The sequence below is a fragment of the Colius striatus genome, chromosome 5, assembly GCF_028858725.1.
Source record: "Colius striatus isolate bColStr4 chromosome 5, bColStr4.1.hap1, whole genome shotgun sequence".
NCBI lineage: Eukaryota > Metazoa > Chordata > Aves > Coliiformes > Coliidae > Colius > Colius striatus.
Window position 1 is genome coordinate 14,469,463 of NC_084763.1, and position 142,242 is coordinate 14,611,704.

Consider the following 142,242-nt stretch of genomic DNA (forward strand, 5'->3'; position numbering starts at 1 on the left):
ACATTCTGAAAGTGAGACGTGTCAGTCTGAAATGAAGAGTTCCCAAAAGCCAATCTGAGTTAGACTTCACAACAGAAATAAGAAGACCGAGAAGCAGCAGCAGTGGGCAAGGCCCACAGTGAAGCTAGTTCTTTCTCCCTCAGCTCTTTGGCTCTGATTGGAGCTAAGGAGAAAACCAAGTGTTGCAAGTACAACAAGGCGGACTGTGCTGTGGCCATGGATTGTGGACCGCCATTTATGTCCTATCCTCAGCACAGGTTGACATTGGAAGGTTGGCACTGGCAAAAGCTGAAATAGCAGGGCAACCCTGAACAGCCCCTGGTAAACTGCACTGTCAGAATGGAAGAAGTAGGAGATGGGAGTCAGGATAGATCGTGCCGGGCTAATTTGATACTTCTATGCCAAAATAACTGGATTCTGAAAATGAGAAAGGCAGGAAAGTTCTTGTGTTCCTTTGACACTTCTAAGCTTTCTGTCTCCCACCATCCACCTCTCTCCTCCACAACTCCTGTGAAGCATAAGGATTTTTGATATGGGGATTGTCAGTATTCAGAGGTACTAAAAGGCTGTTTGGATTGAAGAGCTGTCTGGCCAGAGACATGCAAAAATAAAGGATGAACAGAAATTACAAAAAAACTAAACCACATTTGAATTTTAGAAAGCCTTTCTAGAAGATATGAGCATGTAAACAGCCATAGCAGTGTGCATGTTTCATGTCACCTTTGAATTTATCTAATATAACTACATGTTAGATCTGGTAACTTTTCAACACAGGATCTGTGAGTTAAACTGTCCGTTTTATATTTTATGTGTGGTGCAGAGTGGTAATGATAGGCTCTACATTCATATGCACACACATATGCACACAAACATATTTCATGAACACGTCATCAGTTGGAAGATCAGTTAGAAGTATGTTAGAGAACATACTTTGAGATTCTTCTTAGATACAGGCTGCTTCAGCAACAGACACCTACCTTGCATCTCTGGCAGAAACACCCAACTGTACTCAGCAGCCACCAACTTTGTGTCTATGTAGCTGTGGTTGTGTCTTATGTTGCAGGTGTACAAGGGATAGCTGAGCATGCACTAGCCCCAGCCTGCCTATCACTTTCATTTCCTGAGGCAATGAGAGATGGTGAGCATGCATCTACATGTAGACTCTGTGGGAAATGAGCAGAATCATAGAATTTACATTCCTTAAGTGTTTCCCTTTCTATTGTTTCAGGATGCTCACCAAGACCCCAAGTGTTGTTGCCCAAGTGTTCCTTCTTCTAAGCATAGTTCTCGTCATTACTATTGCAGTGATTCAGATAAATCGGCAACAAATTCTCTCCCCAGGGCTTAAGGTAAGTGTTAGAATATCTAATGAAGAATGATGTTTTGAACTGATATTTAATAATGTTCCTTTCTGAAGTAATTTTAATGGGGTGATTCAAATGAGCCTGCAGCCATAAATTAATGTTTAATCACATCTTCATCAAGGGAAAACTGAAGCTGAGACATAGTTGGTCAAGATCACAGAGTCAGTGGCAAAGCAGGAAAATACTTCCTTGATTCCCTGTCTGTGATGTCTTTTCTGAGACTAAAAGGCCAAATGAGGAGAATATGCCACTGCTTTTTTATTTTTGTCAGAGATTGGAAGTAATTTTAAAATAATTTTCAAGTGGGAAACAGCTGGAGTTTAAATTCTGCCCCCAAAGCACAACTAGGGAGTTTATGCTGAAATCTTTGCAAACTGCTCCAGCGTATCAAAAGCATTTGGGCTGTAAGTGAGCACTTTATGATTTACGATGTGTTGGGACTTGATGGATATTAACAGAATCACAGAATGGTTTGGGTTGTAAAGGACCTTAAAGATCGTCTAGTTCCAACCTGCCATGGGCAGGGACGCCTTCCGCTAGACCAAATTACTTGAAGCCCCATTCAACTTGTGCTTGAGCACTTGCAGGGATGGTGCTCTCTGGGCACCCTGTTCCAGTGCTTCACCACCCTCACGTGAAAAAACTTCCTTAAGTCTAATCTACATCTTTCATTATCCTTTTTCCTATCACTACATGCCCTTGTAAAAAGTCCCTCTCCAGCTTTCTTGTAGGTCCCTTTAGGTACTGGAAGGCTACTATAAGGTCTCACCAGAGCCTTCTCTTCTCCAGGCTGAAAAACCCCAACTCTCTCTCTCAGCCTGTCTTCATAGGAGAGGTGCTCCAGCCCTCTGATCATCTTCATGGCCCTCCTCTGGACTCACTTCAACAGGTCCGTGCTCTTATTTGGGGGGCCCCAGCGCAGGACACAGTCCTGTAGGTGGGGGTCTCACAAGAGCGGAATAGAGGAGAAGTATCACTTCCCTCCATCTGCTGATCATGCATCTTGTGATATAGCCCAGGGTACAGTTGACTTTCTGGGCTGCAACCACACATTGTCAGGTCATGTTTTGCTTCTTGTCAACCAATAACCCCAGGTCCTTCTCCACAGGGCTTCTCTCAGTGCACTCATCACTCAGCCTGTATTTCTGTTTGGATTTGCCCTGATCCATGTGCAGGACCTTGCTCTTGCCCTTGTTGAACTTCATGATGTTCACATAGGCCCACTTCTCAAGTCTTTTAGGATCTCTCTGAATGGCATCCCTTCCTTCCAGTGTGTCAAGTGCACCACACAGCTTGGCATCATCAGTGTACTTGCTGAGAGTGCACTCGCTCCCACTGTTCATGTCACCAATAAAGATGCATCATTCCTGATCCAGACCCCTGAGAAACCCCACTTGTTGCTAGTCTCCATTTGGACATCAAGCCATTGGCCACAACTATGAGTGGGACCATCCAGCCAATTCCTTTTCCACTGACTAGTCCATCCATCAAATCCTGTGTGCCGTCCTCACTTTTCTAAGAATCTTGCATTCCACCATTTCTTTAGCTTGGGGAAGAGGAGACTGAGGGGTGACCTCATTAATGTTTACAAATACATAAAGGGCAGGTGTCAGGAGGATGGAGCCAGGCTGCTCTCAATGATGTCCAACAATAAGACAAAGGGCAATGGGTACAAGCTGGAACATAAGAGGTTCCAAAGAAATACAAGGAAAAACTTCTTCACTGTGAAGGTGACTGGGCACTGGAAGGGGCTGCCCAGATGGGTTGTGGAGTCTTCTTCTCTGGAGACATTCAGAACCCACCTGGATGAGTTTCTGTGTGACCTACTCTAGGTGGCCCTGCTCTGGCAGGGGAGTTGGACTGGATTGTCTTTTGAGATCCCTTCCAGCCCTTGAGATTCTGTGGTTCTGTGATTTTTATGGTCAGCACAGCCAGAGCTACCCTTGAGCTTCACATTCCCCACCAGCCCCTCCTTGTTGGTGAGAACAAGGTTCAGCATAGCACCTCTCCTTGTTGGCTTCTCTGTCACTGGGAGAAGGAATTTATTGTCATCAGCACGTTGCGGGAATCACCTGGACTGCAAACTATAAAAGACAAACTGAAATACTCTGTAATTCAGGCATTGCCTTCTGCTGCTGGAGTACGTGTGCAGATTCTTCAATGAGAAATGTACACAACTGAGGACAAAGATGTAGAATTAGCCTTCCACAGAAGCTCTGCAGTCTGGTATTTTGAGTTCTCTGTTTTTTTTCCCATGATAGCTACAAAGATACACATCTTGATAAATCCTCCTTTGAAATCCTTTCTACCTTATCTTCTGCATACTGGATAGTTCACATACCAATAGTGATAACCTATTGGCTAATTACACTTCAAAGGATTATAAACACCTTTGGCTTTATCTGAATCATTTGTGAGTTATATATGAGTCAGACAATAGGATAAAACTGTATTCTTATACCAGTTTTATGGGTTTGTGTGGTGTGGAAATGTGTGTATGCTGGGTTCTTGCATGGGGGAATGGTGCCTCAGTCTTGCTCTCTTGTGTCCCAAATCTCTGCTTGCAGCAGCCTTACATGCTGCCAATTTTCATGCAAGGCAAGACTGGACTAACATGTAGGCTGAAGCCACTGTCTACAAGGCAGCCTACGCATCACTTGTGTTTGTAATTAATTCAGTTTCACATTCAGAACGAGTCCTTAATGAAGCACTGTACTGTGTATTTCTTGGCAGCAGGCTTATACAAGGCATGCAGAATTCTCCCACCTTCTTAAAACACCACATCCTCTGTCATTTCTGATTTTTGAATTAAAGGTTAATCTTAACATCTGGCACACATCTCACTGATCACAACTTCAAGAGGCTGCATGGGGCAGTTCACGCAGAATGAACTCACCCAAGTTCTGAGGAGCTCCAGGAGTCACTCTGAATTGAGCCCAAGAGTCTTATTCAGAAATGAGCATTTATTTTAAAGAAAACTAGAGGCTATACAGGGAAAATAGAAGGAGGAGGAGGAAGAAAATTGACACTCCCATGTAGGTTCAGATAAGTGTGAGATGGAAACCTGTTACTTTCAGGAAGAAGACAGGGAAATGCAGGGGTGGATGGAAGTAAGTAAAAAATCTCCACATTTAGCTGAGGTAAAAATACTTCCATTGTCTTCCAGATCTACTTGGGCGTGATAGCTCTAAACGTAGCTAATTTAAAAGCTGATGGTTGGTACTTGGAGCTGACCAAGACTAGATCTAATTAATAGCCTTTATTGACCACTACTGTATTATGTGTCTCCAGAGGGATCATCTCTCAAGGAGGAGGAATACACTCAAAGTATCTTTGCTAAAGTAGTTACTTGAATAGAACCTGATGGCATAGTGATTTGATAGTATCTGTGAAGCCTTTCACCTTTTAGTTGATCAAAGTAAATATCATCTGGATATATAAAAATGAAGTTTTCATTATCTAACAATCTTCTAGGAATCAAACTAGACTGGTACTGCTGGTAGGTCTTTGGGGGCCAGGATCTTGTAGGATTACAGTGGAAGCTGTGAACTAATGAGTTGTGGAAGCTGAATGGTTTGCCACCTGAAGCAATGATCTTTCTCAGCCAGAGCCAAGGCTCCTCAGGGAGGCAGCAGAACAAAATTTATCAGGCTGCTGCAGGAGCCTTTACTGCTTTCCAGCCAGATGAAGGCTTTCCTTTTTTGGTGTCAACAGGCTCCTGGACATCTGTCTTTTAAAAAAAAGACAAAAGTTGTCAGAGAACTGAACCTTACACTCTGTGATTCCTACCAATTAGATGACTTTGGAAGAGGGCAGGCAGCTAAATGTACTTTCAGGGACAATAAAGACAATAAGCAGAATTGCATTTTTCTTCCCTTTATACAGTTTGCCTTCTCAGTTGCTATAGTTTTCTGCTTCCATAAAAGATGGGAAAAGAGGAAAGACTGGTATAGTGAGTAGTGGAATGGGATGGAGAAACCTGTGCTTTGATTCCACAGAGAGTCCAAGTGACCTGGGACAAGCTACTTAAATATTTCTCATTTATTTCATAAATAAACATGAGGTAATACTGATGCTCCTCCCTACTTTGTTGTCTCACACTCTGGCACAGCCAGTTTTCAGTGTCAGACTCTTGGATGGACTGCCTAAACCACTCAAAGGGAGAGATTTATGGGACAATCAGAAAAGAACCTGACTTGGTATATCCTTCTCACTGTGGACTATTATGTACTTTACCTCTTTACTTGTAGCTTTACGCATCCCTTGTGCATCCCTGAATCTAATGCCTGTGCTTAGGTATTAAACCTTCAGTGTCCAGGGAGCATAAAATGAACTTGTTGTAAAATCAGGACCTAACACAGTGTTATCTACATATCAGTGTGGATTTTGAACCCGATACTGAAAGGAGATGAGCATTTTCCATCCCCACAGAACTCATTGTTGAAGATCTGTAGTATGCTCTTTGTTTTGCAGCCAGATTCATTCTGTGCTTGGCTGTTGGCTTCATGCCTAAGCGCCTAACCCTACAATTAATCTCTCTGGTAAATATACTGTGCATACATTTTCTAAAATGTTGGATGGTTGGCATGGTTTAGCAAGGAGCAGCTTTTGCTTGGTAACAGGGGGAGCGGGTTGCAGTGAAGACCCGGTAAAGAGTTTTTGGACTCTCCCCCGGCTCCTGGGTTCACACCCACCTCCAGCCCGGCTGGGCCAATCTGGCGCCTCTGCCATCACTATTTAGGGACGGGAATTTGAAGTGCTGGCAGGAGGTGTATGAGTGATACAAGATGGAGGCGACCGTGCAGACCCTACAGTCAGAGAAGGAGGAAGGGAGAAAAAGCACTAGACAAGAGACCTCCGGCAAGCTGTGGCGAGAATGCAGGCAGTACCCCTGCAACCCATGGAGGGCCATGGCAGCAATTAAGCTTAAGCAGCAATTAAGCTCTCCCTGCCCTTTGGCAATCCTTGGCAATCCAAGTACTTGAGGCTAATCGTGGTCTTTTGTTCCCTGCTGGGCCTAAACCAAGACAATGGTGCAAAGAAGTACAGCTGCATATGGGCCTTCAAGCTGTCACTGCTTGTTTCTTGATGTAATATATTTTTTTTCTCCCCAGTATGGAATAGTCCTTGATGCTGGATCCTCTCGGACCACAGTCTATGTCTATGAGTGGCCAGCAGAAAAAGAAAATAACACGGGAGTAGTAAGCCAAACCTTCAAGTGCAATGTGAAAGGTGAGCCCAAAGGGAAGCTCCTTATTTCTTTCTAGCCTCCAAGAAGAAGCTATGTGGAAGCATATACTGTTTTTTTACACTGTTTTCTTTTCATTGCTGGGAAGCAAGAACTATTAAGATTATATCTGTATCTGTCAGCATCAGTCCTTCTCCTACTGATACAGCATGGTGCTCTGATCTGCGACAGAGAGGAAATTGTAGCTAAACTTGATTTACTCCGTTGCAGTATGTGATTAGTGCAGACAGAATTCAATCTGTGGAGAGTTGGGCCCTGTAAATGTTTAGTCCTTAATGCCTTGAAATAATTTCTTTTAAAAGGGAGGTGTAAAATATATTTTTAAGTAGCTTGGAATAAAAAAGTATTTGAGAAGAGTGGGGATTTAGCCCTTTTTAGATGTTAGACATTAAGTTTGATATAGGCAAAACGAGTGTTAGCTAGGCTATAGGATTTTGACAAATTACTTTTTATTTTCCAGAAGTCTTAGTGATGTCTACAAAAAAACCTCTGCTGTTTGAGTTGGGTTTCCTAGAGAAACAAATATTCTACAGTTCATCTGGAATTGTCCTGTAATTACTTGGAACCAAGGGGAAATTACAAAAGGCAGAAGGTGAACAGGAAGAGCTTCTCCATACCACAGAACTAGGAAGCGACTAATAACATCATCAAGTAAAATAGCTAAATTGCAGGACTGTTTCTGACAGGATGTCATAGTTATATCAAATATGCAGGTCTGGCCTTTGGCTCAGGAAGACCTGTTGTGTTGTGCACTGCTAGAAGGTGTCCTACAACAAGTAGCACTGGCTGCCTGCCTTTTTTGTCTAAGGCTACCTACCTTTTTTTAGCATTGATTCCTCTGGGAGAGAAGATGCTAGACTAGACTGACTTTCCCCCACACACTGGTATGTTTAACTGTCTATTCTAATAGCCTGTTGTGGATTCCCTCCTAACAGCTTTGGAATCTCTTAGGCAACTTCAGTGACATTTGACTAAACTTTCAAAGATAACACACATTTTGTGAAGACAGGTGGCCAGACAAAGGAGAGAAATCCACATTATTAAACAGTAGCTGGTCCATAAGGGATTTCTGCAGGAAGCCAAACTTCATGAATTCTGCTTCACCAAGTTAAGTGAGCTCTTGATTACCCTCTAAGATACTGACTTCAGCAGTACTGCTTTGGATTTGCAAGTTGAGTAACAATAGAAGGTGAGGTAATTCAGGAAGTCTCAGTGCAGATTTTGTTGATTTCTAATAATAACTGTGGCCTTCAAAGAAAACTTTACCCTTTCCTTTTCTCTCAGTCCTTATCATGTAAAATCCTGCATCCCTCTTTGAATCTGGAAATAGATCATAGAATCATAGAATGGTAGGGTTGGAAGGGACCTTTAGAGATCATCTAGTCCAACCTCCCTGCAGAAGCAGGTTCACATAGATCAGGTCACATAGGAACATGTCCAGGCGGGTCTTGAAGACCTCCAAGGAAGGAGACTCCACAACCTCTCTGGGCAGTCAGAGATGTAGCAATAGAGGTCCATGATAACTAAGAGTAACATGGTGTAACTCTCATTCCTGTTACTTGAAAGCTTTGGAAATTTGGAAAGTGGTGAAATCTCAATGGTTCATGCACCAGCCTAGGCATAGACCTCTATGACTTCAAAAGCCATTAGTGTGCATCTTCAAATTTCACCAGCAAGTCCTTGCAGAAGGTTATTTATTTTATTTTTAGTTGAGAGCAGTGAGCTGTAGAAGCACCAAGGTGTCTGCAACAGTTGTGGCAAACCAGATCAGGAAATCTTAGGTTGTGGAAAGAGGACTTTTCTATAGCAGAGAAGTTTTGCATCCATTAGACATGTAGTTTTCTATAGCATCTGCTGTGAGTAAACCTGTTCTCCTCGTGAATATAGCACTGCTGTCATTGTGTTGTTGTATGATTATATAGGTGTGGTACTATAAAAGCATATGTATATACACAGAAATACTATCTTTTCTGTCTCATACACCTGAGACATGTTCCTTAAGCACTCATAGTTTTCAGTCACTCTATCCTTATTTGCAATTACAGAAAGAAATGGGGAAATCTCTTTCTCTCAACATCTGTTTGCTAATTGGGCTAATTTGTAGCTGGCAAAGCAGAATGAAATCAATCTTTGTGTTCTTTTTTAGGCCCTGGTATATCCAGCTATGAGAGTAACCCTGGAGCTCTTGGCAAATCCTTTGATGACTGTCTGAATAAAGTCAAGGAGAGAATACCAGTCCATCTGCATAAAAATACTTCTGTTTATCTGGGGGCTACAGCTGGCATGAGACTCCTGAGGTATGGCAGAAACTTGAACTCCTCTGTATGTGTACTAGTATAGCGCTCTGTGAAAACAGAATATGAAAACTGTATTGGATGCATTGTTATCCATTGGAAATTGTCCATTTCTAAAGGAAATGGAGCCCAGCCAATTTAATTTAATTAACATTTTTGATAGGGAAAGAAGGGTGTATAAAAACGCTCTGTTATGCCATATTGAAAAGAAATGCTTGCTTTATTCTGGAGAAGACAAGAGTTTAATTTCTCTTCTATGTCTATCTTAAAATTTAGTGTTACATAAACAGATCATGTCTATCTGTGGGCAGCAAAGGCAGAGTAAAGCTAGACACAGTGGTGTTTTCTGAGTGTGAATATGGTTAAATGAGGCTTTTGGGGTTTGTCTGTGGCTTTAGCCATGGCACAAACTTTCTTTTTCCGTTTGTTCTGTGGCTAAACAGTGGGAACACAGGCTCCAGGACTGTTTTAACCAGTAGCTATCATATAAGCACTCAGCTTCCTGAAAAGGGAAGTATATATAAGAAGCAAAACACCCATGAACTTGTATGATAAAGGATGAAGTTTGTACATAGTGGGGGCGTGGCTTGCTGAAACTATGCTGGGCAGTTCCCTGTCATAAGCTTTCCTTTAAGGAAACAATGTCTATTTTTATTAGGTGATTGTAGGGGTTTTCTTGAATTGCCAGTCAGTGAACAATAAACATGAAATTGCCTTTCCAGATGCTCAGTCTCTCATGTTTTGTGAACTGCTTAGGTTGCAAAATGAAACGGCAGCCAATGAAGTCCTTGCAAGCATTCAAAACTACTTCAGAGCGCAACCTTTTGAATTTAGGCATGCTCAAATCATAACTGGGCCAGAGGAAGGGGTGTATGGATGGATAACAGCCAACTATTTAATGGGCAATTTTTTAGAGGTGTGTGTAAAAAATCTGCATGCTTTCCTTTTCACTGTTTCTCTCTTATAAATGAGAAGTTTGAGAGGATGTGCCTGTTAAACACCATACCTGTAACTTTTGTTTTGCACTGAAATATGTGGCAGGGTCTTTTTGTGGTAGTAATAGAAGAAAACAAATATCAAAGAACATGATGTTACAGGAATGTGATACAGTAAAGGTTGAGCCACAAAACAGAGCTCTTCCCAAAATGACATCAGATGCTTTACATAGAGACAGACCTCGTGTTGCTCTTAAATACATTGGTATGTTAAGTGTGAAAGGTGTTGTCTTGCTCTTCTGTGACCCAGCAGCTCTGCTGGTGAAGGATCTGCACAATTTAGGGGTCTCCAAATTGTTTGGCAGTGTTGGCTCACTTGTCTGAAGCAAACAAGACTGTTTGCAATTACTGTTCGAAGCAGTAAAGGTGGTTAAGCTGATGGGGCCAAATGTGCCCCAGCTGAGGCAGAAATCACTCATGCACAGTTCATTCCAATACTGTTGAAAAGCTGCAGGCTATGAGCAGGAACTGTGATACCAACTCCAATATAAAGATATTTATGCTGTCCTTGAACTTGGAATAGGGTCAGAGGAGCCTCATAACAGAGAGGGAGACAAATGTGTTGGAAGATCCTTTTTTATATATAAGTATTCATCATCATTTTGTTCCCAGTAAAGCTGTACCAAAATGTTCAACTGGTCATCTGCATTTGTGACAGCAGTGTGCTGCCCTTGGCATTAACTGCACTTCTTCCACATAGTCCCACTAGCTTGAAAAAAACTTTCACACAAACCCCTGAGTATTATTAGCTGTCCTGGTTGAATAGTTCCTGTTAGATCCCTGCAATTAAAAAGCAGGAATTACTTGCTGGTGATCTGAGTGATAGCTCATGGCAATTGTGTTGTTGACTTCGCAAAGACAAGAGTTAAATTCTGCCAGGAACTGTTAATGGGAATCTTTCAGTGTAGAATTTTCTTGTGAGCATATTTACTAACCCATGAAGCTTCTTCTCCCTTCTTGTGTATACATGCAAATCATCATGCTCAGTAGATAAATGCTACAGTAAATATTGAGATGGATAATCATACAAAATCTATATTCTGCATTGTGACTGTGTAGATAACATACAAAATTTGGGGATGTTTTGGGTAATAGGGAAAAATGCCAGCTGAAGGATCAGATTTCTTGCCACTGCAGTTTCAGGGAAGGAAACGTGCAGATTAGGGGTCCTTGGTCTTCTGACTTTGATGGAGCTTTCTTTTGACTTTCCTGTGTTTTTTCACTCTATTTTCACTCTTATTCTATGTGATCTCTTAATATTTTATTTCTTTTGTCTGGAAGCAAGCAATCTTCATACTATTTCCATCCAGATTTGTTCAAGATCTCATGGGAATCTGAACCTCAGTTTCCTGCATTCTAGTACAGATACTGACCTGGCTAATCCTGTGCTTTCATCATGGTGCTGTCCTCTGAGTTGAAAGCTGTGCTGCATACCTTTTTCCATCTCTCAAGATCATTTTGCTCTGTGAAAGTACATGCCTCTTAGGTAAAAAAAACCATCTGCACATTTTCCTTTTGGAAAAGGTACAAAGGTACAGGACAAAGAAGGGGGAAATCTCAAAAAGTGAAGAGTAGAAAAGCTTGAAGGGAGAACAAACAGATGATATTTCTAATTCGCCTTGTTTTTATTTTTATATGTAGAGAAACCTTTGGAGAACATGGGTCCATCCTTACAGAAAAGAGACTATGGGTGCACTGGATCTTGGAGGAGCTTCCACTCAAATTTCATTTGTCCCAGAGGACTCTCAGGAGAACTTGAATAGCATCGTGCAAGTGAAGTTGTATGGTTACAACTACAATGTCTACACTCACAGCTTCCAGTGCTATGGGAGAGATGAAGCTGAGAAAAAGCTTTTAGCATTGCTGCTCCAGGTCTGTTTAACAACCTTTGCTATATTGCTCTTGCGGGTGTTCAGTAACTGTCTGAACAGGTTGTATTTGCTTCCATTTATTGAAGTTTTGAGACCCCAAAAAGAGCTTTATTGTGCTTAATTGTGGACAAACACAGGTTTTATACAAAGATCTTCGTATTAGAGGAGAGTTTTGTACCATTTGACAAACAGATCTAACTAGTGATTTCCTGATCTTGCCAATGATTTTTTAGAGAATGACATGTCTATGAATTACAATGATCAGCAATGCTGTACTGATCAGTCATGACACAACAAAAATACATGTGTATGTGGTGTAAAAAGGTTCTTGTAGTTAAGATCAAATCAGGTTATTTTTACTGTTGAGTAAACCTTATTGTTTGAGGATTTTTTTTTCTTATTATTGTTTTTTCCTTTTCAGAAATCAAATACCAGTTCCAACGTGGATAATCCATGTTACCCTCAAAATTATAATACTGCATTAACAATGAAGTACTTCTCTGGCAGCCTTTGTACACAGTCCCTGAGACCAGCTAATTACCACCCAAAACAGCTTGTGAACTTCCATGGAACAGGAGACCCACGTCTGTGCCAAGAGATGGTTTCTTTATTGTTTAACTTCACTGCTTGCAAAACCAGAGAAGACTGTCCTTTTAATGGAATATATCAGCCAAAAGTTAAAAAGAATTTTGTGGTAGGTTTGCAGGATTTCTTTCTCAGCTTGCTTGCTCTTGATTTCTATAGTTCTGAAAGTAACAGGCCTGTCATTTACTCCTTTTCTATAGGCTTTCTCAGGATTTTACTATACAATTAATGCTTTGAATTTATCTGGGCACTTTTCCCTAGCTGACTTCAATTCCAGTATGTGGTTTTTCTGTTCACAGAGCTGGGCACAGGTAAGGAGGCTGTTTTTTTGGGTTTGGCTTTTTTTGGGTTTTTGGGGTTTGCTGATTGTTTTTTTAAAGTGTAAAAGGGAAATATGAAAAGAATATGGACTGGACAAATATTCAGGACTTTCCAGAAGGTCTGTATCAACCTCAACATCTGTTTTCCCACTGCGCTTCAAACTATGTAGTATTTCATAGAATATGAATGGTAGGATTGGAAGGGACATTTAGAGATCTAGTCCATCTAGTCCAACCCCCTGCAGAAGCAGGTCCACCTACATCAGGTCACATAGGAATGCATCCAGGTGGTTCTTGAAGACCTCCAAGGAAGGAGCCTCCACAACCCCTCTGGGCAGCCTGTGCCAGGGCTCCCTCACCTCAACAGGGAAATAGTTTTTTCTTTTAAATGGAACTTTTTGTGTTCCAGCTTCATCCCATTACCCCTTGTCCTGTTACTAGCTACTATAGAAAAAAGGGATGTCCCAATCTCCTGACACCCACCATTTAGATATTTGTAAGTGTTACTAAGATCTCCCTTCAGTCTTCTCTTTTATAGACTAAACAGCCCCAGTTCCCGCAGCCTTTCCTCATAAGAAAGATGTTCCAGTCCCCTGATCATCTTGGTGGCCCTGTGCTGGACTCTCTCCAGCACTTCCCTGTCCCTCTTGAGCTGGGGAGCCGAGAACTGGACACAGGACTCCAGATGAGGCCTCACCAGGATAGAGTAGAGGGGGAGCAGAACCTCCCTGGACCTGCTGGCCACACTCTTCTTGATGCATCCCAGGATGTCATTGGCCTTCTTGGCCACATTGCTGGCACATTGCTGGCTCATATTTAGTTTATTATCATCCAACACTCCCAGGTCTCTCTCTGCAGAGCTGCTCTCCAGCAGTTCAACCCCCAGCCTGTCCTGGTGCGTGGGGTTGTTCCTCCCCAGATGCAGGACTCTGCACTTGTCCTTGTTGAACCTCATGAGGTCTTCCGGTCGAGATCCCGCTGAATGGCAGCACAGCCTTCTAGTGAATCAGCCAGTCCTCCCAGTTTGGTGTCATCAGGGAACTTGCTGAGGGTACACTCTGTCCCCTCATCCAGATTGTCATTCAGCTGGTGCTCGATACACTTCGCCATCCACTCATCCAAGCCACACTGCCTGAGCTTTCTGATGAGGACGTTATGCGAGATGGTGTCAAAAGCCTTGCTGAAGTCAAGGTAGATGACATCCACTGCTCTCCCCTTATCTAGCCAGCCAGTTATACTGTCATAGAAGGCTATCAGGTTGGTCAAATAGGATTTCCCCTTGGTGAAGCCATGTTGACTCCCCTTGATAACCATCTTTTCTTTCATATGTTTAGTAATAACATTCAGGATGAGTTGTTCTATTACCTTTCTCTTTCTTGTCCTTTTTGAAGCCTGCAGTGACATTGGCCTTTCTCCAGTCCTCAGGCACCTCACCAGTCCTCCATGATTGTTCAAAAATGATGGAGAGCAGCTTAGCAACCACATCAGCCAGCTCCCTCAGCACTCTAGGATGCATCCCAACAGGACCCATTGACTAATGAGCCTTAAGCTTGGCCAACAAGTCTTTAACCTCTTCCTCTTCCAGCCGGGGCAAGTTCTTTGCTGTCCAGGCTATCCTACTACCCTTGCCGGACTGGGCTTCCTGAGGGCCGGCCTTGGCCATAAAGACTCAAGCAAAGAAGACATTCAGTACTTCGGCCTTCTCTGCATCCTCCGTCACTAGGACACCCTCTGTGTTCAGCAGCAGGCCCACATTCCCCCTCATCTTCCTTTTGCTGCCAAGGTACCTGAAAAACCCCTCCTTATTTTCCCTAACTTTCCTGGCTAAATTTAATTCTAGAAGGGCTCTAGCCTTCCTAGTTGCACCCCTGGATGCTCTGGCAATGTTCCTATACTCTTCCCAAGAAGCTAGCCCCTGTTTCCACCTCTCATAGATGACTGCTTTCTGCCTGAGTTGTCCCAGCAGATCCTTGCTCATCCATGGAGGCCTCCTGCTTCCTTTTTCTGCTTTCCTACATGTGGGGACACACTGATCCTGGGCTTGGAGGAAGTGGAACTTGAAGACTGACCAGCTCTCTTGTGCATTTCTGCCACCTGGGATCCTATCCCATGAGACTGCTCCAAGCAGGTCTTTGAAGAGGCCAAAGTTGGCTCACTTGAAATCCAGGGTCATGGTCCTGCTTTGTGTCCTGCCTCTTCCACACAAGATCTTGAGCTCCATCTCATGGTCACTGCAGGTGAGGTTGCCTCCAACCTTCACATCCTCAACCAGACCCTCCTTATTTGTCAGCACCACGTCCAGCAGCACACCCCTCCTTGTTGGTTCCTCAATCACATGCGATACAAAGCTGTTGTCAACAATCTGTAGGAACCTCCTGGACTGTATGTGCTTGGCTGTGTGGCTTTGCCAGCAAATATCAATGAGGTTGAAGTCCCCCATGAGGACCAGGGACTGTGATCATGAGGCAGCTCTCAAATGTACACAAAAGGCCTCATCCACTTCCTTTTCCTGATCAGGTGTCCTGTAGCAAACTCCCACAACAGTATCACCTACATTACTCTGCCCCTTAATTTTCACCCATAATCACTCTACCCGCTCCTCATCCCCCCCCAGGCACAGTTCAGTACACATTAATTGCTCCCTCACATAGAGAGCAACTCCACCTCCTTGCCTTGTTAGTCTGTCTTTCCTGAACAATACATAACCCTCCATGGCTGTGCTCCAGTCATGGCAGCTGTCCCACCACGTCTCTGTGACTGCAGTGAGGTTGTAGCCCTGTATCTGCACCCACATCTCTCCAGCTCCTCCTGCTTATTCCCCGGGCTGCGGGCATTGGTGTAGAGGCAGCGCGGGGCTTACTCAAACACACAGGTTTCCCTGGACAGATGCAGGAGGATCCTCCCCAGTTTGGCTCTCCCTCAGGGTGGTCAGCCTTCCATATCTCAACCCAGTGTGTTGGCTAGCCTGTTCCCAAATATTGCAATGCCCTTATGGGAGAGATGGATTCCATCCTGTCCTATCAAGTTATAGTCCCCAAAGAAGGATCCATTGTCTTAAAATCCAAAACCTTCCCACTGGCACCAACCTCTTAGCCAGGAGTTAACTTGCCCAGTTTTTGCATTGCTGACTTCCTCTTTACCTCTGGTGGACAGGATTGAAGAGAAAATAACCTGTGCCCCCCCTACCCTTCACTTGCTCCCTCAAGGTTTTAAAATCCTTTTTGATTCTGGAGATACTGTGACTCATTACATCATTCATACCTACATGGAACAGGAGCAGGGGATAGTAGCCCACATCCCTGATGAGCCGTGGCACTCTCTCAGCCACATCACGGATCTTGGCTCCCGCAGGCAGCACATTTCTAGCATGCTTAAAACTTGGACTAGGCTTCCAAATTTCATTTCACAGTTTTTAACCATGTTGTAAAGATGACATGGAAAATTTATGAGCCATAACATCCTCAGTCTTTTATGTGCAGTTTTATGGGGTATTTTTGGCTTTTTACCACATAAGCAAAAATCACTGTTGGCATCTCTCTTTTTCTAAGTCTCTATATCTAGTTGTCTGCAACTTGTTGTTTCTGAAAAATACCAATAAATTCTAATTAGAGTCGAAAGTATTACCTAGTTATATTTTAAAAAACATTTGTTTTTCATAACATACATGTTTTTAAAAAACCTTTCTCTTCCAGCTCCAGTTTATGCTACCTAAATTTGAAGAAATATATGCTAGATCCTACTGTTTCTCGGCCAATTTCATTTATTACTTGTTTGTACATGGTTACAACTTTGATGCAGAAACTTGGCCACAGATACATTTTCAAAAGGAGGTGAGTAATAGTAATTTCTTCTTACTGTCATGTTAATCCAAAGAAGTTTAGAAGGAGACAGAAAACACAAAATGTAACAGTTATAAAAATGTAACAGTCATAAACAGCTTTTGTAAGTGATGGTCAAATGTTTGGCATAAGACAAAGCCACTCTTCAAGCCTCAGTAGCGTTTTCAGCCTGATTCCAGGGGTTGCAGCTTAGATTCTTTTAGATGCTTCTTAGATGCTGCTTAGGTTCTTTCGAAAACCTTTAAGAAAGGATCAAGTGGTTATATGTTAAACCTTGCCCCAGTTTGTTGAAGCAGTAGCTTTCCCTAAGCAGTGATCTGCCAGAAACACCTTGCCAGTCAAGGACAGTTTGAGCTAATGCTGCTGACCTGGACAGGAGAACTCCACTTTTCTGGCTGCTAGCAGGGCCTTGGGGGAATGGGCAGAGCTGGTCTGTAGTCAGTGAGTGGTGATGAAGCAGTTAGGTCACTTTTCATCGTCAGCTGGCACATCCATTTCTGACATTATCTGGTTCTCTGGAATGTGTATGGATGGGCTATTGGCTTTCAGTTTGCAGAGAGAGAAGGCTTTACAGCCTCTGTGTAACAGCTGTATTTCTTTCTTCCTTCACATCAGTTTTTCCCTTAAAAAACAGAGTACTTGAAACAAACTTGTATATATCCATTCTAAAGCTACCGCTAGGAAATCTTTGTTTCCAGATCAGAAGGCATGGTCGCTATCTAAGCTTGGCTGTTACATCAACAAGTGTGGTCCTCACAGTGCTCTGTAATTCCATCCTTGTCCCAGACTGTCTCTTAAACTCCATATGGTTTGGACTTCAGCACTTGCATGCAAAAACAGCAAAAGAACAGGCTGTAGATCTTCAGAGAGTATTCTCAAACGCAGAGTACGCTGGCAAGCTGCAAATGAGAAGCCATAAGCAATGTCTTCTGAACAATCATATCTGTTACTGGTGCACTAAGAAACCGAGTCAGATTTTCTTCCCTTATTTTGTATTCTGGTAGTCAGCCATTAGCAGCTCTGGAGAAGTGCTCAGAGTTTAGCCTTTCTAGCAGGAGATCAGTGTAGAGCTTTCTTTGGGATCTTCATCTGGACCTGGTGGGGGTGGATTTGCCTTAATATTTAAATATATCTTGTGTTGTCCCTAGCAGATAGCAGCCAAACTGAGCAATGTTGTTCTATGTTTAGCCAAGACTACAAAAATGCTAGGTAAAATAAAAACCCAAAAGCCTTCTAAGTTAACACATTTTCTACCTAAATTTTGCACTAGGGCAACCATAAAATATCAAAAGTAGAAACTAAATTATCTTAGTTAGATCTGCCCATACTAAAATGATAAGATCTAATGGTAACTGATCAGATAAGCTACCCCAGAAATAACAGCATTTTCCCCAAGAGTGGAAGGTGGGGGTTTTAGTCTATGCTGGAAGTATGTTTCCTTTCAGTTAGTGAACACAACCAATGAAAAGAACGTTAACCCAATGCTAAGATGTAGGAGGGATCTAAGGCTAGATGATTTATTTGCAAGTGTTCTAAACTGCATAATGAGAGTTTTCCTGTCTCTCAGCAATGAAAAACTGCTTTGATCCACCTTACCTCTGAGCTCACCTGTCATGTTCCTGTTGCTGTAGCTTTCCTTTTGTCAGTTAAAGATACACATAACTACAAAAATGACCAATTATTATACGCCTTTATGGTCTCCTACAACCAGCAGCCAACTGCTTTAAAATGTTCACTAAAGACATTAAGTCATTTCTTAAAGTTCATCCCTCACCTTCATCATTATGCTTTTTGTATAAGAGGTTTGCTTTCCCAAATTTGCTTTCCCAAATTTAAGCAGCCTAGTTAGGGGCAGCCATTCAGGCAGACTCATCTCTGTAGATGCTGAGTAGGATGACCTGTAATAAAGACAGAAAGCCCGGTGAGTTTGAGAGAGCTGGTTGGTCTTGGAAGAATGCAACTTCATCTTTGTCGACTGTGTAGTATACCCTAGAACTATGGGAGTGATGTGAAGGTGGTGCAGGCCCTTTGAAAAAGAAAGCAACCTACGCCAGAGTGTAAGCTGAGTCTGTGTCTTGTAGGTGACCCTGTAGGCAAGCCCTTGTTTAATGAGTTCCACCAATTTCTCTTGAAATGCCCCCTACCTCCTTTATTTTTTCACTCTGTTTAGTAGGTTTGGGGTTTTTAAAAAGTGTTTAATTTGTAAGAGGCAGTGATGGGTACTTATATGTTTTATATAAATAGGCAAACAATTATTGGAGTCTCCATGAGTGGAAGGAGGAAAAGGGACACTCTCTTCCTCCTTTGATCCTGTGCTTATCAAGTGGCAGGATGATAATTTAATTAAAAAGACAGTGGGGAAATAGATAAACTGTTGCTCAAATTAGAAGTGGAGAAAGACAGCAAAGCAGGAGGACCATAGAGGAAATACAAATGCCTCCCCTTTTGCTTTTGTTTCACCTGTTTGAAAGTAGTTTTATGCTTATGTGTATATTTGTTTTCTGGTGTTGGGTGATTTGCAGGCACAAAACCAACCATGAAACAAAGGATGACAAACAGTTTATGCTTTAGGGACTTTATCCTGACCTCCTCTTTGTCCATGTTGTAGGGACTTTTGGTGGGGTCTTTTGTTTGCTTGAACTAAACAGCATGTTAAGATGAGAAGCTAATTCTAGGAACTAACAGAGTAGTACTGATTTTTTAAATGCTTTTTTAAAGTTTGTTTCTTGCACAGAACATCCTGTAACTGGCTACCTGCATCCCTGTACCCATCCATCTAAAAACCCCTGTCTCACTTCTTTAGCCCAGTGACCAATTTTATTAGCATCCTCTGGAACTACCAAAAAAGATTAATTTTAAATGGTTCTGTGTCTTCTTTGTATGCTCCACTAAGTTGCTCCTTGCTAACAGTTGTCAGCACCTGCAGTTGAGCTTTTGGAATCTCTTCTTTTTGAAAAGTCCACAGGAATAGGACTCTTGTGTCTTTATTCCAGGTTGGTAACAGCAGTATAGCGTGGTCACTCGGTTACATGTTAAGCCTCACCAACATGATACCAGCAGAAGGCAAGTTGATCCAATTACCTCTGAAACCTTCTCTGTTCACTGGACTCCTCATCTTCCTCTCAGCCATGGCCTTGCTGTGTCTTCTCTTCCTTGTTTACTTGTGTGTTGTGTCACGTACTCGGAAGAACATCAGTCGTGTGGAGTGTGTATTTATTCCAGAGTGAATGAACTTACTGAAGACAAAACAAGAATTTTACAGTGCTATTAAGCAGGACTTGATTTTTGAAAAATGAAGGGTGAAATAAAGACAGGACCAGAAACTTAAACAGAGAAGTGGAACAAAGGAATCTGTGATATGGTGAATGGGAGTGGTTTTGAGATATTTTTGCAAATATATATATGTAAAACTAGTCCAATGAAAACATCACTTTGCTTGAGAAGAGGTTAGTAACCTTTTTCTGCCAGGTGTGTATTATTTTTTGTTCATTAACTCCGCACTGACTGCTAAACTCAGGTGGTGATGGATTTGATCATGGCGGCAATGGTTTAAGATAAAATCAAACAAGTTTGTAGGATTACAGTGGGGTGGGAATACATGGTAGCTGTTCTTATGTGCAGTGCTAACACTAAAAGCTCACAGTCTGATTTCTGAACCTGGAAGCAGCCCTGGGTAGTGACAGCAACTGAAAGCCAACAGCTGGGATAGAATTGTTTTTCTTGCTCTTCCAAACTGATCAATCCCCACCACATAAAGTTGTAGTAAGATGCCAACACCTCTCAGGACTTCCAAGCCTGCCTTAAAACTGAGTTATATCTTACAGTATCATGGAGATTTCAGAATGCCTCAGCTACTGGACAAGAGACTTGAAGATGGAACAAAATGCTTTCATGCTGTAGTAACAAAACCTAAATTTAAATGTCTCATAGTTACCCTCAGAAGGCACTAAAGTTTTCAGTGTCCTTTTTTCTAACTTTCACAGAGATCATTTTTGTAGGTTCTCACACTGAAACACTGACCTGTATTCCTCACACGTTGTGGATCTCAGTCACAGTCAGTACTGACTTGTCACGTACATATTTCAACTGTCCAGACAGTCTTAGGCTGAGACCTTCTGAAGCATCTAAGCCCTTCATTCAAGGCCAAAAGAGGAGCCAGTCTGCAGGCCAGCAGAACACCCTTTCTGTACTGGGTTTGGGAACACGCTGCTGGAGCTGCAGTCATGGCAGTAGTGCCACCATCAGTCTTTGCACTGTCCTGCCCTTGCATTCCTTCAGCAGCACTGGGATCTCCCTGGCAGATGCCGTGGAGAAGCACATGAACTCCAGAGCTTTCCCAGAACTGCTGCTGCCTTCATGCCCCAAAGAGCTGACTTCCTTGAAAGCCCAGGCATTCTTCACCACCTCTCTTATTCCCTTAAATCATAAGGCTACAATTTTACCCACTGCTCAAGAAGTTTTTCATGGTCAGTGTGCCTGTTACCTGTCTTTTGTATAGCTTTGATCTTCTTCAGCTGACTTCTGAAATAACGCTTGAAAAGCCTCCTGCTACATCATCTGCTACTTCTTCCCTTAGCACCTTGTTTCTGTTAATTCCTCTTAATGTTGCTGATACTGTTGAAATGTTGTGATTCTGTGGTTAAGATGAGGAAACGCAAGTTCTACTTATGTGGAACAGAAGGAACCCTCACATAGTAGGGTTGTCACTACTGACATTTGAGTATCTGCCGTGAAACAGGCAAAGGTCATTAAAAAGATGAAGGTTTTAGCTAACTTCCCTTCTTTCCTCTTAAGTGGTACTGGAGAGCAGTAATGTTATATCAAATGAAGAAAAGGAAAGGGACTTTTTCCAAATCACTGCAGAATGGAAGGATCTGAAAGCCATCACCCTCTACTGACTTGCCCTAGAACATGTTGTTTGAAAGTAACTGGTGTCATATATGTTTTAATATATCACTGTTGCAAGGCACAGGAAAAGAATATTGGCGTGATGTTATTCTGGGTGGACTGTCAAAAATCCCTGATGGGCTTAAATGCTCATTAAGGTTTTAACAACCCATTCCCTTGGCACTTGCATGAAACATCTGCACCGCTTAAAATCGCTGAAGTGTATTTTTTACTTGCCGTCTTTTATTACGAATGCAAAACTGTTCCAACAATAAACACTGTGCTTCAGGCAGCTCAGGAGGGTGTTTGATTCCACCGCTGACAGGAGACCCTGAAGAATGCAGGTCAGGCTTGTGTTGCAGCAGCACTCTGCAGTGTGTTTTGTTTACACTTTGCTACTCTCAAAGCTCCTCAGAGCAGATACTTTGGCTGATGTTTATGCAAGTGAACATATCCTGCCAAATGTGATCTGCAGGTGTGTCAGTGTCCCGATGCGTGTCCATCAAAGCCAGCCTGGTGAGCTGACACCCAGAGCTCTGCTGCTGTGCCCTGATGCTCTCCAGGGCCCCATGCCCCGTGGGACAGCTCTGCAGCTCTGCTCCAGGTTGGAAAGGTCCATCCTGTATGCACGGCAGAGCTCGCCCTGTGGTGTCACTCTAGGACATGCATTGCTACAGCAAAGCCTTCTGCAGGCATGGTGGGAAGTGACTCACCACATTCCATGCCTCTGTCCTGCCCTGAGTGCCATGCACAGACAAGTAAATGCTCCTTTTGTTTTAAGACCAACTTTTCACCATCAGGTGGCATCACCTAAGAAGCTGAATTATAATGCCAGTTTTGCCTGGAATGTGTACTAGTCCTGCCTCGTCCCCAAGCTCGTGGTGTGTTTGTTCTGCTGCAGCTAGAGCACTGCCCATTGTGTTGCCAAGTGGCCCTTTGATAAGCGTCCAGTTCTGCAATGGGATATGAAAAGTCATGATGTATATTTTACTCATTCCCCCACAAAGATCACAGAATGGTGGGGGTTGGAAGGGATCTCTAAAGGTCATCCAGTCCAACATCCTGCTAAAGCAGGTTTGCCTTCATAAGGTTGCACAGGAACATGTCCAGGTAGGTTTTGAAAACCTCCAGAGAAGGAGACTGCACATCTTCCCTGGGCAGCCTGTGCCAGGGCTCCCTCACCCCATCAGGAAAGAAGTTTTTCCTTGTGTTTAAACAGAACTTTCTGTGTTCCAGCTTTTGTCCATTACCCCTTGTTCTGTCACTGGACACTACAGAAAAAAGTGCTGCCCCTTCCTCTTGAAATGCATGTTTTAAATACTTCTAAGTGTTGATATGTGGACCTGCTTCTGCAGGGGGACTGGACTGGGTCATCTCTAAAGGTCCCTTGCAACCCTACCATTCTGTGATTCTGAGATTCCCCCCTCAGTCTCCTCCAGACTGAACAGCCCCAGTTCCCACAACCTTTCCTCATAAGGAAGTAGCTCCAGTCCCCTGATCATCTTGGTGGCCCTGTGCTGGACTCTCTCCAGCACTTCCCTGTCCCTCTTGAGCTGAGGAGCCCAGAACTGGACACAGGACTCCAGATGAGGCCTCACCAGGGCAGAGTAGAGGGGGAGCAGAACCTCCCTCAGCCTGCTGGCCACACTCTTCTTGATGCATCCCAGGATGCCATTGGCCTTCTTGGCCACAAGACCCCAAACCGATCTTCTGAACGAAAGGATAAAGGGGACAAAAAGATATTGTAACACGTATCTCAGAGCGCGTTGCTTGAGCTCAGCCGACTCCGTCCCGAGCTCGCCAGCCCAGCAGCTTTGCCGCAGGACGCGCTATGCTGTGCAGTCCCGTGTGACGGGCGCCAGAGCCAAAGCCGCGGGGAGGCGCCGGGGCTGCGGGCCGAGGCCGTGCCGGGCTCGGGCGGAGCGGCGGGTGCGGACGCGCGGGACGGGGCCGGCTGACGGCAGCGCGCGTGCTCGCGCCGGACAGCCCCGCCCCGCCCCGCGCCGCGCGTGCGCCGGGGACGCGCAGAGGCGCGCGGCAGCCGCGGGGGCGGGCGGGACAGGGGCTCCCGCGCACGCGCAGGGGCGGCCCGGGCCGATTTCCGGCCGCCGGCGGCGCGGCCCCTTCCTTTCTGCTCGCGGGCGGCCATCATGGTACGTGCGGCCGGGTGCCGGGGCCGCTGCGGCGCGGCGCCCCGGCCGCCTCCCGCGCCTCACCGCCCTCCCGCCGCGGCCGGGCGGCCGCGCTGGGGCGGCCGGGCGCCGAGGCGAAGGCGGCGGCCACCTGCCGTGTGCCGGGCTGGGGCCGGGGCTGCGGCCGGGCCGGGCCCCGCGTGTTGCGGCCTGGCGGGCGAGCGGGCGCGGGTCGGAGTGGGAGTCGGGGTTGGGAGGGCTTCACCCGGAGGCAGCACCGGGCACGGTGGGAGCCCCCAGCTCCGGGCTCGGCTCTGCCGCCCGTGGGGATCGCTGCCTCTGCCCGGCGCCTCTTTCGCCGCCTGCCCGCGGCCTCCGCCGGCAGAGTGCAGGGAGGAGCGTCACCGCGGGCCCTCTGCTCTAGCGAAGCGGGGTTTGGCCAGTTCATAGGTATGTCATACGTGCAAGCTGGCATAGGGTCATTTTGTCCCATTGGATAGCTCTACCTTCTCCCATTGAGGAGGGGAGGAGGTGAAGATATCGGGAGCAGTGAGCTGAGCCTGGGAAGAAAGGGGAGAGGGAGATCTTAAAGTGCTGGTGGTAATTTTCTTAGCATCCTACTCCATTTTTGCTTCTGTTCTGCTTCTTGGAGGCAGTAGAATAAACTACTCTTACGTTTCTCTCTGAGTACTGGAGTCTCTTTTGCCCAGAACCATAATTGACAGCGAGCCCTCCCTGCCCTTGTCTCAATCCACAACAACCTTGCTTTTTACCTCCCGTCTCACTGCGGCCTCTGCCACTGTAACCCATTCATGAACCTCATGCGGTTCAAAAGCTTGGGAAGCGATTTTAAAGGCTCTGGGAGCCTCAGACTGAGCAATGGCCTTAGGTATGTTTTTCCCTAACTCCTGCTGATTCTTTCTGCTCCCAGGTGTTCAAACGCTTCGTCGAGATTGGCAGAGTTGCCTTCATTTCCTTCGGGCCACATGCTGGCAAGCTGGTGGCCATTGTCGATGTTATTGACCAAAACAGGGTAAGCTCTGAGTGCTGTACCTTTATTTTTCCACCTTAACAGAAGAAAGGAAATTCTCTGTGAGTAGATTTTTCAAAGAAATAAGCAGTTGACAGAAAGATGACATTTAACACCTGTTGTTGAATTTGGAACTTTCAGTAGTGAGCCTTTTTTGCTGGCAAGTGATAGATTTGCCTCTGTGCTCTGTTTCCTAGGAGGAGAAGTGGGTAAGTGACATCAGTTGGAGTCTAAAACTTATGAATGCAGTGGCATTAATGTTGACCTGATGTAGGTGACCCTACTTCTGCATGGGAGTTGAACTCAATGATCTCTAAAGGTCCCTTGCCACCCCTACCACTCTGTGATTCTATGTCTAAAGCAAATATTTGGGCTAAGGGACTCGTTTTGTTTAATGTTCCTGAAAAAGGTTGAAGAAAAAAACATGAAGTATGTCATCTTAGTTTTGGGTGCTTTTGTTAGTCACTTTGGTTTCTTCTAAAGACAGAGCTGGAACTTTACAATTCTTTCTGTAAAGCTTCGGTTAGATATGCCAGACTTAATATTGTCTTGGGTTTTGTCTGTGTAACATTCAGTTCAATTTTTGTTGTCAAGATCTTGTTCATACATGATGAGGAAGTATGATAGGAAAACTACTACAAAACCCCTGTATTTGTTCTTTTTCAGGCACTAGTGGATGGCCCCTGCAGTGGTGTCAGAAGGCAGGCCATGCCCTTCAAGTGCATGCAGCTGACTGACTTTGTTCTCAAGTTCCCACACAGGTGAGTTGTAGACATTTTTTTTACCTGTATAAGAAACCATGCTGTCACTTGATGGCTGAATTATGTGATCTGATGCTTGCTAAATCTACAAAGTTCATCCAGCATTGTCAGTGGATTAACACACGTGCAAAGTGAAAATTTGTCAGACTGTCTCTATTGGTACAATGAAGTTTTCATTGCCAGTATTGGCTGCTGACTGCTGTTCAGGAGCAAAGGCAGTAGCATGCTGGCCTAGGCAACTTAAGGATGGGGTAGAAGGTGTAGGGGGAAGCAGTTGCAGTAAATGGTGTGCAGCTTTGCTTTTGCTACCATGAAGATCCCCCTCAGACACAAAATATATTCACTGCAGAACAACACTGGAGTTGTAGGAGGCTGATCTCAATCTGTTCTTTTTAGTTGCTGTGTGAGTTGCTGTAATGTAGAAGCAAAAACTACCTTTCTGATTCTGAAGCAATGTTAGGAATACACTCATCTGTCAGTCCTAGCAAGGCATTTATAGAGCATGTTAATTAGGCCACAGAGATGTGTGTGGTGTTGACCTGAAGTAACACAGAGGGGTGATCTTCCCTTGTATGAACTTCATGGGCTGACATTAAAGACAACTTGTTGCTTATAAAATAGGCTGGGAATATTAACTCTGTGCTTGTTCTTGTAATGCCAGTGCTCGTCAGAAGTGTGTGAGACTCGCCTGGGAGAAGGAAAACATAAATGAGAAGTGGGCAGCGACAAGGTGGGCGAAGAAGATTGAAGCCCGAGAGAAGGTAATGGTTGTACTGCTGCTTAGTAAAACAAGGTGCAGTCTAATAAACTGTATATGTTTTCAGCTGAGATTAAAGATAGACAAGGCATAGGTTTTTAAACGTTGCTGCCTGTCACCTTCAGCTTCTTGTGCCTTTAGCAGTAAATATGGTTCAGTTATTTCTGTCATCGCCTGTGGGAGCCTTGCACCATCACTTCCCAGTCAAGGCCTTAAACAGTGAACTAGTTGCTGATGGGAAGTGGGGAATTAATTCCTCGTTCTGCTTTGCTCATGTGCAAGGCTTTTGCTTTGCCTGTTAAACAGTCTTTATCTGAAGCCATGAGGTTTTTCACTATTCTCCCAGTTCTCTCCCCCATCCCACCAGCGGGGAGCAAGTGGCTCTGTGGGGCTGAGCTGCTGGCTGGGGTTAAACCAGAACAGCAGCTAAACATAATCTGGAGATGACAGGAGTTAATTGTGCAATGCTTTGAAACGTTTGAGTTGTATTACTTGCATGTGTATATACCAGAGCTTCATGATTGATTCTTTTCAAACAGAAAGCCAAAATGACTGACTTTGATCGCTACAAGGTTATGAAAGCAAAGAAGATGGTAAGTGTTTGAGTGTCACTTCTTTCTGGGGATAATCCTTGTAGCTGTCACTTCTAGGTCTCATGCAGTTGTTAGTAGCCTTTTATACCTGGCTTGGGTTATAGACTTGACATGAGGTGTCATGAATTTTTCCTATTGCTTTGGCTACCACTTCAGTACTTGATTAGATTTGAACCCACCTGATGTCTGTGTCAGTCCTCCACGTTGCAGCTGAGGAAGGAATTAGCTGCTGATGAAATCACACACTTGGTGGATTGCTGTTAGTATTTCATGTTGTAATTAAGTCATTACACAGGAGATCCTGGAGTGCCCAGGTTGCCAGCCAGAATGATGTTGCACACTTGGTAGATCAGATTTCAGTGCAGTTTATAACTTTGAATGTAATAGGTGGTAAATCTTTTGACTGTGTAATATAAATATAATAGGTTAGCAAAGGGCTACGATGAAAAGGGACAGAATCTGAAAGCTTGGAATTGAAATTCAGGCATATTGGAGCTGCTGCTGCTTTCATTCTAATGAATAGAAAACGTATGCCTTGTTTTACAGAGGAACAGAATCATCAAGCATGAAATGAAGAAGCTGGAGAAGATGGCTTCTAAAAAAGGCAAGAAGCCCAAGCTGGAGAAGGCGCCCAAGTCGGAGAAGGCACCGAAAGCAGAGAAGGCGCCAAAGCCAGAAAAGGCACAGAAGGCACAGAAATAAAATGAACTTCTGCTTATGTATGACTTTGTGTCCTTCTTCTGATTCTTTACAGTTAACAAATGATTAAACATGTGATTTGAATTGTAATCGTAAGCTCACTTTTGCTTCTAACCAAAAACTGTTGTGTGTCATTTACTGATGTGTTGGGTTCTGGCGTATCCCAGGAACAGGCAGAGCTGTTCTTGTCACGTTCTGTGACCATACAGACTGTGCTCAGTACTCACTGCCAGCTGAAATGTTTGCATACCCAGTTAATTGAAGTAGGTTGGATCCTGGATTTTAAAGCAATCTGCTGTTGAAATGGTTGGGAATGTGCAAGTAATTTTGTTCAGTCTTGAGTGTGACAGTGGAGAAATAATTACACTAATTTTGCTGAGTAAGTTAAGGTATAAACTGAAAGTAGGTGTTCTGGTTAGAACCTAAATCTGCCAGTGTTTGAAAGACTGACACATGGTGATTTAAATTCTTTAAATTATTTGATATTTTCTAAAAAACTTCCACCATTTTTTAGTAATGACCTGGAACACTTCAGGTATCTTAACATCTGGAACACTTCTGTTGTAGTGCCATGGCTGCCCTGTAAGTGCAATCATGGTAATCACAGAATCTCAAGGGCTGGAAGGGACCTCAAAAGATCATCTAGTCCAAGCCCCCTGCCAGAGCAGGACCACCTGGAGTAGGTCACACAGGAACTTGTCCAGGTGGGTTTTGAATGTCTCCAGAGGAGACTCCACAAGCCATCTGGAAAGTGACATAGTAACAAGATGAAAGTGGCTGACTTGTGTTTAAGCATACTTGTTTCTCAGAATGTTTAAAGTTGGGAGTTTGTCAAGATCTGAGCCTAAATGACAGATACTTAACTACGTGGCATATGATTCCTGCATTTTAATCAAGGCATTAAGTAAAAGGGGACATGACCTAAAAATTGATTCATTTGAAACACTCATATTGTTTTAGTCTTTGCACTATAAAGTAACGCTTACACATCTCCATGTCAGCATCCAGCTCCCTTTGTGTTTTGTTTCCTCCTGTGTAGGTTGTTGGCAGGGGAGGTAGCTTCATACTGAATGGTAAGTTGAAGCCTGAGATCTTTAGTAACAGAAGCAAATAATTTTTAGTCAAATATAAAATGGAAGAGGGAGAATGTGTTTTAAAAGAATTAAGGTTGTAAGAGCTTCAGCTATATTGTCTCACCTATATACCCATGAATTGTGAGATGGCTTTTACACAAATGTGTGCTTTTAAGGAGTTAAGTGGCTAGTGTTGCTTATTTCACACAAAGTTAGCCATCTGGCACCTTAAAACCATACAATGTTTTCTTGAGCTGTTCATGAACAAGGAAACAAAGAGTTCAAGCACATGGTTGATATGACCAGGAGTAACGACTAAGGAAAAAATACCAGAAATGATGCAAATTGGGATTAAAACTCATGTTCAGGCATCGAGATCTTGATTTTAAATTGGATTTTAAAGTGATTAAGTCCACCTACTCTGAAAGTTGAGAGTAACTTGAAAGGTGTATCAACCTGGAGGCTCTTTAAGGCAAAAGATTTCTTCCTGAGGTACGTTGGGGGTTTTTAATATCCTACTGTTAAGCTCAGTTATGTAAGACTGGAGAAAAATTGCCTGTAGAGAAAGCAGATGTGCCTTCAGTCTTAATGAGCTCACAAATGCTTTTTCTACATAATTTGCTCATTTTTTAAAGGTACTTTCTTCCAAAGAGTGACTTTGGCTGTGACTGCAGCAATTTATGTGGTGTCACACAGCTTACTGAGGGACGTGAAGTGTGCTGGGACTTGCCTGGCAGCTGGTGACTTCCCAAACAGGAACCTGCCAAGGGTATGAGGCTGCTGGCTGTGGGCTGGTTGTGTCTGCCCTGGCACTGCACCATGGAGAGAGAACCTTACGTGCCTTGGAAGAAGATTTAGTTCTGTAATCTGTGTCTGCCACCGAGGGCGTCTGTGACAATACTGGGGTTTCACACCTTGGAGGAAAGGAGGGAAGAAGTCTGCTTAGAAGATACCAGTGTTTGGTAGCTGTGGTGTGTTTCTGACAGCACGTTCCAGGTTAGCAGCAGCTGGTGCTCCTTTTACCAACCCGGGGAACCTCTCTGAAACCTGCAGCTCTGTGGCACTGGACATCCACCTTCCTACCAAACCGTGAGCATTGTGCCCCCTGTGCTGGCTTGTCCTTTTTTCCTGGCTATGGAGTTACAGCCAAGTGCAGTTTTGTTTCTGAAGGTTACCACACGATGGCAACATTAGCTCTTCACAAGGCTTTTCCTGAGGCTTTCCCAAACCAGGCAACTGCTGCCTTTCCCTGCCAGGAACTGCCTAACAAAGTGGATGGCACAATGACTAGAGAGTAATCAACGTGCTCATACAGTTCTTTATTTGCCCTTTATAATTGGCTAAGATCTATTTTTTGTGGACTCTGGATAAACTTCTTTAATTTGTGGAGCCCAGTGTAAAGCAATAAGATCTGCCATTTAGAAAAGGCTTAAGATGAAGTCCCAGTGTGTTTTGTTTTCTCAGTTTATTCAATGCAGAACGTGAAGGTGCCTTGCTTGGGCAGCAAGGGGAACACACCCCTTCCTGCTTTGCTCCAGATCAGCAAGTGTTGGCAAACCCAGTCCTAATCTGTGCTGCAAAGTCTGGGAGACATGAGCAATTCTAGAAGTAGGATTGGATCCCTTAGCATAATCTGTAGCTAGAAGGTGCAAAATTTGCTGTTACTGTGAACTGGCTGCAGTTTTGGGCTGAGTGACATGCTGTCATGCACATTTCTTCAGAAAAGACTATATTTTAAGTGCTTTTGATTCTTGTCTAAATGAGTCTGTTGCTGTGTTTGGCATCTGAATGTGATTCAGTTATATTTCTTTTGAAAGAGCCCTGAAAGAGGAATCTGGATTTACTGATCTTCCTGGTTTTCAAATTCTAGTATTCAGCCTATACTTCAGTTGAGGTTTGCTTGGTGACCATGACATTTTTTGTAATTACCTGAACTACCTCTGTGCCACTGGTGCTGACCATGAACTTGTGGCAATTTGGTCTTACTTCACCTTAAATGTTTCCAGTCTGGTATGTTTCTCTCTTCCCCCTCCCTCCCTATGTTGGTAAGGTGTCTCTGAATACTCCACCTGCCTGCCTTTCATCGAGGTAAAAAGGTGCTAATTTCTGTTCACAGCGTTATTGGTGTAGGAGTCACTACAGTTTACAAGCAAGAAGTGGCAAGTGACCCTGCTTCTGCAGGGGGTTGGACTAGATGATCTCTAAAGGTCCCTTCCAACCCCTGCCATTCTATGATTCTATGATCTCAGAGATAATTTTCTTTCATCTTCTTTAAATACAAACACCATTGCTTTTTCAAAGTATTTCACAGAATCATAGAATGGCAGGGGTTGGAAGGGACCTTTAGAGATCATCTAGTCCAACCCCCTGCAGAAGCAGGGTCACTTGGATCAGGTCGCATAGGAACATGTCCAGGCAGCTTTTGAAGACCCCCAAGGAAGGAGCCTCCACACCCTCCCTGGGCAGCCTGTGCCAGGGCTCCCTCACCTCAACAGGGAAATAGTTTTTTCTTATATTTAAGTGGAACTTTTTGTGTTCCAGCTGCATCCCATTACCCCTTGTCCTGTTGCTAGATACGATAGAAAAAAGGGATGTCCCAACCTCCTGACATCCACCCTTTAGATATTTATAAATGTTAATAAGATCTCCCCTCAATCTCCTCCAGACTAAACAGCCCCAGTTCCCACAGCCTTTCCTCATATGAAAGATGTTCCAGTCCCCTGATCATCTTGGTGGCCCTGCGCTGGACTCTCTCCAGCAGTTCCCTGTCCCTCTTGAGCTGAGGAGCCAGAACTGGACACAGGACTCCAGATGAGGCCTCACCAGGGCAGAGTAGAGGGGGAGCAGAACCTCCCTTGACCCGCTGGCCACACTCTTCTTGATGCATCCCAGGATGCCATTGGCCTTCTTGGCCATGAGGGCACATTGCTGGCTCATGTTTAGCTGATTATCAATCAAGACCCCCAGATCTCTCTCTGCAGAGCTGCTCTTCAGCAGTTCGACCCCCAGCCTGTCCTGGTGCCTGGGGTTGTTCCTTCCCAGATGCAGGATCAGCCAGAGCTTTACCTGAGGGGACACAGTGGGATGGTACAACATCTGAATATTTTTCCCAAGAACTCAGCAACTAAGACTTTTTCGAGGCACTGTTTGAACCTCCTATTTCCAAAAGCCACCAAACAAAAGGCAGGGCCATTGCTAGCTGTGTTACTCCAGTCAGATGCTATATAAATGTGATGCAAGGATAGGATGGGAAATAGGCTTGCAGGCTTTTCCTTCTTCCTTCTCTTCCTCTAAGGAGCCCCTGAATAAAGAGATGTTTGGTTTAGTTTTTTTTCAGCTGTTTAACTTTTATTTCTCCTACCTGTCTCATTCACATTGCACACGTGAGTCTTGGCTCATCCTGGAAGTCTCTGTGGATAATGAGAAAAAATCAGAGCGTTTATGGCATAATGAAGTAAATGAAGTCTGACTAGCTGAAAGTGGCATCATTTTTGCTCTGGTTGCTGAAAGCATTTGTCAGGGTCCAGGGGAAGCTGGCAAGCTGCCGCTGTTGTCGATGCGTGCAGATCCTCATCCCAGATGGGAGCAGGTTTCCTCTGCTCCCTGCCACTGAGACATGACCTTGGAAGGAAAGATGTTGAGTGGATAAGCCTGTCCTTTGCTGGCAGTGTCACAGATCTGCTTCAGTGGGAGGCAAGTGTCAGGACACAGGGGATAGAAACCAGGAGGTATGGGGGTGGTTGTGCTTCTCCAACTCATAGCTTCACGGGAAGTGGAGCATGGTCCCTGTCATGGCACACTGCTGTGGGCCTCTGACTCCCTGTGTTCTCCCTGGTCTTCCCTGCTCACTGGATGGTTTTGGGTTGCTTTTCAGAACACAAAGGTGTGCAAATGTCAGTTGTCAGGAATGACCACTTGCTTGTGCTGCACTAACCTTTCTCCTTGGCACTGAACTACACAGGACTTGCCCATCAGCCCTGTTGGGAGCATAAGCAGTGCTCTGCTGGGTCAGGCCAGTGGTCCATCTAAGCCCAGTCTGAGTCTCTGATGCTGCCAGTGGGAGATACTGTGCAGGGAGAGGATGTGAGTTTAGTGTCCCACCCCATTGCACTTTCCCAGCATCTACAATAGACCTCCTGTCTGTGAATTTGTTCAGCCTTTTGAGTCTGCTCACGCTACCTCCCTTCACAGTCTCATGTAACATATTCCAGCAACTCACAGCCACTGTTTAGGAAACTGCTACTAAGTGTTTTTAACCAATGAGCTGCTCTGAGGGCTAGGGAATATTTGAGACAGTAGCTCCTATCCAGCCCCATCATGCTGCATGGCAGACATCCCTGCCAGCTATAAGCTTGGAGATGAAGGTGAGACATTGTTGTTTCACAGAGTCCTCAGAAAGGATGTGAGTTATGGTGAGTTATTGAAAGAATAAGAAAAACCCACCTGATTAACAGGTGGCTCAGAGACTGGTGCCACCAACACAGCTTTGGGTTTTTTGACCATAGTGAAATTTTCATGATGCCAGATCTGGTGACAGATGGAGTTGATCTCTCTCAAAGCAGAAGGATCCTTGTGAATGAGTTAGTTGGGGCCATAGAAAGGGCTTTAAACTAATTTTGAAGGGGGAAGGGGATAAAACCAGGCCAACTAGAGTTGAGCCTAAGGGTGGCAAGCGGGTGCCTGGAGCGAATCCTACATAATCAACTTCCTTCTTGAAATGCCTCTATACCAATGCATGTGGCATGGGGAATAAACAGGAGGAGCTGTTCACGGGCAAGGGGTTATGATCTGGTGGCATGTCTCTGGTTCAGAGACATGGTGGGACAGCTCACGTGACTGGAATGTGGTCATGGAGGGCTATGCCCTTTTTAGGAAAGACAGGCCAACAGGATGAGGTGGTGGAGTTGCTCTTTGTGTGATATATAGTTGGTCTATATTCAAGGTTCACTTTTTCCAAACTCAACATCAGAGCATCCCAGCAGGTAGGAAATCAAGAAAGGGAGCCAAGACACCAACATGGTTAAACAGGGAACTGTTGGGCAAACTCAAGTGGAAGAAGAGAGTCATGGGAGAAAGGAATGAAAAGACTGTCATAAGAGGATGTAGGGAGACAACTAGAAAAGCTAAAGCCTTATTGGAGTTGTACCTTGCAAGTGAGGTCAAGGACAACAAAAAGGTCTTCTTCAAATATGTTTCAGGTAAAACTAACACTAGAGGCAATGTAGGCCCCTTGGTGACAGAGGGTACAGAGAAGGCAGAGTTACTGAATGCCGCCTTTGCCTCTGTCTATACTGCTGGAGACTGTCCTCCGGAGCCCCAGACTGCAGAGGAAGTCAGGTTAAAGGAGGAGTTTTGTTTGGCTGGTGAGGACTGGGTTAAGGATCAGCTGAGCAATCTGGATGTGCATAAATCCATGGGCCCTGACGGGATGCACCCACAGGCACTGAGGGAGCTGGAGGAAGTCACTGCTAAACCTCTCTCCATCATCTTCAGTAAGTCATGGAGAACAGGAGAGGTGCCTGAGGACTGGAGGAAAGCAAATGTCACTCCAGTCTTCAAAAAGGGCAAGAAGGAGGAGCCAAGTACCTACAGACCAGTCAGCCTCACCTCCATCCCTGGAAAGGTGATGGAATGACTGATCCTGGGTACTGTCTCCAGGCATTTAAAGGACAAGAGGGTCATTGGGAGCAGTCAACGTGGTTTTACCAAGGGGAAGTCATGTTTGACCAACCTTTTATGAAGATGTAACCATGTGGACAGATGGTGGCAGTGCAGTGGATGTGGTTTATCTTGATTTCAGTAAAGCATTTGTCACCATCTCCCACAGCATCCTGGCAGCAAAACTGAGAAAGTGTGGGCTGGAGATCAGGTAGTGAGGTGGATCGTGAACTGGTTGAAGGGAAGAAGGCAGAGAGTGGTGATTAGTGGGGCAGGGTGTAGTTGGAGGCCTGTATCTAGTGGAGTCCCTCAGGGGCCGGTGCTGGGACCAGTACTGTTCAATATATTCATTAATGACCTTGCTGAGGGAACAGAGGCACTGTCAGCAAGTTTGCTGATGATACTAAACTGGGGGGAGTGGCTGACACCCCAGCAGGCTGTGCTGCCATTCAACGAGACCTGGACAGGCTGGAGAGTTGGGTGGGGAGAAATCTAATGGAATTCAACAAGGGCAAGTGTAGAGTCTTGCATCTGGGAAAGAATCACCCCATGGACCAGTACAGACTGGGAAATGAGAGTAGTGTAGGGAAAGAGACCTGGGGGTGCTGGTGGGCAGCAGGATGAGCATGAGCCAGCAATGTGCCCTCTTGTCCAAGAAGGCCAATGGCATCCTAGGGTGGATTAGAAGGGTTATGTGCGTAGTAAGTTGAGAGAGGTTCTCCTCCCCCTCTACTCTGGCTTTGTGAGACCACATCTGGAATCTTGTGTCCAGTTCTGGACCCCTCAGTTCAAGAAGGACAGGGAGCTGCTGGAGAGAGTTCAGCACAGGGCCACCAAGATGATGGAGTGGAGCATCTCCCTTATGGTGAAATGCTGAGGCAACTGGGGCTCTTTAGCTTGGAGGAGACTGAGGGGTGGCCTCATTAATGTTTACAAATACGTAAAGGGTGGGTGTCAGGAGGATGGAGCCAGGCTGTTCTCAGTGATGGCCAATGACAGGACAAGGGGCAATGGGTACAAGCTGGAACATAAGAGGTTCCAAAGAAATAGAAGGAAAAACATCTTCACTGTGAGGGTGAGGGAGCACTGGAAAGGGCTGCCCAGATGGGTTGTGGAGTCTCCTTCTCTGGAGACATTCAAAACCCACCTGGATGAGTTCCTGTGTGACCTACTCTAGGTGGTCCTGCTCTGGCAAGGTGGTTGGACTAGATGAGCTTTTGAAGTCCCTTCCAATCCTTAAGATCCTGTGATTCTATGAGTCCTCATTCAATGTGCCTGGTATTTGAAAGGCCATCAGTGTCACAATTCAAGATCAACGTGGATAATTGTGTCATAGGCCAGTTATTCCAGTAAAAGACTAAAAAATATCCACCCTGCAAAGTGCAAAATGCTCTCTGTTATCCTATAGCAAATTTAGGTTGTGGGCAGAAGAAAGTCCTGATGCCATGTCAAGGGATGAGAGCACTCAGGGCCAGGCACTGACAACAGCTGTGGGTCACTGCTCAGGCAGGAAATTTGTTGTCCTTATGGTCCTTGGAATGGGACCTACAGCCTGGGGCACGACAATCTGACCTTTTTTTCTAGCCATCTGGGCCTTTTTTCTACCCAAAGCCTGTGAGACCACAGCTCCAAGGCTGTTGCTTTGTATCAGTAGGAGACAGGACAAATACTCCAAGCCTTCATGATTCTCCCTTTGCTATCCTACATTGCTCCATGGGGACGTGATGGGTTCCCAGCCCACTCTCTCTCTGGTTTGAAAGTTCCCAGAACTTAATTCCTCTGATGGTTGGAAACTTTCTAATTGTTGGCCTAAATTTATTCATGACCAATTTATAACCAGGAGGCTCCACTCCATGCTTCTGTAACTGCAGGGCTGTCAGAAAAGATTCATGAGCCCATATGTTGGTCAGGCCTTATTTTGAACAGCTACAATTCAAAGCTTTTGGATGAAATAGTGCCTGATTACCCATGTTAATGCATTCATTTTCTCCTGCCCTACCACCATGGTGATGGAGGACATTCCCTAATGCAAAGGTACATAAACAGCCAGTACAGTGTCTTTGTGGGCCCAACTCAAGCATGCAGCAACAACTCTTTCCAGGAAGAGAAACAGATTGATTCTTTTTTTCTCTCTCTCTTATTTTTGATGGGGGGAAATATTCTGAGCATCAGCTCATGTGCATTTTGTCTTTGTTTCTATCCGATCCCACAGGTTAGAGCTGGAGGTTTGCTGAGTTGCTTTGAGGGATATGGAGTTAGTTTAGCTTAATGTCCTGTGGGCTTGGGTACATGGATGCACCAGTAGCGAATCCAGGAGGACAGGTGTGGGAGTTGCACACAAAGGGTTAAAAGTGCCATTACCCACTTATCTCTTGTGCAGACCTGGGACGTTCAGGCCTGAGAGATCACCATGAGAAGCAGCCCAGGGAGGAAGCCTTGCAGAGCCGAGATGCTCCTTCTTTGGCTATAATTCATGGGATCAAGCAGAGAAACAGCTTCCAAACAGTTTCAGCAAAGCCACAGTGCCCACAGTGAGATAACTGCTTCATTAGCTGTGAAATGAATATTAAAGTTAACCCTTAAGTATGACAATGAGCAGAAAGTACACGCTAAACATTTATGACTGTTCCTCAACTCTCCACCCAAATCACATTAAATGTCACCCCAGGGAGGGGGCAGAGAAGTCTGGGGTATGAAAGTCCTCAGGGAGGGGGCAGAGAAGTCTGGAGTATGAAAGTCCTCAGGGAGGGGGCAGAGAAGTCTGGGGTATGAAAGTCCTCAGGGAGGGGGCAGAGAAGTCTGGGGTATGAAAGTCCCCAGGGAGGGGGCAGAGAAGTCTGGAGTATGAAAGCCCAGGGAGGGGGCAGAGAAGTCTGGGGTATGAAAGTCCCCAGGGAGGGGGCAGAGAAGTCTGGAGTATGAAAGTCCTCAGGGAGGGGGCAGAGAAGTCTGGAGTATAAAAGTCCCCAGGGAGAAGGAGATGGAGCTTTTTAGCTTTTCAGCATTTTGAGCATTTTTGCTCCACTTCTTCTCAAGTTGACTTAGAGAAAGATCCAGCAGGGAGAAAGAGACTGAAGGCCCAGATAAGGTAGCCATTGGGCTGTGCTCCTGTTCCTCCCCACAGGCAGGGACGCCTTCTTGGTAAGAACTGTGCTGTTTCACTCTGTGGTGAGGAATCCCCGGATAAGCACTGCTGACGTTTTATCATCCATTAGTGCCACTGCAGTAAGTGTATTAATCAATAGCAATCTTGAATCTCGTATATCTGTCACCTTGGTAAATCCTTATAAATCAGATTCTAACCCTTGACTTTGTGGAACTGCTTTTGATGAGCATCCCTGGGAGGGACTCTGACAGGCAAAGGTCAAACTCCCACCTTTCCCATGACACCAGGTTCTGCCTGCTCCTGTGCAGAGGTGGGAGGTGAGCATTCTGTCTCTGGAACGGCCTTGGAGAGAGCCACAGTGATGCTCGGTGTGGAGCCGGGGCACGCAGCACCCACCAAAGCACGCAGGTCCCAGGCCAGGATGGACACGGGCCGTGCCACGCTGTGCTGGCGCCTGGCACTCCTCTGCACACAGGCACACGCCTTTGCGGCCTGGCTCAGGGTCCTCTGAGGGCAGTTTTAAGGCACGCAGGAGCTGTGGACGGTGCAGGGAAACCTGCGAGGTGTGAAGAGTGTAAGGGTCGCCAGCTAACGGGCTTTCATGGCCAGACAGACTCGCTGCCTTCCTGAGGAGACCACGGCATCTGTGCTGGCAGGGCAGGGTTGGTGTCTCCAAGGCAACGGGCGCAGCGCCATATGCCGTTCTCACTTGCAAAAGCGTATCATTTAGAGGGACTGCTTTACATATTAGATGAGCAACTGTCTCAACAACAGATCTCACAATGAGATGCTGGTGCTAAAGCTTTTTTACACTGTGGGGTGGAATTGTTCTTCATCCAACACCCAGTATTTTTAAACAGTGATCAAGTTACACAGACACACGCATGCATTTATTTGCTAGGAAAGTTTGCAGGTGGTGCAGGATTAGGAGGATGGTAAATAATAAAGGAAGGTCTGAACCCCTTGATTTACACGGTCATGCTCCAAGAAAATGGTGTTTCTGATTCATCTGAGTCCTGGGGTTTGTATCTAGAAGGGAGAGGACTGGAAGGAAAAATAAGGCTTTAATTGAGAGAGCTTGGAGTTTCTGCCTCGGGAAGGAAGGAGTCTGGAGATGACAGAGGGGTCGAGGTGCAGGTAGAAACTCTGTTGAAATTCAAGTTGCTATAGCAGCTGCTGGGAGCAAGGGAAGGTGGGGGATGGGTGTCCTACGGGGCACCCATGTCGTGCAGCCCCAGCAAGTTCACAGTTTGACCCTCTCCCCTGACCTTGGGCTGCCATAACATGAGTGGGCTCTCAGTGACCGCCTGTTCTCACTGCTCTCTGGTGCAGGATGGAGGCTGACAGACCCTGGGTGGTGTGGGGTGACCAGAAAAGCTGCATTTTCTGACCCTGGGTGGTGTGGGGTGACCAGAAAAGCTGCATTTTCTGACCCTGGGTGGTGTGGAGTGACCAGAAAAGCTGCATTTTCTTGGGGGAGCGGGCTAGGAAATGGTCACTTCTCAGAAAATCTCTTAGGCACGGATGTGAGTGGTTAACAACTGCTTCTGGCTGAAGATGGGAGAGCTTTAAAAATAACCCTGAGAATTAAGATTAAAAGAAAACCTGATCTCCTTTGAATCATCACAGTTCACGTCCTGTGAAAACAGCGCTGCAGCCCGACAAGCGATGCAGAGTTTCTAACGTTTATCTAAAATACAGGCTGGAGGAATGAGTAACCACTTCTGAAGGACTTAATAACTCTTTGTCCCTTCCTCTATATACTTGCCTTTGAGTCATGATAGCAAGGAGGATACAATAGGTATTTGTGGGAGGCTAAATCCCGTGTGCCTGGGGAATGTGTGGTTCCTCTGCAGATGTTACTGTGTTCTCTGGCATCTTAAATGCTGCTTATAAAGGATTTCTCTACCTTCAGGATATGACCTCCTGCCTTTTCTCTTGAGTTAGACAAACGGTGACAAAAGCATCCCAGCAGCATTAATTTACTCTAATTATCAGATTGGGATGTTGGAACACTTCTTTGGCGTGTTCAGCGCGCTCCTGGGTGGGCTTATTTCCCTGTGAGCAATGAAGAAAACCTGAGAGGAACGAGTTTGTTCCCACACACAACACGTGGAAAGAAATCACCCATGTCCAGGATTTTTTCCTGCATTAGGGACTCAGAGCTTGTTCCCTTTAGGGACAGTGGCTGGGGAAGTGGGACGTGGGAATGCTTCGTGCTCAGAAACCAGATGCAAAACTCGATTTTGCAGCTCCTCTGTGTCTCAGACCCAGAGTGCTGAGCAGGAGCCCAGCTCTCACCCTGTTCTACTTAATTCTCACAGCCTCAATTTCCCATCTTTTTCACAGCTGCTGCAATGGGAAGCTTAAGTATCAGGAAGCTTCTTCCACATTAAAGTGTTGGGGCCCGTTACCAACAGATAGAAGAGACTGGGGGACAGGGAGGAAGACAAATCTGAAGGCTTTCTGAGGAGCTTGTTTGTAACCAGTGGTTGACAGGTAGTGATTTATCTGGGTAGGGTTTGGGTCTCAGAAATGTGTTCAAACTTACCATTATGTTGGCATATGTGGAAAGTTGTATTCATAGTCCTTCAAACCCATTAAAGCCTCACACTTTCCTAAAAGGGAGGAAAAAAACCCCTTCAACTTTACTTTCTCAGAGGCAGAATATTTTTCTGTTCCTTGTCAGGTCTTGAAATCTGTCCCCTCTAAGCTGCCTGTCATTAGCTGCCAAGGGAGAAATGAATGCAGGTCCACTGGGACAGAAAGGGAAAGGCAGACATATTTCTGGTAAAAAAATAGTTCTGGCAAAGAAATATTTCTGCTAAGTGCAAGGTGAGAGGGAGTGGGCTCAGATCCCCTCACTGCCTACATCACATGAGAGCTTCCTGGAGCAGGGACCGTTCCTTGTCCTGCAGAGGTGGCATCAGCCCATCAAAGGAGCGGCCTCAGCTAAAATCAAGGAAACCTCGGGGAAACCTGTGTGTCAGCAAGCACTCTCTGTTCCCAGCTGTAGGCATGGCTGTGAGAACATGAACAGAGGTGGTCAGGGGAGCAAAAAGAAAAACACAGAGAGAAGAAAAATGCTTTCCACTATTCAGCTAACCGCTGCTTGTCCAGAATGAAGCAGCAGCGATGCTGCTGATGGGCTCAGGGTTTGGGTACAACATAGACATGGCCCTATGGATTTAAGGAGACCTCCTGGGCCTCCTCAGAAAACAAAATACAGTCGGTTCTCAGGTCTTGCTGCATTTTTAATCTGATTTTTGCACTGTGAACATCATTAGAAAAACTTCTCTGGAGGAAGGAGGGGAGCAGAAATCAAGTTGAAGTTTCGAAACACCGACACTGGGGCGTTTGTTTCAAGGCTTTATCCTACCTGTTTGGCCACAGAGATCCCTTAAGCCTGCCTCCCACAGCAGCCACCCATCCACACCCGTGTCTGATGGCAAATTCCTCACGTGTCAGGTGTGCATTTTAAACTGCTCTTTGTAGGGAGGGCCTTTGCAGAGAGAGCAGCCCAGTGCTCCGCCTGTCAGTCGAGGCTTGTGCTGACAGGAATCCTCTCGACTGAATGCTGCATGTAAATGGAATTATTTCAAAACTGAGAAAGGGAGATGAAAGCAAATGCTTCCAAAACAAGGTGCCACCAAGGAATTGTGATGCAGAGAGTTCAGCCTTGGAGGCCCTGCAGATCCCTGTCTCCTCTGGCTCTCCGCTGCCACCTGCCCAACAGCTGCAGGCTCGGTCCGTCTCTACGCCAAGGCTCATAGTAGGTTATAGCTAATTACCTAATACATCTAATTATATTACACATATTATCAGTTGCCCCAGGGGACCAGCCTCAAGTTGAATATTGTAACCCATCCAACACTGCAGTGCCCAGGACAGCCTGGGGTCAGTGAGCCATAACCCTTTTTGCCACTCAGGGGTGGCATGGAGTGGTTGTGCTAAAGCCAAAATCAAGCTTGCTGCTTTTGTGGGTAACCTTCAACTTGCTTCTTTCCTTAATCATAATTTTGTGTAGCAGGGAAAGGTGTTGGGAGAGGTACCTTACTAGCTGCAGGCTGCAGTTGTTGCTTATGCTGATCACACGAAATGTCACTGCAGGACAGTGCACAGTCAGGGAGAAACAGTGGGGTTTGGGGACACAGGAGCCTCCTCCCAGGCTCTGCCACTGCCCTCCCGTGCTACCTTGACCAAGTCACTTGGCCAGCTTTCCCTGAGCCTCATCCTCTTTTCAGTCTATCATGTCTTCAGTGTCCTTTGCAATAGTTTGTACTGTGTCTTTGCTGGTCTTTCAAAAAATCCAGTGTCCATAAAGAATAACGCTGATCAGCCCCACTTGATTTATTTTCCTGGCTGAGGGAGCTGAACACGTTAGACAGGTGGAACCTACCACTCCTGCCCCTGAGATGGAAGGTTTCCTTCTGTCCCCAGGCTGGAGCTGGGCTGGGGCTGGGGCAGATGATGGCATCTCTTGGCATGGTGGGGGACTGATGGGTTTTGCTTGGCCATAGCCCAATGCTTTGCAGCCTAGCAGCTGCCTGCATGCCTTGCTTGACCATGGAGGGCTGCTGAAACACATTGCTTTCCAAAGCAATGCCTCCAGCCCCTCTTCTACTAGAAGTATGAAGAAATGGTGTTTAGGATGCACCCTATGCCCGAGTGCTGGGGTGGGCTGCAGTGGCTGGGCAATGTGGAGCTCATGCAGACCTGCCATGAGTGCTGGTGGGGGCAAAGGTCTCCTTCCCCAGACCCCCAGGGTCACCCCTCTCCTGGCTGCCTCTGAGCCCTGCATGCTGCAGAAAAGCAGGCAGCTCAGCATCCTAAAAATGACTTTAACACATTAATGCCTTTTAAGCACACAACAAAATCTCCCAGGGCTGCATTTGCTCCAGGCACTGATATGGCACAGCTTTTTTTTTGCTGGACTGTTACTGAGAGGCAAAGCCATGTTAATTAAAACCCTGCAAAGGGCATTTTCTTTTAAAAACTTGCAAAGGGCATAAAGCACCCACGAGCAGACCTGTGCTTTAGTTTCCCGGCTCCGGGGCTGACGTGGTCCCAGGGGCTCTTCCCGTCCCTCTGCTTGTCTGGCACTGGGATCAGTGAAAGCAGAAGGGCTTGGGAGGAGCACACGTGTCTGCAGCCCCCTTTACCTGTGCCTCCCTGCTCAAATCCGTCCTCGGGATTAAAAAAAAAGGCAAAGAAAAAGCAGCAAGAAGGGCTTTTATTGTGAAAAAGAGACTCTTCAAACGCCTGTTCCCCCCTTCCCAGCCTCTCTGCTCCCCTCCCCACAGGGAGGTGGGTCTGGGACGAGGCAGAGTTTAAACACTGGCAGCTGAAGTTTGCCGGGTGCCCTCCGGCCCGGCGAGGAGCCAGAGTCACCCACAGAGGCGCCGTGGCAAGCGCTGAGTCCCGCGGGCACCGTGGCGAGCCCGGAGGGGCATCCCTGTGCCATCCCTGGGCCACCTCTGGGCACCCCTGGCCACCCCTGGCCACATCTGGGCACCCCTGGCCACATCTGGGCATCCCTGAGCCACGGCACCGCTGGGTGACAGCTCCCGGCCGCGGGCAGCGGTTGGGGAGAGGGGACAGGCTTGTGTCACCGGGGGATTTTAACCATTGCCGGGTTTCGTTTGGATTTTTTGCGTGTCCCTGGCGTTGCATGGAGGTGCCAGGGACAGCCGGTGACCCCGCGCCGCCTGTCCCGCAGCGCTGAAGCACGGCAGGAGAGGCACACCACACCGTGCTGCGAGACATGGTAGGATCTGGGGGTTTCCTTGGCGAGCTGGTGGTGGGAAGCAATGCTGGGTCTGCTCAGGGGCACCGGTGCCACAGGATGAGGTGCAAGACTAGCAGCACTCCTCAGAGGGTTGGGGTATGGCGAGGCAAGCAAGCCACGGAACAGCTCCAGCATGTGTCTGTCCTTAATAGCACTGGGGGTGGACAAAGTAGATTGTAAGGATGCCCTTAAAGGCAGAGACTGGGCAGTGGAGGTGAAATCCACCCTTTCTGAGCTTGGGTCACATTCCTTCAGGCAGGCAAAGAACGTGGGGCAAAGGCAGCAAAGTGCAGATGGAGTTGGAGAGGACAAAGAGCCTCTCCTTGCTTTCCATTTTGTTCTCAGCAAGCACAATGCTTTCATCAAAAAGTCACAAAACCGGCCAGTTTGGCAAGGGAAAAGGTATATCATCCCCCCTGCCCCCGAGAAAGTCCCTGGCAGGGCAGATTCCCTTGCATCCACAGCACACTCCAAACCTTGGAGCCGTTCTCCATGTTGTCTAGTTTATAGCCCTCAAGCCAGGACACCCTTTGGCAATCAGCTTTCAGACTCATCTGACCCAAGCAGAAGGCAGCTGAGCTGGGACGGGGCCCCACTGCTGCCCATCGCCGCTGTGCTGCTGAGGGACAGCGGGGCATTGTGCTGGGGTGCTCCACTGCCTCAGCCCTTGCCAAGCTCATGTTGTGCAGGGGCTCCTTCGGTGTTATAAGTATCAGTGGAACGTTTTTATCCTTGAAAGAGTGGTGATGACTCAGAGCAGCTCTTGGAGCCAGTACATCCCATCAGGCCAGGGGTACTACCGAGCAGTGCAGCCGTGCCAGCCTTGTACTGCTCTGCGTGTGTGTCTGTGTGCGTGTGACACTGATGTCACGCCCTATTCTTTCCATCCTACAGTTTGCATAGGCTGGTTTGACTTTCTTAATTAATTGACAGCAGCAGTAGGAAAAGGAGTCAAGATTGGGGCTTGTGTCACCCGTTTTGGCGTTGGAGGTAATTCCTCCCTGTCAAAGAAAGAAGCGAGGCAGCTCTCAGTAATACTTTCTTGTATGAGCCTTCACTGTGGTGCCTTTCAAAGAGTGTATATAGCCTGTGCCAGGTACCTGGTGTGGTATCCCCTGTGAGAGTGGGGTATTCATTTTGCCTTGGCAAGGGAAGGTCTGCTTCTGCAGTCCTTTCCCCCCTGTGAGCTCCTGCATTGATTGCTTTGGTTTCACCCCTAGCTCTGGGCACCTGTAGGCAGGGCAGTGGCAGTCAGGAGGAATACATTCAGGCTGTGCCCTGGCTGATCATCTCCTTACTTCATTTGCATCAAAACCCTAAGCAAAATACTCAAGGCAATTTTTGCCTTCTTTCAAAATCTGCAGGAGGGTGATGACCTGCAGAAAGCCAGGGAGATCCCTGCTGTGGAGTGGGCCAGTTGGCTGCTTGTTGGATCAGGCAGCTGCGTGTGCCCGACCTGCTGGAGCAGTGAGTGCTGGGGGATGAGGGCATTACAGACACATCTTCTTTCTTCTAGTTTCAAATGATGTCAGCAAGTAATTTCCAACTGCTCTGTCGTTATCCTAGCATGAGGCAGTCTAAATAAGAGGGACTGATGGCACTTCTTTGTTAATCCTCTGGCACGGATACCAGATGCTGCAATTCCCCCTTCTGTTTCAAATGCTTGGTAACTCCTGTCTGCCTGCAGCTATTTGCCTTGCCTGGAGGGAAAAGCCTCATTTTTGGGGAGCCAGCCTGGGCCACACCAGTGCTCATAAGGCATTTGCTCTGCTTGCTCACTCTATGAGGTTCTCTGGGAGAGGGAGAAGTGGGCTGGAGGGTGGCTGCTGCTAGGCTTTGCTCAGGATGGGCTCAGCAGGACACAGACAGCACTCAGAGCCAAGCAGCAAGCAGTTTTCTTCTCGTTTTTTCTCTTTAAGAAGTAGCAGTTTAAACAGAGAACGGAGATACCTTTCTGCAGCCGAGGCCAGGACTAGTACGAACAATTCGGTTTTGAAGAAAGCCCGCAGGGCTGAAAGGCCCCGCTGTCCTCCTCCTCCTCCTTCCCCTTTGGAATCCCACAAATGCGCTTTCCTGCTCTCCAGGAAGGGAAAAAACCCTGAGAGGCGTTTCAGGGGAACCCAACCGTCTGCCTTGTGCAGCCTCTGCTGCACGGCTAGTGAGGGAATCGGGCGCTGCCTCTCACCAGCGCCTCGCTGCAGGTTTTGTGAGCTCCTGCTGGACTCTCAGCAGGCACTCCTGCTCCCCAGGGCTGGCCCACCGCTTAGGAACCCAAACTGAAAATAAGTGGAATGAAATTCTGCCTCCCCAGAATATAGAGAAGTGTTTCCCCCCAGTAAAATAAATAAAACGGGACTGAGTGTCAGTATGTGTAAAGGCAGCTTTAGCAGCTTCTCAGGCACCCACCAGCAGGATTGGTAAAGCTCATCAAGAGAGAGAGAAAATGTAATCTGGTTTTCTTTTAATGTATTCCTCCCCATATTAAACGCAGCCCAGAACATGCTCAAAAAAATATGTGGCTTTCTAACACTTCTGCTCTTTGCTGCTGTTACGTGTCGAGGAGCTGAAGCAGAGCAGCAGGGCTGGGGATGCCAAATCAAAGCTGGTGAGGGGCCCAGAGGTATGGTGACAAAAACTGCCTGGGGTGAGGTGGGTTGTGACTCCTAGGCTCCAACTCTTGCTTCCTTGGGTCTGGGAATCCCACAGGAGTCATTAATGTGAGGCACTTGCTGCAGCTGGACCCGAAGCACTGAGGAGCAGGATGGTGGGTTCCCCAGTGTGTTGGGAAGCAAATCGTATTGTTTCTCACCAGAAGAAAGATGGGCCTTGCAAGGCAGCTCCTACGTGGGACTTGTAGGGAAGGAGTTCAGCTCATGAGTTGTAGGCTGCTGCCCTCCTCCAAAGCATCCTCTGTACAACCCTTCACAAACAAAGGCCAAACTGTTCAAAATGGACGGGGGCATGAGGCACAGATGTTGCACACAGGCGAGCCACATCTGTTTCACCAGGGAAGGGGGCCCCCTTCTTGCTGTTTCAGCAGGCAGATGGGAAAGCTGCTCTGAAAACCTCTGCAGCTGAGTGCAACGGGCTGGCTGGGAAACTGGGAGGAGGGGAGGAGGAAAAGGGAAACCTGGCAGGATCCTGCATTGGTGCAACGACTGCCCAAAACCGCTGCTCTCTCTCCTTGACTTCCCTGCCAGGATTTCCAGGTTTTACTGCTCTCACGTAAGTATGAGGGTTAGAGGAATGAGCAGAGGGGAGGAAGATGAGTAGGACCTCCCTTAATCCCACGATGCTAACAGGACAGTGATGCATTCAGGGCTGCTCTGATAATCCTCACTGTCTCCTGTGAATGTGAGGTGCTCTTTTGGGTCCACAGTGACCTGGATGGTTTGGGTGCAGGTTGATACCACTTAACATAAGGCTTTTAGTGGCAAAAAGTAATGGAGATGTTTGCACATGTAAATGACAGCAGAGATGTGTGTCTTGCTGACAGGTCCTGAACGACAATCAGCAGTCTCTTTGCATATGTGTCTAAAAGATTCAGAAGATCCAGCTAAGTGCAAGAGTTTTCAGTAAAAGCTCTGGCTGACTCTGAACTTAAATAGGAGAAGGATGAGGCATCTGGAAGCTTTTAGTTTGCTTACTTTAAGCAAAAGAAGTATGGCATCCTGGAGACTGTTTATTTTTGTGATGCTTTGTGTTGACTTCTGGGATTAAGCCAGAGGAGTCCTGAGCTGTACTGTACATAGAGTCAGGATGAAACGTTCCTTGTCCATCTCTCACAGAGCTGAATATTGACTTCCTGCAAGCTAAAAAGATTATACAGTAGGAGCAAGGAGAATTACAGATCTTTCCTTCTTTTCAGTGCAGTGTCATCACAGGAAAAGCACATCCCCACTTGTATCCTGCAGGGCTTTGATCCATCCCAGGTGTGGGACATGTGTCCTCTCTTGGTTCCTCTGAGTTGCAGCCCTGCCCTTGGCTGCATCAGCTGCACTTGTGGTACAACGTCCTCCATCCAGGTGATGATAATCCATCTCCTCCATGGTGTCCTCTATCTCCTGCCCAAAGGCATCTTTAAAGATACTGAACATGGTGTTTGGGATGCTGAGAACCTTTCTGCTCTTGCAGGCTTTTTACAGGGGGTTTTCCAAGATGTGTTTCAGTTGTAATTGTTTGGCCTGTAACTCAACTGGGACCAGCCAGTGCAATGAGAGTGGCATTGTTATGTACAAGTGTTGGGATTTTCTCATCATGCAGAGCGCTTTCCAGCACTGACTGAAGACTTTATTCAAAATGGTCTTTTGTATGAGAGAGCCAAGGCAGAGAAGCACCTCTAGTATGAGTGGCCTCCCAAAACCAGAGTAGTGCATCTGGGTGGAGGGGTTTAAGCAAGAAATGGGATGTCTTGTTCCTGAGAAACTAAAAGCTCAAAGAGTTGACACAGGGCCTGAAGTCGAAGGCTCACCAGGGTATTACTAGAGAGAAGTTGTGGAGCCTGAGGATTTCAAGGTTTTTCTAGTTTGCTCCCCCAAGGCTGTAGCAATAACTGTAAAGAAACGTGAAGGCAGCATAATTTTAGAAATTTAGAGATGCCTGTTGGCACCATCCCTTTAAAGTCAGTGCTCAGAGTGAATGGTATAATCCCTTTGTGCTGCTGCTACTGCAGAGCACACTTGTCTTGCAATTAGTCTATAGATTATCCCCTTGAGGCAGAAGCTTTGTAGGATGTCCAAAATCTAGCTAAAAGTACAGCATGTTTTGAAAATTCATCCTGAACAATTTAACTCCGTAATTTTCTGGTTTGGTTTTGGGTATGGTGGTGGGAAGGCTCATGTGCCAGCTACAAGGACTTTGCTGACTCTGCAGGGAAGGGCTCAGGACCATGTGGCAGCATATCATGTTTCCATCTCCCAGGTTTCAGCTGACCCAGTGTTAGCTGTGACTCCTTGGCATATGATTAGTGAGAACATGGTTCCCTTCCATGTCTGCAGCTTGAGCTTCCCAAGACACCCATGAGGAGTGAGGCAAGGAAGCAGGTCAGCAAGGGCACCTTGAGCAAAAAGGCAATGCCTGCCTGCCTGCCACATCCCTGCCCTGGCAGCAACCAAGGTAGCCTCACAGTGCTGAAATGCAGTGGATCATGGTCCTCTCCCCTGGAAGGGCATTTTTGAGACAAAAACCTGCATCCCTGGTGGATGCAACTCCAGAGACACAGCTGGTGCAGGTCTGCTAGGAATTACGGCTACTTTGGTGGGTCATGAGGCCACCAGAAGCGATGTGCTTTCTTTGTGTCCCCCAGCAGCACAGGTAGAGGCAAGTGGTGGTGGGGCCTTGTGGGCTACCCGTGTGTTGGGGAAGCACAGTGGACTTGCCCCTGGGGCTGCCTTTGAGGTTGTCAACCTTCATTTAGTAGCTGAATTTAATAGTAAATACCCACTCTATGTGCTGTCTGTCTTCCTCAAGCAGGATGATACAGGAAGGCACTTGAGCACTTGAATGATGGGTGATGGACTCTGCCAAGGCTTTCCTTCTGCTCAGGCTTGCCCAGAGTCACTCTGGGGATGGAGGGGTTTCATCTCTTTCCACTTCTTCCGCACAGTTATGGATCCCCAGCAGTGAGCTTAGCCCATGTGCCATGCCCTTAACAAGCTAAAAAACTTCTGGACAGCACCAAAAGGAAGGGGCTGTTCCCCTCCTGGGCCTGATTGCTGTACTTGCTCTCAGCCCGTCTCTGCACTGTGCTGGGAGCTGCCTTGAGCACCACGTGTTGGGTTTGAGGCTCTGGAGACCTTCCCAGAGGTGGGAAGCAGCCAGAGGAGATTTCCCAGTTGCTTTTCAAGCAGTCTTTGTCAAAACCGGTCATGGGAGGCTGCATTTCCTGCTGCCCAGACGGCTTTGCAGTTCATTGGGCGGGCAGCGAGCACGGTACTCGGAGGGTCAGTGCAGCTCTGGGTGTTGCAACCCCCTGCAAAATATACCCCTCACGAGGTGTGTACAGATAAATGCACATACCTGCTTCTAACCTGCTCACCGGTGGCCTTTGGCAAAGTCCTCTGAGCTCAGGAGCCCGGGGCAGGCAGGTGGCCAAGAGGGATGTGGCCATGGCCAAGCTATCCTGACTCCCTTGGTCACCTCTTTGGGAGGGTGGGGTTTGCTGCTGGAGGGGTCTGGCAGTGCTGGAGCAGGGACAGAAACACTCTCGATGCCAGAGAAAAGAAGGGTAAGTTTTTCTTTTCTTTCAAGCTCAACAAAGCCAATTTGATGCACTTTGAAAAGAAATTGAAAACAGGCTTCACTGCTTCAAATTCTTCCAAAGTTCAAGCATCCTGGGAATATAATGTCAAAGATAAAACTCACCCAGCCACACTTAGAAAGCTTTATCCCTGCGTGACCAGGCTGCCCAGGCTCTGCAGCGTGCCTTTGGGAGCCCGGGCCGTGCTGTACGTCCCTCGGGTGAGTGAGGATATAGATTATTTACTCATTGGCATCCTGGAACAAGCAGTACCTCTCTTAAGCCTTTTCATGGGTTTTGCCTGTAGTTTGGGAATCAGACTTTACTTGCAGCGAGGACGTGCTGTATGTACTGTCAGCATGTCAGGCTGGGCAAGCAGAGCTGGACGTATGGTTTTCATTGCAGGCTGAATCAAAGCCATCACTTCAACTGCAGCATGGGCTCAGGGAAAGTCTCTCTGGGAAACTATTTACCTCGGGCTTGTAAATACAGCAGTGTTTCTGCAATGTTCTGTCATCTAGATTATTGTTAAAGTTGCAATATTGGCTGCCAGAAATGACACAGAGACTGTACTTGCACCTTCTTTTCACTTTATTGTTCATGTGGCAGGGAAACCCCTAACGGCGCTGGGGAAAGGAGCCTGTGGTGGCTCTCCCCCCTTCACAGCACAGGGTTGTGAGCTCAGAGGGGGAAAGAAATGAAGCTCTAACTCGTGATGCCCACAACGACAGAGAAGACAAAGTGGGTTTGGACAATAGCAATTCTATAACCACTGGGACTGGAACGCGACTTGACATTAAAACCCCAGCGATCGTTGCCATCCGTTTGGCATCCACTGCTCTTCAGCTGTGGATTGAAAAGGATTTTTCCTGCAGTGTTTCCAAGATTCTCCAAATGGCTCCCAAATGCACACAGTCCCCCCTACCCCGCCCCTGCCCAGGGCACTTGGATTTTTGGCAAGCCAGTCTCTTTGCACACCAAGGGATGGTGAAAGCAACCAAAACATTATCTGGTGGACAGTAAAGTCAATCATCCTGCAAGTCCTCAATGCAGAAAAAGAGGATTATGGGGCATTTTGGTGAGAGTGGGGTGGACTGTGTCTCTCTAGAGGGGTGAGATGGAAGAGGCACTGGGAAAAGTTGCCTGGGGAGACAGATTGGGAAGGGAACTCATCTGGGTGCAGATGAGTAGAGAGATTTACAGTTAATCCTGCCCATGGATATTAACTCCATAAACAGTTTTGCAGTTGATTCAGTGTACTTTGAGGTTGGAGGGACAGATTGTGGAGCCGTTACAGTGATAAACTGAAAGGAGTATGGGTATCAGGATATCAGGATCTGGCCTTTTCATGCCACAGTGTTATTTTGCTATGATTAAGCTATGGTTTTAGACATTGTACCTCCCCTAAACTTTTGCTCAGGATGCCAGACCTGGGTTGCAAGTGCTTGGAAATGAGCCTGTGTCTGCATTCTGCAGGACCAGCTTGAAACCCAGAGCATGAAGGTTTTGAGTAGCTGAGCTCAGGTGCTCAGTTGCTGTTAGTTGGTATTGGCTGTGATTCCACAGCAAATTCTTATCCCATCCAAGAGTGAGAGAGGTGGGGAAGCATCACAACCAGGCACTTGGCAGAAGTCCTGCTGCCCCTTAGAGGTGTTCATGCTCATTCCCTGCCCAGAATTGCCCTAAAGCAATAACTTAGCCAGGCAATATGATGATTGGGACAGTTAATACCAAGCCTTGCATAATGCTGCCTGTGATCTAGGAACAGTCTTCCCCTGGACTAGCTCCTTTTCACTCTGGGGCTTTAAGGGGGAGTTAAAGGAAGAGATCCCCTGCCAGGTCCTGAAGCCCTGCACCAGGCAGCCTCAGCTCCTGGCAGAGGCCATTGTAAGCCATGTGTGAGCGCGCAATTTGACCTGGCAGATCTATTTTTCTACACTACATTGTGTTTCTGGGAGAGAAACAATTCAATGAGAGCTGTAAAGCTACATCACTCCAAATGCACCATTGCTAGCTCTTCTAAGCTGCATTAAATCTGCTCAATCCTTGAGAGAGAGACCTCGAAGGAAAACCCCCATGCCTGCTGCCAGCAACTTGGTGGCTTTGTGGTTCCTCTCATCCACCTCGGCTGACGCAGCGTCTTTGGGAGGGATGTGGCTCCTCACCACGGGGCCATCTGAAGCAGCCTCCTCACAGCAAGGGCACAAATCCTGATGGATTTTAGGACAGTGTTGGACAGTTTATGAAGGGGCTGACATGTTGGGGTCTCCTGGGGCAGGAGCTGTGTTGGTGGTGGGTCCCTGCAGCCAGCTGGAGCCTGTGGTCCTAAAAGCCCCATGGCTAGAAGTGCTTCAGCTTGCCAAGCAGCCTTCTGGAAGTCATTCTGCCTGCTGGCTCTCACCTCCCCAGCTTTTTATCTCTTTTATTTCAAGCTTTTTCTCTTATAAACAATCTCTTATCCCTTCTTTGGCAATATGTTGTCCTGCTGTGTCTGCCATGGATATACTTGTGCTTCCAAAAGAAATAATTGCGAAAAAATGTATCCACTCAGACGTGGCTTTGACTTCCAATGAGGGTTCCAGCAGCTTGGAAATGCCTGTAGTAAAGCAGAGAAAAGGCATCAAGGTGCTTTTTTGTTGTTTCAACCCCTCTATATCAGACCACCTGAGCCCTGGTGAACGTGGTGTGGGTGAAGTGTGGCCCAGGGATGAGCTGGGCTGAGAGGCTCTGCCAGTGCTGCCCCATGTTTCCCAGCACTGTACACACAGGGCTGCTTTAGGCCAAAGAGGAGATACAAGCTTAGCAATGTGGGGGGACCTGCAAAGTATTTGCTCATAACTGCCTTTCCAGCTTACATAGTTTTTGTCAGTCTCTTCAGAGTAGAAAGCATGACTAAAAGAGTGCAAAACAAAGCTGTGTGTATAAAGACATATATACTAAAACTTGGTAGTACCCAACTGAAGGTAGTTCCTTGGTGCTGGGAATCAGAATACTTTAGGTTTCAAATGAAGCAGTTTGCATCCCTTTAAAACACAGCTTGCACATCTCCTGATGGGCACTTAGGGCTGCCTTGCTTTTGCTGGATGCAGCAGTGGGCAGAGGTCCACAGGCCACATCTCAGCACGTATTTAGATGTGCTGTGAAGGGATGCCTGGGGATCCAGCCTTTGGGTTCAGCGTGCACCTGGGATAGGAACTGCTGAGGGCGCCCAGAGCAAGAGGTAAAAAAACCTCAGAGGAACTAGAAAGCACCCAGCCAGGAATTTACTCTGCTTTGGTCTACTTTTTTTTCTTTTTAATTTCTTGAGTCTTTAAAGCAAACTGTTTGGCCGTGAGGAATTTGTCACTCATAAGGTGATCTCGCACAGCACATTATGGCAATGTCTGTGGTGGGCCAGCTCTTGCTCTGACTGGCTTCTAAAGGACTTGTAGCTAGTTTCTGGCACAAAATGTGCCTCCAGCCACTGTGCCTCTCCCGCTGCAGTACCACGGAGGCTGCGAGCACTCCAAACACCTTTCCCAGGAGGCACTTGAGCAGAGGGGCTGCTCCTCCAAAGCAAGCCCCATTGAGCTGTTCTGGACACAGGGCACAGAGATCTGGGAGATCCTTGGCCACAGCACTGCATGGAGACCCCCTGGTAATGCTCTTTTTCTCTCCCCACAGGCCCAGCGGCCATGGCGAAGGATAGGACTGAAGCCCCCCACCCCGGCAGCCCTTGGAGTGCTGCTGGCCCTGGCCTTGCTGGCCCTGGCCCACGTGCCACCACAGCTGGCGTCATCTGCCCCTGGCCCCCCGCGAGACGCCACCCCGGCAGCCGGGGCTCTGGCCTGCAGCGAGGGGCTGCGCGAGCCCCCTGCTCAGCCGAGGCGGGAGCAGCCCCATGTGCGGGGCAGGAGGCGGCGGCGGGCTGCGGCGGGGGACGCTCCCCCGTGGCTCTCCCATGATGACCTCCAGAAGATGCGGCTGCTGGCTGAAGGGCGGATCGTCTCCAAAACCCGTGTCCCAGCCCACGGGCAGGTCCTGAGAGTGGGGCTGCGGGCTGAGGGGGACACCGCAGCGGCCAGCCCAGAGGAGGAGTGCCGGGCCGGGCGCTGTGGGCTCATCAAGCGTCCCGGAGACCTCTATGAGGTGCTGGCCTTCCACTTGGACAGGGTGCTGGGGCTGAACCGCAGCCTGCCCGCCGTGGCACGGCGCTTCACCAGCCACCTCCTGCCCTACAGCTACACCGACGGCTCCCCGCGACCCATCATCTGGTGGGCACCTGACCTCCAGCACCTGGAGGATGCCAACAACGATCAGAACTCCTGCGCCCTGGGGTGGCTGCAGTACCAGGACATGCTGCGGCCACACGCACCGACGCTGGGGGCCGAGGATGCTCCCTGCTCTGGCATCCCACGCAGCGAGTGGAGCCGCCTGGCCCTCTTTGACTTTCTGCTCCAGGTAGGGCTGGGATGATGGAGACCACCCATCCCACCGGCTGTGCCACTTGAGTCCCCCCACGCCTGCTTTATCTGACGTGTCCTCCTCCTCCTCTGCGAGGCCGCACAGGGAGCACAAGCTTGGGATGTATTCTCACCCATTAGCTAACGGAAAGCATCAGAGCTTTGTGCAGTTTGCTCCAAGCACAGTCCATGCTTGGGGCTTGCAGGGGAAACACAGGCATGTTTTGGATGTGATGAGCTCTCACATGGCCAAGCTTTCCTACCACAGCTCCGCTGTCTCCACTTCATGCAGATGCCGGGAGGGGCTCAGGATGGGGCATCTCTAGGGACAAGCAGCGTGTTCTGCATCAAGCCCCATTATCTGAAAACCAGGAGCCCTGCCCCTTCCTAGGACACCGCTTTCCTCCTCCTCCTCCTCTTTGGGATTAATAGTGCTTAATCTTCCCTCAGGAAAATCATACCCTGCTGTTACAAGCAATTAGAATAGTGTCCCAGAGAGTTATAATTTCTTAGAGGGCAGCTATGAGGAGGCAAAAGTGATTTCTATGGAAAAACAGCCTGTTTAGGCAGCTTGGGTCTTGAGCTTTTGTTATCAAACAAAGAGAAACCACCTGAAGGGGCAAGTAGTAAAATAAAAAAGGAAAAATGTTAAGAAAGAAAGCAACAAAAGAGACTATTAAAATATGTGTTCTCATTATTCTCCCTCTCTTTTTCTTTTGGCAAAGCCTGACTATTAATCTTTATAACCTCAGGCTGTGGCTGGCAGGGGTGGAGCAGTCCTGGCTGGGCTTGAAAATATTTTAGCTGAAACAGCCAGAGAAATGAGAAGATTAACCACCCCCCTTCCTTGCCTTCCCTGGGCCAAAATGCCATTGAGTGCAAGGGAAAGGCTGAGTCTTCAGGAGAAAGTATCTGCTTTTAAGCAGACTTTCCCTTTGGAGGGCTGAAGCAGCACAATGCCAAATCTGAGGGCAAGCTGTGGGTTTTCCTCAGTAACTCCAATGGGATCCTCCCAGGTGGAAAAGTCACACAATGGTAAGGAGTCACCACATCAGCAGGTTGTTATAGAAGTGAAACAGCATCCTTCAGAAACAGCTTCAGCCCCTCACAGCCCTTGCTGGGGCAGGAGAAGCTGCCCCGCTGCATGTTGGCATTGAGATCCTGATTGTTTTCTTCAATTAGCCTTAAAATTGGGCTGCTTATGTACTGATTTCTCAGTGGTGTTTGCTGTAAAGAAACGTTCTTCTTGTTGCAAAGATTTACTGGGCAGCAAAACACCAAGCCTGGTGAAGAAGGGGCAGCTGCTGATGGCTTTGTCCTGCACTTTCAAAAGGGGCAAAAATCCATCAACTCCAAAGCCCTGTAGCTGCATCCCTGCCCTGCAGCATCCCCTTCCCAGCCCAGGGGAGAGCAGGGAGATTTTCCCTGGGGGAAGCCATCCCAGATGGAGACATGGAAGGGACTGGGCTGGAAAGAGACCCAAGGGGATGCTCTGGAGTGGCCAAGCTTCCCATGGGACCACGAGGGGCTGAAGGGGAGCTTCTCTCAAGGTTTGAGTCAAAAGTAATGTGTCAAAAACAGTGGGTGTCCTGATGGAGAAACACTGACTTGTGTGCTTCATTAAAACTCAGGAAACAGAGGGGTTTGTTAAGGGACTCTGGTGCAGGACTCATCTTGCTTCTCAAAGGGTTATGAACATAATGGTCATGGAAATCACAGCCTGTGTTTCTTGCAGCATCTCTTCCAGTGCTTTGGGTTCAGGCTGAGCTCTGTCTCAAAGCACAGCCTGTAATTGATGAGTTTTGCTAATTATCAGGATGAGAGGAACAGAAAGCCACTGTGGGTCTCTTGGCTTCTGTCTAGTCACCTGTAGATGGCCCTGGGCTCACTTAAGACCTGCTCCAGCCCTTCTGGAGTCTCCCTGCACCCCCAGCTCTGGCTCCTTGTTTGGCACCCGCAACCCTGAGAAAGTAAATCTGACCTTTGTGCTGCAACTGGAAAAAAGATTTATTTTCTGTATATTGATGTCTATTTAGAGGAGAATTTTAAAAGATATGTATACGAGGGTGTTTGTGCTGTAATGTTGCAAAGTGGGGAGGGTGTGAGCCTGCTGACAGCCAGCAAGGTCTCATCTGCCCCATGGGCCACCGCAGAGGATGTGCTGGCTGCTTCTGGCAAAGCTGAGCGAGCTCTGTGAGTACCACAGCAGGGTTGCTGAAGCATGGTCTGGCAGATATTTATGTCCTTTGAAAGTCCCTCATCCCTCCTCGGGTGTGGTTAAAACACTGGAAGCTGCCAAACAGCACCGAGGTTCCTGCAGGGGTTTTGGGGGGAATGGGGGCGGCTCAACAGCTTTAGCTACATGGAGCCTCAGCAGCACCTGCAAACAATTAAACACAAATGGGGCAGAAACAAGCCCAGCTGAAGTGTCAGGCATGCTCTGTGTCATACACTCATTGCTTTTTCCCTGGCTGATCCTTTTCCACTCATTTTTCCATGGAGAGCTGCACTGGTTACCCTAGGGATGAACGAAAGGGTGTGTTTGTGACAGAAGCCAGATGAAACCATCATCCACTGCACCAAGGCTTGGCCTCAGGAAAAAATCTCTCTTTCTGAAGTTCCCTTGGGTGCTTTTGTTTGGGTGTTTGGGTTGGGGTTTTTTTTTAGCATTCATTGCCATATGTGTCTTTCCTTGGTTTCAGCTCAAGCAGGAGCTGTTTGCTCCATGCAAACACAGTGTGGAAGTACCAGGCATAGAAGGTGCTTGAACTCCATCAGGAAAAGCTGTCACCATCACCTTTGTTAGTCTCTCCTCCAAGCCAATGGGGTTTAGCAACTCAGTTCAGTTTCTGACTGCTTCCCTGCCTCTCCCTTACTCACCAGTGTATGCACCTTTTCCATTTCATGTCTGTTGAGGATCCTTAGAGACTTTTTATTTTCCTCTGAGCGAGACAAGTTCACAGCTGGACCTCTCCATCCTAGGTGTCTGTTCTCACTAAAGTCTCCAAATGTCTCCTGCAGGTTCATGACCGCCTGGACCGCTACTGCTGTGGGTTTCAGCCTGATCCCTCCGAGCCCTGCATGGAGGAGATGCTCCATGAGAAGTGCCGAAACCCAGCAGAGCTGGTCCTGGTCCACATCCTGGTATGTCTTCTTGCTCCCCAGGAGCTGCTCTGGGGCTAAGATGAAGGTGCCTGGGAGGTGCTTGCAGGGCTGAGGTGGCAGCAAAGAGGACGTAGGTCCCATGGTGTTGCTGGGTCCATGGTGAGAGGTATGCCTTGGCATGGAGGGATCCAGGCTTTGGCAGCTGCTGGTTCCCCAATGCTCTCAGCATTTCAGTAAGTTCCCATTTCACTGAAGTTCACATTTCAGTCAGTGAACTTTCCCTTCCCATCTCACCGACAGGTCCGGAGGAGCGCACCAACCCGCCTGGTGTTCATCGACAATGCGGGCAAGCCACAGCACCCTGAGGAAAAGCTCAACTTCAGGCTCCTGCAAGGCATAGACAGGTAGGAAAGGTGATGTCTCCCTCCTGATGGCACATCCTGGGCTAGGATTGTACATGTGAGATGGACCCCAGTCCTATGCGTGCACATTGGTGCTGCTCCTGGCCACCTCGGTCTGACATTCCCTGTGAAGTGAGATCACATGTGTCCCTGCCCTTCATTCTGCTCTGGGTGGCTGATGGCAGGCTGCAATTTTCACCTCTCTAATTGGCAGCTGCACAAAAATAATGAACTATCAGGTATTTCAGCATTTCTTGTGTTGTTGCCCATCAGGCCTGTTGCTACGCTGATTTGGAGCTTGTTTGGGTCCATTTCTGATGGAGCTGTCCCACCCCCTCGCCACGGGCAGTTTCAAGCAGGAGGCTCCTCGTTGCATGTTCCTCTGGGTGGATATCACAGAGTCACAAGATGGCAAGGGCTGGGAGGGACCCGTAGAGATCATGCAGTGCAACCCCCTGCTAAAGCAGATTCACCTCAATCAGGTCACACAGGATGCATTTCTTCTTGAAGCACCGGGGTGGCCTTTTTGTGGGTGCCCTGCTGCTCCCTTTTTGCTTGGCATTCCCCAGGTAACTCCTGCCTCTCTCTCTCCTGTACTGCAGCTTCCCGGCAGCAGCCGTGGCCACGCTGCAGTCGGGCCGGCTGCAGGGCCTGCTGCTGGAATCGCTGCGCCTGGACAGGGAGCTGTGGGAGAGCCACGGCGGCGCGCAGGGCCTGAGGCCTCTGCTGAGGACCATCGAGAGGCGGGCGCACGTCCTGCTGCGCTACATCCGGGAGCACAACCTCCGTGTGTTCGAGGACTTGCCACGCTGATCCAGCCCCCAGCCAGCATGGCACAGCACGGCATGGCACGGCATGGCATGGCTGCCTCCCAGTGCCTCATGGCCATGGAGGCACCCCACTCCCACTGCCCGCGGGTGCTTAGCTCTCCAGAAGGCGTTCCCCCTCCTTGTGGGACACCCTGCTGAAGGAGATGGGCTCACAGGGAGTAGGGAAGAGGAGGAAGAGACACCCAAGCCAACCCACAACTGCCTGAGAAAGCCAGTTAATGGTCTGAGCCTGGATTTTCAAAGGAGGGGGCACATCCGTGAGATTGTTGGGGTGCTTCACCCAACAGCTTTGGACACTGGAGGCTTGGACAGTTGAAAAGCCTATGGGGACCACGGGAAGGGTTCAGGAAGTAGTGAGAGGCACGGCTCAAGACTGAGGGAAGTCACTGTCAGCCTTTCCGTGGCTTGCACTGGGCCTTTTTGATAATCACAGAATCGTAGAATCACAGAATGATTTGGGTTGGAAGGGACCTTAAAGATCATCTGGTTCCAACCCCTCTGCCATGGGCAAGGACATTCTGCTAGATCAGATTGCTCAAAGCCTTGTCTTACCTGCCCTTGAATGATGGAACCTTAGAGCTACAAAGATGGTCAGGGGACTGGAACATCTTATGAGGAAAGGCTGCGAGACCTGGGGCTGTTTAGCCTGGAGAAGACTGAGGGAGGATCTCATAAATACCTAAAAGGTCGATATCAGGAGGATAGGGTGACTTTTTTTTCTGTAGTTTTACAGCAGCAGCAGTAAGGGACAAATGCTGGAACACAAAAAGTTCCACTTAAATATCTGGAGAAACTTATTTCCCGTTGAGGTGAGGGAGCCCTGGCACAGGCTGCCCAGGCAAAATGTGGAGGCTCCTTCCTTGGAGGTCTTCAAAACCCACCTGGACACATTCCCGTGTGACCTGATTGAGGGGAACCTGCTTTAGCAGGGGGGTTGGACTGGATGATCTATATAAAGGTCCCTTCCAACCCCCACCATTCTGTGTTTTTGTGATTATATGATGCTTTCACCGTTGAGGCCTGAGCAGCATGGAGGAAAGCAGAGGAGAGCTTTCTTAGTGAATTAGGCAAGGACAAGTCTTTCCCTGCTGTGGGGGAGGTGCTGTGTGCCTGGAAGTGAGTGTAAGGCAGTGCCTGAGGCCAGGGCCAGGCAGGATCCAGGCCTGTGGGCAGCACCAGGCAGCACTTGTCCTCACCAAGCCCACAGTGCCGTCCCCATCCTTGACAGGCCTGGGCTGCTGCCAAGGTGTGTTTTGAAGGTGGGATTTGAAGATTTAAATCTCTTGCTCACTCTTTCCCTTCTCTGACAGGAGCTGAAAGGGCAAACCCAGCTCTGCCACTTGTGAAAAGCATCCCTTCCTGCTCTCTTAGGCATGGCTGCACAAAACTTTTTCCAAGGCTTGCATAAATCTCTTTTTTAACAAAAATGCCAGGCTATTTCAGCAGAGGGCAATTGAGTGCAAAATGCTTTCTGGCAGAGCCCATCCTGCTCCTGACACCCCTTAGGCTTTTGCCCAGCAGCCCACTGTGATGGTGCACAGCCACATCCCAGCCAGGCAGGTCCTCGAGTGCCAGGGCTGAGAGAGAATTCAAAAAGCAAAATGAACAGAAGGAAAAAAGATACAGGGATGGGTTCTGTCAGAGCCTCGCTCTCTGCGGTACATCTCCCAGCTGAGGCGTGCACTCAGTGTTCTCTTGCCAGCAGCAGCCAGTTCCTGGCCTGAGGGCTGATGGTTTGCCACCAGGGGAAGGACTTTTATGGGGACCTCAGGGAGCAGACCTGCATTTCTCCAGCATTACAGGTGGAACCTCCGTGCTTGAGAACACTCCAAGTCACTTGTGCTTTTGGAAGTGGTCTCTTAGGGAGACCACTGCAGGCACCCACGCTGTGCTTCTGTCCCATTAGCCCAGCTTTGGAGAACATGGCCAGCCGTGCAGTGGGAGAGGCAAGGGCAGCAGCAGAAGCAGGCATTGATGCCTTCCCTGCCCTATCCCTCTCAGCATTGTGTCAGTTTTAGAGCCTGTAAATGGATACTTCAACACCCATGCTGGAAAACACAGGCAATTACCTTTTTTTCCTCTTTTGCTGAAGAGAAGACAAAGCAAGGTATGGGTGACATGAAGCAATGAGTGTGAGTGCTGAGCATCAAGAGCACATCAGCATCCAGAGCTCTGGCAGCCTTTCCCTCACCACTCTCTCCACCCCAAGAGTTATCACCCTGTGATGAGTAACTGTTGGGGAAACCCCACTAAAGCCCAAATCATGGGGATTTACTACTAGAAGGTGAGCTTGGCCTGTGAGCATTAAGTAGAAAAACAAAATAGCTCATTGTGGATCCTGTGCAAAGCTATGCTCAGGCATGGCCCTTATAGAAATAAAGGAGACTAAATGTAACGTAATCCAGAAAATATGCTGTGAAAAGCTGTGGTAACAAGAGCATGAGTTAGGATGTGTAGCATCAGCCATAGCCTTGTTTTTCTCATTAAAATGAGAAATTCCATTAAAAGAGAAGTTTTTACCTAGTATAAGCCAAGTCCTCAGCCAGAAGTGAGAGGAACGTGGGGCATTGCATGGTGGCCAAAGCTGTAGATTTTACTGTGCTGAAACAGCAGTTTTTGCCTTGCCTCTGGTTGCATCTGCTTGACCTTAACATTGCACAAGCAGTGGGGATTTTTTCCTAGTTTTTTTTTGTGTTTCCTTAGTTGTACCATGTGAGTTTGCTGGCTAAACACATATGGAACATCTGTAGGCATTTATGCATGCGAATAAAAATCACTCTTGGTTTAACATAAAGCCATGTATGGATAAATGAGAGGAGCAAAACCCACGATCATGCTGAGGATGATCATTATTCTCCTCCAACCAGTCATTTTTTTTCCCTTGGGCTTGTCTATGGAGCCAGCAAAGTGCCCAGGCTCTGAGCTGCAGTCATGGACATTTGGAGAAATCCCATGGATCGCTCACATATCAATCAGCTTCTACCATGTAGTGTTGGGGTCACTTTACTCAGCTTATGGAAGTGTCTTATTTCCTGTTATAAACTTATTTTTATGGGTTTATAACAGAGTTGTAAAAATTCCTTCAGGGCCATTCTTGAGAAAGAAAAGTTTATTGTTTGCAGTAAGTCCTGTTTTAGCCAAATTTCACCAGGCCACGTCATGGATCCTGTTGGGATGGGGTCATAAAAAAAGGACATGGTCCAAACTGGCTGCAACACTGGGGCAGGGCTGCTTTGGTTTTAAGAAGGCAGCAGCAGCTAAGCAAGGGAAGAAACAGTGGAGAAACAAGGTAAAGCACCTTCATTGAGCTTGCAAGAGTTGAAATGCAAGTGGCTCCCAGTCAGGCCGATTAAACACAACCTCCGTGCTACCAAGGATGGCCTTGCTAGCATTGCTGGTGACAGGATGGAGGAGAGCAGCAGCAAGGTGCCAAGTGAAGCCACCTGCATGGGAGAGCCCCAGGGGCCCAGCACCATGGGTACAAGGTGTCGCTTGGTCCACACATCACCCAAAAAGACCCAGCCAAAAGCCTGATGCAGACACCCTCCACCTTACTCTTCTCTTTATCAGTTCAAGAGCTGCCAGAAAAGCCTGTGATGCTTTCTCTGAAGCAGCAGTCAAGGCTCCTTGCAGGAGGGCATCCTTGCAGCACACTTGTGCCCACCCTTGTCACCATGGGAGCGTGGGGTTTGCTGCCAGTGCTCAGGGATGATGTCTATGAGCATGGGCACACACGCTTGTGGGACTTCACCAAAAGGAGCCTTTCTTTCCACAGAGATCCAAGTCTCATGATCTGTGGTCAACAGATCTCTGGCTGCACACAGCCCTTCACTGGCAGAAAATAGGGCTGAAGGAAGGAAGGTAGAGGCCAAATCAGTGCCAAACAACTGAACACATGCACCTCATCCCTGTGCATTCACGCAGCTGCATATACAGACAGCTATGCACGTGCACACACGTGCATGTGCATCCTTCCCATGCTCACAGACACTCACCCAGACCAACCCCCCACTGAAGGCACACTGCTCCTGTTCAGCCTGTTGGTATCCTCCCCCAAAGCTGAGGACCCCCAAACCCCACCCAGCAGCTGCTCCAGTGCTTTACTGGCCTCATCCTCCAGAAAACAAATGCCTATTTGCTGCATTTAAGAGCTATTTCTTGAGCTGCCCTTTGCAGCCACAGGACACCTTTGCAGCAGCCCTGCATAGATCTTGCAGAACAGCTCGAGCACCTGCTGAAGACATCCACAGGACAGGAATGACACCAGTGGAGTGGCACTCAGATGTGGCACTCAGAGACCCCACAAGATGCTCAGCAAAAGCTGCCCAAGAAGCTCCAAGCCCATCCCAGGTGAAGCATGGGCTGGCTGCTGCCTGAAGGGCAAGAACTAGCAAGTAAATCCAAATTTATCATTAAATCACTGGATATAAAAATAATCTGGGTTTTAGAAAGCAATTTATTTATACTTTGAGTACCTGCTTAAATATTTATGCTGAAAAGGGGAAAAAAGCCCACTCTGACACAGGAGTATCATTGTAGCAGCGGCCTTTAAGATTAATGGAAGTAAATTAGCCTGATGTTTTATTTACATCCAGCAAAGCAATAGATAAACTCTCCTGGTGATGGATTTTCTTCATTAGTTGGGTAAAGGCCTAAGGTACAGCTTTTGATATTGTTTCTTCCAAGCAGTTAGACAAACAGTTTATCAAAAGAGTATAAAATTGTCAGGAAACGAAGCAGATTAATGACCAGTAAAGGGAAGATCATTGAATTTATGATTTAAGTAGCAGCAGCACTGGAGCTTAAGCAATGGCTTATTAGATAACCGACATGTACAGGCACGCAGAAGTGCTGAGACCCCCCTGAACCCGCCACCCCGGCACTGGCTGCTCCCCAATTCATCCCTTCATGGGAGGGATCTGCACTGAGGCTTCACCTCTCTGCTCCTTCCCTCCTCTTAAGTCTGGGCTTATTCTGTAACTCTCTCATTACAGCTTGTGAACATGTTATTTCCTCCCAATTAAAAATCTTTTAGACTTGTAATGGCTTCAGGGACAATAACCTGGTCTTTGTATCTGCGCAGCAATAACGGTTTCCACAACTTAATTTGGCAATTTTGGCTGCAGTTACAGCAGTGATAATCATACCAATAACAACAACAGGAATGTATAAGACTTCCCCGGTCTTTTGATTCTTCAGAAACAATCCCCCAGCATTAGTGGTTTATGGATCCCATATGGCTCCTCCTGCAGTTACCTCTGGAAGGATAATTAGCTGTCAGATGAGGAAAATGGGGTGTGGGAGGGAAGGAGATCAGGAATCTGTGGAGAAGGAAACGTGGAAACACTTCTTTCGATGGCCAAGGGGCTGTGCTGGTGAGTGCCTCAGGTCTCTGCCACCCCCAGGCATGGCCCCTGGTTTTCAAGCTTGGGAAGAGGGAGCCTTGAGTCTCTGAGTGTTGTCTCCAGCAGGTGGCATTGGCTTGACAGGCTGTCTTTTCCCCGCGCTTGCCAACAGCTTCTTAAAAGTTTCATCTCTGGAACAGGAAATTTCAAGCTGCTAGAGCATCATTAAATCCCTAATTCCCTTGCAGCCTAATCCATCCAGCTCTACTTTAAATCCCTCCAGCACCACCTTTTTCCCCTCGTTACCGTCTCTTTCCAATTAAAGCAGAGGTTCACGGGAGCACGTTGCTTTGGGCTGGGAGCACTGGGGAGCAGGATGGAGCAGAATGGCTGCTTGAAGGCTTAGCAGCCACAGCAGCCAAGGCTCTGCCCGCCCAAGCGTGCACCCAGGTGCCTGGCAGCTGTAGGAGGCAGCAACCTTTCCCCCCTGCATTGGTGTTTAAAATGCAGCACATCAGTTGTGCAGAGGTGCTGGAATGGCTCATTGTTTAAAAACCTATCCCAGAGACAACTGAGAGGATCAGTCCAAAAGTGTCAGTCCTCAGGAGTGCTGATGATTCTACCAGAATAGCAAGCCTCCAAATACATCCAAATGTCTTCCTTGGAGGTCTTCAAGACCTGCCTGGACACGTTCCTATGCAACCTGATCTAGGTGACCCTGCTTCTGCAGGGGGGTTGGACTGGATGGTCTCTAAAGGTTCCTTCCAACCCTACCATTCTGTGATTCTATGATTCTATGATTCTATCATTCTATGATTCTATGATTCAAATACTACTCAAAACAGCTCTGAAGGATGAGGGCTCTTAAACTTGACCTTCTGTGTCACCATGCCTACTCGTACATGCTGTACCTCCCCTTCCTGCAGCACAGAGAGCCATGGGCAATGGGAGTTTAGTCCCTCCAAGCTTGCAAACAGTGTAAGGACAAGCCCCTAAGCCAGGCACTGTTAATGAAGCGATGGAGGCAAAAGTCTTGCTATGAGGCTTTGACAAGGTGGACCACACCTGAGTGTGGACAAGCCTTTCTCTCTGGGGTCACCCAGGCATTTGTTTTTCTCTGGTTCATCAGATGTTGCAGGGTTATGCTGTGTCTCAGCTGTCTGCGAGGGGCATCTTCATGGCTCCTTCTGGATTGAAGACTTCAAATATTGGCCAACTTTCCAAGACCTCATCCTCTATAGTTAGTTTGGATACCTGCTGTTTTGGTAGAAGGCTCCCAAGAGCTCCTAAACTTCAGGACCTTTCAAATAGGTGCCGCAGCTGTCCCCAGGATGGAGCTTAAAATGATATGGCTCTTTGAGTGTGCTCTAAGTGTGTGTCCCACCAGATGGTAACACAAATCCAGCCTTGCTTTGAGGCTTTCACTGGTTTGAAAAGAAGACAGGAGTGGCCTTTCCCAAAACAGGAGGAGTTTTCCCTCCCCAGACTGCCTCCACATACTCCTTGGGGATTTCCCTGGTGGAGGGAGGGGGAGTGTTTCACTCCTGACTGAATGATTGGCCTCCTCTTCTGAGCTGAATCAAGTTTAATTCCCCTGACCATACCCAGCATCACCAAGACAAGAGATATTGCTGTTGCAAAGAGGTTTCTCTCATCTAGCGCCCTGGGGACCCCCCATGGCCAGGTCATGTGTGTGGTGGAGCAGCGCTTGTGCTTCCAGCTTCTGTCTGCTGCTGCCGTTTGGATGCCATGTGAGTTTTTTCCTCTGCCCAGTCCTAGTGCAAATTCTAGTTTTGGCAATTAGGCTTGCCATTTTGCCTCCTTTTGGATGGGAAATTTTAATCTGTGATGTCTGTGCATCACCAAGCATGAGAGGAGCTTATGGTGTTTGTGCCATGAGCATGCAGCAGCAGAGGTGAGGAGGAGGGAGGGCACAGACATAAGGTCTTTTCCTTGAACCTGTGAGTTTTCTTGACCAATACCAGGAACTAATATTTCAATCTGCAGGAGTGAAATGAGCATATGGGCTGCCTGACCTTTCCCTGGCTGTCTGGAGGTGGTAGCATGTGGTGATGTCTTCAGAAAGCATGCAAAAGTGGTGAACGTTTTTCCCACTAGGCACACAGCCTTGGGAAAGTAGAGAGGAACTCTCCAGGGGTGGTTCAATCCTGTCCCCCAGGTCCATCCAGATGAGAATGGGGGATTTCAAAAGAAGTATAGGGAAGACCCCAAGGAAAACATGAGTCCAGGCTCTGCATGGAAATGGGATGGGACGTGCCCATCACCACAGCTCAGTGGTGATGCTGGCCAAGCTCTCTACTTGAGCAGGCACAGGACCACCTCTTCCAGTCCTGCTTTTTGGTTGAATGTTGTTCTGTTGGATTTAAGGAAGTGGAGCATCTCCCTCATGATGAAAGGCTGAGAGAGCTGGGGCTCTTCAGCTTGGAGAAGAGGGGACTGAGGGGTGACCTCATTAGTGTTTACAAATACATAAAGGGCAGATGTCAGGAGGATGGAGCCAGGCTGCTCTCAATGATGGCCAATGACAGGACAAGGGGCAATGGGTAGAAGCTGGAACTGAAGAGCTTCCAAAGAAATACAAGGAAGAATTTCTTCGCTATGCGGGTGAGGGAGCCCTGGCACAGGCTGCCCAGAGGGATTGTGGAGTCTCCTTCCTTGGAGGTCTTCCAGACCCGCCTGGACATGTTCCTATGTGACCTGATCTAGGTGACCCTGCTTCTGCAGGGGGGTTGGACTAGATGATCTCTAAAGGTCCCTTCCAACCCCTACCATTCTATGATTCTATGATGATTCTACTCTAGGTGGCCCTGCTCCGGCAGGGGGGTTGGACGGGATGATCTTTCGAGGTCCCTTCCAGCCCTTGAGATTCTGTGATTCTGTGATCCCTGAGCAGGGACGGAGTTTTTACTGCAGGATGAAGACAGCAGATACAGTGGCACAGGCTACGCTGCAAACACTCTGTTTTTGCAGGTGTTCAATTTTAATCGCCTTTTTTAGATGCCTCAGAAAAGTCTTGGAGAAAGAAAAACATATTACATCCCAGAGCTGTGTATGTAAATAAACAATCTGAGGTTTATCTCCTTGACCTTTCCTGAAACAAGTTCTTGGCTTCTCTGAGCTACATCTGGAAAAAGGGGAAATCCCTTAGGCTGAGCAGAAGGTTTGGGTTTCTAGGAAGCACATCTAAATGCCAACAGGGCACCAGGAAGCTGAGACTTGCCGTGACTGGGACAAGTCCTCTTGTTCAGTTCACCATGATCTGCCAGTTCTGCTCCTTGCCCACAGTGTGGGAGCACAGAAGTGGTGATTATATTCAATTTAAGGTGATTCAGCAGGGTTTTGCTTGACTTGGAGTGAGGGGTAGAGGTGGTGCAAAATGGGCAGAATGGACAGGTTAGATCAGATACTTCTTGCTTTATCTTTTGAGCATGAAACATGGCATCATCACATGTAAAGACCCATAATTAGATGTATCCTGACCATTCGAGTCAAAGTTGAAAGCTAAGGGTGCAGAGATCAGAGGTCTCTCCCTCTCTGCTTTCACTGAAGAGCAGAGCAATTTGCTGAGGAGCTGCTTGGAAGTTGGTTGTCATATGTGGCTGGTGGCCCTTGCCTGGTGCTGCCAGGCCCCTGCCAAGCTCATGTCACATTTGCACACCCGAGTTGCTCTTCCCTTCTCCATCTCCTCCCCTAACTCTGCCTCCACCCCATCCATCACCTTTGCCATCTTCAGTTGTTCAGTAAGGGGGTTGGCCTTGAGTCCTCCAAATAGAGTTCAGCTGAAGGGTTAAGAAGGGGCAGCTTGTACAGCTTCTTCCTCACCTCAGGCAAAGGATGCAAAAGTCTCCAGGACTCACAGCAGCCTTAATAGGTCTCAGAAAAGTTAAACGTGTAGACATATGCCCATAGCACATGGGGAGAGGAGCTGCCTGCTTCCCTCTACTGACAAAGTCACCCATGCTGTCACAGGAGAGCTATTCACTGCTATGGACAGCTGGGAGGCTCTACAGGGGGTTGCAACTGGTTGCAAAGGGTGAGCAGCCCTCTCGTTCACCCCACCTTGGAGGCCTGAGAAAAGACTTTCCCTGCAGATAGAAGTTTGCAAACTTTTTTTTCCCCTACATGGATGAACTATAAGCACCCCATTCCTGGTGTGCCTTCAGCCCCTCCTAGCTAGCCCCTGAACTGAGAAGTGGTTTCTGTGGTGGCAGTGAACAGCAGATTCACTAAATGAAATCCAGCTAGTTCTTTATTTGCAGAGCAAACAGCAGAAGGGAAGCCAGTGCTTGCCATCACCATCCAGCTGCTGGAAGCTGCAAGCCCTGGGCTGGAGAGCATTCAGGACTGATTTGGACACCAGCCTCCTGCTTGTGTTTCACACCAAATGGTTGCAGAGCAGAGCTGGTGGCTGAAATGAAGATAAAGTGGAAAGGCTGATGCTGGTCAACTAAGGAGGCTTTGACTATTGAGAAGAGCTGGCAAGCAGTCTCCTGGCTCGGGGATGAGGCTGAGGAACTGGCCAGGCACTGGCATCTTACCTCTCACATGCCAGAAACAGTCAGAAAGCCATTTCTCTGACAGCACGGCCAAGCTCCATTGCTGAGCTGAGAGGTGATTTTGGGACAGGATGGAGTGGGATGCCTTGGTGGAGCAGGACCAGTTTACCTGCCTAGTTGCTTTGCTGAAGCCCTGAGGCTTAGGAAGTGGCTTTAGAATATTATTTGGCTGCCATTCCACAGCTCATGGCCAAATCTAACCAAACATGGATGTTCCTGAGCAAACAGTGTTTAAGGCTTCGGAGACTCAGGCTTAGGGCATCTGAGAGAGACTACCAGGCAAGAAATGCAGCCTCTCTCAACAGCCTTGACTCAGCCAGAAACTTAGGCTGAGGCAGGCGGCAGCTATGGAGGGGGGAAATCAGGTGACATGATCCTGTCTGGGGTTTTACAAGGAGAAGAGGCAACTCATGGGGCAGACAAGGTCCAACTTGTGCGCTGAGCAACCTCCCTGGGTGATGCTGGGGCAGTTTGGGTCACGTGCTGTCACCAACCTCCCTGTCACCAAAGTCCCCCATAGGCCCTGTGGTGATGCTGGCACCACCTGGGAGCTGTGTGCTTTGACTGTGCTCAAGTAAGCCTTTTGATAGCAGCAATGAGGTGATATTTGTTCTGTTTTCTGCCACAAAGGCAAGATTAGGACATCAGAAAGCCCTGGCAATTAATCTTCCTTTGAAAGGAGTTGGAGAAGAAAGGAAAGAGAAGAGGGAAGAACAGAGTGCAGAGAGCTGGCAGCCTGTGTGATCAGGTGTGTAAGAAGGAAGTATTAGGGTGACATCTGAGCTTATAGTTTGTGATCTTGAGGTGTCCTCAGAGATTCAGCCTTCCCTGGTGAAAGCTGATATTTTTAGGATGAGAAATCTGAATCAAAGGGCTGTGTTGTTGTCCCCTCAGTGATGAGACTCCATCGCCAGGCAAACCCCAGGCTGCTGCCCCACCTGCAGCTATAATCACATTGCCCTGGCCCTAGGCTGTGCCACCCTCACCTTGATGGGACCAGCACCACACTGATGTACCCAAGCCCAGCCCAGGCAGTCCTGGTTCTGAAAGGGGAGTTTGGCTGCTCTGCCCTGCACTCTGGGCCATCACCAGTTACCATCTCAGATGCTGGCATGTCTCTGTGTGAGGTCTCCTTTTTTACACCCTGCTTCTGAGGTGCACAGAAAGTGTTTTGCATGTGCTAGGGATGTTGGGAGGCAGCTGGGAAGAGCTGGCTGATATTCAGGGAGTCCTGCACCAGTGGAAGAGGCCAGCACTCAGTGCCTGTGCTGGGAAACCATCTCAACCACACTCTCTTCCCTGCCTTTCTGTCTCCTCCTCTTGCAGAAAAGGGAAACAAGAAACGTGTTCTTTCCTATGAGGAAAGGCTGTGGGATCTGGGGATGTTCAGCCTGAAGAAGAGAAGACTGGGGGGGGGACACCTCATTAATACTTACAAGTATTTGAAAGGTGTATTTCAAGGGGATGGGACAACACTTTTTTCTGTAGTGTCCCGTAATATGACTGGGGGTAAAGGACAAAAGCTGGACCACAAAAAGTTCCACTTAAGGAAAAACTATTTTACTGTTCAGTCAGGGAGCCCTGGCACACGCTGCCCAAGGAGGGTGTGGAGTCTCCTTCTCTGGAGGGTTTCAAGCCCACCTGGATGTGTTCTTGTGTGACCTGATTGAGGGGAACCTGCTTTAGCAGGGGCTTGGACTGAATGATCTTTTGAAGTCCCTTCCAACCTCTACCATCCTGTTATTCTGTGATTCTTTGATTCTGTGATTGTGTGTGGGAGCTGTCTTTGCTTCAGCTGGGTATGAGCTTTTCAAGCCTAATCACAGCTCACGAGGTGGAAAGCCCCCTCCCCAAAACACACATCCTTTGCTTTCCAGTGCTCCACTGTGGCTCTGGGCTGTGTGGAGGAGAAGGCTGCTCAGTCCTTTCCTGCCTCTCAGAACCTGGTGATGCTTTTCCACTTGTCCTTCTGAAAAACCCTCGTCTCTAGAGCTATTTGGATTTCTCTGAATAGAGACTGTCTTTTTTATGCCTGCAGCGTGAGCACTTCCCTGCCTCTGTGTGCTGGAGCTGCCTCTTGCATGCTCCACACAGCAACCATGCATTGTCTGTTTTAATTGCTTTCACCTACCTCTTTGCTTGCCCTCACATTAGCTTTAGGGGAAGTGGGGCAGTGGAAGGGCTGGCAAACAGGGAACATTTGGGTGCTGAGAGGCAGAGGGAGCAGGGAACACACGTTCCTGCTGGGCTGGTGGATTTGAGCCCTGATGTGGTGGGAGCAGAGGCATCAATGTGGGCACCTGCGTGGACATGGGCAATAAAGTTATTTCTCTGCCTTTGCAGACCTATGGCCTTGAAGTTTGTCTCTTTTATTCTGTAGGGACCTCTGACTGCAAAACCAAAATGGCATGTGTCCGTGTGCCTTGTCAATCAGATGTTACTCAGGGAGAGGGCTGTCTCCTGCTGGGTGCTGCAAGCCAGGCCTGCAGGACTTACTCTGCAAAATCTACGTTCCTGAGACAGGCTGGTGATTAGGGCTCCAGCTCATACTGAGGAGGCAGAAATTCAATTTCTCCCTCTCTCACAGATTTCCTGCCTGACGGTGGAAAGTAGCTTAGGCTGCTGCATTAATGAGGTAGATGTGGTTTTCACCTCCCAGCTGATGTCCCTCCCCAGTGTGCTCACACCGCAGCACATCTCCATCCATGCATGGGCAGGGGGGATCCTGTGATCCTTCCACTGGAGACAAACTCACAAAACTTCACAAAAACCAAAGCAACAGATTGCAGAGATGAAGGTGTCGGTGTTGCCATCTCCCTAGGTGCTGTCAGCGGGCTATTTCACACCTGAGAACATAATATCTTAGACAATTGTAATGTATCAGAATATACCAGATAATATCTTGCTTGGCAGGCAACACGTTTGTTTCGAGGGCTGCTCGGTGCTGTGGTAGGCTACAGTGGAGGAGAGAAGCCAGGGAGAGAAATGGCACAAGGTCAGGCTTTGTCTGATCTCATACAGCCTTTATATAATTCTATATGGCAAACAGTGTGTTCCTATAACAATAAAATGGGCTGCCAAGGATGCTCAAAAGTACAGTCAACTGTCCTTATCCCTTTTTTAAATCATTATCTATTGAAAAATCATTGCTGGTATTACAGGGTGGCTGCAAAGCCTCTTTGTGAATAGAGAATCAATAATTTGTTTTCTTCTTCCCTGTATAAAAACAATACAATTAAATCACATTGCTTTGTGGAAAAGTAGCCCCTGAGCACAAAGGACAAGGCTGATCACAGCTTACCCGTGGGGAGATACAGCCCTCTTATCCACAGCCTCTACAGATGTGTTTTTCAAGAAGGAGCTTGGGAGGCCTCTAAAAATGTGGATTTTTTTTGGGGTGTTTATTAGACAGCATGGCCAAGTTTTGAACAACACAGAGGTACCTGCAGGGGCAGAGCAGATACAGCCCAGGTTATCTGCTGTAAGCTTTGAGACAAACCTCAGCTCCTCTCCTCTGTCCTAGCCACTGGCCCCATCCTCTTGACATCCATCCTTTAGGTACTTATAAGTAAGTGTTGATGAGGTTCCCCCTCAGTCTCCTCTTCTCCAGACTACACAGCCCCAGTTCCCACAGCCTTTCCTCATAAGGGTAATGTTCCAGTCCCCTGATCATCTTGGTGGCCCTGCGCTGGACTCTCTCCAGCACTTCCCTGTCCCTCTTGAGCTGAGGAGCCCAGAACTGGACACAGGACTCAGATGAGGCCTCACCAGGGCAGAGCTGCTGGCCACACTTCTTCATGCATGCCAGAACAGCAGGGGAGAATTTACACTCCTCCATGAGATTCTTCACTCGGGGTTCTTCTCATGAGCACCATCATTTCTCCCTCCTTTCTCCCTCTGCAAAGGAAGAGAATCAAAAGATTAAACCCTGCTGAGAAATTAAAAAAATCATAGGTGCCTTGAGACACAAAGTACAGCTACAACCAAGCGCACGAGCAGGGAAACAGCTTTTCTACATGGTGGGGGAGCTTTGGCAGGTAGGAAAATATTTCTCAGCTGAACACACTCCCTCTGGTTTGGATTAATAGCTTGGCTCCAGCTTCACCCCTCCCATAACAAATAAATTTTGAAACATAACTAGCCCAAGAGAACAAGTATCTGCTGGATGTCTTTTTGATGCCAACTTTTTTCCCCTCTGTAAAGCATTCCTCTTTTAAAGACTTTCCATTTCTTCACAGCTCATTTTTCCTCAGATTTTATAGAGATGCCTGCACTGAGCACACGCAGACAAGCAAGTTTCCATGTTGCCTTTAATGTGGCAACATACATGAGAGTCAGTCAAAATTACTGTCTGCTCACGTGGCTGCCTTGCACCCTGCTGCTGGTCACCCTGCACGGCAAGCCCCTCTCCGCTCGAGCCTGCAGCCCCCTGCCACAGGCTGCTCCTGCCCATTGCCTTTGCCCAGGCAGATGGAAGTTTGCAGGAGTTTTGCTCAAAGATGTTCCCACACTTTTGGGTTCCTCTCCCACTCAGGACTAAGCCACTGCTGCGTTGGAGCACAGGGGGAAGTTATGAAACAAGAGCTCAGTATGTCCTTTGCATTTGTCTTTATAAACCATAGACGCTCTCTTTGAAGGTAAAGGAACAGCTGATAAAACACTCACAAGCTCTGCCTTTTGACCCCAATAAAATTCCAGCAAGATGATGCCAAAGTGATCCTTATATCCAAGTACAGAACACGACATAAAGTGAGGATACCACCACTGTTTTCTCAATTGACCTGGGAAGAGCCGGGGTTTGGAGGGCTCGCTCTTTCCCTTTTCACATCATGTGGAACAAAGTACTTCACCTAAAACCTGGCAGTTAAAAATCAGGCCTTTGATTTCCCACAGAGAAGTCACCGAGCAGTTCTCACCTCCAGGTGTGGCAAGGGTTTGGATATATCTACATTTCAGCAATCTAGGGGCAAAACTGTGTCTGCTCCACATGTTTTTTACAGTCGCCACAAATGCCACTCTTTGGTGTCTGTCCTTTGCTATTCATTGTGTGGTCTTTCAAGATAGGAGGGAGGTAAGTAGAGATGGAGAACAGAAGGGGACATGTGCAGCTCCTCTGAGAGCTCAGGCCTCAAGAGGAAATGACAGTGATGGCTGCCAGGGAGTGAGGCCAGCTCACTCACAGGACATGCTGGTTATTGCTTGTGCTGTTCCACAGTTCTTCCACTTGGCCAGCCAACAACGGGAGAGGACAGGGAAGCTGCCATAAAATACAGAGAGGCTTGTGATACCAAGAGTAAAGTTGAATCCCGCTTTTGAGGTGGGAGATGATGCTCCAGTCCCAGTTCAGGCCTGGCAAAGCCTGGCCTGGCACTGTTGTGGGCTCCTGGCGTGCAGCTGGGCTGTGCAAAGGGGTTAGCTCAGGGCTCACAGTCCCAGCCAGTCTCTAAGTGGGTTCAGAGGGGTGGTGGAAGAAGGGTATCCACCACTTTGCACAGTGTGGATGTTGTCTGACTACATAAAAATCCGTTGTTTATTGATTCTCCTTTGCTCAGGCTGACAGCCAGCTTGCTTGGTTTGGTCAACGGAGGAGGAAGTACAGTGTCACCACAGATACAGTTCGGATAGAGGGAAAACAGCAAGCCCCCTGGCAGCAGCCCTGCCTTTACACATCAGCTCCCAGACTGGTGAGGGTTGAGCTGCCTAAACTGGGGGTTGAGTTACCTAAACTGGGAAATTAATTACCCCGAGCTGCACCTCCAAGCTCTCGGGGGACTAAATTGGGCTCAGTAAAGCAGCCTGGGGCCTCATCGCTTATGTGCTGCAGGATCATGGTTTGCAGTAGGCAGGATGTTAAGGGAAGTCCTGTACTTTGGAGGTCCAAAATACCTGGAGCTCTTGGTAGCTGGAGAGCTGTGCTGGAGTAGCTGCAGACACACAGCAGGTGGATGCTTCTGCTAGAGCTATCCGTGTGGTTATTTAAAGTCTTTAAATGGAAACAGACAAAACTGACTAAAAACAGTGGCACTGGGTCTATGCATCTTGTTGCCTGTACTTGGAGCTGCTGATTTACAGTTAGCTTGCATTTCTAGATAATTTGCTTTTGTGGAGTGTTTCCTTTTAGGGTGGAAAAAGGTCAGCCTCAAAAATGTGTTTTGAGTCTGTTTTCCTTCCGTGGTGAGGGATGGGTTCCCCTGTGAGTCGGGGAGCTTCAGAGTTAAGCAATAAATGGTTGCTTTTTACAGCCACTTTCCCTTTCTGCTGTAAATCTGTGTAAAGGTAAGTAGGCTCCCAGGGCAGCTCCCCATCCCCTTTCACAGCCCCCAAAAACCTGGCTGTGCCTGCAATGCCATACACGTATTTTATGGCTCTCTGCTTTGGTCTTTTTCCCAGTAAGCAATTGCATTCAAGGGCCTGATTTTCGCTTGTTCCTCTGCAACCTGCGTGGTTGTTTACATGAAGGCAAAGGGTATGAAAAAAGCTATCAAGCCAGAACAGTGAAAAAACAAAAAGGGAAAAGCTCCCTGGAGCTGCAGTTGGATGCACTGACTGCACCTGGTTGGGTTCAGGCATGTTTGCTTGCTCCTGAAACTGCTGATAACCTGATGGTGGTAATATTTTCCTACAGATTATACGGGATTGGCTCTAAGAGGTTTGTTTTATTTCCTTCAAGCAGAGAGTGTTCCCAGGTAAACGGCTTGTCTGGCCCAGAGCAGCACAGACCGAGGGGCACTGCTGCTCTGCGTGGGTAATTTTGTTGGCTTTTTTCCCCTTGAAATGTTACTGCTTTGAAAGAGAGCTGAGGAGACAGAGGCAAAATCCTTGCCTAGAACTGGGCAGCTTGTTTGTGTGCAGCACTCACCTAGACAGCCCTCAGCTGAGCTACTGATGAGGAGGCAACAAATCAGTCAGCGATACGCCCTGCTCTTGATTTCTGTGAGATGAGGAGGATCAAGGTAAGCTCAGCAGGAGCAGGATAAGACCAGAGATGCTTGCCTCAGGAAACATTACACAGGCAGCTATGTCCATCAACAGCCTAGTGTTCTGTAACAGCTACCCCTGCCTACAGCACTACTATAGTAAGTGTAACCTGCTGGCTCAAGATCTCCGGAACATGGGCCCCAAGGTACCCCATCTTTCTGGAGGAGAACACACTTAAATGAAGTCCATAGTTAGAAAGGTGATGGCTCCTAAGAGGGGAACACATAATATAGAGCACGAAGCCAACTGCTCTTTTTGTCTACAAGCTTTGCAGCATAGTTTTGGGAGGAGAAGGCTGCCCTGAGATTTCCACCAAAAATTCTGCACCGCAGGCAGGGATTCGCACATTGGGCCCACTGGTTTCTGAGCCCTTTCTCTAGCCTAGGTAAAGGAAAATGTTCTACACAACACACTATTTACTCAGAAGCCACCCTCTAACCCTTAAGGAATTGTTCAAAATAGTTTCAAAACTAGTTTGGAATGGGAAGCTAACACTTGAAGTTAGCTTTGTTAATTAAAAGCTGATTCTTTCCCTAATAGAGGTTTGGTTTGGGGTTTCTTGGTGGTGGGAGGGAGGGAGGAAAAACTGTCAAAGAAACAATGTGTTTCTCACAGGAGCATCTGGGATGTGCAATCATGTCTGGCTCCTTGGAGTTGCAGCAGCAATATCTCCTTGTCCTCCTCTGTGGAGAAAGCATCTTCCAGGCACCAGTGTTAACCAGAGGCTATCCTGCAGAGTCACCTCCTGGCCAAAAGTTAGCAACTGGAGTTGGGAAAAGAACAAGAACAGAAAGCACTCGAAACCCTCATTCTCAGACAACGTTCCAAAACTGAATCCTCTTCTTCCCCTCAAGCAAAATGCATTTGAAATTGCTCATCTGAAGCACCATCATAATCCTGGAGGAATAAGGAGGAAGGAAAGAGATTTTTTCACGACTGTCTGGCTCTGAAACGGAAAGGTATTTGTGCGTGGAGAAAAGCACCTCTGTGTCAGGGTAAAACAGATGAAAACAAAACCCTCCAAATGACATTTATGAAATATGGAGGGCTGCACTCGTCTTCCATCAGGCTGCACAGCATGTTTTCCCATGGAGCTCTTGCCCCTGCTCTCCCCTGCCCCAAGTCCAGCTAAAATTCTCCATCTTCCAATGGCAAAATAGAAGATGAAGTCTAGAAAGGAGGGGGTAAAAAAAGCAAAGAAATGGACAATGATATAAAATCTTGAAACAGGAGCAGGATTAGGAAAAGGGCTTGTACTAACAGCAAATCTTGGAGCCTCCAGCTAAAACCAAGAGCTCAGACCTACAGTCTTCCACTGGTCTCCCACCTGAAAAATAGGAGACTCTCCAGTAAGTCACCTGACACAGCAGTGCCTTGTGTTGACTCCTTCTCCTCTGTGCTTATTGCAGTGAGAAACCCACAAAAATCCAGATGGCAGCAGTCCCCCTGCTCTGCTAGTCAACTTGAGCAGCAGCCAGAGCCCCTGGTACCTAACCCAGCTCTGTCACACCGTGCTACCAACACAAGACCAACAAGACATGCAAGAACAACAGGATGTTGTGTGGTCCTTGCTGAGCCATTACAGACACTCTTTCCTTGAGCCATAAGCTGGTGTCAGGAGGAAGATGTGTGGCTGTGAAAATAAAGCAAGTATTAAAGTGTTCTCAAACAAGGAGAAAGGGGCATCACCCACCAAAATGTGGGGATGGAGTCAAAGTGGCTGCCTGAGTCAGCAAGCACAGCCCCACACCGTGTCCAGAGGGTGGCAGCTATGACAGGAGAAACGAAATACAAGCAAAGATGTCTCAAGCCAGCTCAGAGCTGGTTGCACCCAGGTAGGATGGAGACAAAGGGTGCCACTGGCCCTGCTCCTCTCTGCCTCTGGGCAGGTCCCCCTACGGCAGGGCTAGGGGAACCACCGGGCACAGCTCTGTGGCTTGTATCTGCTGGAAAGGCTTTGCCACCCCCAAGGAGCCCATGGGGACATTCTTGCCATAAACCCTCCCCGAGTACAAGCCCATCTGGCCTCTGAAGATGAAGAGTAGTGAAAGGTTCTTCTCCCCCTCTGCCCTGGAGAGGCCTCATTCTGGGCTCCCCAGCTCAAGAGGGACAGGCAATTGAGGGAGAGAGGCCAATGCAGGGCTACAAAGATGTCCAGGGGATCGGTTATGGGTAAAGGCTGTGAGACCTAGGGCTGTTTAGCCTAGAAAAGAGGAGACTGGAGACGGACCTCATTAACACCCTTAAGTACTTATAGGGTGGATGTCAAGAGGATGGAGCAGCACTTTTTTTCTGTAGTGTCCAGTGTCAGGACTTGGGGTAATGGATATAAGAACAGAAGGAAAACCTTTGCTGAGAGGGAGTCCTGGCACAGGCTGCCCAGGAAGCGTGTGGAGCCTTCTCTGGAGGTTTCCAAACCCACCTGGACACCTTCCTGTCCTGAACAATGGGAACCTGCTTTATCCAGGGGTTGGACTGGATGAGCTCTGGCTCCTGACAATTCTATGATTCTAAAAAAGAAAGGTCAGTATTCATCTCTGGGGTTTTTTCCAACATTGGTGAAATCGCCCCGGAGCAAGAGATCCATCAGAGGCTGCCCAGCAGCTGCTGCCTCAGCACCTGTTCCTGGAGGGCAACAGGGACCTGGCAGGTTTCTGCCAGGCAGACTGAGGATGCAGGAGGAACTGACTCATCACAGGAATGTCTCACCTGTGGCAGCATCCACAGGAAGATACCGTGGGAAACCCAGACACAGTGGGAACGTGGCACTGCTGTCAGCGACAGCACGCCTGCAGCCTGTGCCAGCTCCATCCACCTCACCCCACGCTGCCCAAGCCCCAGGAGGCAACCACTATTGCAAGTGAGCAGAACAGCACACAAATAATGGAGGACAAAGGAGCAGGGAGTCTCTAGGACATAGGAGAAAGATGCTGAAAGGAGTGGATGTGCCTGTGGATGCTACATTATGCATACAGGGACACAGCTTACCCAGAAGGTAAATCAGGCGACTGGAGCGAGCTGTTTGAATAAACACCAAACAAAGGGAAACTCAATTACATTTTAAGGGCAACACATTTTCAAACAGCAGGACTAAGCAGCATTTCAAGGTGCTGATGGCTGCCAAGTTATTTGGAGCAAACAGGAGGCTACTTGGCTTATCTGTTTGAACGTGCCAACAATTAATTTAGTAATCAGCATGTTGTGAAGGGGTGGTTTGAGAGGGTGAGGAAGAGGGCCAGGCCCTGCACTCCATCAGCCTAAACTCACCCTGGCTTGCTGCGTGGCAGCCAGCCCTGTGCTGGCGGGAGGGTCTGGCTGAAGCCCCTGCAGGGGAATGTGCTGGGGAGGTGACTTCTCTTACATAAGGACGGTGATGTGCCTCACACACATGCAGATGGTGATGCTTCTCATACCACCCACAGCACAGATGGACTGTCAGTCATCACATTGAAAGCCATTCCAAGAGTGTGCCTACCCCAAGTCCAGCAGGGAAAAATTAAGTGCTTTTATATCCACCAAACCTATCCTGCCCTACACTGCACAGACACCAGAAGCAAAAATATTGTAGAAATAAGTCTGCTATTTATACAGCTCAGCAGATGAGATGTAGCAATAGAAATGCTGAGGTCACTATTTTGTTTAATATAAATAAAATAACGTTGTGCTTATCGAGCCCCTTTCACTCAGGGATCCTGGAGAACATCCACCTCCTTGCTGTGCAGATGGACCAGCTTCTGCCCTAAAGAAGTTAAAGGTGTGGGTCAGAGCCCTTGCCAGACCACCTGCAGCCCACTTGGCTCTGCCATTTACACCAACAACCTGCAAGGGGCTTAAAATTAGTCATTTCTTCAGTGTCTTAATTTAATTAGGGTCCTGTGAGGTGCTGGTGTCTTGGGACAGGTTATTCACCGATCCCAGAGCGGTGAGTGTGCAGACCTTAGAGAAGGGAGCAAAAACATGGCCTGAAATGAAAGGAATAAAAAAAGAATAAATTGAAAAAACCCTAATCAATAGACTGCTTTGAAAAATATCCCTGTCATCTGTTTACCTTAAGTAATGTATTTAGGGAATGTGCTTATAATCTATTTCTGTTAATGTATTTAGTAATATATTTATTTAACCCAGGGGATTCCCCCTCCTCTCTCAACTCCCAGGTGCCTCTACCCTTACAGAACAGGTACGCAGCTCTGCAATGGAGCCAAGCCATGATCAGGATGAGGGCTCTCCCCAGCTGGAGCAGTCACCAACAGTCAGTTGGAAATAATGCAAAGTGTCTTTTTTGACTTCATCACATCAGTTTCTAGCAACTAGAATCACAGAATCATTATGATTGGAAAACAGCTTTAAGATCGTCGAGTCCAGCCACTAACCTCCCACTGCCAGGCCCATCACTAAACTAAACCCTATCCCTCAGCACTTCATCTACGCATTTTTTAAGGTGACTCTACCATCTCCCTGGAAAACCTGTTCCAATGCTTAGCAACCTTCTCAGTGAAGAAGTTCTTCCTAACGTCCAATCTAAACCTCCCCTGGTGTAACTTGAGCCCATTACCTCATGTCCTGCCATTGATTACTGGAGAGATCAATCCCTACCTCACTACAACTCCCCTTCAGGTAGAGTAGTTGTAGTTGATCACGTCTCCTCTCAGCTTTCTCCAGGCTAAACACCCCCAGCTCCCTCAGTTGCTCCTCATCAGACTTGCTCTCCAGACCTGCAGATTTCCTAAGCTGTCTTTTAAAGGGCTTGTTTTCCCTTCTTACTTTCCTCCCCTCCAGAATATCTCTTAAAAGTCCCAAGTTACTGCTCTTCAGAATTATTTCCTTAAAAAAAGGATCTGTCCAAAAGATTTAGGGAAGAACAGGGGAAGGAGATAGAAAAAAAAAATCTCAGTTTGAACTGTGCAAAACCAAGTATTTTGATTAAGGATCTCCAGTCACTTTCTGGAGGTGTAAAACCCACAGTGGGTGACTAGTCTGGGCTGCAGCTAGCCTGTCACTGCCTGCCCCCACCGCCCACGGGCAGCGTGAGAAGCATGAAGCCAAAAGCTGGAGAAATCCATAGGGCCAGTAACAAAAAAAACCCCACTAATTGTGCTAAGCAAAAGTTAGTAATGACTTATGGCAGATATGGCTTTTGTCTGGATTAGGTTTGGGATTTCTGCATGCTTGTTGAGGGCTAAATGCACTGCGTAAGTGCTGGAGCACCTCTGGCTGGTGAGATCAGATGGTGGCCACCAAGGCACCCCACTGCCTGCACAGAGGGAGATCAGGAGGAGCCAGCTTGCACCCCTATGAGAACATCCCTCACAGGGGACTAGCATCCTCACTGCTTCTTGCCTAGCCAATAGTTCAGTAATGTCTTCATGCTGCACCCAGCTGAGGCAGGAAGCTCAGGACGCCCACCTCTATGCCTCTCCATCCCACAGAGGACAATTCCTGCTTGGAATAGGGCATAAAAACCATGCAGAGGATGCTGACAGTTACTAGGGAGGACACAGGCTACTTTGAAAGGACTATTACTTTGTTGTAGGTGTCTGGAAGATATCGGGTTGTAACACGAGAAGTGGAGGGTATAGAAGAGGTGGGCATGGGGTGGAGCGAAAAGAGGTGCATGTGTTAGCAGATAAAAGCACATGGTGTAAACAATTAGTTGGAATAAAACATCATCCATACTGTGTATGTAGTGAACTTGTCCCCTCAGCGGGGTTGGGCTGAGTGATCCATGCGGGGGGCCTGGTGATGTTGCCGGTAGCAGCAACAGTACTTTTTCTGTAGTGTCCAGCAGCAGGAATAAGGGTAATGGACATAAGCTGGAACACAAGAAGTTCCACTTAAGCATGAGGAAAAATCTTGTTCCTGTTGAGATAAGGGAGCCCTGGCACAGGCTGCCCAGGGAGGGTGTGCAGTATCCTTCTCTGGAGGTTTCCAAATCTACCTGGATATGTTCCTGTGCAATCTGATCAAAGTGAACCTGCTTTAACTGGACTGGATAATCTCTAAAAGTCCCTTCCAACCGCAACCATTCTGTGATTCTGTGATTACAATACAAATATAAACCAAAAGAAAAACCAGGATTTCATTTCCCAGTGTTAGGTTCCTGAGAAGACGGCAAACAAGTGCTCTACAAATTTTCTGGTGTGAGCCCCTATAGGTGACCATGCAAAACGACACCTGCCAGGCTCCCAGAACAAGTCCCTCTCACCACTCCAAAGTCCTGGAAATGGTGGCTTTCTAGTCCTTGATTTGTGCTTCTCTAATCTGCTCCCTGCTCTTCCTGTCTACACCTCCCGAGCAGCTGGCTGAACAAGGAGTGGCCCATTTCAGACAAAAACCATCTCTAAATGTTAGCTTCCCACAGGGCCAGTGGCAGTCTGTCCTGCTCAAGAAACACACCCATGCCAGAGTGGTGCTGTGCCTCTTCAGAAACGTTTCAGTTCTTAGATATGGTTTTTAAGGGTGAGTTTGGGCTATAAGCAATGAAAAATTAACAGCTGGGTAAATTGCTCTGCCTATATTACAGTCAGTGCCACAAAGTCCTGTCCTGTAGGGAACTACATTCCCACATAGCCCACAGCTCCTGTGCCAACACACCCTGTGAGCAAGAGGCCAAGTGCTCCTCTGGGTCCTCCTTACACACGTTGGGCTGTGGCCCTCCTGCGGCAGCCAGCTGCTCCTTGTGCTGTGGCTAATTAAAAGCAGATAAGAAACTGGAGACAGAGGAAATCTTCCTGGATGATCCATCTCTGTAAGCATGGCCAAGCCTGGCAGCAGTGAGCTGGAGACAAGCTTGCACTTAGCATCCTGCACCGACCCCAGAACATTTGGGATTTCATTCCAGATATTTCTCTTCTTCCAGGAAAGCGGGGCCAGGCAGCACCACAGAGCTTAATGTATTTGCTTTGGGAGCAAAATTAAATGATGCAGTAGTGGAAGGTGTAAGTCTCTCACAAGACACAACTTGACAGAAGGAGCCCTGTAAGCTTAGCTTAGAAACAAGCTGGTTTGGAAATACAGGAACCCAGCTCTATCCCTGTCTCCCTGCACATGTGAAAGATGGAGCCGTAGTCCCTGTGCATGGAGAACCTGCATGTGTTACAGGATGAAACATCAAGCAGTGCCAGGTCAGTGTTCCTGCTCATCAATTAAGACGTGGGATTGACAGAGAAAAATCCTGATGGGTTTTCTTGCAACATAAAGGCTGGAGGCTGTGTGAGAGGATATTCCTGTGAAGCCAAGGAAACAAACAGCCTGTGGGACAGGGGAGGATCAGGAGTGAAAAATGGAATGGGCCTGCAGTGCACTTATGGCTTCTTGTTGTGGTTAAAAGGGAAGAAAATTCACTTTGGGAAGATGCTAGCACTCCAGATCAGTTCTTGAGGTAGTATAAATCAGCAGAACATTATCATGCCCAGTCTATGACAACTACAGGCTGGGCCATGTACTCTTTGCTCTGTCAGAGGAGGAATTTGGGCAGATCAGGGACGCTCCAGGATGGCCATTCTCACCCCTGGTGGGGATGGAGGCAAATGGCCACATCTCCATCCCCACCTCAGTGTTCAGCTACCTCAGAATCCAAAACATCCCTCAACTTTGTTCCCACCTGGAAAAGTACTCATAGCATTGATGGGGAAGACAGAACCTGAATGCACATCTTTGGAAAGCATATTTGACTGTCTCCTGGGAAAAGCGAGTTCTCTGAATGCAAGAGATCACTTCATGCTAGAGTCAAGAGCCCAGAAACCCACATATATGATACTTCATTGCTCTGTAGCCAATTCTGTTGATTAGAATCATTAGGACATGAGAGGAAAATGGTGAATGTGTTGTAACCAATCTGCAAATGTTAGAAAATCAGCAATCATATGAAACTAATGTTAAATGAAATGGGATGGTCTGCAAATTACAGGCAAAGGCCTGCTACAGAAGGCACTGAGAAGACAGCCAGGCAAGCAGCACACAGCCCAACAGCCTGCCCTGGAGGTACGGTGCTCAGGAGAACACGGGCACCTCACGTACCCAAAGAAAAGGGCTTCTAAGAACTGATGTGAAACAAACTGACTAGCTGACTAGATTTCAATATTCTTGAAGGCTTACTCGATATCGACCTCGTAGGGTGCCAACAGGAGCACCCTTGCAACAGCCAACCACTGACCACGAGGCTATCTTCAACTTCAATGGATGTGAGAGTGCTGCAAAACCCTGCTGTGAGTGGGAGCTAATCAGCCAGCAAGGTCCTGGGGAGCTAGGGAATCAGAGAATGGTGGGGGTTGGAAGGGACCTTTACAGATCATCTAATCCAACCCCCCTGCTAAAGCAGGTTCCCCTCAATCAGGTCACACAGGAACACACCCAGATGGGTTTGGAAACCTCCAGAGAAGGAGACTCCACACCCTCCCTGGGCAGCCTGTGCCAGGACTCCCTCACCCTTACAGGAAAGAAGTTTTTCCTCATGTTCCAGTGGAACTTCCTGTGTTCCAGCTTGTGCCTGTAACCCCTTGTCCTGTCACTGGGCACTACAGAAAAAAGATTAGTCCCATCCTCTTGACACCAGTCTTTAGGTATTTATAAGTGTTGCAAGGTCCCCTCTCAGTCTTCTCTGGCTAAACAGCCCCAGGTCCTACAACTTTTCCTCAAAAGAGAGATGTTCCAGTGCCCTGATCATCTCAGTTGCCCTACAGGTCCTGCTGGCTTCCTGAAACACCCTGCTCTCACCTCTGTCACTTGTTTATGAAGTTTTTCTCACCTCAGTTCTGATGTATGTGACGTGTGATGTTCATCCATCTAGAGACTTTGGGGCATAGCTCAGATGTTTACTTCAGCAAGAAGCCCATTTTGTCCTAAGAAAACAACAGCTGGAGTATTCATGTGCCCCTTTAAAACATCAAGGCAAAATTATTGTCAACTCTACAATAGCAAAGCAAACACAGACTTTGGGATCATTGTACTGGTTTTTCTCCTCCTTTAAATCATAAACATGTTTCAAAACAAAGCAAGACATAATGAAAATTAATATACAGAAGTAGCACTTGCCTGAAGGTCCAATGTTGTGCTGTGGTGTTCCACTCATTTTTCAACCCTCTTGTTTCTTGTCTGATTTGTACAGCAACGTTGTTCTCTCCCTCTTTCCAGAACTCATATTGAAATCCTGCCTTAGGATGTTCATCTATCAGCCAAGCCATTCATCCTAGTGTCCTGCAGACCTTAGGAGGACAGTGGGGACTGAGGAGGGAGGGGAGGAGAAGGCATTCTTCCTGATGTTTTAACACTGGTTATAAACGCTGGAGGATGCCAACATCTATCAGGGAAACATCTGCTACCCCTGCCCCTCTTCTCTTCCCCAAGAGCTGTACTTTTGACACAGAGCTTTTTGTCAGTGTCATGTAGGGTCTCCACCAAAAGAACTGTGCTGGATCAGGTCAGGAGCAGTCTGTGTGTTGCCCCAGCAGTGAAGGCAGATGCTGATCTCAGGGAAACGAGTACATGTTTAAAAGGAGCCACTTCCCTCACTGGTGCGATGGCCACTGCCACCCGCTCTGCCCAGCCCAGTGCCAGGACAGCCCCCTGCCTGTCCCCTGGCTGACTCTGCTTCCTCACACCACCATCCAGGGGAATCTGTCCAGCTTTCCTTTGCGACCACCTGCCCATTACCTAGCACAGTGTGCACCTCTTTGCAGCTACTATCAACAGATTATTTTGATAAAGCACCAAAAAAGAAGGATTTTCTTGAGCAGATTTCTCTATGTGCAATCTCCTCTCTCTCCTTTTCCAAACCAGCCCCTTTCCTTTGCCCTAGACTTGTACATAACTCACAAAATGAAAACATCTTAAACCACAGTGAATTACTGTATCCACTCCATCCCTTCTATCTCCTATCTCCTACTCCAGCCTTTTGCTATTGAGGAGCAGTGAAATCTGATTTAAACATGAAGCTGACGCTGCAGTTTCACTCTCTTCACTCAGAACATGGAAGATGAAAAGTTACCCCGGCACACATTTTATCACAGCAATAGGTAAATCACAGAATGGATTCTACCACAGTAACGATTTTGACAGATAACAAAAAGCAAAAGAAAACTCGAGGAGGTTTCCAGCACTTTAATGAAGGCTCTCGTACCAAATCTGGACCTCAAAGTTGCAGTCAGAGTTACTGAAAAAAACCCACCTTACACTGAGCAAGCTGATGAGGATTGCCTGATGAGGATTGCCCACCTAGCCGTGGGAGCAACCGCGGCTCGGCGCTGTGCTTGAATACCCATCACACACGAGAAACGGACTGAAATCACGACCAAGGTACACACAATTCACTTCCATTTGCAACTACACGCACGCAGCATGTAATTCAGCTTTTGGAAGTTACTCCAGAGAACACAGAGGCTTGTTGCTTGTTTGGTTTTTTTTTTAAACACTCACTAGAAATAAATACCATTTAAGGAACACACGTGGAGTGCAATAAAATGGACACACTTAGGCACTAGTACAGTCTAGTCCTCTTCAATCCTCTACAAACTACGAGACAAGGAGTTTTAAGCCACAGACGGAGTGGAGAGCAGGGCAGAGCTGTACAGGTAGAGCAGCAGGCTATGTACTACACAGGAGCACATCTGCAAAAGGTCCCAGGAGATTTTTGTTGAAGATGCAGCGTATCCACACCAGGTATATCGTGAAGGGCTTAATGTTTTCTGAGAAGGTATGATTCTGATGGGACAATATATAAGGCATGTAAGTGTTTTCCCCTTGCTCTTGTATCCACACTTCATATTTCACTTCTCTGACCTTGAGATACTTCAGGTTCCATGGGATCTGCCAGGACACGGCAAGTTTGGCTTCGCTTGTGCCCTGGACAGAGGCTTGACACTTGGCATCCCTCACTTTGCCAGGGTAGAGGCTGCCAGACAACTTCTGCTTCTTGGGTCCGGGCTTAGACTTCACAGTCTGCCTGATGACGTGGATGAGAGAAGGGATGTTCACCTTGGTGTCCTGGTAGGCACGGAACAGCCACTCGGGGTTGCGGCAGCAGAGGTGCCGCGGCACCTCCGTGCTCTTAATGATGCGCTCTTGCTCAGCTTTGTCCAGGTGAGCGATCCCACCCTGGTCCCAAGGCCTGTCTGGGTACGTAACCGTGTCTTCCCTCTCGGTGTTCTGCCAGGCAATGTACTGCAGGTCCATGCCAGGAAGGGTTGCCAGGGTTTTGTAAGGGGTGTAGTGCTCGGGGTTGATAGCATAAGGAAAGAGCTCCACCACCGTGGCACCTCTTGGCAGGAAGAGAGCCATGACTAACTGGGCCCCATGCATGCTGACCAGCATGGACGCGTTGCTGATCAACCGCACAATGTTAGAAAACGAATGTTCCTCCAGAGAGACGGTAATGGTTTTCATCTGAAACTCCTGAGCGAGAGCCAGGATTAGTTCTGCCTCATTTAGGATAAGCCTGTTGATTGTTCGACTGAACACTACGATGTACTCCTCGCTGGAGCTTTCCTCCAAGCTGACGTTCAGCTTCTGCATCATGAATTTGGTGAACTGTCTGATCTCGTTACCGGAAACCAAGATGTTAGCCTTTGGCCCTTGCGGCTGCACAAATCCGTACTGGTACCAGGTGGTGATTTTGGACAGTCCCACATACGATTTGGTAAAGCAGAGGAGCCTGCCCAGGGTTTTAAGCTGCTCCCTGAGGAGCGGCTGCTTGTTACTCAGTAACTTGTAGAGATCAAAGTGAACACCCTCGCTCCACCCTTCCATGAAGAAGAGCCGTGCCTCCAGATCTAAATCAGAGAACTGCTGCATGGTGTAATATATGGGGAGGAGGTCATCGTGAAAGACGTGCATCAGGTTGTCCGGGTTGAACCTGTTAGCGATCAGTGCCACGTCGGGCACGAAGACCGGCTTTGGCATGAATTTCAGTGCAGCGGCTGGCAGCTCCACAAAGTTGAAGTACTGGGTGTTGTGGTCTTCCACCGAGGAGAGGTCGAGTAGAGCCGGCTGGAACCGCCGAGAGCCCAGGTTGGGCAGCATGACCGAGGAGTTGCTGTGGAAGTAGACAAACTCCTCGGCCTCTGTGGAGTAGCAGAGCGACTCGAAGCGGCAGATGCGGTCGGTGTGCATCCTGCCGGTGCACACCATCCTGGTACCGTCCTCCTCCAGGGCCTGCAGAGCTGCATGGTAGTCAACCTGAACCTGAGAGAGCTCCTGAGACTGACGTGTGAGGACCAGCTCCTCTTCGACCATGAAGACATGCTCTCGCAGTTTGACGTATTTCCAGAGCACGGCGGCGAGGACAGACACGAGCAAGGCATTAAACACAGCTGCTATGTTCATTCTGTAGGTAGGTCCTAGCAAGATGACAGGTAGGGAATGAGATGGGGAGGGCACACATCATCAACACTCCTTGGCATGGTGAGGGCAGGGACCTGTGGAAAATAAAACAAGAAAGGAAGCACTTAAATATCAGGTTTACAGCTCCAGCATAAATCACGTTTTATGGACTATTCCAGAGAGTTGAGGCTTTTTTCAGTAGTCCTTCCCCCTTCCAGGGAACAAGGGAAAAGAAAAGAGTGGCAAAGCACTGCCCAAAACTAAAGAAATAAACCAAACAAACTAAAGCTGTTCTACAGAAAAGTTTCATTTTCCTTTCTACCATTTTGGAGAAGGTTTGAGGATGAGCTCTAAGAAGCTTTGTCAGGAAAAGCAGTGTGTTCTCTGGGACTTTGTCTCACTCTGCTTTTTGCAGACCACTCCAACAGTGAGAGGAAAAGACAGCACCAGAACCACAGGGCTGGTGGAAGCTTGGGAGGTGGAGCTCCTTCTCTCGGTCTGCCACAGGTCTTTCACCTGGCTGCGAGTACCCAACTCTGCCTCTCGCCTTTACTGTGCAGAAAATAATAGTCCACGGAGTACTGCCAAGTATAGATTTTGCTACATCCATTCCAATATGAAACATGGATTGGTAAACATAGCCTTCAATTGCATTTTACTGGGGGGTGGGGGAGGACGTGCAGGTGTCCAGACTGCCCTGGGGGAGACTCCGAAGTCAGGCGTTTCTTTGGCTGCAACCCACAACCAGAGGCTACGAGCTGCCATCATCTTCTGAAGGAAACAGTGGCATGGGAGAGAGGACAGCTCTGCTTTTATGCAAGGAACTGATGTTTCATTAAAGCAATCAGATCTTCATTTAGCGACAGTCTGACTTGCAGCACAGCCAACACTTACACAAACGAGAAGGTAACACATTTGAAGCATTTTTGGTGTTGGTGATTTCCTATCACAACCTGAGACTCTTTTCTGTGCTGCTCCAAGGTCTCCCTGTTTCTTTTTCTGTTATGGAAGAGATCCTGCCACTGTTTTGTTTTCTTTCTATTTGGAAACACTACTGGCTTGTACCAGACAATTGATTATATTTCCAACTGTAAACTTCAATTGAGATGTTGAGATATTGATACAGTATTTATGGGCTCCAACTTTCATTATGCATCAAGGTTCAATGCTAGTCAAGCTGCAAATAATTGCAGCCATGACTCATGGAGAACTCGAGGAAGGGCAATTTCTGATTTGTATATACCTGATTAGACTGTTTTGAGCTGCAGTTTCTAAAGGTTAGCAATTAAAACTTCCTTTGATACAAGTTTGCAGAGAGGGGAAAAAAACAGCAATGTCTCCAGCACATGGTTTGCCATCCCAAGCATCCTTAGCATCCCAGACACACCTGTTCATCCATGGCAGAGGGGAGGCAGAGAGCAAGGCGTATTCTGGACCAATGCAAACACCTTCTCCACCACCAAAGAAGTTCTTTTAAAAAAAGAAATATTGCAGCCTGAAAGCTTGCTCCTGCAATCTGGTTCATGCAGCTTGGAACGGAACTGAATTCATGGAATTCAATGAAGTGAGAAGGGATCCTTACAGCTAGTGAGATCCCAACAGCCTGCAGAACCCCTGTCTTAGGAAGTACTGAAGCTACGTGGGAGACTGAATAATGCCAGAGAACCAAGTACTAGCAGTAAGCTGCACAGATTCAAGAGGTGGTCTCTGGGGAATCTGAGCAACAAATTCATTTCAATTTTAGAGCAGCTCCAGCTATTCAAATGAAACAGAAATGAAGTCCACCCCCTTTGGCAAGTGGTCTGAAAAACTACTTCATCTAACAACTCCCTAAAAGCAAGCAGCAAATTAAAAAGGTGGTGTTTTCAATTCAACCATGGAAAAGGAAACAAGAAGAGACCCAGATTGGTCATCTAATCACCAGGGCAGGATCAGCTCTCCATAAGCCACTTCCAAAAGATGTTTATCTACCTCATTCTTAATCCTCATTCACCTCTTCAACCATTCTCTGGCAATAAAGGGAAGAACAACTGTTTACTGAGGGAAGAATAACTGAGTTTACTCCTTGTTTCCACCACAGCAGTTTGAACCTGGACTTGTCCCAGGTGCCACAGACACCCTGCACAAACGAATGATGGCTATCACATCACCTTAGCCTTCCCTTCTCTAGAACAGGGGCTGGCTGCTGCTCCTGATGGCTTTGCAACTCTCAGGCACGGCTGTTCCATGGACAGCCTGGAGTGGAAGGCTGCTGAGGACAGCAGCACATCACTGGGTTGGGCTCTGCTAACACAACCAAACCAGTGTTCAGGAAAAAGAAATTTTTATAGGGACAGACCTTAAGTTATTTTATTGGTACCAGACTTCCAAAAGTTCATTTTACTTCTTCACTACATTTAAAAGGCATTTGATAATATCATCTAACTCTCCACTACAGACCTTCTGTCTCACGAGCACAACTTTAAATGACTTCAGCAGCATCAATAAGGAAAGAGCTGAACTCAAGCAGCCACAGGAAAAGCCTGCTAGTCAGTAGTGAAGGAGACCTTTAACAGCCAAGTCCTCTGCCACAAGCACACACTTAAAATCAAGGCCAGTCTTCGAGCACTGTGAAAGTTAATTGCTGCAGGCCAGAACAACAAAGCACCTACAAATTCAACGCAGTCAATGCAAGTTGCAAGATCTTGGCAGAGGGGGGAAAGCCACATGGCCTCTTTATTACTGCAGCACAGCAGGGAGAATGTGTACGTGTGGGTGTTCCAAAGGCATGAGAAGCCAGCAGTCCATAAATACCACTGACACCACCTGCATTTCACAGGCATCTCACTAGTGGAGAGCTCCATCGACCATTACAAACCCCTTGAGTTGAGCAGAACAGGCCTCCTTGGAAGCAGCCTGCTCTAATGTTTCATCCCTTACTGATTTGTTCTCTCCCCTCCAGCCCCAGGGGAAGGGCATAAGAGGCACTTCAGAGATGCAGCCTGATGGATGCAGCCAATGTTGGGAGGTTAGCAATTCTCATCTCGGACTCTGCTACAGCAATGCCCACTAACTGGCTACAAATGAACAACTCAGCTTTTTAATAAAAATCACCTGCAAGACCCTCCTCCATCTCTTCCCTCAACACAGCTCCTTCACTTCCCTGCATTTAGCTGAAGTATGTGCTTTAGTCAACCAGGCATCAGGAGTGAATGTTAAAAGCTAGCAATGCTAAAGGAATCCATCTTCATTCCTCTTCCTTGTTGCCAGTCAGGAAATCCTGGTTCCTGCTGTTTGTCTGAAAGCTGATTTTGCTGGAGGTGAACAAGAGGATGTGGACAGGAAAGGGTGTTACAAGCAGAAATGAAAGGAAAATTTCACAAGTGCTTGTGGAACTGTCTTAACTCTTTGCCCATTTCTCCACATTTTATTATCTCCCTTTTTTTCTTTTTAAATCTGATGCTTTCAGTGAATACAAACCCTTAGAGAACTAACATCTTTGGGCCTGGAGTGACAGAACAAACCATCCTGCAGTTTGTTTTTACATACTCAGGAGAGGCTGCACCAAAGGAACAAAGGCAAGCAATCACTCTCCATATCTCCTGGTTCCTCAGTCCTCCAGACTGAGATCAGTCACTAAGTGTTGTCAGCAGCAGTAGTCCTGGCATGGGGAAACTTTCCCAGGAGGCAGCAGGTAACTCAGAGATTGGTGAAGTCTTTCACCTGGAGAGAAATGCCTCACAATAAATGACACTTTCATTGCTAGATTTCCTTCGCAAAATGGGTCTAGAGCTGCCACTCCCCTCCAACAGTGTCATCCAGGAACTGAAGAGGGCTTGCAAAAGTGGCAGGCCAGGCACACTGCTGCTTCACCTAAAAGTAGAGTTCTCTGTGCCATTTCTTCCTACGTATAGGTCAGCACCTAGGCTGTTCACACCCCCAGCTGCCCACAGACTCTCTCCTCCCTGTCCCTACCACACTCATCCATCCCCTGACTTCCCAGTGACACTGGGATAACCGCTGCTTTGCTCCACATGAGCAATCCATCCCATTTACCAAGGAAATCGCATGGCCTGACTTTTTTTACTCTCTGCTTTGCAATGCTAAAGCACCGCCCTTCAGCAGCAGAAGCAGCAACTGCTGATCAACCAGAGCCTAGTCAGAAGAGACATGCATGTAAAAGCAGCACGCAGCTTCTTGCTGCCAAGCTGGCAGAGGGCAAATGCCCCCTGTGAAGGGCCATGCTGTGCCTGGGAGGCAGCAGGAGGGAGCGAGGGCCACCAAGTGCCAAGCAGGGCAGCCGACTCATGGCACGCACAGCCAGAGACCAGCCAGAGCCAGTGCCAGGGAGCTCAACATGCTGGCCTAGGGACAGCTCAGGACTTTGCAGTGGAAACAAGAGCACATTTGAGGCTTGCAGCTCAGCCACAATGGATGCTGCTCCAGATGATAAGAGCCTGTGGGAGGGACTCTATTTTTGGTCAGCTTGCTGGTTTTCCAAAAGGGATCATAGGCATGAAGAGCTTACCCTGTTCTCCTTCTCCACTCCTATTTGCATAGCAAAAGGGTCACTGCCTGCCTCATCCTGGCTACTGTGAGCAGGTAAAGCCTTTAGGAGCACGCAGCTGCTGTGTTCAGCTGGCACCTCTGGCAGAGACCTCAAGGATCTTGCAGGTCCACAGTACTCTGATGGAAGTTTGGACACAGTAGCACCTTCTCCTCATAAAGGGTTTGTCCCTGCTCCTATGCAGAGTGCCAGTCATGGCATCAGTGTTCAAGCTGAACTGTCTCCACAGTTCCCAGAAACATGGTACTACTGGAAGTGGACTAGGACTGCTCCCGACACAGAACTGGGAAGGACCTGGGGCAGAGCTTCGTGGGCAGGAAAAGGGCAGGGGACCCTCACCCTTCTCATTACAGCAGCACGTGGCAGAGGGGGAGCAGATGCTCCATCCTCAGTGAAATCCATTTTCCCCATTAGCACTCCCTACCCCTGCATCCATCTCTTGCTAGGCTGGCTTTCCAGAACCAGTACAGGAACAGAAAAGTGTGCAAACATGTCATTTCACACTCCCCCTGCAAAACGTCTTCTTTTCTCTCTTCCATCCCTGATACAGGAGGCCTTGCTAGGGATGCAGTATATGTAACACATGCAGTTTTAAATACCTACTTCATTCATGCTCAAAGCAGAAATTGCTAGAAGGCAACTTTCCTGATTGGAAGGAGGGGGAGATAAGATTCAGCAGCCAAGAACTGACTTTTATTCTCATCTCTGTCACAGATTCCCACAGAACTACAAGCAAGCCAATCCCCACATCCCAAAAGGCTGTTATCATCTTACTCACTGTATTCATTTAATGAGATACATATATCTTTCACAGTATGGATCACATTAAAGAAAGGATGGTACACTGAATGATTGATATACTGGAACATTTTCTTTGCAAAAAGCAGTCAAGTGTAGAAGTGCTGATTTTTTAAACAGGAAAAGAGCAGATTCCTGGAGGGAGCAAACTTAGCAGTTAAAGATATTGTTAATATTGTTAATGAAGTCTGATACAAGGAAGTGGTTAAGGAAAATAAGAGTACCTTAACTCTGTAGTCTCAAGTAGACTATTTCAAAAATAAAACTTTACTCAGAGGAAATAAAATCAAAATACAGCAATATATTTAAAACAAACAAACAAACAAACAACTGGAACAGAAGAGGTTCCAAAGAAATACAAGGAAGAATTTCTTCACTGTGAGGGTAAGGGAGCATTGGATCAGGCTGCCCAGATGGGTTGTGGAGTCTCCTTCTCTAGAGACATTCAAAACCCACCTGGATGAGTTCCTGTGTGACCTACTCTAGATGGTCCTGCTCTGGCAGTGGGGTTGGACTGGATGATCTCTCCAGGTCCCTTCCTGCCCTTGAGATTCTGTGATTCTGGGTCTGTGAAAAGCCTCAGGTATCTATAGACAGGTGTGATCAAAATCAGGTTTATCCTCAGTTTTTATGTGAGGAATAGAAAGCAAAACTGAAAATCTTTTTATACAAGACTGCAATCCAGGAGACTGAAGCTCTGTGCAATGGTCCCTGCTGCAAATGTACCTTCAATATGAACAGGAGAATCCTGGTGGCTACCTAAGAGTTGTGCTTATGAATGGAAAAACTAAGTTTCTTTCCATTTAATTTCAGAGTCTGTAAGAGCTGGAAGAGGAAGAGATCCAAGCTGACTTTCATGTCGACTGCAGCCATTGATTTAATATTTGTTGATACTGCTGTACTGAGCTACAAAAGAATGTTTATAAAAAAATCCAGCACTAAGCAGTCAATGAATACATGCAAGCAACCGAACTCAGTCAAAAGTATGAAACTAAAGATGATAATTCTTAGGCTTTTAAAGTCCACATTTCCAAGACCACTTCTCCATCCAGAATGACAAGGAGAATGAAATACTTTCCCCAAATAAAGAAACTAACCCTGAGTAAGATGCATTTTTGATAAATGAGCTTGAAGTGGGAGATGTAAGAAAAATAAGCTAAAAAAGAAAAAGGGAGAAAAAAAAAGTATTTCTATCAGCCCTCAAGTCTTCACCTTCTGACAGTCCCAAGCCTACAGATGAAAACTCAAGGTACTCAACCACAGTTAGACAGAGGAGGAAGCCTAACAGAGACCATTCCAGTCGATCTTTGTCCACCTGAGTACCCCATCAAAACCTACTATGTTAAATTTGCATTAACAGCACCATCATACGAGTGAAAAACATCTCTTTTTGCCTGGTCTCCTGCTTTTAGCTTGTAAGCAAGATACCTTCACCAGAAATGAAAACGTGTCAGAGAGCAGTCGGTTTATCTCACTTTGTGTCTACTTAAAGCAAACAGAGAGCAGGGATGGCTGAAGGGAAAATTTACTAATGCTGCAAAAGTGAATTTAAAAGAATACATTGAAAAAATCTCAAAGTACCGAACAAGATGAGCTTCAGCCATTCCACCTATGCCTTTGGGCTTTAGCTGCCATCGCTATTCTCTGTATTTTATCTATCCTTTCTTTCTCTGACAGGAAGAGTACCTGTGTTATTGGGATACTGGGACTGGAGCTCAGCAGCCTGAGCTCTCTCCCTTCCCATCAGCATGGTGCCTGAGACCGCTCCTGTGTGCTGCAAATTCTAAGCAGGAGCCGAAATTGTTCGGAACACAACGCAGCCAATAAGGACAGCGAAAATCCCTCCTTGGTTACCACAAACTCTACATTAACATGTTTTTTAGGGGAGGGTCAAAAAGAAGTAATCCCAAAGCAGTATCTGCCCAGTAAGAAATAGGTTTCTGAAAACCTACAGAATTTAGTCCAGATCAAAGACATTTTCCCCACGAGACTTTTGTTTAAAAATGATAAAGCAAACCACCAGTCAAACAAAGAAGGACTACAAAGACCCAGGATTACAAATGAACTACTGACCTCCTTCCCACACATGCACAGCCATAAAGGAAAGCTTCAGTGTGAAGTTGCAGGGGGGTATGAGGAGCAAAGAGAGTATCAAAACACATGCTAATCCCCCCACCCTCTGAAGTACACTGCAGCCAGGAGTGCCAGAAAAACTGAATTCAGAGCTGCATGTGATCAGCACAGCAAACAGCACAGTTACAATAACACCCAGCAAAGAAACACCATAATTCAGAGCATCTGCAACCTTTTTAATCCTGGAAATACTATTACTGGTAGATGAGTGTTTCAGCACATGCACGCATACCTGGTGTTGCTAAAGAACAGGAAACGCTATCCAGTGCCTCTCTTTCCCAGGAGAAAGAAAAAAGAAAGACACCTGAAAGCTATGCTTTGCAGGGGAACAGGCAATTCTCCAGTCCTCTTCTTTCCCTACCACCATAAAGAAAGGGGGAAAAAATTGTATCTAACAGCTCTGAGCACAGTAACCCGTGCACCATCTGCAGATTGAACTACCTTTCTCCCCCAGGTCTGAGCATGCTCTGTGTGCCGGCAGTGTCCTATCGCTCCAGCTGGCTCACCTCAATTTGTTAGCCTCCCAGAGGTCAGCCTTGCATGCAGGATGATTTGCTGCAGTATTCCTGCAAATCCCCAACAGGTGGCCACGCTGAAACAACCACCACCAGCATGTTTCACAAATCTGAGCAGCCTTGGGAGACAGCCCACAAACTGCTTGGGGGGCACGGGGAGGCAGTTTAGATATCCCGCTTTTGAATATCAGTAACACCACTGCCACTCCAAACACTTCACACTAAAGAACATAACAATAGGAGAAGGGAAAAAACCGGCCCTTGCCTCATTCGGTGTGCTTTCTAGCAACTCCCTTGGCACCAGGGAGGCAATTGCCAAGCTGTGAGGGTCAGCAAACGGCTCAGTATTGAACAAGGCTGTGAGTGTCTTCCTTCAGAGATCTGGGGAACCGTATGTTCAAAATGAAGTTATCCTTACAGTGGAAACAAGTAATTCCTAAACACAAAGGCACAAAAATGAGCCAGGCAGCCTTCTCTTACTGTGTACAAGCTGCAGGTCATGGAGGCGAAAGTGTCTTACGCCACTCTTCTCAGCAGAGCTTGAACTTGTGGGGGATTGAGCAGCTTCTTGCAAACCAGGTGGAACTGACTGGGAATATTTCAAGTCCTAATCCTGCAACTGGATCTGCTAAGGCAGGATCAGAAGAGCAACTCAGTTCTGCCCACAGCATTCACCAAATGGCTCAGGGCAGGAAGCCACACAACCGAACAGTTACTAGGAGTGAAGTCCCAGCCCCGAAAGGGACATACTTGCAGACAGGCCACAAGCAAATGTATGAGGCTTGCTGCAAATGTGCTGTGTGTATATTTCCAGGATACATCTTGTTGATTATCTGGGAGGCCTTTAAGTGAGATCTAACAGGTGAGATCTAACAAGGGAAGAGAAGAATGATGAAAACAGAGAAAAAGTTCTCTCACACACCGACATGTACACACATGTATACATCAGAACAGACTATTTCAGTTGGAAGGGACTTACAAGGACACTCTAGTCCAGCTGCCATACATATACTCTCAGATGAAGAGCAACCATTTTACAGAAGGAAAAAGAGATAAGAATCTCTAGAGTTTTGTTCATGGCAGGAATTGTCCTCACTGCCAAAATGAAGAAGTTCAAATGGCTTTGCACTAAAGAATGCAATTAGGCGAGACATGAGGTGTTCAAAACTCTCACCTAGGTGAGTCTGGCAGTTAAAAGAGTTAGCATGTTACCTAAACTCTCTCTCTACATATGCATCACAGACAAGCTGGTGCCTCCAGCTTCTTGCCCTCCCCAAGTCATGCTGCACATCATTTGTGGGAGAGGACAAATGGATTTACAGCATCCGTGATGGCTCACTGCACTATGGACTCATGCTGCCTGCACTGGTTACTGCTGGTAGTTCATGAACATGCTTACTGTGGGACCCCAGTCCCTGGAAGCCTTCTGCTCCCCTGAAAGAAGGCAAAGCAGCCCTGCCAAATTTATCTGTGAGGGGCAATATATTTTGAATCATGGCAGTAATAGAGCACACCACCAAGTACTGCAATACCCTACAACTCTGGGGGCAAGGATCCACCAACATTTCAAGTTATTACAGGTGACAGGTCCTTCATTCACTATTAAGTACCTTGACCTCACTGAAGTCAGCACTCCTCCCTGGGGTGGGCACTACACAGGGACAACCTGCAATCTACATGGCACTAGGGTATCTCCCCCTGATGCAGCAGAGGCAGGTGAAAGAAGGGTAGTCCCGAGTCAGAGAACTGTCAGAACTGAGAAGCACAGAGCAGCCCGAAACCTGTCCAGTGCAGAATACAAGACTGCTATCCCTGAATACAGCCATCATCAGAGCTGAGAAATGGAAGTGTCATTCAGCATCACACATGCTTAGAAACACAGTAATACCACAGAATTTATAACTTTTGACTGCCAGTTAAAAGCCAAATACAGAAGAAAAATAAGCTGAAAGAAACAAAGAATAAACTCAAATAATGTTCTGCAAAATCCACAGAAGGTTCTTGACAAAGCCAGACCTTAAAAAATGAGTCTGCCACCATGATGAATAAACAGAACTGTTGTATTTCCTAAACTAGGGCATCACAGAAGTAAAACAGACATTTTCTCATCTCCTGCTCTGGAGTGCTGCATTTCTTGACACAGAACAAGTAAAATGGCTCTGGCCCACCTGGAAACATTCAAACCCCTATGACTGACAGGACAAGGTATGATCTACCTCAGCATCCTCCTTTCAGGCCTGTGACACCCCTTCCTACCAACTCAAGGTGGACTTTGAACTACACCATGAACCTATGCCTGGCCTGAGAGGATCTCAAAGGGACACTGTTCAGTCACAGTTGCTTGGGGGAAGTATATTTTTTAAAGAGTAATTGAACAGATACCCTTCTTGGCAGGTCCACCCAGGGGCCCAGTCTGTCCCATCAAAACTAAGGATGTCCTGAGTCATCCTTCTCTTTGTAGCTCATCTCATTGTCCTCTGTCCCCTGTCAACGCAAAGGTGTTGTCTCATGTGGAACAAGTCATGTTTTCCCTCTGAATTCTGAAAGTCGAGGAGCAGAGTCAGATTTGTAGCTGACTTCACTTGAGAAAATGTACCCTGACTTTGTGTTTTCCATGCTTTGGAAAGCTCCACTGCATGACTATCTTCCACTGATGCTAACGGGAGCCTTTCCACTGCCTCCACAGACCTCCAAGTCCTACTCAGGACTTTATCAGTGAGGTCCCTGACAAGCCAGCGACAGTATGCTGAGCTCCTTATCTTAGTCAAGCTTTGATTTTAATGGAGAAGAAAGCACAACATTTACAAACTCGTCTTCTACTTATGAATAAATAGCATCTTCTCTACCCCTGGAATGAGGTATAGGCACAGATTTCACAGGTTCAATATATCACATCCCATGGAGTTGGATAGTTTAATTTCAAGCCCTGAAGAGGGCCCCGTTCTCAATTTGACACACCACAAAGTAACTGAACAAAACAACATCATTAAAGGGGAGGAAAAATCACGTAAAGCCAGCAACTCTGAAATAACAGCTCTCTATTACTACTGCACCATAAGGCACTAAATGTAGCAGTCCCAAGCTCTCCTCAGTCAGCACCACCAACCTATTGCAAATCAGTGAGGTCTGAATAGGTTGCCTTGGCTCAGAACTAAGAGTTTGTTAAATATTTAACACCCCTCGTAAAGTCATAGCCTCCAAAAACAACACCACAAAACAGTTAATGCTTTTAGAACTCCTAAAAAGCAGCACAGCACAAAACTCATCAAGCTAGCAAAGAAGTCTGAATAGATCCCTCTTGGTTTAGGAATGACAAAGAGCAGGTAAATCATTATTTACTGAATCTTTGCACGGCACGTATATGTTGTAGGGCTGCCTGCGTCCCTCCAAGTCACAGCATTTATTATTTATAATCCCAGAAACATGCTCTATAAGAAATTGTTCTTCCTGCAGTGCTTTTGAACCAAAAGTGCATCTCAGTTTGAGAGCACAAAAAAATTTCATGCCTGAACTGACAAAAAGAGTCTTTGTATTAATAAATATACAAGGAGACAAAGGAAGTGTTGCGCTTTTGGCCACCAAGTTTAAGACTCCAAAAACAGATGGCATTTTGATTCTGTAGAAGCTAACATTAAAACTAATGTCAGAAGGATGAGATTTCAGCTAAATATTGAAAATTCCTAAGCAAGAATATACTTTCACAGGGAAAAAGGTATTTCTTGGAGTATCTCAATGTTCAAGCCCTACTTTGCTTCAAGCATAACATACTACTAAGACTTAAGAGATGTAGGATGCCAGTTTTACACAATTAGGCCAACAAAGATCTGCACCAACCTGACAAATTCATAGATATTTATTCTCCTCCACACATATGTGCATATTTTACACATATAAAATACACATTTGTTATGGAAAAGCACACTAACTATCTGAATTTGTCATATACTAAACCAAGCACTCTAACAATCCCTCCATCCCGATCAGGAGTCACCCTAGCAGCACTGCAGGGACATACTGACCTGCTGCTGCAGCAGTATGCAATGTTCAGGTGAATGTTCAATGTTCAGGTGAATGGCATAACAGAGTCACCTGCTAGTGCCCAAGGCAGGAGCTGGTTTCAGTACATGTTCTGACCCAAGCTAGGTGTCACTCGTGCTCTTTCAGGTTCTCATCAGCAATAACGGGTCATCAGAGTGAGACATATAAACTGATTTCTTCTCCTACAGCTTTGTCAACTGAGTACCTGCAAATATAACTAGAGTCAATGTGTCTTTAAAGCAAGCAGAGACAATTCATGCTCACAAGAGCAACTGGGTAACTAAATAATGTTCACCTAGATTGACACGAGAAACCAAAGGTCAAATACTGCCTGTGAGACCCCTGGGTGTTGCTCATGGTCTCACCATGGTGCTTCCCATAGCCCACTACTACCTGTTAAACTATTTTTGCCTAGGAGTAGTAAGGTTCATCTGCCCTCTCTCAGACAACACTTTAATCAGGTCTTTATCACAGCAACATCACCAGAAGAAACACATCTCCCACCTTACAGATGAAAAGACTGAAATTGTCAAAGGGATCTAGGTAGAACATACCACAACAGCAGCCACAAATGTGGTCCATACGTGCCATGCAGAGGGCTGTGGGGCCTGCTGCATGCTTGGGAGACCCCCTGCAGTCCTAACTTAGCCTGAAGTTGGAGGCCTTGGCAGCACCTCTGAGAAGGGTGGAAGAAAGAGACGAGAGTTCCTTTTCCCTGTCTGTTAAGATAAACAGGGAAGTCATAACCACCGAGTCTCATAGACATCTTTGGAAATTAAGACACTAATACCACAGCAAAATACAGCTACTGAAATGAAAAACATCCTTGAATGTGAATATCATAAGGGTGATGAGGTATGTAGAAGAAGAGAAATAACAGAAACACAAGTCTTGCATTTTAGGCTAAACAATGGAACTGTCAGACACTTTGACAGACCTGTGGAGATGAACAGCTAACAAGCATGTGGGAGTATCCAGAGGCCAGTGCTTCAGATGTCCAAGCTTTTCATTGCCTTTACTGGATTATACACCCATTCGTAAGTGAGCTGCAGTTGTTCCAGAACATCTGAGTTCACAAGCAGGATTACAGAAGGACTGTTCCCCGCATCTGCCTTTGCCCTAAGCTTCCAGCTTCTGGTATGTTCAGAGACTTTGTGCTTTCCTAAAAAACCTGCAGAACCAAAACCTACCAACCAAAGTCCTAGCACTTCATGGAAAAAAACTCCACAAGGCAACAGCAGCTGCATCTACAATCTTGATCAAAACAGCAGTTTTGATCCAAGCTGAAGCGTGTGCTTCAATTAGCCAGTCTCTGACAAATGCCCAGAGGTACCCAGCACAGCAGCATGACAGGAATGGAGTCCAGTGCCAAAGTAAAGGAGAACCTAAATCAAATCAGGGCAAATAAAAAGGTTTATTGCCATTTTGAGTCCCAAAATTGTAAGCAGACACTCCCTTTAGCCACACCTGTATACCACAGCCTCACATTTTAAAGGGATGCAGCCAGCAAATAACCCACTTCTATCCATATGACAGTAGTGTAATACTAACAACTGACTGAAGCACAGTATTACTCAATACCCTTCCCTCTGGTGTAACCACTCAGACTGATGCTAAAGGAGCGCAATCCATTTGTGTTCTGGGTTGGCAGCACATCCCAGGGGTGCTCATATTCACAGGAAAATTCAGAACAGAGCATAAAATCTGATGAATCGTCTAAAATAACTTACATGGGAAGAAAAAAAGAAAAGGGCGTTTCCTGACAGCACAGGCCATAGGGCTGAAAGATGTCTGCAGGCCAGTTTAAACACTGCCTTAAACATGTTTTTTTCAATTAGTACGAAAATACCCTAGTGTGATTTTCCCCAAGGAAAAGAACAATTCCTACCTCGTCTCTCATCTGATCATAGCATCATCAGAGGGCCCAGCAGAGCAGTAGTAACACATGGCTGTGGGCCAGGCGTCTACTGTTTCAAATGTTGCTCTGAGGGCTACTGCTGCTACTGACAGGGGGAAGAGAAGAAAGCAATATGAATCATCTTTCTCAGCTTCAATGTGAACCACTGCATGCAACAGGGAAAGTGTGATGAATACACTGAGTTACTTGTACAAAACCATTCCAACTCCTCCAGGTGTCACACACAACAATTTACAGTTCAATAGCTAGGAAGAACTTCTTCATGCCCTTGGCAGCTTGAAAATTCATGGAAGTACTACTGAATCTAGGCATATTTATCAAGGGCACAGCAGCAAGAAGAAGAGTTTCAAGCCTTACTTAAGTTGGGGATTTTTGTGTAAGGCTTGTTTTTATATTTATTTGAGTAGTAATAAAAAAATAAGGTACCTGATTTTTGCCCCATAAAACCCACCAATAAATCAATGTATAATTTCTCTACAGCCCTCCTTCTCACCCCACCTCCATGGAGATTACAATACCTCCATAAATAGCTGATGTGACATCTAATACACACAAGAAGGTGAGAAAGTATCTGTTGTGAAACATCTGCAAACCTACTGACTTAGTTGCTGTTCACTGGTGGCCCTTCGATGACAGGAGACTCCTTACCCAGCCTTGCTGCAGCAGCTCATTTCTGTTCCTTTCATTCCCACTGACAAGATCTGCTGCCTTTGTTGATTCAAATGCTGAGTCAAGTATTTGGGAATAACAATCTCTTCAAATAACTGAAGTGTAACCTGACTGTCACTGAGAGAAGAGCAACATCAGCTCCACTTAAAACCCCTTGTTCATTGTGTACAGCTCTGGATCCATGTGCAGATATTTGCAAAGCCAAAAGGAGAGTGGTCTTCTGGCTACTTTATACAGTATTTCAAGACATCGAGGGCACTGAAGGTAGCATCCTACATAAAGATGTGCTTTTCCACCTTCAGACTTCTGCTAGCATGGCCACTGATGCAGCCATTCCCACAGGAGCCATCTAGTCATAAGGAAATCCCTGCAGCCTTACCCAAGCACAGGGAGCACTGGAGCAGGTCAGAATCCTCTCACTTGCAAAGAATTCTCAAGATGAGCCATAGTAAAAGCATATGTACTGTCACATCCATCATTCTCAAAGAGAATTGTCGTGACCTTGGGAGAAAAGACACAACTAAAATACATATTGGCTATAGGCAGCGAGATCCATTCCAAGTCTGGAGAGGTCGGAGATGGGGGCCATATATCATCCCAGGCAGAACTTTCCTGTCTTGGCTCATCCAAGTCTTCTCCATTGCAGAACAAGGTGCTCATAACCTGTCCTGGAGGCTGAAAGGAACAGTGTGATGAGGCAGCCAACCCTTCTTCCTAGGCAAAGGGATTAAAGTCACAGCCACAAAAATCTCCTCTTGCAACTATGATAACTGAAATCTGCACATGTATTATTGCAGCAAGTATCTGAAAGGAGAAAGCACCCGAGTCCAGTGGCTGAGAACTGACTAGAAAACAGATTAACTGCTAAGTCACTTAAGGTTACATAAAACAATCATTTCTTTACCATCGAAGTGATGAAATATACTAAAATGAAACCTAAAATATGCTGAAATAAAACCTTTCTTCTTTGATTTGCTTGAATATATTAAATGCTTACAGACAAGTACATACCTAGGAGTCCTGTGTTCCCATGGGACAAAGACAAGCACATCAACTAAGCAAGGATCAGAGAACTTTTTGTATAATAACTTGACTTTGTGACCTCTGTGCTAAATACATATAGTAGTCATATTGTGTACCTATATAACATTTATATAAAAGATTGCAATTAATATACAGACTGTATATTACTCTTAGGTTTATACCTGCATTAATAGATGATTAATCAGTAGCTTTATACATTTAAAGAAATTCATTTCAGCAAGCTGCTAGCTTCCCAGCTTTAATTTTATACCTTTGGCACAATCGTAACACAGTCAGAAGCCAAGAAGCTGCAGAGCCACATATAAATGCGTGTGAAGCTGTCCCAGATAACCTTACAGGGGAAGGGGAGGGCTGAGCAACTCCAATCTTCCTTTTCTATTAACTCTCAGGTCTCTGCATGAACATGAGTAATAACCTAAGTAGTAAAGAACAAACAGCCAGAAGCAAGGAGCAGGACTAAGAACAAATCATTAAAGAGTGATAAGCACCAAGGGCCCTAACTTAGCTAAAGGCAGTAAAAATGCACACGCACAGGAAACCACCTCATGTCTCCTCAAAATGAATCTGGTCATATAGTTTTAGTGCTGAGTAAGTGACTGCCTCAGTGTGACACTGGAGTGTCTATCAGAAGGAAAGTATTTCATCTATGTGCTTAGAGGTCCGATAACCTATTTTCCCAGGTGTGTCTCTCCCTTCTTCTAAAGGAGGAAATTACACAGCAAATTAATCTTTGTGTGCCTTTTTATTTCCCACCACTCCTCCTCTCCCCTCCCTCTGCTACTGCTTCCAGCCATTGTGAAAGGTAAGCAGGAAAATATTGAAATAAAAATGGAAATAAATTCCCACTAGCAGGAACAGACTGAATCTGGTTTGGCTCAGGCAAGTGACAGAAAGATAGTGCAAAGAAAGAAGAGGTCACGAAGCCGGTGTCACACATCTCTCTGGAGAGGTCTTTTTGTCCACACAGGTATGGGTGAGTCACCTATCCAGGGAGCAAACACTGGAAATTATTCTTATCAGAGCAAAGGGATTTCCATTCACAAACCAGCAACATCCCACCCAATTTACATTACAGCTGGCCAACTGGGAAAGGGGAAACCAACAGCAAGCTAAGACACAAAGCAATTCACAGCTAACTCATTGCTCATCACTGACTGCCCTGTGCAATGGACTGAGGTTATCCTGGAACTACATTTGTCTGTCTGCTTACCAGAAGGAAATGCTAAAGCCCCTACACCCAAAATAAGGAGGGTTTTTGTCTGGGACAAAAGAAGTAATACAAGAGGTACACGGAGCACAATTGGGAAACTCATTATAATTCCTTGGCTTCATGTAAGCATGGTCCCAGCATTTACACAGCTCTAGGCTGAAGAAAGAGATGATTTGTCGAAACAGGAATAACCTATGTCAAATTTACACAATTAGGACTTCCAATTAAAGACCAAAACCCCAGAATTCTGCTTCTCTTTGCTCCTTGAGCAACAAAGCAGCAGATAGATCAGACATCTTCCCTTGCTAATTACTTAAGTTTAAAACAGAGCTCGTAACTTGAGCAAAAATACATGTGTAATCAAGTTGTTAAGGTAAACCAGTAAAAAGATGGAAAGGAAATTAACACCATAAACAAAGAAATACTTGCAACCAAAAAATGAAACTCTTCTTTGAGAATGATATTTCCTCAGTTGAACTTTGACAAGAAAGTTGGGTGGTACAAAACCCACAAAAATCCACTTCTGTTTTCAAATAAACTCTTACTCCTCTCACCTTTAACCCAATCTTTGTCCCACTATGTCCACACAAGAACCAAGCAATCCTTGTTTAGCATTGAAATGCCCCTCAGCCAGTTTTTCCACACGTGATCTTCAGAACACCTAGCTGCTGATGAAGGGGCTCCTGTGCAGAGGAGTTCAGCTTGTCAATAATTATCTAGCTCACTGTTTCAGTTTTATATGGCAGAGTGAAAGGCCGGGAGAGAGGAGGACATGAAAAGGCAAAATATTTTACAACAGGAAAAGGAAACATCAGTTGATTCAAATGTAAGAAGTGTGCATCACAGCCTCTCATAGGTATGACAAAACAAGATCAGTGCATGAGAGCCAAATGGCAGTCAAAGCTGTTAGTGAAGCTTTCCAGCTGTTGGTGGAAAAAGTTTTAAAAGCAAATATTGAGCGCTTTGCTTACGAAGCATTCCTAAGGAAAACTTCCAAATTAAGTCCAAATAGCAAACTATACTTAAACTTGGGTATGTTTCCTCTCGAGCACAAGCAAATCAAACCAGAAGAATACAGAACACGTAGGACTAAAATAAAAGGAAGACACACGTAGGGAGAGAATAGAGAATACATTTGGACAAAGGATGTAGAGCAGAAGAATGTGCAAGCCTTCAAAAACTGCTCTAGAGAAAAAAAGACCAGACTGTGAGATTTTCTTTTTGATCTATGTTTATCAGTAAAGCACCGAGGAATTTCCAATCATGAGTCTGAGACCTCATTGCACTGTATGAAGTAAATTAAATCACTTAAAACACAGGAGATGGAAGTGAAATTTGCAGTGCCAGCTGCAATGCTATGGGACCAGTTGGAGGTAATTCAGTGAAAACAAATGATGCTATAAAATCAGCGCATCAGAAAAACTCAGCCTCCATCTCTCTTTTGGAGTCTCAAAGATGCAAGAGAGATGGCATCTAAAACACCAAAATCTCACCACCACCTCCCCCTCAACCATTTCATTCTGTACACAACAATGATGTCTCCCCTCTCAGTCAGAATGCAAGCTCAAATCCAGCAGGAGGGGGATGAAAGACTTCACAGGAGCAGGGGCAGGCAGACAGTACACGGAGCAGAGCATACGCCGCTTCCTCAGAAAGCACGTGTCATCAAATTGAAGGGGCAAGAAATGTGGCATGAAAACACACTACAGTGGAAGAAAGAAAACAGAGTCAAAAAGAGTGCTTCCACTAAAGGACATCAGACATGGTCAGAGTGTGAAAAGGGAGGAGAGCAAGTGGATAAGATGCGCTGTAAGGTAGCGAATGCTGAGCCGTTAGTGTTTCCATCTACACCAGTCCACACCATAGAGTCAAGGGACAGCACTGAGAAGACAAACACCTGCATTACTCATAGGATGCTCTTCCAAGTGTCTGCAGAAGGCTAATTTCCTTTTCCTACTTCAAGCTACTAAAACAAAAAAGTCCTCCTTTCATAGCAAGAGCTTTGCTTACCCCACACAGCATGGTGCCAGGTAGGTACATCCAGTGGAAGCAAGCTTGTGCTTAACTCCTGGCTGGATCAGCACTTTCAACCACACATCCTTGTAGGCCAAGTATTTACATTCTTATGCATCTTTAAACTTTCCAGGACATGTAATTAATCATTCTGCTTGTGATGAAGGATGGCAATACCCTTCTCGTTTCTCTTGCTCTCAGTACACTGCGGAAAACTAAAATACAGATTTCTCAACAGGAAGGTGGAGAACACTGATATCCCATTTCCCCCTCTGATAGTTTAGCTGTAGGATATTGTCACCAGGTTTGAATCAGAGAAAGGAGAAAAAAGACTCAAGTGGAGAAGGAAAGAATGTGGAGAAAAAAATATTTAATGTGATAAAAACAAACAAAAAATATCACCATTTGCAGATCACATGTGAAAAGAACTCTTCTATTAAACGTGATGTCGGAGGAACTGACTAGGATGAATCCACACGCAGTTCCAGGTATTTCAGTCTAAACAAGGAAAACACACATAACTCTTTATGAAGGACTTAATCAGTACTATTGATACACACTTTCTCAGTTCATTTTAGACAAATAACTTACACTATACACACACTATAAATACAAAATGCATAGCAGCGCACTTATGTGTCACAGAAATGGGATTTTAAACCAACAGGCTTGAGTGCTCACTGATCTTAAAAGATAACAGCTCCCCATTTTTTTAACACATTTTAAAAATTATATATGGGCTGTGTATCCCTCCAGACAAATGAACACTGATAAATTACATTCTGTCTCTAGCCAGGCACTTCAAGTAATCTCCACCCTCCCACCTCCTCGTCATATGAAATAAAGATGAAGTACCACACAACATCAGTCACATCACTGACCCATTCAGCAGCCACCTCTACTTGAAGCAACAGAATAGATGTTGTTGAGATCTTTACCAAGTCTCCACCGTCACAAGCTTTAATTTTAGCTGCAAAGGACTCTGGCAATCCCTGACAGGCTGGTGGTTAGTACACGCCCTAACAGCCACCAGCTAGTTAGCATCCAGCTCCTCTCACAAGTTTCCCCCCCCCCCGCCCCCGACGGGATTGTTCTCCATACTAACAGACCTTATCTTTTACGCCTGGACAGGTGATTTGGGCTGCATCTGTGGCCTGTGATGCATTTAATGAAGAGCACAGTGTGCTCCATGACCTGGCTGCTCCCAGCCACATGCCTGCAGGAATGCTGCCCACATGATTCAGCTCACTGCATGTGCTTGAGTACACACCTCCTGTCTCTGACCTGCTTCATTACCCTTTTCCCAGCAAGCTCACCCGGAGTTAATTTAATGTGTTTAAAGACTGAAGACCAGCCTTGCCTCCCTGCAGTGCCATCAAACATACTACAGGCAGAAAATTTGGCCACATTCCATTTATGGGGTTCCCTCCAAAGTCCACTTCTTATGACAACAGCTGAGCTGAGATGTTTGATCAATATGAGAACAGTGCTCCATCCAACACAATCCACCACCACCACAGAAAAGTGTCTGTACTCTCACTTCACCCTCTCCTATCCCAGCCTCTCCCCTACAAAGGAACAGAACTTGGATAATTTCCAAGTCTCCTTATGTGACTCTCACAAAGTATGGAAGTACAGAAGATCAGAGTACCAAACAGTGGTTACTTGTTCCTATACCTGGGCCCTGCTGGGGCTGGTCAGCTTAACAGAACATCTCTATAGCTACAGAAGGGCACTCACAGTCCTCAGGCCAGGAAGTAGCACCAAGACGACATAGGAGTAAGTAGAACCTTGTAAATGCTTTCCAGTTTCTTAGCAAACTGCAACAAGAGTCCCCTGAGCTTGAGGACTGTCATCTTCAACCTCAAACCCTCATGGAAGAAAGCTTTCTCCTTTCCAAGGGCAACTTCCAACTCCACCAACATTTAGTCAGCATCTAATGAGAAGGAGGCCCACTGTAACCACCACGGCTGTGAGAGGAGAGAGCCTGTGTTGAGAAACACATCTGGACCTGCCTTTGTGGTGCAATTTCATCTCTGGTTACAGACTACCTTCCAACTCATTCATAAGTACTTGTACTATGCTCTCTACCAGCACTGTACAAATTAAGAACCTTTAAAGTTCAAACACAAATCACTTCTTTACTCATCTGGCCAATTAAAAAATGAAGAATGATAACAAGTTGTGAAATTTATCTTGTCACCAGCCTAATTGCTACTCAGGGCTTCAAATTACAGCAGGAAAAACGAGGAACAAAACTGAACTGTTTATAGCTTGTTTGGATTCTAGTTTACAAAGTACAGCATTACCTTTGTCAATGTGTGAGCAAATGCAATTGCACTGTGGACCTCTACATTAAAAAAAAAGAGTTTTAATTAATTATTTGAGTGTTAAACCAGGAAGGAAAGAATTACTGTAGTTATTTCAGATTTGCTTACTGCTTTCACACTTGTGGTCTGCAAAGGTTAATGCTAATTTGCCAAAAATCATAGTTGACATTACTACAGAGTTATTAGGGTATTAGGACTTAGGATTAGGATACTGAGATATTATGATTTTTAGGATGCCTAGTGGTATAAAAAAGATTGAAGAGTAAAGCAGGAAGAAAAGGCTGCAGCTTAAATATGTCTGAAAGTATCTACAGAGGGAGAGTTAATGACAGATAAAGATTAAGCAATGAGCCCAGCATCAAAGAGCAAAAAAACCAACAGTAAAACTAGGAGAGGACTACAGACACTCCAAGTTTAATTACAGTACCTTAGGTGCACTTAGAGGCACTTACAAGTTCACTCATTCACATTTCTGTATTAAAAAAGGCAGCCATAAATACCAGAATGGAAATCCCACCACCAACCAAGAGCAATCCAGTTTACATTTTTAAAGCTAACTGCCCCTCTCTTCTTTCCCTCCAAGCTTCAACTTCCCATCTCAAGGCTGTCAGTAGTTGTCAGCACATCATACGAAAAACTCATCTGAACATACAATGTAACTTGACAGGCAATACATCAGAAAACCTGGATGTGACAACGGGAAATTTCACCAGATGGTCCTGGATCATATCCATCCATTAAAAGAATAAATTAAAAATGAAAGGAAAAACAACGCCCAAACACAGAAAAGCAAGAAAGGGGAAAAAAATAAATACCTGATATATGCACTGTTACATCCTTTGCCCTGTCCATGCCAGAAAAGGAGACACAAAACAGCTCTACCTCTTGTCCTCACCAGACCATCCAGACATTAATATCAATATGTGTATTTCATCCTCCTGCCCTAAGAAAAGGCTCCTAAATAAAGATGTCACTCCACTAAAAGGCGGTATGTACTAGTGATAATGGTGCTTTCCAATTGAGAAAACTCAGTGACTTTGGAGCCTTCTCCTGCTCCAGCATCGACATGGTCCCCAGGTACACCAAACACAAGCAGTTAGCCCTGGGGGTAGCTGCAAACTTGGAGCACTTCCAAGACTCCCTGTTTGCCACCTTTTCCTGTTGCTCTTGCAGGCAGCACAGATTCTGTTTGGGTTCAGGCCGCCTACAAACCTCATCAGCCCTTGCAATAGTGCCTTTGGAAGAGATCTTGGATTGCCTTGTCAGCTGTCAGCCACACAGTCCTGTGAAGGCAGCTGAGACCTGCAGGCCAAGCACTGACCGGCCAGGCCTAACCAACCTCAATGCAAGTAAAATTTCCTTTGATAGGCACGAAGCTCACACCATCTTCTGCAGGTAAAGAGCACAACTCACTCATCAAGCCCACAGAAAACACAGTGCAGGCAGAGGGTCACAGAACCACGGAATTTCAAGGGCTGGAAGGGACCTCGAAAGATCATCCAGTCCAAATCCCTACCAGAGCGGGACCACCTACAGTGGGTCACACAGGAACTCGTCTAGGGAGGTTTTGAATGTCTCCAGAGAAGGAGACTCAACAACCCATCTGGGCAGCCTGTTCCAGTGCCCCGTCACCCTCACAGTGAAGAAATTCTTCCTTGGTATTTCTTTGGAACCTCTTCTGTTCCAGCTTATATCCGTTGTCCCTTTTCCTGTTGTTGGCCATCACTGAGAACAGCCTGGCTCCATCCTCCTGACACCTGTCCTTTACATATTCGTAAACGTTAATGAGGTCACCCCTCAGTCTCCTCCAAGCTGAAGAGCCCCAGCTCCCTCATCCTTTCATCATAAGGGAGATGCTGCACTCCCTTCACGGTCTTTGTCAGAGCTCTGTGCCACCATCCGAGAGGCCAGTGAAGTCCCATAGCACAAAGCACCAGGTTCAGAGGCAGCTTGAGGGTTAATGCATTGCTGGGAAGATACTGAAGCTGTCAGTGTTCTTAGGTGAGTTCACCAGCCTGGCCACAGCAGCAGCTCAGCTGGGACAAAAAATGACAGGGTCGATGAAACATAAATCAAATCGGGGCAGGCTGTCACTGCTCAAGGGAGAGTTTCAGGGCCACCATTCCTTGCTCCTGTTCTGCCCTGCCTTCAACAGCTGTGTGCAGATGTACACGGTTTGCTCTGTGAAAAGTAACCATGTGCAACTGGAAAAATATCCCAATTACACATGCTCTGAAGTAAAAGGTATTTAGTCAAATGTATTTTAAATTAGTAAAGCAAGTAGATATGAGTCTGAATGCTCAGACAAAGACAGTGAATAACATGGTGTTGTTTTACCAAACGTTTAGCAGGACAGGAGAGTGCTTCAAAATCCTTTGGAAATCTGCAAGCTTCCTTGAATACAAAGCTGTGACTGCGGTAGAAAGCAGATCTACTCCCGGTCAGCACACAAGCTCAGGACTGAAGAAATGCCTCTTCAGTGGTAAAATCAGTTTCCACCAAGAAACTAGACCGAGTCTTCAACAAAGGAGTATTTCTATGTATTATATGTGTCTATTTTCCTTCCACTATAAGCTCTTTGCTGTTAAACAAAGTGTGCTCACTTCCCAAGTGAGAAACACCAGTGAGGGGGAACACTCAAGTGCACTGCTGGGAAATGGGCTGTGGTTGTGCCTCAGAATCTGCGAGTGACTGGACTGGGCTCCAGAGACTACTCATGAAAAGGGCTATTTTAGCAATGTCTGATGGCTACTCACTGACTTCTGAAGAAGCAGTTTATTGTCTCCATCCAGTCCCTTTTACAATTACCACCTTTAGCACAGAGAGGAAGCTACTTTTACATTACAGACCTGAGAACAAAAGGCTTACCAAAAAAAAGTGAATTCTTTCCTCCTCCTCAAACTTCGACAGAAATATCTGTTTTTTCACTCTGCCTTTGTCATTTTAACATAAAAGTAAAAGCCAGTGACATTTTCAAGTTTTGCTGTTGTGCACCGCGGGGTTTCAAATACTGCAGAGGAACATAATTACATTTACAGACACTTTTGATCAGAACCTAAATGTTGTGACAGCACATAGTAGTCTCTTAGAGACAAGGAAAACAGCCCTCTAGCTCAAAATGTGCGTTCTGATTAAGCTTAAAATGGACACCACCTTTTTAGCTGAGTGCCTTTTGGCATCTAAAAGTTTTTCTGTAAATGCTAGATCACGATTTTTAAAACAGCAACTTTCTACAGAGAGAAAAATACAAAGAACTTACTATTTAATTGTTCTCAGCAGGAATACCGTAAAACAGAAGGCACAAGAATAATATGTACTTAATAAAAATTGGGAAAATGTCACCTCCTCCCATTTTGATATTTAATTATATCTCATTAGAAAAGTAAAAATACTGCAAATCAAAGTCCAAGAATCAGCTGTTTATTTATTTATAGGCATTTATATAGTGCTTATCGCCATAGCAACCAGGAACATTTTTTTCTCCCTGTTCAAAGGAAAAGTTGTAATTTTGAAATGCAATCCTTTGATGTTACAGTGCAAAAAGGTACTTACATCCTATGCTGCAAACACTTAGTCAGGTGCTTAAAGTACATGAATAGACCCAAGTTAAAGGCATGGTGAAAGAGACAGAAACAGAGAAACGAAAAAGTAAAGGAACCGAGAAGCAAGTGAGAACAAGGGAAGCAGGGAAAGAATAATGCTCTCTCTTTCCTATAAAAATTCACAGTGCACCGAGTCCTACAATAAGCCATGATCTTCCTGGTGCTTGATTTTCTGTAATAGTGACTGGTTCATGGAGCATAACTCAATTAAGAGTGATCAACAAGTTCCCAATTTCTGCTGAGGACACCCGTGAACATTCTCCAACAAGGATTTCTAAGAGGATGATAGCTTGCAAAACAGGCTGCAGAGAGCTGTCTCTCCTTTGAGAGCAGAGGAGTCAGGAGCCTCACTTGGACCGCGACTCTCTTCTAATCCCCCAGCAATAAGCTATCACCAAATTCCCACAAAACTGACAGACCTTTTTAAAAATGCCCTCTGCTCACAAAACATCAAAGAAACGAGTAACTTAGGACATTGCTTCTGCATATGTCACTACAGAATTAATTACTAGGTATGGCACGCAATTGCAGTTTCCCCATGATATACTCCTAGTATGCACAAGCCCATAACTACTTTTCAGATCCTCCAAAGAAATTGGAATTGTTTTTACACTATTTCATCTGCTTGCTTCCCACCACCATATAGATTATACACATTCATGCACAATGTAGGACTTCAGCTCCTTTTAAAAACTAGTGCACTTCTAATTGGGACTGAAAGAAAAGGAGAAGATATATAACAAAGTGACAACAGGCCAAAGATAAGTGATATATCCCCATTTCCTCAAGACACAGGCATATGAAAGTACTACCCTCAAATCTGCATATAGTTTGATCTTATCTTCTTCATACACCAACACTGTCCAAAGCGATTAAATAAAGAGCGTTCAGTTGTTCCTAAACCAAACACATAAATCTTTACGCAAGACTGGTGGTTCAAACACATAAATCTTTACACAAGACTGGTAGTTATTTTGTAGTCTTTTTTTTTTTTAAGCTGTATTCTAAATAGGGCAGAAGCTGCATGTATGACAGGAGGAAAAGTGACAAGTTCCTTATCTGGAAAAGCACCAGCAGGCACTGTTATCAGAACAGACCAGCTCTTTTAAAGTGGACTGATGGAGCTATTTTTAAAAACACCTAATAACATCACAGAGGAGAATCTGATCTCTGCAAAGGTGAGCCGCACAGCTCGATACTCCTGGGAGGCAGCTAATGAAACTGAAGCCTGTCAGACACAGACTGCGTCCAGTAATTGGCTTTGAAAGCTCGCCGTTTAAATTCTCCCACACTGAGTTCAATGCCACGCTCACAGCTTGCTCCAAATGCAGGCAGGGCTGAGGGCTGTCTCACATCACCAAAGGGGAGAGGCTGCCTTTCCACTGCCTGTGCCACCAGGCCCAGTCTGAGTATTTGGAGGGCAAAGAAAGAAATCGACTTTCTTCCAGCACTTCACACCTACCCAGTTCACTTCCAAGATGGGGAGAGACAGTTGCAGGGGTAAGATGGCAGAATGCTGCTGGAGCAGGTGGTGGGCTGATGGAGGGAACGCGTCCTACCATGGAAAGCAAACACCTAAAAGGAGAAGAAAGAGGGCCTCATATTACACGTTCACCCAGCACCACAGAACCACAGACCAATGCTAACCCTCAGTCAGCGCTCTGTGCTGACTGTGCAAAAAGTGCCATGGGTACAGCCATCGGCTTCCCCAGGAAAGCAGTCAGCAAAACGGGGCAAGCATCATCCATTTTCCCCAAAACTCCACTGCACACTCTTTCCTAAGCATTATGGACCCATAGACCATTCTACCCCTCAGTCCCAACCAAAAAACTGTATTCTGCAACCATCGGGGATAACAAACAGAAAAAATTATTGCCCCACAGTGTGAGAAGGCAAAAATTTGTCTGTACAGCTGAGAACCTCTGATCTGGTTCTAGCTCTGTGGTTTAACACTCTCCTTTGTGCCAACTTCTTTTTCATGATTCTTCCTGCCTCCCACTACTTCCTAGAAAAATCTGCTCCTTCACAGCCTAGATACGCTCTGGTTGGAAAAGCCATTTTAAATAGAAAGCAGGTTCTTCTGCTGAAAGAAGTCAAATGTGGTTCTGTTTATTTGAATAAAATGATAGCTTTGCTAGTGGATAAGCCTTTACGTTTTAAAACACCTCCTAAAGACCTTGCTGTGCTGGAGCACAGGCCAGATATAAATCTGTTAAAAACTCTGGGGAACAGTAACTGAATGTGGGCTGCTGTCACAGGGAACTGTTTAAACCAACAGCACTTACCAAAGACTTTAAAGCAAAAAATTTTTAGGAGAAGAGGCTGAGAATAAGGGGAATGAGAATATCCAGTTTTCAGATGACTGGAACAAACCTTAGCAATTTCACAGTGAGATGACAATGAGGAGAGTGAAAATTTAACAGGAAGAAGATTTCCATACAGTCAGTCCATTCTGTACATTACTTAATAGAGAATGGGCTCTAGGTAATTAGTCCCAAAACATTAACCAGGTACCTAGAGTGCACGTTCGTGGCATGCTTCACAAGTGTTGGAGGTTGAACTCCTGCTTTGATGACAGCTAATTAAAACACAAAAGTGAGACACACAAGTAAAACTGCCACCTTGCAATCACAAACCATTCAAAACGCGCTCTTGCTTTTCTGCAGACTGCAAAGTGGGTTCCCTGTATGTAGTTCACGCATCTGTATCTACCACGGTTTTGAAAACGACATTGCAATGTCTTACATTTGATGTGTTTAGCGTACGTCGTTTTGTTTGGGGGAGAAGGTCCTCCCAGAGGATAAGAGCTCCTCTGGTTCTCAGCTAAGTCAAGGCTCGAGCTGACAAGCCAATCCATCAGTTCTAGTGTTTTGCGATCGCTATTAAAAGGAGCCATTACTGTTTTATTACCAAAGTCAACAGATTCTCCTGAATCAGCAGTCATCGTTTACAAGTCAGCAGTTGTCAATAGTTATCCAACTATGGTACTGGTGTGAAAACACCAATATGTTCCCTTGCCTTTACCAGTTGTTCAGATACAGTCATTCTTGTCACCAGAGAATGTTTCACTTCTTTTCCGGCTTCTTTTTCCAAAGCAGCAGCCATTATCTTAATAATCCATTTAAACATTGGGTTAATTACAGAGGGACTGGAAGGAAGCAAGGGGACACATGCAGACCTGGACACATGCAGTCCGGTAACCCTGACCTCAGCACGTGCATGTGGAAGGCACCCAGAGCCAACACACGCAAGAGAAACTTTTCCACCATGCTTAGTCAGCACGCAATAATTAAAAGGGGCAGGATGCGATAAATTCAGCATCCGTATCCACTGGGGCCAAACTCACAAGGACTGATAAGCTTTCAAAGCTGAAGACAGGTGTCTAGTGGGGTTCCCAAGGCACTCAGCCATCACAGAAAACTGTCAGGAGAACATAATTACATCTTTACTTGCCCTGGTAGGCTTTAAACCTGCAGCGTCTTTGACCTCTAGGGAGGTTATTAAGAGTTTTAATTGAAGCGCGTTTCCGTGGCGCTGACAGCTGCCTACACGAGCTAACCTTCACAGCGTCGCCCGCGCCGGACGGCTCCCCCTCTCCAGCTTTGCACAAGTGAGCTTTCCACGTCCAAGGTGGCAGCTCCGCTCTCTGCAACCCTGGGGGGCTTCCGTGGGTTATTCCCTCCCCTCTCCCCGGACGCTGCCTCCCCGCGGCGGAGCCGCCGCCGACCACGACGGACATCGCCCCCGCTGCCCCGTCATCCCCTTTTCTTTAGGAAAGAAGCGGCAGCCGCCGGCTCCCGCGGGCCGCCCCCGCCCCACGGCCGCCCCTCGCCGCCCGCCTCACCTGCTGCCCGCGGCGCCAACGGCAGCAGCCACCCCCTCCGCCCAGCCTGGCCCGGCCCCGCCGCCTCCTCCTCACGCCGCTGTTCGCCCAGGGGCCGCGGCGGCGGGGCGGGGCGGGGCGGCGCGGCACCGCCTCTCCCGCGCTCCCGCCGGCGGCGGGGTGGGGAGGGAGGGGAGGGAAGGGGCGGCCGGCGCCGGGCCCGCCGTGCTCGGGAGCGCGGCGGCCGCTGCGCATGCTGTGTGCCGGGCTGCGCGAAAGGCGTTCTGGGGAGTGTAGTTCTGCGTGTCTCCTCAAGGCGGGCTGCCATGCGGCGGTGTGAGAACAGACCCTCTAGGCGGTCCCAGTGCTCTCTGCGTCCACCGCAATTCACTGGTTTTCCCTCACAGCCTTCTCCCCAGGCTTCCCAGCCCTTGCCTCCCCGTACAGTCCTTAACCACTCTGTTTCTCCCAGTGGTCTCTGTTTCTCACCCCTTGCTCCTCATCTTCTGATCTCCTTCAGTCTCCACTCTTCCACTGTCCTGTCACGGCCTTTGCACACCTGTCCCTCAGGGTGCCTCTCTGACCCTCAGCTTTCCTCTGCCCAAGAGCCTCCTTGCTCATTGCCCACACTCCCTGGCCTCACAATTCCTTGCACTCAGAATACATGTGCTCAAGCAGAGGGCAACCATCGTTATTGGTTACATGGCTTCAAACCTACCAGGAAAACCTGGCAGGTAAGAGGCACCTGCATCTTTATCAGAGGAAGGTTCCTTCCTAGCAGGGAAACTCTGACAGCAGCAGTAGGTCACGTTCACAAGATGGAGTTTGGTAAGGTCAGTCTTCACCAGAGCAACCCCGAGATTATTACAGCTTGAATAAATCACGGAGAACATGCTGACTCTGATACAAGAGACCGAACTAGCCAAGCATGTGGACGTGTGTGCATACAGAGCCTGTGCTTGACCCAGCCTTTCCCAAAGTCAACAGAGCTTTTGTCATTCCCTTTACTGAGACTTTTGATTTCTCCTGGGAGCTTCCTGTTTCCACACTCACACAGTGCTCGCAGGCAATGAGAAGGACAAACAATGATTTGGTAGCGTCTCTCATGGTTGCTGGTGTTTGTATGCATAATTAAATGCTCCCAGGGTGACCAGATTGTTAAACATACGTGGAAGAAATTAATGTAAACCTTTAACCATTGAAATGTTTTACCCCTGAAAAGCTGATAGATGGGGAAGGCGGGGGGAGGGAGGGGTGTTAGGTAAATAAAATATAAGGGCTCAGTACTCCTTCCAAGCCTCTTTTTCTATCTTGCCGATTTTGTAGCTAATGATGCAAAGAACTACCTTGTGTTATAAGAGATATACTGAAGAGCTGAGGGTTCTAAAAAAAGCTCATTACTACTCTAAATTTAATTTCATTACTGTCTCTGTGAAGTTTAGTCTCGAGCTCCCATGGACTGATAAGACAAATGTTAGGCTTCTGAGATTAGTTTTACAGACTTTGTTGAAGAACTGTTACACTAATGAAATCCATTGCAATAGATCCCATCTTTGTTTCTCATTACCTTTATGAGTTGTACCCCAGTCTTAGACTTCAAATGCTGGACCTTAAAAGCAGTAGAGCAATAATCACCATCTTCACCATTTTCATTAACATTTGCTGTAATAATCTAGGTGGACCTGCTTTAGCAAGGAGTTTGAACTGATCTTTAGAGGTCCCTTCCAACTCCTACCATTCCGTGATTCGGTGGTTATTTCAACAATATTTAGAGATTTCTATTCATTTTCCAAGACCATTTGTGAGTAGAAATCTTGACTAAGATTTCGCAAATGCCTGTTTGCGTATTCACATAAATATCATCTGCAGTGCTATTTCTCCTCCTTGCTATGAAATCTTTAATGAACCAGTCAAAAAGCCAGACATTACAGTAATTTGAATTAAGTGGCCAGTCACGTATCGCAGACGATGAATGGCCAAAGACACAGACATAATCATTCAAGAAAAAAAAAGAACACCCATAAGCTGAAATGTGTTTCTATGAAATATTCATAGGATTGTGGTGATTTATTGTTATGTCTGCTTCAGAATAACCTGTAATGGGAAAAGAGCATAATCTGATAAACTTTTCATGTAAAATAGTTCATTTGTTATTCCTGGAGTAACAAGTTTGTAGACCCACATCTGTTAAAATCTACTGCCTGTAAGGGACAGGGAGCATTTTCCTTAACACAAGGTTTTACAGGGGATACCTGGTAAAAGCAGTATGAATATACTGATGGTGGAGGTAGTCATTTCAGATGCCCAGACATGTGCCTAGTGCCATTTTAGACAGTTTGGGTTGCCCTAGACATCTACCCAGGGTTGATAGATGCAACGTAAGACCTACAGGGTGTTATAGCAGCTAGAGGCCTAGCTCCAGTTTGAGTTTCAACATAGTATCACACACTTCCATTGTCTGAACGTGGAATAAACCAGCTTTTGGAGACAAGGGCAGAGGACAGGCCCAAAATTAGGAGCTGGAACTGTTGAGCTACCTTCCACAGTCCAATAGACAGAACTGTATCTACAGCCTCAAGAAGGTTTCCACCTTCTATGTCCTCACCTCACCTTCTATACTTGGGTTAAAGTATGTGCAACCTCTTTTAATGAGGAAGTCTCAGAAGGCTTGATGCTGGAAACTGTCCCTATCCAGCAGAGCCTCTGATGTGCCTGCTCAAGAACACCAACACTCTGGACTGCAGCACTTAGGATCTTGCTCGGATTAAGTCAACCAGATCCACCAGCTTCTTTGTTTTATGTTTCTGTGTGAGTTACCTCAGCTCTTTTGTCTGTTTACCAAAGGCCTCTGCTCTCCCTTGGTTTCCACTGTGTCTGGGTGTGTTGCACAAATGAACATTCAGTGGACACTCGTGCTCTTAACATTTCTACATCAGGACAGACAGAAGCAGCTACATAAGTTATTGGCAGGATCTTGCTGGGATCGAGATACCCAGATTTTAATATATATTTTTTTTAAATATCAGCTTTGTAATTGTTATTAGGTGTGGATAGGGGCACACACAGACCCAAGGGACGTGGCAGTCTGCCTGTGGTGCAGTCACAGCTCAGGAGAGCTAGTGAGCTGAACAGACAATAGGTAAAACTGGATGAGCACCAGTGATTCGAGTCTTGTAAAAGGTAATAAGCTACATCCATAGAGTGTGCTGCTGTCTGATCATCCTGCCAAAGAATGGTGTTTCAGCCAAAAACATCAGTGAAGCCATTTGGGACTAAAGGCAGCGTGTAGCTTTCTGCACGTTGTCTCAGCATCTTCTAAACGTGGGCAGCAGTGCAAGCTGAATGAGGGGTTTTGAAAGTGCTACGTGCCTCAAACCTCTCTTACAAATTCATGTAGTTCACTAAATAAATGATACCTATTCATATAATTTTACCTTGGGTAAATGGATTTGTTTAGAGACAATAGACACTTTGTTTCCTCCAAAGAGCAAGATTTCATTAAGCTGTCTCTCATCTGGAAAGTGCAAGTGGTGACCTTACTCTCTGGAGTACCTGACAGCTGGTAATAGCTGTATCACGATCAGCACCTACCCCCTGGTACCAATTTTTCACATGCTGATGCCAAATACATGCAAGACTGAAAAAAGAAATTAAAAAATCCACAACTGAGCAACACTGCCACTGAAGTGACTCGTATCTGTGAGGCAGTGAGGGCACTTGCTGTTCTGAAAGCACAGCACTGATCCCGGTGTTTCGCTCCTCAAACCCAAGGACTGGGTAATTGCTCGTGTTGCCAAGGAAGGTTAAGGCTTTGTTTCTCTTGTTGCAGGTAAAACAAGGTGAAATGGGCTCATGTGCTATTAAACAAACAAGCAAACCTGACTCTTCTTTAGAAACAGATATTGAAAAAAACTTAATGAATGTAAATTTAAAGCTATCCGGTAGTTTCATGGTAATACTAAGAAAACAAAACTGTTAGGGCACCAATCCATACTCTCTGCTGTTAGCAGTCAGATCCCACTGACCACAGAAGTGAGCAGCATGTGGCAATCTGCACTAGCACGACAGCAAAGTCACAGAGAGGGTAGCTCTTTTCTAGCTTCTCCTGGAGCAGTGAGGACTTCTGCTTGTTTTTGGAATGATCCACTTAGTTTGGAAGGCAGGAGAGTTAGAAAAGCAAACACCATGTTTATTTAACCATTCACTTGTTTAACAACATAGTACAAGCAAGCTACTGAGAGAAAAAAGGAATTTTCCCTCGTAACAGGGTTGTAGAGAGATTCATACATGGCCTTTAAGTAGATGTTCTTCTTAAGTACAGAAAAAGACTTGTACTAATCTAATACTGGGACTAAATACAACTCTCCAAAATACAAAGAAAGAATGGGTAGTTACTAGTGACAATGAATAAAAGAGACAAGAAAATGGAGAAATTCAGGGACAGCTGGCACCAATAGATGTGCCAAAAGCTTGTGAAAGCTCCCTTGTATGATAAAGTGACTGTCTCATGAAATATTAGCAACTATCCAGAACTGGAAAAGTGTGAAAATCTTGTTGCTATATAAATTATCTGAGACACTCCTGCCAATTATAGACTTGCTGTGAGGAAGAGAGACATTGGTAATCATGACAGCAACTGTGTTCGAGTGTCATGTGAATATTCTCGGGCAATTATTCAAATCAATCATTTCTTGTCTGGGTAAGAAAGATTCATCACTCTTAGTACCTCGTGTCATTCAGTGACTGAATTGATGATGCTTTGCTATTTCTGGTGTTCTGTAATCTGCCTGTTTAAAATGACAGTGCTGGCACGCATTTAATTGCTGAGGTGGAGAGCTGTCCGGCAGAAAATGGGCAAACGTGGGCCATTTCAGATCCTGGGAGATGCAGTACACAGGTCCCAAGGGACCGGTTTTCTTCTGCACTGGGCAAAGTGCAGCCCATAGGTGGTTTTGGAACTGGCAGGAGCAATGCTGGCCATTGCCACTGATGGGGTGGGAGAGGAGGCATCACTTGAGAGCAGGAGAATGCATTTAATCACTCCTTTTCTGTATGAGATGGATATGAGACCTGCTAACCACATCTGATCATTACAAGCCCCCCAACTTCAGCACCTGGTGTCCCTGTCATTGAGAATGATCCCCACACCTGATGATGTTCCTGCCTCTCAGTTGCCTGTGTGCTTTGACCAGCCCTCTCACGTTTTCTGTTTCTCCATAAAGAGCAGCTCCTATCACCATGATTTCCTTCATCCTCCTATCCTTGCTGGCAGGAATTCCTCTAATGTGGGACTGTGTCCTGCTTCTGTGAGAATTGCTGTTGGTAAGACACTATACTGAAAATATTCAATATATCTGTGTAGCCACCAGAACATTGCAACCTGAACTGTGGTCCATAAACATGGACCTTTGTTTTGGCCAGATACAGATGATTTTACCTTCTTATTTTCAATAATATGCCCCATCTATCCTTCTGCCCCTTCCTGTATACTGTGCCTGTGTAAAAGCTGATTCCAGTCTATAGTCACAAGGGGACAGGTTAAGGCTGCAGATCTGCCTTTGCCAAACCTTAAGCATCAGATTTTGAAAACTAAATAAAATGCCACTTGTATGTTACTGCTGTAAATACCAGGGCGATGTACCATAGGGCTTCCTGCTACCGTTTGAGAAACGACACTGGCATCAGCAAATAGTAACTGGAAGTGGCATTTCTTCTTTAACAAAATAGTAAAACAAGGTCTTCACGGAGGAGTAGTTTCCTTTATTCTACATGTAACTGTTTGTAACAAAAGAGTGCTTAACTGTTCAGATTGGTGATAGCAAATAAAGATGTAGTTCACCTTGGCTTTCACATGCTCTGTCTCTCTTCCCAAAGAGCCTCTTTCCTTTATTTATGAGCTCTTTGAGGACAGGATTTGTAACAATTCTTTCTACCAGTTTGTGGTTAGCAGAATATTTGTTTTGCTTTTTTTTCCCCCTTTAGCTTGTGCTGTGGCTCCCAGGAAAATATCTGGTGTCTTGTGGCAAGAATGTATTTCAGGATGCCTAATTTGAGCAGGTGATCGTGTCACTTCATTCACATATGGTTCTAGGGCTGCATGTCCTATTTTTAGGAAGTTGATGTGGAGGTAAAGACAACAGTCTTGTGCCTTACACCTCCATAGCAAAGTATGAGGCCTGCATATAGAAGATAACGATTCCTGCTGCACTTGGCTGTTGAGCTGTCATGGCAGCCCAGCTCGTTGCTCTTTGTACCTGCTTTCTTGTATGATGTGGGATTTGTCCCAGTGTAATGCAGCCTAACTCTCATCACCTTTGTTTAATGACACAAGGCTATGAAATGAGGAAACATTACACCCTGTTCCAAGACTGCAGGTTCGCACTGACTGCAGCTGAGAGCTGTGTCTACCCTGAAAAACAATATGAAACATCAAACCCAATACTAAAATCCTCCTTGATTTTCATCTCAGTCTTCCTTCAGATAGGTTATTTCCATTTTCACCAACCTATCGGTTGTCCTCATGGAAACACAAATATTGTGATTCCCAAAACTGAGCAGAGGCAAGTTATGGATGATTCCTCTGCTCACTGTTGCCTACTGGCCTGCTCCTGGAGAAGTGCTGGTAGATCCACACTTCTCCCACCACTCCTCCAGCAGACCCTGTCTGCAGATCAGGCTGCACTGGCTGGCTCCAGCCTCAATCATAGAATCATAGAATGGTAGGGGTTGGAAGGGACCTTTAGAGATCATCTAGTCCAACCCCCCTGCCAAAGGGGGGGTCCACCTAGATCAGGTCACACAGGAACACGTCCAGGTGGGTTTTAAAAACTTCCACCAAAGGAGACTCCACACCCTCCCTGGGCAGCCTGTGCCAGGGCTCCCTCACCTCAACAGTGAAAGAGTTTTTTCTTATGTTTAAGTACAACTTTTTGTGTTCCAGCTTCATCCCATTACCCCTTGTCCTGTTGCTCACTACAATAGAAAAAAGGGATGTCCCAATCTCCTGACATCCACCATTTATATAATTACAAATATTAACAGTATTGCCTCTCAGTCTCCTCCAGACTGAACAGCCCCAGTTCCCGCAGCCTTTCCTCATAAGGAAGATGTTCCAGTCCCCTGATCATCTTAGTAGCGCTGCGCTGGACTCTGTCCAGCAGTTCCCTGTCCCTCTTGAGCTGGGGAGCCCAGAACTGGACACAGGACTCCAGATGAGGCCTCACCAGGTAGTAGAGGGGGAGGAGAACCTCCCTTGACCTGCTGGCCACACTCTTCTTGATGCATCCCAGGATGCCATTGGCCTTCTTGGCCACGAGGGCACATTGCTGGCTCATGGTTACTTTATTGCCAACCAGGACTCCCAGGTCTCTCTGCAGAGCTGCTCTCCAGCAGGTCAATCCCCAGCCTGTCCTGGTGCATGGGATTGTTCCTTTCCAGACGCAGGACTCTGCACTTGTCCTTGTTGAACCTCACAAGGTTCCTCTCTGCCCAACTCTCAAGCCGGTCGAGATCCCACTGAATGGCAGCACAGCCTCTGGGGAATCAGCCAGTCCTCCCAGTTTGGTGTCACCAGGGAACTTGCTGAGGGTACACTCTGTCCCCTCATCCAGGTGGTTGATGAAGTTGAACAAGACTGGCCCCAGAACCCATCCCTGTGGAACTCCACTGGCCTCCAACTTGATTCTGTGCCATTGATCACCACCCTCTGGGCTCTGTCATTCAGCCAGCTCTTAATCCACCTTACTGTCCACTCATCCAAGCCACACTGCCTGAGCTTTCTGGTGAGGATGTTGTGGGAGACAGTGTCAAAAGCCTTGCAGAAGTCAAGGTAGATGACATCCACTGCTCTCCCCTTATCTAGCCATCCAGTTATGCCCTCATAGAAGACTATCAGGTTGGTCAAACAGGATTCCCCCTTGGTGAATCCATGTTGACTCCCCCAGATAACCATCTTTTCCTTTATATGTTTATTAACAACATTCAGGATGAAACTGATCAGATCTTTCTTCTCAGGCACCCAAAGTGACTATGAAGTAAATGCTTTTTGTCATCTCTTCCGAGGGCCAGGCCATGACTGAGAGGGGAAACTGGCTGTTGTGCTTCTCTAGGTGACTGTGAGCAAGGCCAGCCTGAAGGCAAGCATACCCACTGCCAATCCTTGTGTAGCATTGCTTTGAAATGGGAATAGCTGGCTCCTGTGAACTTGCACACAGCTTACTAGAACCATGCCATCCTCAGTAGCAGCCCCAGGTACTGTGAAGTTGAAGAGAATAGTGAATTGGGAGGTCTATGGCCAGCTAACACTCGTCTCAGTTATTAAAGCTGGCTCCCCTTGTTGGAGTCTGCCTGCCCTAGAAAGTATGTTGCTAGGAGCTCAATTTTTAACTAACACAGCAAAATAAATGAAAACAAGACAAAGAATAAGGCTCTGCTCCACTGGGAACACAAGACTTCAAAGTTGTAATGCAATTTGAGCACCTGTCTGTTTACTGGAGAATTATGCACAGGATGGATGAGGGGTTTCCAGGGAGACAGCATACATTTTGGTTTTTCTTTCTTTGTTTTTCTTTAATTTTCTTCATCTCTCTCTCTCTTTTTTTTGGTGACCACAACCATACAACATTTGTCCATGTATTTTGGGCAGGGAATTTGGCTCCTTGCCTTCATCTTACGGAAAGGTAGAGCCTGTCTCAGATAGTACCATTTCCCTCCTCTCTCAAAGCACCGCTGTGAGTGTGCCCCAGCTCTCCCCTCCTGTGCTTTGCGCTGACAGAAAAATCATCTCTGGCTGAAGCCGCTCCATCTCGCGGCAGCTACATCTCCCTGTGAGCCATGGCTGCCTTCCCCCTTGCTCCTTCACTGACAGAGGACACATCCCATCTCATTTATATTATTAAAATGATTTCCTTGGGGGTGACCTTCTGCTTCACACTTGAAATCGTATAGAAAATTCAGCTCTTCCTTTTGTGCCGTTTGGGTTTAAATTGTAGATGTAAACCTGCCCTCTGAATCCTTTCCCTTCCTGCAGACAGCAGCACTGCAGTGGCAACTCCTAGTGACTGAATTAGATGTTAACAAAAAACCAAAGGACCCACAGGCACACCGACTCATGTGATGTTATGATGAGTGAGGTGGATAATAACAAACACAAAGTACTCCAGGCACCCACCGGGTCCCTTTCCATTTTCTTCACAGAAAACCTAACCAGTCTGCTGTGTGGAGCATAAAAAAGGTCGTATCAAAAGAACATCTGCGCATTATCATAGAGATCAGCTTACAGAGTAGCACCCAGTGGTGAAAGAACTTTAATCTTCTTTCCACACACAAAAATGATGCACCATGTGAAGGAAGGGATGCTTTCAGGGGAGCCAGATCTGACAGCTGTCGTGACTTCTCAAACATTTCATCAAAAATAGTTTCTTGCAGGTGACTTTGGCAGGAGGTATTTGGGTTGTTTAAGGTAGAGTGCTAGACTTCTTTAGGAAGTGTAATTGTAATTACTATGTTTCACAGGCAAGGATGCTGCCAAGAGTGAGTAATTCTTGGTATGAGATACATACAATACAGTAAACATGCAAACCAATGCTTTGGAAACAGTGTCTTTCACTGGAGCCTGATTTAAATGTGAGAATTGTTTGCAGCTTTCTAGCATTCCCCAGTCCTTATCACTGTTTATCGTCATCCTGAAAGAAGCCAGTGACATAGGGAGAGCTGGAACAGCCAAGCAGTGTTCACCAGTGACCTACCATTCAAAGTGTTTAGAAGCTGCCAGTCCTCATGGTCCCAGACCAAAGCTAACTTTGTAGCAGCACTATTAGATTTTCTTGCTTCTTTTTTCCAAGTCAGGTGGTGTTGGTCACTCTCTTTGGGAGAGCAACAGATGAGATGGCCTGAGCAGATAATCCTGATGACAATTCCTGTGCTACCCTAGATGAGACTGATGTTCCCAGCTACGTTCCAGTTTAAAGGAAAGAATAGTCCTCTGCACTTCTGCACTATGTGTAGTGCAGATCTGCTGAGTGTCATCTGAGTACTGGAGCAGGGGTGGAGGAAAAGAGTTGTATTTTCTCCTTCTGGGAGCAAATGACTGAGTTATTCCATAGAGAAGGCTATGCAATAAAAATAAATCCAACTCTTTCATAAAGGCTATTGGCTAAATACACAATGACTTAAAGAAAGACCAGAACATCTGTTCAGTCTTCCCTGCAGCATGTCCTTCTACCCAGAGCAGACTCCATAATGTGGTTGGGGAATGAGATAGGACAGAGACTGTAGAAAGATGAAAGCTATTGGATTAGCAGCTTTGTCCTGGAGCTGTAATAGAAATCTTTAGTAAGTAAAGCCCAGGCATGAAAATCACATTGTAGCTTGAAGATAAGTCCAATTTTGAGTTACAATTCACCCCTTCTTTGTGGTCTCAAGGCCAAAATAGGCAAAGAGACCCTGTAAGTCCTATTTTCAGGATCTTAGCAGCACATAGATCCCTCCGCTAGTTCCTCTGTATGTGAATGAATTTGATCCAGAGCACAAGCACAGGCTCATGTCAGAGCACTGCTGCAGGTCATATTTGAAGTAGATTTTATTATTTCCAAAGTCAAAGAATAGCAAAAGAAAATCTGACCAGAAGAGAGACACTGAGTGCTGACCCATGGGATCTGGGCTCTTTTAACAACCTAGGGGTCATGAAAGCAAAATCGCAAAGCACTATTCTACGTGGAAACCTCGAGACGTGTTCCCGTGTTTGAATCTGACTTGCAGTAGTCTATATTCCTCTTCTGTTCCTTCTTATGAGACATGGTGACATTTTAGATATCAAAGAAGGTGCCCACAAAACTCATCTGAGCTATAAACATCTGATTTTACCCATGGGAGTATTATAGACAGATTTATGCTACAGATCATTTCTTCAAAAAAGCTGTTGAGTATGATAGTTATGTTCCCAGCCTCTCAGCTGTGGCTTTGGTACTAGGATCATTAACTCCTGGTAGGATTATCCACCAAAGTGAGCTTAGTTCTCTAGTCACTACACAATCTGTTCACAGACACAGTATTCATTAGAATAAAATAAGGAATCACAGGCAGCGCTCTGAGACCAGGCAGCCACAGACAATAATGCCCCCTACTGATACTCGTGGAGTTCAAGGGGAAAGCAAAGTCTCAAATAGTTGGCAAAGGCAACCAGGTCGGTATAAGCAGCGAGAACCTATGTGAGGAGCAGAAGCAGACAGATTGGTGCTCCAGGAAATTAAAGGGTGGAGGAAAGTAACTGCTTAGAAAAAGTCAGCTTTTGACAAAAGCCTAGTTCCAACACCTTGTTTTTTGGGATGAAGGAGCCCCAGTAGCTGAAAGATAAATTTTTGTCACCCATTTCAGCTGCTCTGGAAACCCATGGATTGTCCCATCCAAGCCAAGGGAATTGTGTGCCTGGGCTGAGTGTGAGCCCCAGGGGTACCACACAGTACAGCTCACACCGAAACACTCTCTCTCACACACACACATCACGGTAGATATTTCAGACTCTGGTCACTTTACTTCCAGGGAAATTGAGCCAAGATGTCAGCGTGACACAGCTAAGTTGTAATCATGTACGGGTAGGCAAATTGCTCCCTTTCTAATTAGGGTTTATGTAATGCCTGAGTCCTGTTACCAGCCCAGCAGTTATAATCCTTTACAGCCAGTAATTTCATTGCTTACAAACCACTACTTGTAACAGGTTTACTGAAATTGGGTGTCTGAAACTCGGGTTGCTCTGTGTTGTGATGCATCATTATCGATAGAGCAGGTGTTTCCAGTGCTTCCAAGGAAAACCATTTTACCTTTTATGCTGCTTATCTGCAGCTTAGTAATTACAAACCTATCCTTTGAAAATGGAAAGAGATCTCAGATTTTTGAACAAAAAAACTGCTATTAAGTTTCCTCATCTTCCCAGAATCAAGGCCAGCTATCCTATTATATCTGCTGAGAGCCAGGTTCGACTCAGAAGAGCTCTCCTGTAAACTGCCAGTGAGATGCCATCGACTCTGTGGCTCAGTGGAAGATGTCATCCGTCCACACACCTCCAGCAAGCCTTAGATCATAGCCAAGAGCCACATCGTGCAAGAATGCAATTTGCTTCTCCCTTGTGTATCCATGCTTGAAGAGGGAGGAACAGCCTCCTCACTGCCACAGAAAAGCTGCTTGCTCTCCGGTGATGGGGACAAGGAAGGTGAATCAATACAGTCTTGTGGGCTGGGAGCCTTAGGGCAAGAGACAGGACTTGGCTCTGGTCCTACCCTTAGGTGAGGTCCTACCCTTCTTACTGTGGACACAGCCTGTGTTTCCAGACAGCTTCTTCCTACCTTGCTTACAGAATCAAGACACTGCCTTCTAAATTCTCTGTGGCAGCCCTTCAGCATCTGATAAAGATAGCATTTTGAAAATTAGCAAGACACCCAAAAAAATCTGAAAAGTGAGGTTGGATTTTACTACCACTAGCCTAAAAACATGTCTGTGTATTAATGTGCCCTTGGGAATGCACTCAGACAGTGAAATCCCGTTCCCTTATTATGTGCAGTAAACACTGTGATGTTAAAACCCTCCGTGGTTTCTCATGCTTTTATCATTGGGATTTATGTCAGCAAAACAGCATGGAAAGTGTATTCAAGTGGTTATTATGCACCCGTCATTTCCAGCCTGATCAGGCCACATGAGGTTGTATCTGGCACCTTGTATGCAAAGGAAATCGGCTTCTGATGGAAACTAACGTATGGTTAATTTGCTACATTAGCATGTGATAATTAGTGAGTAGAGATTAGAATGTATTACAACTACATCTGAGTTTACATGCACACAAATACACACATAATATGTCAGTGTGTTAAAAGCAGGCATCTCTAAGGCAGAAGGTGACATAAACACATTTAAGAAGAAGTTTTGGACATGGAATGAGGACTGTATATTGAGTACCTCATTTTACAGGCCAATAACACAGAATCTATTCCTCCCCACACCCTGTTCAGTGTGCACATATTAAAAACCCTTCCCTGCTCTGTCTGCTTTTATATCTCTGAATATAGTGGGACTTTCTGGGGTTCTTTCATTTTACATTGCACGATGCAGGGTCAATGAAGTAGTTGCAGCTGGAAGGTGCATGCCGTGCTGATGGCAGAGCAGGACGGCTCAGCGCTCTGCTCTGGGGGCTGTGCATCTGTAACCATGGTGACTTTGTGGCTGCAGCTTTCCCCACACTTTGCTTAACCTGGGGTGAGGGAAAGCACGGTTCTCCGGCTGGTGCGGATGTCACGTACAGGATCTCTTAGGATACATTTTTAATTACTAAGTTCTCTTAATTACTGCTTTTGATTTCCCCTGTGAATTGCCTTTCTCGAGTTTCAGTGACTCATTGTGAAATCAAGTGATATCTGCGGTGTCTTCAGGCAGCGTTCGGGGAAACTCATTCCAGGCCTCTGTGCCTCCTCAAGGGCAACAACACTCACCTGCAAACCAATGCATCCCAGTGCTTTGTGCTTGTGACTCCACACCAAACAGACATCAACATGAGCCAGCAGTGTGCCCAGGCAGCCAAGAAGGCCAATGGCATCCTGACTTGTATTAGAAACAATGTGGCCAGCAGGGCTATGGAAGTGATTATGCCCCTGTACTTGGTGCTAGTGAGGCTCACCTTGAGTACTGTGTTCAGTTCTGGACCCCTCACTACAAGAAGGACACTGAGGTACTGGAGAGTGTCCAGAGATGGGCAACAAAGCTGACGAAGGGCCTGGAGTATAAGTCTGATGATTATGAGCTCAAAGGCTGAGACTGGAGATTAGGAAGAACTTTTTCACTGAGAGGATTGTTAAGCATTGGAATGGGCTGCCCAGGGAGGTGGTGGAGACATCACCCCTACAGATATTCAAAACACATATAGATGAGGTGCTGAGGGATATGGTTTAGTGATGAGCTTGGCAGTGTGAGGTTAGTGGTTGGACTTGTAGGTCTTAAAGGTTTTTTCCAACCAAAACAATTCTATGATTCTATGAAATGTGGCATCTTACAAGCACAGATTTCCTTCCCTTTGCTGCTGGCTTTGTCAGCCCACTCTAGAGAGCATGGCCCTGCCATCCAAAGTGGCCTCCAAGGGCAGATTGGCTTTGGCTGCAGGGAGAGTGCCTGCAAGGTGGCCTCCCTCACAGCATCTCATTGTAAGGAAGTGGAAGGAGTGCATGGTGATAACTCCAGCAGGAGTGCAAAGGTGACATGTTGGGGTGCAAGGAGAAGGAGGGCTCTCATGCCCTCCTGCCATTTGACTCCTCCACAGCTGTCATACACACACAGAATCACGTGCCTGTGGGACACAGTGCCAGAGAAAAGGCATCTCAGATGTGCCCTGGGGGCAGCTGTGGAGTGCCCATCAGATGCATCTCTCTAGCTGGGGGTTGCAGGCAACAATCTGTAAGGCTGCAGTGTGTAAATCTCAAGGTGACTTGGCCAGGCAGCAGTCCTTGGAACGGTCATCTTTTTTTTTTTGATTGGTATCCTACAGCAGAGTGTGCTGGGACCAAATAGCCCTGGATTTAGCCATTTATTTGATAGATACATTGCTAAGAGCTGTAATTTACCCCTTTAAAGGCCATTGCTTCTCATGGTGTGTTAATACCAGCCCTAGGCAGAGGTGCAGACAGCACAAGGCCTGTGCTCCAGGCTGGCAGGATGCTGCCTTACACACGTTACAGCTACACTGCGTGGGACCGAGCTACACCAGCTCAGGGGTGAGGTTTCCTTCTCCCAGTGTTCTTGGAGGGCTTGCCCTCCACTTGGCCTTCATGAAATGCAGTTATCCTGCACACTGGGTTAATCAGCATTTAAAAGAGCACCCACCTATACTTCCACTTAAACTGTGCTCAACACAAGCAGTAACAGCACTATTTCTTCCCTTTACCGGGGCAGTCATCTACCTTCTGCTGATGAAGTCATCCTTGGGCTGGCCGTGACTGTAAGCAGTGGGGCAGCTGAGGTGCGTTGTTAATCACCGCCAGACCTTTGGCACACGGGAGAGGGCAGCGGGAAGCAACTGCATCACCCTCTCGCCTTTGTGAGCGGGCTCGGACGTGAGGAGGGCGACCCATGCTTAAAAGCCGAGCCGCGGGAAGAACGCGTAGTACTCGCTAATTGGGGACCAGCCGTTTCGGAGCAGTACTGTCCATTTCTGACAGAGGGCAGCATTGAGTTTTTTATCCTTGCAAGGGAAAAAAAATACACTTCTTGGCTCTCCGGTGATTACACGGATGAAGGGAAAATGGTTTCTGGTCGGAACAGAAGCCACGGTTATGTTGCCGTTTGCTGCTCAAAGCGTTCTAGGTGTAGATATCCCCAAAGCAGGGCTGCCACCGCAGTCAGAGAAGTAGCATTTACACACAAAGCGTGAGTCAGCTGACATTACTTACTTGTGCTTTCTGCAAAAACTTGGAACCTCTTACTCTTTGAGTATCAGCCTTGTGGAGTTAACATGAGGACTTGTTTGCAACAGAGTGAGCATCTCCTGCCCACGTTCCTGTGCTCTTCCAGCCCACTGACATGCTCCTGCCACCTCGCTCACCTCTGCTTGAAGCCATGAGTCAACTGCCTTTACACTCACAGGTGTGAGCAGATGTGATGGCAGCAAGGGCTTGGGTGAGAGAAGTGACATGATGGGCTGGCAGGAGCATCTGTGCACACTGCCACACTTGCAGAGAACCTCCTCTATCCTTCACTGGGCTCCTTTGATGGCCCTGCAGCAATTTTACTCCTCTTTTCACAGCATCCTGACTCCTTGTTCCAGCTTTTGTGTTGTTCTTCACGATTCCTAATATTTTTCCCCTCCTGGTAGTCCAGCTGATTGCTGTCAGGTAAGCAGCCACCTGCAGCTTCCCAACCCTCTCTCCTCATTTCATCCCCAAACCCAATGTACATACAGCACTGGTGTCACTGCCCTCTACATATGTAGCGTGGCCAGAATGGGATGGGCTGTGCCACCGCTGCTGTCCCTCAGCAGCTGTCAGGAGGTGGCTGTGCAGAGCTTCGGGCTGATGGGCCCTTGCAGAGCCCTCCTGGGAGCAGCCCTGCCCCTGTGCCTGGTGAGCAGAGAGCTGATTGCAAAGAACTGAAACCAGAAGCCAGTTCTGTTTATGTTTCCCCATCAGAAAGGCCTGTTTTCACCATCAGAAATTTCATGGGAAATGGTTTTTCCATCACAAGGAAGGCTCGTGATGCTCACAAATTGTTTACTCCCCTGTGAGCTATGTCTCTGCAGTGAAAGCCCTAGCACACATTGCTTTCACAAACTGTGTTAGAAACCAGCTTTCAAATAAAATTTCCTTTTCAAGCTGGCTAATTCTGGTGAATGTTTTGGCAGGGGGAGGGCAGGGTTGGGTTTCTTTGCTCCCAGCTTCATGGAAAATTCTGCTTTCTGGTCTGCCCTTTGATGGAGACGTGCTGCTCCTCCCCTGTCAAGGCCATGAAAGCCTGTTCCCCTGTTTGGAGGGAGTGCAGAAAGGAGGGGTAGCTGAGGGTGGCAGGAAAAGTACCTGGTGAGCCACCGGCTCCTGCTGCAGACACTGGTTTCACGTCCCAGTTTTGGGCTCAAGTCACTAAAAGACTCAGTTTCCTCCTGTTTTTTACCAAAACTGGAGGACTGGGAGGGCATCCCCTCAGCTGCAGCAGGAGGGATTGCTGCCAAAATGCAGCCCAGACACAAGGCTGGGCTCAGGCAGAGTGCAAGCAGACAGTTTTGAAGGGAGCATTTAGCTGGTGCAGTGTTCATGATGGGATAGACACTATCTCTCTATCTCTGTCGCTGCCCTCTGTTAGAAACGCATCTCTCTTTTCCCTCCAGCAAGAAATCAATTCCTTTAATACTTGAATAACATATTTTGTAATTAGGAACAGTCCTTGGTTTGGGAGTTCACAGCAAAGCCTGTGTGTAACTTTCTGGTGTTCCCAGCCTGCTGCAGCCCAGGCTCTGGCTGCAGCTCTGTTGGTAACAGAAAGGAGGCGATCCCCATATGAAATTGCTAGAAGAGCGTGTGCACCATGAACTTGAATGGGCATTTAGAAACTTGCCCACACAGGAGGTATTTTTCAGTAAATGTGGATGTTTCCCAAAAATGGGGGTGGGAGTGTGTGGGTGGGGGGTGTTGTGTGTGTTCCCTGCTGCAATGCCACCTCCCTGGAGGCATTTTCATTATAACTTTGGGAAAGAACTGCTGCATATTCCATCTTGGCCCTGTCTCATTGATATTCATTTGTTCTCTAGTGGGCTCAGTGCTGCTGTCTGCACTGGGGAAAAAATTAAAATAACAAGACAAGGAAATAATAGGAGAAGGAGGTGATTCTTTTTAAACCTTTCTTGGGAGTGAAGACAAGGATTCATTTGTCCTGAGCCTTTGTTCAGGGAGCCCTCGGCACAGCAGTCCTCAGAGCAGGTAGCAGGAACAAGGTATCTGCCTGGAAATATTCAAATACCTTGGAATACATCTATAAATCATGTCACCACTTTTCTCTGCAGGGGCTGAAGAGGAGGAGGAAAGAGGGATCAGAAGAGCAAACAGATCAAACAAGCAACCTTCAGAGGAGACATCAGCCCCACACTGCTCCTTGGCATGATGTGAGCATCTTTGAGAGTCCCTGTAGGTAGTTTGATTTGTCTAAAATAGGGCTGACCATATACAAATATTTATGTGCCTCTCAAGTGGCTTTAAAAATATTTAAAGGCCTTTGCTCGTATGGACTGAAGGTTTTCAAAGGAGCACAAGTCCCGTTGGCTTGCAAGATGATACGAGCACCTAGGTCACTCAGCTGCTTTTGGAAGGACTCCCTGCAGCGCAGCCAAGGCAGGCTGATCGATATTGTCCAGCTGTCTCAGCAGGCAGGCGTTGTGCAACCTCTCCAGGGCAAAGGATATTTGGACAATGAAAGGGAAATGAGGATATTCCTGCCTCACCCAGCCCCTCAGTGCCTTAGGAAGGACACAAGCGCCTGCATAGTTTTACCTGAAGGTCAAATGGGACCTCATAGGGCCAAGGACCATGGAGGGAACTTCAGCTGAGCTGTCAGGGCTGAGGATGTGGGTCCCAGGCCCACTCCTTGCTCTGCTGCCATACGCTGTGCCCTGGCAGCAGGTTTGCTCCCCAGCCCTGCTACCCCTCATGCCACACAGCCAGATGCCCTGCTGTGGGCACTGACAGCCGTCTGTGGCACTGGTGACCAGTCACCATGGGGGGAGAAGTCACTGTGCCCCCTTTTTGGCTCCTTGTGCCCACTGATCCCTTCTCTTCCCTGCAGTTTGCCAGTTACTGCCATTCTGCTGTCATTTCTGCCAGACCCCACTCCAGACCTGGTCACCCCTCATGGCCCAGGGTATGTCACTGAGCTGCCTTTGCTGTCCCTTTGATCACTGCCCACCCCGAAAGTGGGGTGATTATGTGCTTGGAGCAACGTGACATTTTGGCTATAGTTGCCAATAGTTTGCCTGCTTTCCAGGGGATCTTTGGCTCCTTTCACCTCTGGACTGTAGTATTTGTACAGAAAGGTGTGACAGGTTTTGTGGGTCCTGAGATGGGCTCTTAACTCCTGTGCCTCACTTGTGCCTTTGCCTCCCCTGTTTGCTCTTCTATAAATGGATACCTGGTTTGTGGAGTCAAATGCAGCTGAAGATAATGCTGGCCACACTGTCTTCTTATGTGCCTTACCTATGCTAGCTCAATGAGACAGCTGGGCTTTGGCTGACTTAAGACAGCTTAAATTTGAACCTGCTCACACTTGTCCCCAGACAGACCACATTCATTCCTGGGGCAGCATGCAGGAGTGATCAGAGTCACCAGTAGCTCAGCCAAGCATAAAACTGTGTCAATGCTGCTATCAGGTGCATGAGGGCTGGGCATTGCTGAGACCAAATCCAGCAACTCCGTTTATCTTCTGTGCAAATCCAGGGTACTATGGTATCATAAATCCTGAGCTTTGAATGGAAGGAAACCTTTTAAGGCGGTAAATGTCTGTGGCTTTATTGCCAACATCCTTTAGTGACCTGCAGCATTCCAGCTGTCATGTTTACTGTGTCAAATGCTTGCAAACAGCAATGACCCCATTTGACAGAGTAAACCAAATTTTAACCAGCAGCAAACATGCTGTCTTCTGAGATGCTGCACCATGTAACCATGCATTTATATCTTACATCTCACCTTAAGATGGCTAAGGCTGATTGAGTGCTGCTAACGTGCATAAGAGCTATAATATCAGCGAAAACCGAAATGGCACTGTCAAGATGATTCCACCCCTGGGATACCAACCCTCAGAATTCATATCTGAAGAACACAGAGGCTGAGTGTGGCCCAGACCAGTGTCAGGGCTAAGAGTGGTATACAGACTTTTAGCAGACAATGAATCACAGATTTGTGTCTGAGCCACCTCCAAGCTGAGGTGGGAAAAGCTTTGAAGGTTCCTCCCTTGGCCAGCCGTAAGCACGTGGCTGTGCATTTTGTCCTGCCTGGCATTCAAGTGATGGGCACCAGCAGGAAAATAGATAAGGGTATTAAGCCAACTTACTGAGAACATGCTGCAGCTTCAGCTAATGACTGTGATCACTTTCAGTACGCTAAACCCAGCTTTGCTTCTGCAGATACATCCCTCATGCGCTCTGGGATGCAGGATTGCACGGGGCTTTGCCTCTGTGACCTGCTGGAACAGGTATGCCAGGATAACTGGGAGATACTCAGGCATAGTCTGGCATAAGGCAGTGGAAATGAAGGGAAGGAAGAAGGATAAGGCTTCCAAGGGGAAACATCTGTTCTCTTTGCCATTAGCTACAAGTGGTACCTTTTCAATTATTGAGATGCTGAAGCTGGCAGAGGTTGCAGAGTGGATTGACTTGGTAATTATTTAGAAGAGTCCCAGTTGCTGGCGAGGATTCCCATGTAGTCATTTTCTAACTGGATAGAGGGAGAAATAAACTCTTTGTGTATTTATTATTATTAGGGCCTGTCAATTATGAAGATTTATTCATTCCTGCTGAGCTACCTCGAGACTCAGCTTTATCACTTTGCTGCTGCTGCCATGACACTACTATATATGTGGAAATGTGATGGTAAGGCATGCTTTTTGAAGCTATATCCAATTCATCTTCCTGAGTTTTGACAGCTCCTCCTATGTACAAGATAACATCATCTAACACAGCAACCACGGCATTACAAGGTGCTGTTCAGCACAGCATCTTAGCACACAACACAGCAACATCTTTAAGCAAGTTGAAAGTGCAAAGAGACCTAGCCTTAGTGTTTCACACAGTCTGATCTGTCAGGCTCATGTGCTGCTGAGCTCATATTTAAGCCCACTGAAACTGGGGGTTGAATCAGTGTAAATTCCCTGTCTTGCTGGGTCAGGTCCTGAATGTGAGGCGGGTCAACCAAGATCTTTAGGAAAAACAGGGATGCTGGTGTCATGCTGTGCAATGGAGCTCATTTAAGTCTGTGTCTGGATGCAGCAGTCTTAGCACGCAGCTATTGTTTTCTGGACCAAGAGGAAGTGGCTTCTGACGCTGTTTTCCTCAGGATTTGTGCCTATTCCAGAGGGAGGCTCTGGCATCTGTTGTTGGCAGAAAGCAAATTTCCTCCTCTCCTCTCCTCTCCTCTCCTCTCCTCTCCTCTCCTCTCCTCTCCTCTCCTCTCCTCTCCTCTCCTCTCCTCTCCTCTCCTCTCCTCTCCATATACATACATATATGTATAGATATATAAGTATATAGAGAGATATAGAGGTATGACTGAGCTCTGATTATGCATTGTATTTCCACATCACTTTTTGCATTCTTTGGACTTGTCAAGGTTCAACATACAGCAACAGGCTGTGAGGAAGAAGGTCCCGCTGTGAGCACATGGATGAAGAGATGAGGCCTACTTCAAGTGCCATCATATGCCTGCTCAGACATCACTCAGCTGCATAGGGAGCACGTGGGAAAGCCAGCATTTCTGGCCCAGCCAAACTGCCTGTTTTGATTCCTGGTAGTGCTTTGAAATTCAGAGTTGAGTGAAAGTCTCACTGATGTTTGCAAAACAGCAGTAGCCCTCTTTGGGTTTAGTAAGTCAGGGGCAGATTTGTGGGGGCAGAGTTAAGAAGATACGGGTGTGGGAATCCCCTTTGTTCAGACCTCCATTGAGGGACTGTGCCTCAGGAAAATCTTCCCCATCTCTTCACTCTCAGCTCCTATCTGCCCTTCACTCCCTGCTCCCCATACCTGTTACTCCCTCATGTGATGGGGCAGTTTCGTAGTGAGTTATGCAAGTTATGTTAATAATCAGGATCCCTCATGTCCTTGGAAGAACCGGGGCTTGAACTTCTTCAGCAGCCTTTGGGGAGGAGGGAGGCTGCTGCTGTGCTTGCCAGCTTCCTGGCTATGCTGCATGCTCTTTGTTCTAGATGCTAAGCAGCTGCACCCCTGCAGCTTCCCCTTTGGCACGGCCATTGCTGCTGTGGTGGTTGTCTGGCACCTCGAGCCATTCCTCCTACCTTAGACTTTCCTGTTGGGAAACCTCCCCTCATGCAAACCCACACTTCCCAAAACATGCCATGGAATACAGCCCTGAGGAGGCAAAACAGCCCAAAGCCAGCCTCAGATCATGGCTTTCCTTTCTCCCAGATGTTTTAAAGGGAGGCACGCAACCCCAGTCAGATGGTTTGTACTTCAACACACAGGATGGATGGCATTTGCATCCTCCACCGCCTTTCCTGGCTGCTGGGACAGACGCCTGGCAGCTCCATGGCCACGTGTCTGGAGATGGGCAAAGCACAATCACTCCTCCCAGCACTCAGCTGCCCTGAGGAGCCAGTATTAGGGGGCCAGGAGACAAAAAAAGCCATCGCTGTCTGTGCCTCTCGGGGTAGTGGGGAGCACAGAGCCCTGGCTGGAGGTCTTTGGAGGGTGATATTTGCAGCCCCAGGACATCAGCGTGGGGAGGACTCTTCAGCCCAGCTGGGCTGTGGTTTTTTTTGGATGCACAGAATGGAAAATATTAGTCTGTGGAGAAACCAGAGGCTGTGGGGAGGAGCATGGGGCAGTGTGCCCGCTGCAGGAGCCAGGGCCAGAGCAGCACAGTCCCTGCTGGGCAGAGCTGTGGCAGCTGTGGGCTGCCGGGGAGCCCTGACAGCACCGACCTGTCCTCACCCGGCTCAGGCCGCGAATAGCTTTTACTGCTGCCAGTCACCTGCCCGTGCCTCATGGAAAAGTTTAAAGGTGAAAAGTCCTCTTTGCCCTGGAGGTTGGAGAAGGGTTTGGTGTGCAGTCACGTGCCTCTCTGCAGATAACCAGGAGATGGCCAGCAATTGGTCTCCTGCTCTAAAACCAGATCTATTTTATAACAAACATCCCACTAGTCATTGGCAGGTGGTAAGCACAAAGCAGAAGGCACAACTCAAAAGCAGCACAGGGCTTATCTCCCCCTGTTATAAATATAGAGCTGGAACCTGCACCGTGCCTGAGGTGACAGCCTAGTGCAGCCCCACGGAAACACACAGGGATAGAGCATGTTTATAGGGCCTGCATCTTGGGTCAAATTTCTGTAGCACGTTTTGTCTCCTGCTTTAAATAAAGCCAAAGCTCGCTAATTAAGAGCCTCCACTTCTCCATGCCATCTGCTTAAGAGCCGGCATAGCTGATGGTACCTGGAGTCAGCCCTCCTGCCACCTGCTCCTGCTGGGTTTTCTTCCACTGGCAGTGCTATAACCTTTGGTTTGCAGCCTGTTCAAATGTGATTCATTATTAATTGGCTGTAAAAGCGGGGCCACCGCAATGGACTTTCAGAGCTCCTCCCTCCCACCCGTCCCCATGCGTGTCCAACTCGCCCGAGCAGGACAGGCAAACGCACAGCTCCAAGCTCAGCCAAGGAGTAGTGAGAAGGAGGGCCATGCTGCATGGCATCCCACAGCTCTCATCTCTCATGTCCTCTGCAGATCTCTGTCTGGATGTCAAAACTGGTGGAGGATACTTGGAAGGAGGTACAGCTTTAGGGACACCCTTGTTTTCTCCTTGCAGGGCCACACAGGCTCTCTCATGCCCTGTTTACCAAGCCAATCTCCATCCTGCTCCCTGCAATGCCTAGAGCTCTCCCACCGACTGACACATTCATCCTCAGGCCAGAAGAGACTATTACCATAATCTGGTTTTATCTCCTTGCAACTCATCTGTAGAGCTTCACCCTGTGCTGAGCTCATGAGCCCTGCCAGATGCAGCACCTGGCTTTTCAGGGGCCAGCCGCACTTCAAAGCTTTGGAACATTTTTTACAAAAATCTTTGGAATCCCTTCAAAAGGCTGTAAATGATCCCTTTGAGATGTGCAGATGGGAGAAGTGGCTTTCTGTGCCCCCACCCTCACTGATGCACAGCCATGTCACTGCAACCCTCGCTCAGCTCAGCGCAGGCCGCACACGGGGCCCTGGCAGGCGCATATTGGTCCCCATGACACACACTGCGCCTTCCAGCACATAAAGAGCATAAAGAAAATAAACCATCAAAAAGCCCCAGAAGATCAGATCAGGATGTTTCCATCTTGGTCCTTTCAGGGAAGGGGGAAAGCAGGAGCAAACCCTCCCAAAGCAGGCCCCAGTTGGTGGGGCTGCCATGCAGGCAACTGTGGTACGATGCTCTGGGGCTCCCTCTGCAAACCCCAGGGCCACCAGCGAGGCTCTTCCCCATCCCTGCAACATGGGGTGGCTGCTCAGCCAGCTCTCTGCTGCTAGTCCCATGGCCCTGCGTGGGGACGAGGGGCCGGGGCAGACCTTCCCCAGCTCCCTGGGAAGTGCTGGCTGTCAAAAGCAAACAAAGTGCAAGCTTTCCAGATGGCCCCCTGTTTGTAGTCCTGGAGAGAGCTTTTGGGTACAAAAAACAATCCCAAATGCCTAAAAATAACCCTGAACTTCTTCAGCAGGCAGTTGGATTTTGAGATACGTAGAATTCTGTCAAACATCGAGGCCTCCTACTAAAGCTGAGGAGGAGATGAAAGCCCCTTGACTCATTTTTTCTGCCCTAACCTGACCTGCCCTTCAGACCTGGCACGTGTTTTCATCCAAGCACGTTTCAGGATGCGATGTTTTTTCCAGGACTCAGGCTGTGGGCTCATGGCTCGTGTCCTGCTTGGCCAAGACAAGGACACGCAGCTGCCACTGATGCTTTCTGCTCCTCTTGCGTCAGAGAGCCCTGCTTTTTTCCTCTTCCCAACACCAGCCAGGGACATTTAAACAAGCACCAGACATTTTATTTTACTGAAATAATGAAAAAATATTTATAAAGACCTTTTTGTTTTATAAACCTGAAGGTTTTGACTTAGGCTCTCTGACAGCAGCCCTTCAGCACAAAGCAAACCCAGAAGAAACATGGCAATGAGATACATTAGCATCTCAAACACTGCCGAGTTTAATGCTATGTGTTATTGCAGGTCCAAAATGTTATTTCTGTTGGATATACAAAGCCTTGCTCTTTTAACAGATTTATTCCTTTGCTCCTTTCATAATTCTCTCCGACAGCAGGTCTTTGTGCTTTGTCTCTGGAGTCTGGAGCTCTCTTGTCTCACCAAGGCTGATGTTGCCCTGCTCTGCTCAGGGTGTTCTAAGGCTGAGTGCACTCAGCATTTCTGCTGGTTGCTCGCTGCTGCTCCAGCCCTGGTGCAAATGCTGGTTTCAGGAACAGAAACTTTCTTGCCTGGACTGGAGCAAAGGCTTTCTTTAGAAAAAGCTGTTCTAAACTGGAGGAAGTAATACCCATCTCTTATTTCATGCTAATAACTTTAAAAAGCATTAAAATAGAATGCTTTTGGGGTAGAAAATTTCTTGTACCAGGTTACTTGTGCTACAGAAGATGTTTCCACTATGAGCAAGGTGTGCTGGGAAACATATACTCCTTCCAACAAAAACTCTAGTCACTGCTTTGAAACAGTTCAGGTCTCTCACCTGCTCTGTATGTGGAGATGCACAGCCTCCAAATTCTGAATTTCTTGTATTATTATATAGTGTGCAGTGGGCTTGCTTCCTGTGAAGAGCTGAGGATAGCTGGCCTGTGCAGCATCTGTAATTATACATGTACACACTGGTGGCAACAACTGCCTTCACGGCCGCAAAGTCTCATGAAAGCAGATTGTGCTGTGCCAAAACTACAATGATCAGGGTGATTCACATACAGAGGCAACCCCAGATCTCATTAAGAATAAGTTAAGAAAAGAGACCCAAGATGCAGGATGCATTGCTAATGCCTGTGCCCAGGATGCTGCTGCAGCCCCAGGTAGTGCTGGAGCCTGGGAACCCCAGATTGGCATTTACATGTCAAATTGGAGCTGGAGGTGTGCACTGAGGGCTTTCCAACAGAAACTAAAGGAAAAAATGCTTTTCTTAGACTGTAAGATTTTTAAGCTGGAGCTGATCCCTGGTGCTAAGTGGTGCTCTCTTGAAATCTGGACCCCAGCAGCTCTTGGCATGCCCCAAGCACCGCTGCCTTGGCTGTGCCCTCAAATGCAGTTGGTAAGGGCAAATCTGGCCCCTTTCACCTTGCCCTTTGCCCATGGCCTCTGGGCAGGATAACTGCCATTCACCCAGTGAGGGTAGGCCAGCAATGCATCCAGCCCCCTCTCACAGGAGGTCCTGAGAGCTTCGAGTCAAAGACAAGCATGACGGCAGAGACGGTGTGACCACACAGGGGTACACCCCAGCCCACCATCCCTGCTGCTCCCCACACCGGTTGCCTCGATAAAGCAGCCCAGGCTCTCTGCTAGCCACTTCTTCTTCCTTTCCCCCTCCCAAAACAAGTGGTGAGACTTTGGATCTCCTCTGCCCGCTTGGGAGCATGCACAGCCCCTCCAGCAACTCCTGCCATCCCTGGCTCTACCAGCTCAGACATGGAGCCTGCAGCTGGAGGAGACAGTTGAGTCCTGGGCAAGGGCTATGGTGTACAGCACCTTTACCTTTCCTGCATGATTTTGAAGGGGTGGCTTCAACCAGCCCTTGGCCAGACAAGGCTGCTGTGCCTGGAAAGACAAAGGGTAAAGTCCAGAGATTCATTCATCCATCTCTGCTCCACAGGGCTTCCTGAGGGCTTGCCAAGGCAATGTGCCTCTCTTTGTCACCCCTTATGTGTCTGGAGAGATTCACTTTGTGAGAAAGAGGGAGAGAAAGGAAGAAAAATCAAAGATGTAGTGCAATTAAAGCTGCCAGGAGCCTGATAAGCCAGCTGGCCCCTGGCTGGCCCACAAGCATCCTTGGGGACCTCTCCAGGGACAGCCTCAGGGGCTGTTGCAGCGAAGGCTCTGGGAAGCCTCTTCCCAGACAGCACAGCCTGCCTTGCCTTCCCTTCCCTATACTTCCATTTTGAGGAGTTTCACCTATGTGGTTTA

General features: G+C 46.9%; 4 protein-coding genes across 8 annotated transcripts; 3 read left to right on the forward strand and 1 right to left on the reverse strand.

Annotated features, from left to right (window-relative positions):
* Positions 1-1,060: 1,060 nt before the first annotated feature.
* Positions 1,061-19,743, forward strand: ENTPD3 (ectonucleoside triphosphate diphosphohydrolase 3). The gene is made up of 10 exons (XM_061996892.1): positions 1,061-1,138; positions 1,229-1,349; positions 6,479-6,596; positions 8,759-8,909; positions 9,663-9,822; positions 11,543-11,773; positions 12,194-12,466; positions 12,558-12,668; positions 16,370-16,507; positions 19,510-19,743. Exons 2-10 carry the CDS (start codon positions 1,230-1,232, stop codon positions 19,741-19,743), a joined length of 1,536 nt encoding a protein of 511 aa, XP_061852876.1. The 5' UTR covers positions 1,061-1,138; position 1,229.
* A 3,712-nt stretch (positions 19,744-23,455) lies between these two features.
* RPL14 (ribosomal protein L14) lies at positions 23,456-27,398 on the forward strand. The gene is made up of 6 exons (XM_061996539.1): positions 23,456-23,556; positions 24,467-24,568; positions 25,232-25,326; positions 25,988-26,087; positions 26,623-26,676; positions 27,223-27,398. The coding sequence occupies exons 1-6, from the start codon at positions 23,554-23,556 to the stop codon at positions 27,376-27,378; spliced, it is 510 nt and encodes a 169-aa protein (XP_061852523.1). The 5' UTR covers positions 23,456-23,553; the 3' UTR covers positions 27,379-27,398.
* Positions 27,399-42,753: 15,355 nt separating this feature from the next.
* On the forward strand, positions 42,754-60,775 carry GASK1A (golgi associated kinase 1A). Its single transcript, XM_061996778.1, has 5 exons — positions 42,754-42,979; positions 52,902-53,678; positions 56,702-56,824; positions 57,086-57,189; positions 57,789-60,775. The coding sequence occupies exons 1-5, from the start codon at positions 42,977-42,979 to the stop codon at positions 57,997-57,999; spliced, it is 1,218 nt and encodes a 405-aa protein (XP_061852762.1). The 5' UTR covers positions 42,754-42,976; the 3' UTR covers positions 58,000-60,775.
* A 24,221-nt stretch (positions 60,776-84,996) lies between these two features.
* Positions 84,997-115,975, reverse strand: POMGNT2 (protein O-linked mannose N-acetylglucosaminyltransferase 2 (beta 1,4-)). Of its 5 annotated transcripts, none has more exons than XM_061996863.1 (3): positions 115,889-115,975; positions 113,507-113,619; positions 84,997-87,323 (listed from the first exon to the last, which is right to left on the reverse strand). In XM_061996863.1, the coding sequence occupies exon 3, from the start codon at positions 87,229-87,231 to the stop codon at positions 85,495-85,497; it is 1,737 nt and encodes a 578-aa protein (XP_061852847.1). In that variant the 5' UTR covers positions 87,232-87,323; positions 113,507-113,619; positions 115,889-115,975; the 3' UTR covers positions 84,997-85,494. The 5 variants fall into 5 exon arrangements, 4 of the variants coding, with proteins under 4 accessions (XP_061852847.1, XP_061852848.1, XP_061852850.1 ...); XM_061996864.1 differs by lacking the exon at positions 115,889-115,975 and adding an exon at positions 114,559-114,615; XR_009818792.1 differs by lacking the exon at positions 84,997-87,323 and adding an exon at positions 106,531-106,610.
* Between the last annotated feature and the right edge of the window lie 26,267 nt (positions 115,976-142,242).

Bases quoted from the DNA above. Each gene is read 5' to 3' on its own strand.
- POMGNT2 (XM_061996866.1), bottom strand. From the start codon at position 87,231: ATGAACATAGCAGCTGTGTTTAATGCCTTGCTCGTGTCTGTCCTCGCC.
- GASK1A (XM_061996778.1), top strand. The intron at 56,825-57,085 runs GTATGTCTTCTT...TCTCACCGACAG, and splicing joins TGGTCCTGGTCCACATCCTG to GTCCGGAGGAGCGCACCAAC. The intron at 57,190-57,788 runs GTAGGAAAGGTG...CCTGTACTGCAG, and splicing joins CTCCTGCAAGGCATAGACAG to CTTCCCGGCAGCAGCCGTGG.
- ENTPD3 (XM_061996892.1), top strand. From the start codon at position 1,230: ATGCTCACCAAGACCCCAAGTGTTGTTGCCCAAGTGTTCCTTCTTCTA. The intron at 6,597-8,758 runs GTGAGCCCAAAG...GTTCTTTTTTAG, and splicing joins CTTCAAGTGCAATGTGAAAG to GCCCTGGTATATCCAGCTAT. The intron at 12,467-12,557 runs GTAGGTTTGCAG...CCTTTTCTATAG, and splicing joins AAGTTAAAAAGAATTTTGTG to GCTTTCTCAGGATTTTACTA.
- RPL14 (XM_061996539.1), top strand. The intron at 25,327-25,987 runs GTGAGTTGTAGA...TTGTAATGCCAG, and splicing joins GTTCTCAAGTTCCCACACAG to TGCTCGTCAGAAGTGTGTGA. The intron at 26,677-27,222 runs GTAAGTGTTTGA...CTTGTTTTACAG, and splicing joins TTATGAAAGCAAAGAAGATG to AGGAACAGAATCATCAAGCA.